A 121,896-nucleotide genomic window follows, 5' to 3' on the forward strand; every position below is an offset into this window, starting at 1 on the left:
AAGATCCTCCTTATGCAAAGTCTTGTCGGATGACATCGGTAAGGGAGGAGGCGTCTGGGCAACCAAAGTTGTAGGTAAGCTTCCACTCTGAGTTTCCACTTTTTGAGGGGCATCAACACACCAGCAAACACCTCTTGCTAGGGAGAGGCAGGCCATCATGGTGAGAAAATGATCAGATCGACACAAAAGGGATGAAGGGTATTTGGAGGAATCTCTAAGGAGTAGACTTCCCTGGTGGCTCAGACGGTAAAGCATCTGCCTACAATGTGGGAGACCGGGGTTCAATCCCTGGGATGGGAAGATCTCCTGGAGAAAAAAATGGCAACCCACTCCAGTATTCTTGCCTGGAAAATCCCATGGACAGAGGAGCATGTTAGGCTACTGTCTATGAGGTTGCAAAAAGTCAGACACAACTGAGCAACTTCACTTTCACTTTCTAAGGAGTAAGAGCACTTCTGGCTGCTGAGGTTGGGACTTTGCAGTCTAGTTTCACTCTCTCAGTTCTTTAAAAAGTAGCCCTACTGTTAGGGGAAAGACCCTGATTTGGGGAAAGACTGAAGGCAGAAGGAGAAGGGGATGAAAGAGGATGAAATGGCTGGATGTAGTCACAGACTCAATGGACGTGAGTTGGAGAAAAACTCTGGGAGATGGTGAAGGACAGGGAAGCCTGGCATACTGCGATCCATGAGGTTGCAAAGAGTCAGTTGTGATTGAGCGACTGAACAATAAATGATTAGGGAGTTAGGCAGGGACATGCTGTACATTTAATACTCATTTGTGTCTGACTCTTTGTGACCCTGTGGACTGTAGCCCATCAGGCTCCCCTGTCCATGGGATTCTCCAAGCAAGAATACTGGAGTGGGTTGCCATTCCCTTCTCCAGAGGATCTTCCCAACCCAGGGATCCAGCCCAGGTCTCCTGCATTGCAGGTGAATTCTTAACCACTGAGCCACCAGGGAAGCCCTTAGGGACTTGCACACTGCTATATTTAAAATGGATAACCAACAAGGACCTACAGTATAGCACAGGGAACCCTGCTCAATGTATGTGGCTGCCTGGTTGAGAGGGAAGTTTGGGGGAGAATGGATGCATGTATATGAATGGCTGAGCCCCTTCACTGTTCACCTGAAACTACCAAAGCATTGTAAATGGCTAAACCCCAATTTGGGCTTCCCAGGTGGCTCTAGTGCTGAAGAGCCTACCTGCCAATGCAGGAGACAAGAGATGTGGGTCTGATCCATGGGTTGGGAAGATCACCTTGGAGGAGGGCACAGCAACCCTCTCCAGTATTCTTGCCTGGAGAATTCCATGGACAGAGGAGCCTGGTGGGCTACAGTCCATGGGGTTGCAAAGAGTCAGACATGACTGCAGTGACTTAGTATGTATGCATACCCTAACTTAAAAAGTTTTTTTAAAAAGTAACCCTATGAAGCAGAAAAAGCAGAATGTGGGATCTGGGGTTTGAATTTGGAATCATGGGATCTGAGACCTGATTTGGAATCCCAGGCAGAACACGGATTAGCTGTGTGACCAGGGTGTTACACCACCTCCAGTAGTCATGTATGGATGTGAGAGTAGGATCATAAAGAAAGTTGAGCACCGAAGAATTGATGCTTTTGAACTGTGGTGTTGGAGAAGACCTTTGAGAGTCCCTTGGACAGCAAGGAGATCAAGCCTGTCAATCCTAAAGGAAATCAAATCTGAATATTCATTGGAAGGATTGATGCTGAAGCTGAAGCTCCAATACTTTGGCCATCTAATGGGAAGAACTGACTCCTTAGAAAAGACCCTAATGCTGGGAAAGGTTGAAGGCAGGAGGAGAAGGGGACGACAGAGGATGGGACGGTTGGTTGGCATCAGCAACTGGATGGACATGAGTTTGAGCAAGCTCCAGGAGTTGGTGATGGACAGGGAGGCCCAGTGTGCTGCAGTCCATGGGGTCGCAAAGAGTTGAACACGACTGAGCAACTGAACTGAACTGAACTGATCTTCAAAGCTGGACTTGCTCATCCATGAGGTTTACTTCCAGAGCAACCTAGGTTGTTATCTGGCATGTGTTGACTTCTCTAGCAGCAATCAGTGCCTGGAGGAAGAGCAGAATCTTCTGAAACGCCACCGAGAGTGGTTACCACGGGCTGCTGCCACACCCTGTCCTTTCTTTTCCACAGGTAGTTAGAAGTGTTCATTCCAAAATTTTCCTTTTCTTCCTCTTATGACCTGGAAACCACCCTCCCAAAGATGGGCATCCAGGATGCCTTTGACAGAAATGCTGGTTTTTCTGGAATCACAAAGACAGGCTTCCTGCAAGTTTCCAAAGTGAGTTGGTTGAGAAGCATATTGTAAGTAAGTGTGAGTCCGAAGGGCCTGGCTTGTGGCGCACCTTCATCTCATTGATTAGGAAATAGAAGCCCCAGGAGGCAATATGACTTCTCTACAACAGAAGCAAGGCTGGATCTCATAGCTACCAGGCCTGTGGCTTTACGGCTGTCATACCACTGATAGGGGCTTCCCCAGTGGTTCAGTGGTAAAGAATCCATCTGCAATGCAGGAGATGCAGGAGACGCGGGTTCGAACCCTGGGTCAGAAAGATCCCCTGGTGGAAGGCATGGCAACCCACTTCAGTACTCTTGCCTGGAGAATCGCATGGGCTGAAGAGCCTGGTGGACTATAGTCCCAAGGGTCGCAAAGGGTCGGACACAACTGAGTGACTGAGCATACACACCACTGATACACAGGCATCCTTTATCCTTCGTCAAGTAAATGTCCCTAAGGTCCAACCACAGGGCTCTGAGAGTCAAGTCTTTACTTGGCAGGAAGCTGTGCAGATGAGCAGCTGCCTGACACCCTTCTTCTGCCCGCATTTAACCTCATCTCCCTAAAGCCTAGGTGCTCACACCAGCGTCATCATGTGACTGCTCATAGGCCAGGGGTACCCTGTAGAGGCGTGGTGTTTGGTCTGCAATTGAAAGAAAGGAAGGAAAGCAGAAAGGATGAAAGAAAGAAGGGAGGAGGGAGGGAGGAAAGAGGAAGGAAGGAGAGGGAGGGAGGAAAACAGCTGACTTCCATGAGAGACTGGATCTAAAATGTTAGGTTCTGATTCTCTTGAAACAAGCCACCGAGCCAAATTCAGTGAGCCCAAACAGTCAGCCCGAGGGAGCCCTTCGAGTACCCTATTTGCCCACTGCCCTTACAAGACGTCTCCTCATCTCACGGGGGTCACCTGCCCAGCCCCTGTCCACAGGGGTTTCTGACCCCTAACCGGAAATTTTATTTCAATAACGGAGTATAATCGTCAGAAGTAGTCCTGGACCAGAGAAGAGGATCTTCATCACTGGTGCTCAGGGGAAGATTACAGGGAGATCTCATTGGAATATGAAGGCCATCAAGGACATTTCCCATGGTATGCTTCTCTGCACATAGGAAAAACAATGATTAAAATTAAAAAATTTTTACATAGCTGAAAAAAGAAAAACAAAGATTGTAATTGTTGAGAGTCCTCCAGCCCCCTGCAGTTTAGGAGGACATGAATTTCTTCCCTACCTGACCAAACCAGGCGGCACTATTTAGAAATCCCGAACCTAGGTTTTCTATACAACAATGGTAACAATTGCAATTGTTCAAAACCAGGTCTTCCCAGTCTGTATTTGTAACCGTTTAACTCTGTACTTCAGAGCCAGTTGACCAGTAACCATCACAGCTGCAATTAACTGAGCAAACGCAATGCCACGTATCACCTTGGAGCCTTCTGAGGGGGTCTCCCCATTCCCAGACGAAACACCAAAACTCAGTAAATAAAGGGGTCTGCATGGGAATTGCTGGTGTTTATTTTTCCCGTGGCAGGTGGTCCACAAGGCTGTGCTGGACATCAGCGAGGAGGGGATACAGGCCACAGAAGCCAATGCTACCAAGCTCATCGTCCAGTCAAAGGATGGCCCCCTTTATCCTACCATCTCCTTCAACAAGCCCTTCATATTGCTGGCGCTGTAACCAAAGCCACAAAGACCTTGGTCTTGGTTGGGAAAGTTGAAAATCCCACTCAGTTCTAGGTGGAAAAAAGGCCTCTTTGTTAACTTCTGGGTTTTAGATATATCTAATGCGACGAGTTGACCCACTGGAAAAGAGTCTGATGCTAGGAGGGATTGGAGGTGGGAGGAGATGGGGACGACAGAAAATGAGATGGCTGGATGGCCTCACCGACTCGATGGACATGAGTTTGAGTGAACTCCGGGAGTTGGTGATGGACAGGGAGGCCTGGCGTGCTGTGATTCATGGGGTCGCGAAGAGTCAGACACGACTGAGCGACTGAACTGAACTGAACTGAACGATAGTCTTGTTAAATGCAGAAGAAGGGATACACTTTCTCAAGTTATTAAGAATGCCTCCTTGGGCTTCCCTGGTGGTCCAGTGGTTAAGAATCTGCCTGTCAACACAGGGGACATGAGTTCCATCCCTAGTCTGGGAAGATCCTCCATGCCTCGAGGTAACCGAGCCCACGTGCCGTAACTAGTGAAGCCCTTGCGCACCTACAGCACAGGCTCCACAGCAAGAGAGAGTAGCTCCTGCTCACAGCAACTCGAGAAAACCCACGCATAGCAATGGAAACCCAGCACAGTCAAATACAAATTAAAAAAATAAAGAATGCCTATTTAATGTGAATGGCTGCAGCAGGTCTGTCCTTGGCAGGGTGAGAACTCGAGGTCTCACTGGCTGACCCAGTGATGGGGAGTTAACTCTTGATGCATAATTTGTCTATTCCTAATTTATAAAGGAATTTATAGTTTCTTTTTATAATTACAAATTATAATTCATCATTTGTCTATTCCTAATTTATTGTTTGTCCAGACAGAATTTTCATATGGAGTTATGCAGAAGTTATTAAGTATTATTTCTGAGTATTAAGTAGCAACCTGTACATTACTAAAATTAGTTAAATTTGTTTATGAAAGGTTATTAAACCATGAGGTGTTAGTTGCTCAGCCAACTCCTTGCGACCCCATGGGCTGTAGCCCACCAGGCTCCTCTGTCCATGGACTCCTCCAGGCAAGAATGCTGGAGCGGGTTGCCATTCCCTTCTCCAGGGGATCTTCCTGACTAAGTGATCGAACCCGGGTCTCCTGCATTGCAGGCAGATACTTTACGCTGAGCCACCAGGGAAGCGTTAAACCACAGCATGTTCATTTATTGACTTCCTTTCTTCTTTGACTGTGCAGGGTCGCTCGTGCTCAGGCTTCTCTCCGTGGCCACTCTAGTTGCGGGGAGCAGGCTTCTCGCTGTGGTGGCTTCTCTTGCTGTGGAGCACGGGCTCTAGAAAGCAAGTTGCTTCAGTAGTTATGCACACGGGCTCAGCTGCCCCATAGCATGCAAAATCTTCCCAGACCAGGGATCAAACCCTTGTCCTCTGTGTTAGTAGGCAGATTCTTAACCACTGGACCACCAGGGAAGTCCAAGCTTCCGATCATATTCAATGACCACTCCTTCCTTTCAGCACTCGAGCTAAAAGCCCTGGGATCCTCCCTGATCACTCTTTCTTCTCCAGCCCCTCATTCAGTCCAGCAGGGGATCCCAGTAGCCCCACATTAAGAAATACCTGCGGTCTGGTCCCTGCCCCCCATCTCTAGGTCCCCTTGAAGTGTCTATTACCAACAGGATTCCTCAGTTGTTAATTCACTATTCCTAGGATGTACAACAGAGAAGGCAATGGCAAGCCACTCCAGTACTCTTGCCTGGAAAATCGCATGGACAGAGGAGCCTGGTGGGCTGCAGTCCATGGGGTCGCTACTAGTTGGACACAACTGAGCGACTTCATTTTCACTTTTCACTTTCACACGTTGGAGAAGGAAATGGCAACCCACTCCTGTGTTCTTGCCTGGAGAATCCCAGGGACGGTGGAGCCTGTTCAGCTGCCGTCTATGGGGTTGCACAGAGTCGGACACGACTGAAGCGATTTAGCAGCAGCAGCAGCAGGATGTACAAAAAAGCAGTTGTCACCACCCTCATGTCTGGGCTGCGGAGAAGGCAATGGCACCCCACTCCAGTACTCTTGCCTGGAAAATCCCATGGACAGGGGAGCCTGGTAGGCTGCAGTCCATGGGGTCGCTGAGAGTCGGACACGACTGAGTGACTTCACTTTCACTTCTCACTTTCATGCATTGGAGAAGGCAATGGCAACCCACTCCAGTGTTCTTGCCTTGAGAATCCCAGGGACGGGGGAACCTGGTAGGCGGCTGTCCATGGGGTCGCACAGAGTCAGACATGACTGAAGCGACTTAGCAGCAGCAGCAGCATGTCTGTGCTGAGTGTTTTAAAAGACATCATAAAAACTTGACAGCTCAAAACATCGGAACATCTGGCTATTCTAGGTGGGTGTTACTTCTTCACCTGCCCAGTCCCCTGCCCAGTGAGTCTACCTGCAGCCATTGAGGTGAACTGGGCACATGCTATGGGCCGGACAGAGCGCTGAGACAGGGGCTACAACAAGGGACTAATCCTGCCTCATGGGGCTTACAATCCTGGGAGGGGGAGGGAGAGATACTGTAAGTGACGGCTCAATACAGCCCTTCGCGAGATTTCAGGACAAGAAACTGGAGCTAGTGGTGTGAGTAAAAACACCCTCCTGGGTGCAAGCACTGAGAAAGCCCCCAGAGGGCAGTGCATTCACCCCAAGTGGCATCTCTGCCCCCTGGGGAATGACCGCCACCCATATGCCAGGGCAAGCAGGAGCGGGGCCTGGGGCTGTGGCACCCGTGTCCCCACCCACCCCTACCCCTGTGCTGGACAGATAGCACGGCACAGGGATGACGAAGGTCGGGAAAGAGGATTTCAAAAGATCCTCAGTTCCAGCTCCCAGTCACGGTCGGACACCCAGGGCTCCTGCATCACTGGGCGGTCATATGAGTCAACACGGAAAGTCCTCAGGACAATACCTTGCAAACTGTTGGCGCCCCGTGAAGTCTACCCATTATTGTCATTGTTCTGACTGTTATACCAGGAACATTTTAAAACAACAATGATGTTTCTTTCTAGCTCCTTTCCCAGCTGGGAGTTGAGAAGAAAAGACACCTGTTTGTGCAGAATGTTGTCCTCCACAATATCCCTCACTGTCTGCCCAGCATCATCCAGCCCACTCCAGCTCAGGACCATCCACAACCCAGGGGACCCTTCGCATTCTGCAATGTGGGGCTGATCTCTGGGACTAATACACCCTCCACCTCCCCCAGCTCAGCAGATTCACAGAAAGTGTGTTCAGAGGCCCAGGTTTAAAATGAAATGCTACGGAACTTATTTGGGCTTCCAAGGTGGCACTAACAGGAAAGAATCTGCAGGCAATGCAGGAGATATAGGAGATGTGGGTTCCATCCCTGGGTCAGGAACATCCCCTGGAGGAGGGCATGGCAACCCACTCCAGTAGTCTTGCCTGGAGAATCCCATGGACAGAGGAGCCTGGTGGGCTACAGTCCATAGGATCACACAGAGTTGGACACGACTAAAGCCACTTAGCACGCATGCCTAGAGCTTATTTATATCGGTTGAAGCCAAAAATTAAAATCTATCTGTACCAATGAACAAAAGTTACTTAAGAAAGGAGGCTGATGTTGCTGTTCTCTATAACAATGTCATTGCAGGGACTTCCCTGGTCGTCCAGTGGTTAAGACTTCACCATCCATTGCTGAAGGTACAGGTTCCATCCCTGGTCGGGACATGCCTCAAGCCAAAGAACCAAAACATAAAACAGAAGCAATATTGTTACAAACTCAGTAAAGACTTTTAAAAAATGGTCCACATCAAAAAAAAAATCTTCAAAAAAATATTATCATTACTGAAGATGAGAGGAAGTAGTTAAATAATTTTTAAAAGCCCTTATCTCCAAGAGTTTTCTACACATAACAGTCCAGGATCTATTACCATAAAGAGGAGATGACTGGCCGGGGGACTCTGAGTTAGGCGCGTGGCTCGGGTGTCAGGCAGACACCGGTGTGAATCCCAGCTCTGTCCCCCATGAGCTGTGTGACTGTGGGAGAGTTACTGAACCTCTCTGAGCCTGGGTCCAAAGCTCTAAAACAGGAACAGTGAGAATACTACCTGCCTTGGTGAGACTGTTGTGAAGGTTGAATGACACACTGAAGATCAGGTGTGATACTCAGTGCCACTCGGCATAGAGGCAGCCACTGTTGCTATTCAATGTTCACAGGGGTCTGGGCAGAGGGAGGGCTGGATACTGCAGCCCTTCCTTCCTCGAGCTCAACCCCTTCTCTCCAATCAAAAAAGAAGTGCCCCCAAGGTACTCACCACGTACGGGCAGAGGCATGGCACTTGGGAGGGAGTGGGGGCTTCTCTGTATAGACAGGGTCCCTCAGAGGAATCCAATGTGCTCATTGGTTCATTTACTGAGTACTTGTCCACCTGCTGTGTGCCAGCACAGAGGAGAGGATCATGAATTACATGCAGATGATTCCAAGATTTCACTGGGGGGAAATGAACCCAAGTATTTAGGGAGACACGGTCATGAGACGTGAGCATGGGGCATTGCAGGAGCTCACAGAGCCCAGCCCCACCCAGGTGGCTGTCAGGAAAGGCTTTCTCAAGGAGAGATCTGAACTGAGTCCTGAAGAGTGGGGAGGAGCTCAGTTAGCCTGAGAAGGAGGAGGAGTGGAGACAGGGTTCCGGGCAGTGGGAAGAGCGGCTGGCTCCCGGGGGATTCTGGACCCTGTGGAATGTCAGATGTCAGCCAGGAGAGTATCATGTATTGGGTACCTACTAGGTACATACATTAAATCATCAAGCTCTCAGCATGCTCAGTTACTTGGTCGTGTCCGACTCTTTTGCAATCCCATGAACTGTAGCCCGCCAGGCTCCTCTGTCCATGGGATTCGCCAGGCAAGAAATACTGGGGTGGGTTGCCATTTCCTGCTGCAGGGACAACCTCTCAGAACAAGCTGAAAAATAAATACTATTTCTCCACTGCAAAGGAGGGAGCTAAGGCTCAGAAAGATGAGTAACTCGCTCAAGGGGCCCCACAGATGCCAGTCAGGACTCTGGTACTCACCTTCAGGTCCTTGGAACCCCAGCTCATCATATTTCCTACGTAGCCTATGGCCACTGCTCATCTTTCTTTTTGCAACAATAGCTTTACTGAGCCCATAATTTGCATATGAAAAATTCATTCATTGTACATGTCTAATTCAATGATTTTTTTTTGTTCATTCGTAACATTCTGCAGCAGCATCTCTATCCAGTTACAGAGCTTGTTTTCAATTACCAAAAATGTCCTCAAGTCCATTTTAGCCTGTTCTAGTGTGTGTTCTTGTTCCCAAAGGAGTGTGTGCGGTGGGTCCAGCTGCTTGCTGCTCAAAAGCCAATAAACAGGCCAAGTTGGTGGAAAGGAAAGTTTGCTTTATTTCAGATGCCAGCAACTGGGAGGTGGGGGGTGGAGTGTGGAGGGTGGCAGACATCTGTCCAAAGGCTGACTCCCCACCTTTTGGTAACCGGGGGTGGGGGGAACTACAGCAGAAACAGCACAGTCATCTCTGACAGTCATCTTGAAATCGGTCATCAGTGGACTGACCAGCGTCATCTTGGGTGTTTTAGGTACAGTTAATCATCATTTTCAGGAGCTGTTTGTTCCCATTTCTTTGAGGCAGCTTATGTCATGGCTACAGCCTGGTCATCGTGTAGTTAACTTCTCCACCTGGAGTTTTAGTATCTGTAGGACAGCTCACAGGATATGGCTCAGAATATTATCTTTAGTCCTTGAGAAGGAACTAAAGGTCCTTGGCTGTGCTTAATGAGTACGTTAGTATTATTTGGTCCTCCTCTGGCTGTTTTCCTTTGTTTCTGCTTTTCTCGTTTCTTTGATTAAACTCATTCTGCCACACAGGTTTTCCACAGACACCAAGCAGGCAGAGGACGTAGGGCGAGGGGGGTGGGGAGACAAGGATCATAAGGTCCTGCTGTTCCATTCTCAGCTCCAGGTCACCACTAATCCGCTCTTCCTAAAGCTTTACCTTTCCTGGATTTATTACATTAATGATATGGTACGTAATCTTGAGTGTGGCCTCTTTTGCATTTCCTTAATGACTAATGATGCTGAACACATTTCATGTTCTTATTAGCTACTCACATGTCTTCTTGGGTAAAATGTCTATAGAGTCTTTTGCCCATTTTTAAATTAGATTCTCTTTATTAATATTAATTCTTATTAATAATAAATATAAATATAAATATTTATAATTTAATTTATTTTTAAATTATTTTTTAATTTAATTAATATCTATAAATATTAATAATAATTCTTTATTATTATTTGTTATTAATTTTCATTGGGGTATAGTTGCTGTACAATGCTGTTACTTTCTACTGCACAGCAAAGTGAGTCAGCTATATGTTTGCATATGTCCCCTCTTTTTTGGAGTTTCTTCCCACTTAGGTCACTGCAGAGCCCTGAGTAGAGTTCCCTGTGCTATAAAGTAGGTTCTCATTAACTGTCTATTTTACACACAGTCTCAATAGTATATATTGAGTTATAAGAGTTATATGCATATTTAGGACGGAAGTCCCTAAGTAGATCTACATTTTGCAAAAATTTTCCCCAAGTCTGTGCCTAGATGTTTCATTTTCATTATGTCCAAAACACCAAAATTTTAATGAAATCTAATTTATTAATTTTTTTTATTCTTGTCTGATTCATGCTTTTGGTGTTAGATCTAAGAAAACTTTGCTTAAATCAAGGTCACAAAAATAATTTCCTCTGTTTTCTTACAGAAATGTTATGATTTTAACAGAAACATAAAACTGTGGTCTGTTTGAGTTGAATTTGATATATGCTGAGAGGTAAGGATATAGGGGGATTTTTTGTTTGTTTTACCTTTCCATATGAATGGGCTTCACTCATAACTCAGTTGGTAAAGAATCCTCCTGCAATGCAGAAGACTCTGGTTCAATTCCTAGGTTGGGAAGATCCCCTGGTGAAGGATCGGCTACCCACTCCAGTATTCTTGGGGTTCCCTTGTGGCTCAGCTGGTAAAGAATCTGCCTGCAATGCAGCAGACCTGGGTTCAATCCCTGGGTTGGGAAGATGCCCTGGAGAAGGGAAAGGTTACTCACTCCAGTATTCTGGCCTGGAATACTGGACAAAGAGTCAGACATGACTTAGCAACTGAGCACACTCCCTTTTTAATTATCTTGGCACTTTCTTTTCTGATATAGGTATTTAAAGTTATAAATTTCCCTCTCTCAGCTGCTTTAGCATCATTCCATAAATTATGATATTTTTGTTTCATTTAGTTTAAAATATTTTTACTTTCCCCATGGTATCTTCTTTGAACTATGAATTATGCAGAAGAGTTTTATTTTCCAAATAGTTATGGTTTATCTTTTTCAGAGTTCTTTCTGTTATAAATGTTTCATAGTGAGACGACATGTTGTTGTTTGATCACTAAGTCGTGTCCGACTCTTTTGTGACTCCATATATTGTAGCCCGCCAGGCTCCTCTGTCCAAGGGATTTCTAAAGCAACAATACTGGAGTGGGTTGCCATTTCCTTCTCCAAGGGATCTTCCCGACCCAGGGACTGACAGGAGGATTCTTTAGCACTGAACCACCTGGGAAGCCCACTTAGACAACATACGTCTTTTCTCAATTTATTGTTAGACCTATTTTCTTGAGAAGACTATATACTATCCTTAACAGCATTTCCCATCATTTAAGCCTATTTGTGTCTTTGAATCTAAGCTGTATCCATTGTAGATAGCATATAGGTGGGTCTTGGGTTTTTATTCAGCCTGACAGTCTGTTTCAATTAAATGCAAAGTTTAATGCATTTGTGTATAATGTATTTATTGATATATCTGAATTATATCTCACATTTTGCCAACCTCATACCCATTTTGCTTTTCTGTTCCTTATTTATTGCCTTCTTTGGGGGTAAGTAAAAATTTTTAGTGAATCGCTTTAATTTCTCTTGGAATTTTTTTCTTTTTGTTGGCTCTAGGGATTGCAAAATAATCTTAATTTATCATAATCTGCTTCAAAGTAGTATTAACTTAATTTCAGTAAAATATAAAACCTTGAGCCCAATTTAGCTTCATTTCCTCCCCCTCCTTCCTGCCATTCCATCACGTGCTCAGTCATGTCCGATTCTTCACGACCCCGTGCACTGTAGCCCACCAGGCTCCTCTGTCCATGGGATTCTCCAGGTGAGAATACTGGCGTGAGCAGGTGTTTCCTCCTCCAGGCTGTGGTATTATTGTATACATATATATATATATTGTTTATTTATATATACTGTAGTATGTGCATGCACGCAAAGTCGCTCAAGCTGTGTCTGACTCTTTGCAAATCTATGGACTATAGCCCGCCAGGCTCCTCTGTCCATGGGATTCTCCAGGCAAGAATACTGGAGTAGGTTGCCATGCCCTCCTCAAGGGTATCTTATTGTGTGCATATATGTTATAAATGCAACAACACATTGTTCTATTTATTGCTTTATACAATCTTATGCAATTTAGAGAAAAGAATAATGAGAATATATATTTAGAGTATTTTATATTTACCTTCATATTTACTATTTTTGGTGGTGGCGGTGGTTTAGTCGCTAAGTTGGGTCCGACTCTTGCAATCCCATGGACTGGGAACTTACCAGGCTCCTCTGTCCTTGGGATTCTCCAGGCAAGAATACTGGAGTGGGTTGCCATTTCTTTCTCCAGGGAATCTTCCCGACCCAGGAATTGAACCCAGGTCTCCTGCATTGCAGGCAGATATTTTACCAACTGAGCTACAAGAGAGCAATTTTTTTTACCATTGTTTATTTCTTCCTGTAGATTGAAGTCACCATCTGGTATCATTTCCTTCCAATCTGAAGGGCTTGCTCTAGTATTTATCGTAAAGATGTTTCTCTAGCAACTATTCTCTGAATATTTATTTATCTATAAATGTTATTTCACCTTCATTTTCAAAGGGAAGCTTTGCTGGACAGAATTCTTTGTTGACAGGTTTTTCTTTCCTTCAGCACTTTAACTACGTCATCCAACTTTATTTCCCCCACCATTGTTCCTAACTAGAAGTCAACCATTAATTGTTCTGTTATTCCTTTGCATGAGATAAGTTATTTTTCCTCTTGCTGCTTTCATCATTTTCCCTTTGCCTTTCAACAATTTAATTACAGTGTCTAGGTGTGGATCTCTTTGGTCTTCTTGGGTTTTAGATAAATATTTTCCTACCAACTTTGAGGAGATTTCCATTAGTATTTCTTCAAATATTTTTTCTACTCTTTTCTCTCTCCCTCTGGGATTCCCATTACACTTATGTTAGAATGCTTGACCTTGTATCACCGGTCAATGAGAGGTCTGTTCATTTATTTTTCAGTTTTTAAATTTTCCTTTCTCTGTTCATGTTGGATCATTTCTATTGCTCTAGCTTCAAATTCACACATTCTTCCTCCCACCATCTCAAATCTACTGTTGAGTCCTTTAGTGAATTTTTATTTCAGTTGTTGTGCCTATTTTCAAATCCAGAATTTCTATTAAAAATAATTTCTATCTTTTTATTGAGTTTCCCTACATATTATATCACTATCTTCATTTTTCTTTCATTCTTTAGACATGTTTTCCTTTATTTCTTTAGTCATATTTGCTATAGCTGCTGTGCAGTTTTGGCAGCTAAATCTGACATCTTTGGACACTCAGAAACCATTCCTATTGATTTATTTTTTTCCTGAATGTGGGTCACACTTTCTTATTTCTTTGCATTTATCACATTTTTTTGTTGTTGTTGTTGAATACTGGATAGTTTAGATAACATATGGTAGTAACTCTGGACTCTGACTCTTCCCCTCTTGAGGGTTTTTATTTAGAAACTTGCCTGGACTGACCTGTGAAGTGTGGTCCCCTGCAATTACTGACCAGTGGTGTTTCTTCTCGATCTTTCTTTATTTTTAAACCTGCTTCTTGGAGGTCACCTTGTGTCTGTAATGCTTTTTATCCCTATTTATTATTGGAATATAATTGGTTTTTTCTTTGGGATGGTTTTGGTCACTGCCTCTTGTACGATGTTATGAACCTCCATCCATAGTTCTTCAGGCACTCTGTCTATCAAATCTAATCCCTTGAATCTATTTGTCACTTCTACTGTATAATCATAAGGGATTTGATTTAGGTCATACCTCAGTGGCCTTATGGGGCTTCCTTGATAGTTCAGTTGGTAAAGAATCCACCTGCAATGCAGGACACCCCAGTTCAATTGCTGGGTCTGGAAGATCCGCTAGAGAAGGGATATGCTAGCCACTCCAGTATTCTTAGGCTTCCCTGTGGCTCAGCTGGTAAAGAATCTGTCTGCAATGAGGGAGACCTGGGTTCGATCCTTGGGTTGGGAAGATCCTCTGGAGAAGGGAAAGGCTACCCACTCCAGTATTCTGGCCTGGAGACTTCTATGGACTGTACAGTCCATGGGGTCACAAAGAGTCAGACACAACTTAGCAACTTTCACTTCACTTCACTTCATTTCAATGGCCTACTTCTCTTCAGTGGTTTTCCCTACTTACTTCAATTTAGCTCTGAATTTTGAAAAAACAAGCTTATGATCTGATCCACAGTCAGCTTCCAGTCTTGTTTTTGCTGACTGTATAATTTCTCCATCTTTGGCTGCAAAGAATATAATCAGTGCGATTTCAGTATTGACCATTTAGTGATGTCCATGTGTAGAGTTGTCTCTTGCGTTGTTGGAGGAAGGTGTTTGCTTAGACCAGTATGTTCTCTTGGCAAAACTCTGTTAGCCTTTGCTCTGCTTTATTCTGTATTACAAAGCTAAACTTACCTGTTACTCCAGGTGTCTCTCGACTTCCCACTTTTGCATCCAGTCCCCTATGATGAAAAGGACGTCTTCTTTTGGTGTTAGTTCTACCAGGTCTTGGAGGTCTTCACAGAACCTTTCAACTTCAGCTTCTTCGGCATTAGTGGCTGCACTAACTACCACTCTTAGAGGTAGTTCTTTGGCATAATTAATTTGATTACTGAGATTGTACTCAAGTACCGCATTTCAGACTCTTTTGTTGACTACGAGGGTTACTCCATTTCTTCTAAGGGATTCTTGCCCACAGCAGTAGATAAAATGGTCATCTGAATTAAATTCACCCATTCCCATCCATTTGAGGTCATTGATTCCTAAAATGCCAATGTTCACTCTTGCCACCTCCTGATTGAGCACATCCAATTTACCTCGATTCATGGATCTATGAACATTCCAGGTTCCTATGCAATATTGTTCTTTACATCATCAGACTTTACTTTCACCACCAGACACATCCACAACTGGGTGTCATTTCCGATTTGGCTCAGCCTCTTCATTCTTTCTGGAGCTATTTCTATGCCCTTCCACAGTAGCATGTTGGACACCTACTTTGGTATAAGTTGACCCCTTCTTTGGTATAATTGTTCTTCAGTTTATGGGTCACCTGCCCGGTGGCTCTATGGTAGGGATAATAGCAATCTCCTCCAAGAAGACTAATGCCAACATGCCATGCCTCCCAGAGCTGCTGCTGCCAGCGCCTCTGTCTCCACAGCAGGCCACTGCTGACTCATGCCTCCACAGGAGACCTCCAAACACTGACAGGCAGGTCTGGCTCAGTTTCTTGTAGGGGTCACTGCTCCTCTCCCCTGGGGCCTGGTGTGCACAAGGTTTTGTTTGTGTCCTCCAAGAGTCTCTGGCAAGTATGGGGTTTGATTTTAACACGACTGAGCCCCTCCTACCATCTCATTGTTACTTCTTGGTCCTTGGATGTCAGGTATCATGTTTTGGTGGGTTCCAACATCCTCCTGTCGAGGGTTGTTCAGCAGCTAACTGCAAATTTGGTGCTCTCACAGGAGAAGATGAGTATGTGTCCTTCTACTCTGTCATCTTGGCATGGGTTCATTTCACACGCTAGCAAGGCAATGCTCAAAATCCTTCAAGCTAAGCTTCAACAGTACATGAACTGAGAACTTCCAGATGTACAAACTGGATTTAGAAAAGGCAGACGAACCAGAGATCAAGTTGCCAACATTCTTGGCTCACAGAGAAAGCAAGGGAATTCCAGAAAAGTATCTTCTTCTGCTTCACTGACTGTATTAAAGCATTTGACTGTGTGGATCACAACAAACGGTGGAAAATTCTTAAAGAGATGGGAATACCAGACCACCTTACCTGCCTCCTGAGAAACTTGTATGCAGGTCAAGAAACAACATTTAGAACTGGACGTGGAATAACAGACTGGTTCAAAATTGAGAAAGGAGTACATCAAAGCTGTATATTGTCACCTTGCCTATTTAACTTACATGCAGAGTACATCATGCAAAGTGCCAGGCTGGATCAATTACAAGCTGGAATCAAAATTTCTGGGATCAATAATCTCAGATATGCAGATAATAACACCCTAATGGAAGAAAGCGAGGAGGAACTAAAGAACCTCTTAATGAAGGTGAAAGAGGAAAGTGAAAAAGCTGACTTAAAACTCAACATTCAAAAAACTAAGATAATGGCATCCAGTCCCACACTGCATGGCAAATAGACATGGAAAAAATGGAAACAGTGGCAGATTTTATTTTCTTGGACTCCAGTATCACTGGGTACAATGACTGCAGCTATGAGATTAAAAGACACTTGCTCCTTGGAAGAAAAGCTGTGACCAACCTAGACAGCATATTAAAAGTGGAGACTACTTTGACAACAAAGGTCTGTATAGTCAAAACCATGGTTCTTCCAGTAGTCATGTGTAGATGGAGGAGTTGGACCATAAAGAAGGCTGAGCACTGAAGAACTGATGCTTTTGAAGTGTGGTGCTGAGAAGACTCCCGAGTCCCTTGGACAGCAAGGAGATCCAACCCGTCAGTCCTAAAGGAAATCAGTCCTGAATAATCATTGGAAGGACTGATGCTGCAGCTGAAACTCCAGTCCTTTGACCATGTGATGCAAAGAGCTGACTCACTGGAAAAGACCCCGATGCTGGGAAAGATTGAAGGCAGGAGGAGAAGGGGGCAACAGGGAATGAGATGGTCGGTTGGATGACATCATCAACTCAATGGATATGAGCTTGACATACTCTGGGAAACGGTGAAGGACAAGGAAGCCTGGTGTGCTGCAATCCATGGGGCTGCAAAGAGTCGAATATGACTTAGCGACTAAACGACAATAATTGCTTTACAACATTATATACATTTCTGCTGTACAACAAAGTGAATCGGCTGTATGTATACATATATCCCCTCCCTCTCGAACCTCCCTCCCACACCCCATCTCACCCCTCCAGGTCGTCACAGAGCTGTATTGCTTATTGTTCAGCCATATTTTGAAAGAAATTGCTTTCAAACACCTCAGGCCAGTAAAAGTCCTACCTTCTGATGATGGATCTGTGTGCAGGCCGATGAGCCCATTCAAACCTCAAGTGCCACCACAATTTACTTTCCCTCTTTCTCTCTTACTTCCCCGAGGGCCAGGAAGGTGTGGGTAGCTTGGGTCTAGTCCAGCCTCTGGTGCCCATGTGCAGAAGCACCTTTCAACCTGGGACATGCAGAGAGCCCGTCAAGCCCCCGACAGCTGTCACACCTCTTGGAGCTCCTTGTTTAATCCCATGTTTTTGTTTTTTTGTTTTTTCAAGGCAAAAGACACACAATGTGATTTTATTTATGTCTAAATCAGTGAAACAAAATATTCACTGCAAGGTACAAACTTTTTTAGCATGAAACATCTATTATTTGAATATGAAATATCCTGCTGAAATTGAAAAATATGTTTTAAAGTGAAATTCATTCTTAATTGTCAATTATTTTGAGACTATGGAAACAAGAAAATAAAGTTACGTTCATTGGGGCTGCTTCAGTTCAGTTCAGTCACTCAGTCGTATCCAACTCTTTTCACTGGGGGCTGCTTAAACTTTCACAGATGTCTTTTCTTAAAAATTCCCTTACAGTTTTACAGTCTTAATTAGATATAAAACAAACATAGTATAAAATCTACTGATCATTTTATATCTAATCCCATGTTAATCCACTAGTTAATCCATTGGTTGATCCAAATACAGCTGCAGTTTTACAGAACCACTGCCCCCAAACCATGCTTACACATGCTTTGTTTGTCACCAATATTATCACTTTAACTGACAATGTTCCAAGTCAGGTGAGTCTGCTCCTGCAGCAGCAGTTGCACTCTGGATAGACTGCCCACCAGCAGAACCCCAGAGAAGCATATCAGAGACTCACTCTGTCCTTCCAGAGTTCAGTACTTTCATTAATGAACCCTTATTTTCATCACCCTTCATCTTTGTTGTGGGGCTTTGGTGAATTTCTGTAGTGTTGAAATAGTTGCTTTTTTTTGTCGATTTTGTCCACTTCTTTAGTTGCTATCGAAGAGAACATTTGGCACTCACTGCACTCCACCATGTCAGAAATGAATTTTGCCTAGACTTGGGAAAACCTTGCAGGTAAAGCCTTGACCACCTACTCTCCCAGGGAACCCCACCCAATCCCAGCATCCAGAATTCCCTCTTCAGGCTTCCTTGACAATATGTTGACTCTTGCCTATTTTTTAAGACTTACAGGAACAGTTACTCAGTCTCTCTGAGTTGTCCTAGGTTATCGACTGTGCCCTGTCTTTCCATACACAGCCCCTTAACTGCAGTGGTGCTTTTCATGATCTAGCCAAAATGTGGCCCACGGTCCTTTCACATGTTTGTTTCTTCCTCAAAACCAAGATATCCTTGAAGCTGGGGGTTCTCCTCAAGGGTGAAAATCAGGCCTCAAGCATCATGCTCCCACTCCCTCCCGCCCCCGTTCCTAGCCCAGAGCATGGATCTTAGTAGAAGCTAAGTAAGTGTTTGTTGAAATAACGCATGAGTAATTGAATAAATGGTAGCTCCAACAATACCACAATCCATTGATTTGTTCACTGCTTCACTGGAACTGAAATGATTCATTCTTGTTTTGTCTGCACAGTATTTGAACACAGTTATTTGGCCAAGTTAGTATTAATTCAGGTTTATCCATTTCACTACGCCAGTGGCAGTATAAATAAGTCACGGACAGAAGCAAAGAGCAACATCAGTAGATAACAGCGGGCTCCCCTGAAGGTAAGTCAGCTTGCTTCTCTTGGGGCCAGTGAGGTTCTACATGGGTAAGTGATTTATTGGTCTTTTGCTATGGTTCAAGTAGCCTCTGCCTTGGACAAGCTGATGAAGGATCCAGGATAATAAGGATGTGTATATTTTCTAGAATCTCCTGCATCCACTGCTCTCCCCACCCCATAGCTCTCTTCCACTCACTGGCTCCCTCAACCACAGTGTCCCCATTCTCACCAACCCTTCTCCCACTCAGATAAGGTGGACGGAGGAGGTGATGAAGGGGGGAAGGCTGGAAGAACAGTGGTTGGCAGTGAGAGGTAGGGGCGAATTGGAGGAGACCATGCGGGACTGATGTAGACTGCTTAGGACTGGATTGCTGAATCAGGTTGGCAGGAACCAGGGTATGGCAGGACTTCTCTGCCACCTGAAGAATTTGGACTCCATCCCCTTGAAACTCAAGGGGAACCAAGAAACAGAAGTGCTTGACACTCTGAGGAGCCTGTTCTGGCTGCCAGGTGTCTGGAAATGTGGTTGGGGGGAAGACTGACAGGCAGGTGATGATGTCATGGCAACTTGGGCTGCATAACAAAATACCATAACCTACGTGGCTTAAGCAATAGAAATGTATTCTCTCACAGCTCTGAGGCTGGAAGTCCAAGATTAGGGTGCCAGCATGGCTGGATTCTGGTGAGAGTTCTGGCTTGTAGATGGCTGTCCTCTCATGCGTCCTCACCGGACCTCATCTTTGTGGCACACACGCAGGGGCAGAGTGGGGAAAGCCCGTACTCTGGTGTCTCTTCTTGTTCGGGAAACTAATACATGGCTACACACCAGGGACACTCGTGACCTCATCCGACTCAAATTACTTCCCAAAGGCCTTCCTTCCAAGCACTGTTACATTCAGAGCTAGGGCTTTTGACATTGGAATTTCGAGGGGCATAAACCTTCAGTCCACAGTAGATGCTACTTCAGTAGCCATGATAAGGGACACCAGGGGTGGCAGGGATAATGCAGAGAAGCGGACCCTGTACCTGGAACTGAGCTGGGTACCACAGGGAACTAAGGAAGGAGGACAGGCCCTGCCCTAAGGAGGTAAAACTGAGCACAAAATCAGGTCATGGTTCTCGTCTTTTTCCTTCTCATCAGTGGGGCCAGAAATCCTGCCATCTGCGCTCCCTTCAGGTGCAAGGCCTGACTTCTGGTCTCAATCGTGGGGGTCACATATGGGGACGTTCATTCCTTCATTTATGGCTGCTCACTCAATTGTGTCCAGCTCCCTGTGGCCCCACAGACTGTAGCCCTCGGGGCTCCTCTGCCCATGGAGTTTTCCAGGCAAGAATACTGAAGTAGGGTGCCATTTTATACTCCAGTGGATCTTCCTGACCCAGGGATCAAACCCATGTCTCTTACATCACCTGCAATGACAGGCAGATTCTTTACCACTAGTGCCACCTGGGAAGCCCACATATGGGGACAGAGAGGGGTTTTTGCCCCGACAGTGGGTAGGGGCAGTAGCTGACAGCACAGAGAGGACTTAGGTAACCAGGATTTCCTGAGATGACCTTCGCCAGGCCCTGGGTTCAGCTGATGTCCAAGTTGTCTGAGCGCCACCCGGGATTCACTTTAGAAATCACACCAGCATCTCTAAAGTCGGATTTGGCAGGCCTGCATCTGGACTTTGGGTTGCTGCTGCTGCTGCTAAGTCACTTCAGTCGTGTCCGACTCTGTGTGACCCCATTGACGGCAGCCCACCAGGCTCCCCCGTCCCTGGGATTCTTTGGAAAGGTTGAATTTTCATGTTAAAATCTAGATTTTTAGGTGCTTCAGAAACAAATCAACAACAACAAAAAGATACCCAGCACCACGGCCCCAGAACTGATCCTAGTCATAGCTGGAGCTGAGTAATGCCAGCCCCTTCAACCTGGGCACATTGGCCCATTTTCCACAGTCCCCAGCATGCCTTATTTCACTACGCTTGCTGTCTTTCCGTGTGGGTATTTCTGGCCAGACCTCTGTGGGTGTTTGAATCTGCAGTCTTTGCTCTCTCTCTCTTGTTTCTTTCCTTTACACACTTTTCAGGATTGTGTCATGAACCCTGCACTTAAAAAAAGAAAAAAAAAGTGTGGATGGAGAAGACCCACTTGCAGGGTCAGCTAGGGGCAGAAGTAAATCCCTCTTAATCAGGTCACTTTAATTTGTCTTAAGTCAGGTTCCAAAATCCTCATTAGACCTTCCTTATTGGACTTAGCTGCTGCTGCTAAGAAGCTTCAGTTGTGTCCGACTCTGTGCAACCCCAGAGATGGCAGCCCACCAGGCTCCCCCGTCCCTGGGATTCTCCAGGCAAGAACACTGGAGTGGGTTGCCATTTCCTTCTCCAATGCGTGAAAGTGAAAAGTGAAAGTGAAGTCGCTCAGTCGTGTCCGACTCTTAGCAACCCCATGGACTGCAGCCTACCAGGCTCCTCCGCCCATGGGTTTTTCCAGGCAAGAGTACTGGAGTGGGGTGCCATTGCCTTCTCCGTTGGACTTAGCTAGCATTCTCCAATCCAGGACTAATAGAAGCCCCGCCCAGATGAGCTGCATATAGATAAAAGGAGCCTTTTTCAACCCCTACAGCATTGAGAACACGTTCCATAGAATATTCACCCATATACCTCTTCCTTCCAATAACAGCTGTGGATTGCTGCAGAAATGCCCCACAGGAGAATGCATCTGGCCCTGTCTCTGGTCCTCATCCTCTGTGGCCTGTTTGACAGCATCTTCTGTGAAAAGCAGCAACACTCTCAACAGCACGTGAAGCTAGTCTTGTTAAAGAAAATTTCAGCTCTCTCCCAGAAGGTGCAAGCTCACCCTAAGGCTTTTGCCCAAGAATTGTTCAAGGCTTTGATAACTGAGGAGCCCAGAAAGAATATCATCTTCTCCCCCGTGGCCATGACTATCACCCTGGCTACCCTCTCCCTGGGGATCACATCCACAATCAGCCATGCTGAGCCCAAACTGTTGGATGCGCACCAGTGCTTACAGCATCTCGTCCACGTGGGGCACGGGCTAGTGAAGCAGAAACAACTGAAGTACCAGGACATTCTCTTTATCAACAGCAAAACGATGGTCAACCAGATGCTTCTGCAGCAGATAAGCAAGCTGCAGGAAATGGACATCCAGATGATTGACTTTACAGATACAGAAAAAGCCAAGAAGGCCATCAGCCACCATGTGGCTAAAAAAACACATAGGAAAATCACAGACTTAATCACCGACCTGAACCCTGAGACCATCCTATGTCTTGTCAACCACGTTTTCTTCAAAGGTGAGGTTTATTAAGTGCATGAATTCCTGTTTTGGGTAGTCTTTGCCTTGTGTTTCCTAACAGGTTTAAGTCAGAAAAAAAAAAAAAAGCTATGATTTTTGTCAGTATATCCCATTTTCTCAGAAACCAGTAGATCCAAAACTTTTTAATTGACTTGGATATCACAGTATTGTCTAGCATTTTTCAGTGATTCTTCTCTTAATCCTCTCAGTCATCTTGTCTGTGGTGCTTAAGATATTTTGGAGTAAAACGTGATCACTCTCGCTGATAAAAAAGGGGAAAAAAAAGAAATCATTTTTTGCAGAGCCATGAACATCCCGGGTAATTCACTCATCTTGTATGGTCGGATTAGTGCGAAATGAGACGCTCTCTGCAGCTGTGTCCAGTGTTGAATTCAGGGTCACGCACCAGGTGTCTGAAAGATCAGTGTGAAGTCCTGGTCACAGACCTTGACATCACGGATGTTTCCTCAGGTGGCCTCAGAGTCACCCCGCGCTGCTATTTACGTCCTCTTCCTGCACGCCGTATCTCCTGTCTTTTTCTTCCACTGACTCACAGCTGTGACCCCTCCTACTGCCCAAATGGGGACAAGAAAGCAGGTCAGGCAAGATGTCCTGCACGAGCAGTCCGAGGCACACACACCTCTCCTCTCACAACCCCCTCCATCACAGTGAAGGGAAAAAGTTGTGCCCTCGCCATCCTCAAGGTGGCGCCCTTTCTGTCTTCCCTGCCCAAGGACTCCCCCCACCTTCCTCTTACCCCAGAGCCCGTTCCTTTCTTATCTCCTTTGCTGCTTTCTCTTCTCCTGACTTCTAGAAGTGCCTCTCACCTCACCTGGGTTCACAACCTCAAACACCATCTGTACTCTATTCCCTAGTCCCTAGATGAGGCCCGGACCACCTCCCCTGAGGTCCAGATTCTAATATCTTTGGTGGGATGTTTCACAGGCCCCCAAACACAATTCCCCAACCTGGCACCACCCCCAACACCCTGTGTCTCCTCATCTCAGAGAATCACAGTGCCATCTACCCACCTGCTCCAGACAAAAAACCTCCAGATCCAAGAACACAAGTCATATGGATTCTGCCTGCAGAGTCGACCTGGAATGTGTTGACTTCTCACCATCTGAGAAGCCTAGCCCAGAAGTTTCTAGCCCAGGCCAACACTAGTTCTTGCCTAGATGACTTTCCAAAGTTGATTACTCTGTTGCCATTCATGCCTGCCTCCAACCTCTTCTCCATTAAAAGGCCAGAACAGTTTTCTTGAAACATAAATCAGCTCTCTGTTTTATTCATTGCTCTAACCTCAGTATGTAGTATGGTACCTGGAACATTTTTTGAGTTCAAGAAATTTTAGGTTTAAACGAGTCAATTCATGGATATGCTATTACTGATTAAACAGGGTTCCGACCAGGACATGAATAATGTTTGTCCTGTGCATGATAAGTGAGGGAACTGCTCACAAAACAGTGCTTCCCAGCATAGGATACTTGCTGAAGCCACTGACCATCTGTTATTCATATTTAGGTCCACAGTTCCAAACTACATACCTGAGACATAAAAAGTGCTCCACAAAGGATCTTTTTTTTTAACTTCACTGCGTTGCCTAAAGGATCTTATTTCCCCAACCAGGGATTGAACTTGTGCCCCCTGCATTGGGAGCAGGGAGTCTTAACCACTGGACTGCCAGGGAAGTCCCAGCATGAATGATCTTGGAGGGATCATTTCTCTGGATATTCTAAAGAAGTCTCCAGCATGATTCCCCCTTGGCGGTGGTGGTTTAGTTGCTAAGTCATGTCCAACTCTTTGCAACCTCATGGACTGTAGCCCTCCATCCTCCGACAATTTTCCAAAAGCTTTATCCATATCCCTCTCTAGAAAGCAAGTAGCAACAACAGAACAGAGAGGACCGCAAGCCTGCCTCCAGAATCAGAAGCAAGACTGACACTTGTAGAGATTTTCCAGACCAGACCAGATGGCCATTATTCTGGGTGATGGATGCCTTTTTTAACTTGTGTGTACTTTGAATTTTTCTTAAAATCCACTGGGAATTGCATTATTTAAAACAGAATTTCACGCAGGTGTGTGCATGTGTGCTGAGGTGTGTGTGCCTTTCTGATAAAAAGCTTACCTCCTTGAATAAAATTAATACACTTTATTTTAAATAATTAATTTTTTGGAGTATAATTGCTTTACAATGTTGTGTTAGCTTCTATTGAACAACAAGTTTAATAAATTTTAAATAGATTTCTTTACCATTCTTTGAACTCTTAAAACACTCAAATGCAGTAGAAATTCTCAAAGAAGGGATGCTGTGATCAATGTTTCCTAAATTATTTGATGGCAAAATCCTTTCTTGATGTTACAGTTCCAAAGGCAGTTATTTTGGTAAACATCTTTTGAGAAATACAGAGTTAAAGAAATTGCAGGGTGATTATTTTTGAAAATCATGTGTTTGCCTTTACTTCCTTTGCACCAGTCTAGAATTTTAACTATTCTGCTCACTAGAGTCAAGGTGTCACCTTAAACGGACTGCTTCCTTCTCAAGCAGATCACCTCTGGGGGCCCCAAACGTGAAGGTGGTGATGACTTTTCCACCAGATCACTCTTTGACTGTTCCTTCCTGATTTTCCCAGGCATCTTGAAAAGAGCTTTTCAGCCCAAACTCACCCAGAAGGAGGACTTCTTTGTGAATGACCAAACCAAAGTGCAGGTGGACATGATGAGAAAGACAGAACGGATGCTTTACAGCCGGTCAGAGGAGCTACATGCTACGATGGTTAAGATGCCTTGCAAAGGAAATGTGTCCCTAACTCTCATGCTCCCAGATGCAGGACAATTTGACACTGCTCTTAAAAAGATGACTGCTAAGCGAGCTAAACTTCAGAAAACCAGTGACTTCAGGTATGCTATTCTGAAGGAATACTTTAGATTCAAATTAGATTTTTCTCAGCCCTCACTTCCTCTATGCAAAAGTCTTATTTGGGTGGCAAGGGTGGGCGAGTTTGGCGTCTGGTTATTTCCTAGGATATTTGTAGAAAATGAAACAAACCAAACAGGAGGAATAGTGGCCCGAATCCCATTACCAAGTCGGAAGCCCCTTAAACCGTTAATTATGGTTCTCTTGGTGACATGTACAGTATCAGAAATCCACTTCGTAAAAGATCAAGTTGGATACAGAGAGGAATTATTGGAAAGATACATGGGAATTTCACGAAACTTACAAAATACATGAAATGGAATTTCAGGGATAAACACAGCCAGGTCTCGTGAGGGATTGGAACAAGGGACAGCAAAGTCACCTGGAACTCCATCTCTCTTGTCACAAGTCCTTGTTTTTGCCTCTCCAGCTCAGCAAACCAGCTTTCCCACACACATTAGCACACAATCCACTCATCCCCAGAATATTTTCTGAGCATCTATTCTATGACAGAAACTGCTTGGTGCTGGGGATACAGTGATTAGCCAAACACATCTCTGTTCTCATGAAATTTTCAGTCTGGTAGGAAAGGTAGAAAGTCAACTAACAAATACGCAACTTCAAATTGTAGAAAAGCTATGAGAGAATGAGTAGGGTATATAACAGAAGTCAGTGGTGGAGTGCTCATCAGGGATCTTAAGTAGGAAATGATCTTAAGGAAGTAAATGTCAAGCTGAGACCACTGAGGACAGACATGACTCTCTTCCGTTCAATCAGAAGCTCCAACTCACACTACACTGAGCATCTTTCAGTTCCAACTACATATTCCTGGAAGAGAGAATTGAATCAATCCAGCTTGAATACCGTGTCCATCGGACTCCAGTCAATGCGGATAAATTACATAGCGAAAGTCTGATCTTCAATGGCCCACTGATCTTAGTGGCAGGAGTTGACGAGCAGTCTTCGGGCAACAAATGTACAGATTGGGAAGAAATCTATAAACAGCATTTTACTCCTACAGTTGAGAGCCACCGCAGAGTGGATCTGCCATTTTCTGCCACAGGTGTGCGTCCCACAGTATTCCTAGTTGGGGCAGAGGGGATTCGGCAGTGGAGGAACCCAGCTGAGTGGGTGGCTATCCAATCAGAAGCTCAACACCGCATTGACACAGGCTAAGATGGATTGGTTTCTGAGCAACCAAAAATGTTGGGTGAGAGGGCTGGCACTATATATTCTAATGTTTTGTTCACTTGCTAAGTCATAGCTGACTTTTCCCAACCGCTTTCTAATACTCTCCCTTAGTTACAGAGTTGCTAATCTGTAGAAGGAGGAGTCCTCCTTTCTGTCTCAAAGATTATCATCCGAGATGGGACCTCCTCTCCTGGGAAAACTCCCTGCGCTCTGCCTGCAGCAAGAGGACCCCACGTCCCCCAAACCCTCAGCACATTTAGCGTCACCACACAGTTTAAACTGCTGCTTCCAGATGGAGGGTTAGAGGGACTCAAGGCTGGATGCCCTTGGTCTGACCCTCATCATCTCTTGTATAGAAAGCCTGTGAAGGGAATCATTTGAATAGTAAAGTGTATTCTGAGTTAGTGGTTTGCTTGGAAATTCAACACTGCAGCTCAGACCCCAACATCTTTAATCTTCCCCTGAGCAAGCACTGAGAGCAAACACTTCTATTACCTTTTCACTAGGAAAAGATCTTTCAGCCTAAGCAAGGTGCAGCCCGTGGACCCCAGGACAGAGACATAGCTCAGCTTCCTTGTCATTTTCATTCTCCACAGACTGGTGCACTTAGTTTTGCCCAAGTTCAAGATCTCCTCCAAGATAAACTTAAAGCATCTGCTTCCCAAGATTGACCCCAAACATATGCTGACTACCACAGCAATTTCACGGGACATCACACTGAAGGCTCCCCTGCCTAATTTGGAGGTGAGTGGGGCAATTTCTAGGGTCCCTGTTTTATTATCCACCACAGCCCTGATTGAAAATCAGTTTTCTAATACAGCAGTTGTAGCTCTTATCTACCCAGATCCATGGGCTTTGGGGGTCCTTTCGTCATTCACTCACTCAAAGGTCATTGCTTCAAGCCCTGGAGGCACTGGGGAGTAAAGTCATGGGCCAGCCAGACAGCATCTTACTCTGATAGTTGTTATGTTCTACTGACAGGGCAGACAGTGAGCACGCCCACAGACCTGTATGCTCTCCGTCCACCTGTGCTACATCGTCTGAAGAAAAGAAAGCAGAGAAACCAGGAAGAGTGGGTGGGGGTGCAGCGGGCAGGCATTAGAAGGACTGGGTTGGCCTTTATGCCAGGTCCTGGATAAAGGGCAAGGGAGAGCAAGGGGGCATATGCCTCGGGACTCGTGTTCTGGGCAAGGAGACCAACCAGTGTATCTGGAGGGGATGTGGACCTGACATTCTTGAAGAACCCCAAGAAAGCCCAGGCAGCTAGAGTGATGAGTGAGACAGAGTCTGGTAGGAGGTGAGGGCAGAAGTCAGGTAGAGCCGGGTCCCTTGGGCCTCCCAGGCTCTGGGTAGGACTGGGGTTTTATTTGATTGACATGGGAGACCACCAAGGCATAGATCACTTTTTGCCAGGTGGAAAACAGGCAGTGTCCCCGGAGGAAGAGGGGACCCAGTAGGAAGTTTGGTGGGTAACCTAGGTGAGAGATGTTGGCGGTTAGATGAGGCATTCAAGGGAGAGTTAACAGTGATGAGAAAGTGCTGTGGGCTTTTTAGACTGAGCTGGGGAGTGGGAAGGGGAGTCGGGTTTCTGAGCTAGAAGAGTGGGAAACAATGCAGCCAATGTCTGAGGTGGGAAAGACAAAGGAGGGGTGGGCTCGGGCAGGCAGAGACTAGCTCTGCTAAACTGCAGATGCCAGTTAGACATCTGGATGCCAGGAAGCATCTACTCATGAGATAATTTTACCCACCCCGGTGGACACAGGGGTGCCCTCCAATGACTCCGCCAAGGTCACTAACTAGCTGGCTGCCTTGTGGCTGCCCTGTAACACTTTGCCCGGAATGTAAACAGCAGTCACAGTCTCTCAGCCTGGTACAGCTCCTGACAAACTACAAAACACTTTCTCACGGTTTCTCTCGCTCAGTCTCCCAGTGAACCCAAAGAACCCTGTTCTTTAACTGGGAGATGAGGGCCCGGCTGCTCAGAGACATCGGATGGAGTTCCCAAGGTTGGGGCCCCACAGGCATGCTGTGCTTTCCGTGGCCTAGTGAGTATAAGTAAGTGTTAGTGGCTCAGTCGTGTCCGACTCTTTTGCAGTCCTGTAGACTGTAGCCTGCCAGGCTCCTCTATCCATGGGATTTCCCGGGCAAGAATATTGGAGTGGGTTGCCATGCTCTTCTCCAGGGGATCCTCCCAACCCAGGGGTCAAACCCGGGTCTTCTGCACTGCAGGCAGCTTCTTTACCATATGAGCCACTAACAAAATCCACCCAGCAGGTGTGCCCTGAGTGCTGGGTTTGGGAGATGTTGAGCTCTTCACAATCCAATACAAACAATGTCATAGCCATGTTCCCCAGCAGGGCCTCCTGCAGATTGGGGGTCATGTGTGTTCTGGCACAAGCACTTTTTCTCCGAGGGCAAATTGTCCTTGGTTGGATGGAGACAAGAAAACCTAGCTCCCTGGTGGTTTTCATCACATCCTTTTATAAAAGTGTTCGAAAGGACTATCTCTCAGCTATTTTGCGGGATTTTTTTCTAAGCCTTCGGACCACCCAGCCTTCCCTGTGTTTTATTTCCCTTTCCCCCCTTTTAAATGCGCAGACTCCTTGAGTCATCCGCCCAACCCTGAGGATGTCTGAACCCAACGATCACCAATCCTATTATTGACCCCTCTTGGGGACATCTGATGTTCAAGGGCGAATTTGGTTGCTGAGAGCCAAGGGAAGCTTTCCAGGAGTGGAAACCAACCTTCCTTCACCTGGCATCAGCTGTCGGGGGAGGCTGCCCCCCAGTCTTGGCCATAGGAAATTGCTGGGTACACCTCACCCCCACCGCCACCCCAACTCCCGCCAGCTTGGTCTGGGACTAACCCAGAATCTGTGTCTTCCAGGTCCTGCATCAAGCTGAGATAGAGGTGAGCGAGCACGGCTTAACCGCGGACGCAGCCATGCACACAGATCATCTGTTCAAAGTCCCCGTGAACGCAAAGGAGGTCCCCGTGGTCGTGAAGGTCAACAGACCCTTCTTGCTGTTTGTGAAGGATGAGGTGACTCAGAGAGACCTCCTCGTGGGCAAAGTCCTCAACCCTCATCTTGAGTAGAGGCGGGGCCGCGCCGCGCAGCACAGGAACTTCGCGGGCCGTGAATAAAGACTACAATTCACCATTCGTGCGTCGCAGCCGTGCGTCAGACACGCTGAGACGGAGGAGCGCGGTCTGGGAATGCGGTGGGGGCGGGTGTTCGCCGGCCTTCTGCGCAGGGACAGAGCAGCATAAGCAGGGGGTTGCGCGGGTCTGCCAGGGACACTTGGCCAGGATGTCTTCTATCCCGGAACAAGGCTGACGTAGGCAGAGAAGCAATTCTGAGTGGGTGAGCAGGTGCAGGAGGGCTGTTTCAGTTGGGGGCTGTCTCACAGCCTGGCTTCCTGCCCAGCTGGCAGTCAGAGCGTGGCCCCTCATCTGCACTTGCCCCCTGCCCCCTGCCCCCGGCAGCCCCGGGGAGAGGCAGGTCCCACTGCAGAGAGGAGGCTGGGAAGAGGACAGACCCCTGGGGGGCTTCCGTGTGTTCACCCAGCTCCAGGGGGAAACGGGGGTGCCAGCGAGGCTGAGAGTCCAAGATATGTTGGCAGCATCTTCTCTTTCCCTCACCTGCTCTCTTTTCATCTTTACAGCAAGCTTCTGGTAGTGGTAGTTGTAGTTCAATTACTGTCCTGTCGGACAGCTGCAACCCCACAGACTGTAGCCGGCCAGGCTCCTCTGTCCATGGGATTCTCCAGGCAACAATACTGGAGTGGGTTGCCATTTCCTTCTCCAGGGGATCTTCCCAACCCAGGGATCGACCCTGGGTCTCCTGCATTCCAGGCAGATTCTTTACCAACTGAGCTACAACAGCCTTCTGTGAGAGAGTTATTATTGCCCCCTACCGGATGGGAAGTAAAAGCCACGTGGGGGGAAAAAGGACAGTCATGCACAGAATAGGGTGTGTGTGTGTGGCTGGGACTTGGGTGTTAGCCGGCTGGCTATGAACTTCCTTGGACATATAGAATCAAGGAGTCTGATGGCAACCAGACATTTGACAAGTGAGGTCCAGAGGCGACAAAGACGTTGACCAAACAGGCTGACCCAACAGTGCAACCGACGCAGCAGGACCTTGCCTGGCTGGGCTAGCCCAGCACAGCAGCCAGAGCAGACTAGGCCAGATGGTGAAATGAAACTCTTCTGGTAGAAATTCCAGGTTCAGTGCTGAAATCACAAGGCCGGGAGTGAGACGGGTGGGCAAAGATGGGGCAGGGGGCACCGACTGCTGAGCCTTGTAATGACATGACCGAGGCAGAACCTCCTTGGGGTCCAGTAGACCCAGGAGCCTTAGCCTGGACGAGAGAGACCCGGCCCCTCAAAACATGAAAAGTCCCTCTGCGGTGGGATCTAGGACACAACCCAAGTGTGCTCATCTGGGGACGATGTGAGCCCAAAGGAACCCCATCCACTACCAGAGGAGTCGTTTCAGGGCTAGAACTTTCATTCTTTTAACAAAGATGCCCAAGAAAAGGGCTTGCCATTTGCATTATCACTTAAACCCAAGCTACAAGAAAGGAGAGGCCTGGGGATGGGCCAGAAGAATACCCTGGAAAAGTAGTTCAGTAAAGGCGCTAACTCGAGAGAGGAACCATGAGGTGGACTGTTCTAGAAAATGTGGAGGAAGTGGAGTCAGAAGCATGAGCAAATGGAGGAATGCCAACAGACCCATGCTTGGGCACAGATCATATCCAAGCAGGTGCATGGCAGAGGCAGAGAGGGAAGGTGATTGTAGAGGATGTGGAGGGCCTGGTTCTGACGTTAGTGGCCCCAGCCTACAATGGCTTGAAGCAGGTTTTCAGTTCCTGGTCAGAGACTGAGGTCAGGTTGCCGCAGGGAGAGAGCCAGTTCCTAATCACTAGACCAGTGGTCAGTGACAAGGCCCTGGCCCCTTGGCTTTGCATAAAAGAATTCCCATAAATACAGAAAGTACTGAAACAAATAAAGTGTTTATTTGGGGAAAAGAGTACAGGACATGTAGACAGACATGGGCAGACTCAGAGAGAGAGAGAGAGTGGTGCCTCGTGGTGGTTTTAATCACTTATATGGGGCATTTCTTCTGGGTTTGCCCGGTTCGGAACCCACAGTTGGGCTTCCCTGGTAGCTCGGTTGGTAAAGAATCTGCCTGCAATGCAGGGGACCCCAGCTCGATTCCTGGGCTGGGAAGATGGATCCTCTCATGCGTACATGTGCATCTCTCAGTCAAGATGAGTTCCATCGAAGAGGACTATGGGTAACTGACATCACTTACTATGGGGTGGCGCCCCCTCCCTTTTTAACCTCCAAGGAGCTTTCCAGTCAGGAAGATTTCCTTGACTTTGAAAATGAGAAATATGTGGTCCTTTATTTCTTATCTGGGCAAGGCCCAGCTTCCTCTCCTGATGGTCCTGCTATTGATATTTTGGAGTTTTGGAGCTTGGGTATTCCACAGGGAATAAACTCCATCTGCTTACCCTGGGGGAGGGGAGCATCTACCGCCCGCCTCAGTTCCATTTAGTAGAGGGTGTCCTTGAAGGATTTATTCAAGGTGTACAGGATGATGGTTTGATTTACACATATTGTGGAATGATCACCGTAGTACATTTAGTTAACATCTCATATCCAGAGTGATTCATAAAGGACACAGCCCAGAACACACAAAACACCAGTAGTGGGTCAGCAACTGCCACGTCACGACCCCCTGACGTCACATCTATATGTGAATGTCTTCACTCACCAAGCCGGGTCCAGGATCTCAATTCACTCTGCAGAACAGGCCAGCAGGACGGAAACTATAAAGAAAAGGTCACTTCCGGCCTTCATACCAGTTCTAGGAATCGACCTGACAAATATTAACTAGGCTGCCGAGATCGTCAAACACTATTTTCCTGTGGGTAGGAGGCGAGGCAGTGCTGAAGACCCAGGGCCCCCAGCCCAGGGACCTTGCTGTGAGTACCACGCTTGGGTCTGAAATGAAGGTGGGGGTGACAGCACTCTCTCTTTCTCTCCCCCGTCCTCTCCCTCCCCCTGAGCACCCCCTCCCCTACCAGTCTCTCCTTCTCACTTTGGCAGAATAAACGGCAGAACTGAGTTCCCTAAAAGAAAAATGCAGTGATGTACTGCTTCTAAGTCTTAAAGTGGGAACTTCAGGTTTTGAACAACCTTTTATGAATAACTTGGCCATTAAATTTCTTTTGAGAAACTCTCAGTATTTCTCGCAGTTAGACAAGAAAACAGAGCAATACAACCCAAAGCAAAATGATCGCATGGTTGTAGCGACTTTATGGGACATTTTATTATATGAAAGAGGGATGCTTCAGGGCCCTGGTCTGGAATTTGACCCATGCTCCTGCCACTTGTGTTTGTCTGGCCTCGAGATTCAGTTTCCCCATGTGTACAACAGGGGTAATATTACCAAGGTCTTAGGTTCTCATAAGTATTCCATGAAATGACATGAAGCAGTTTTCCTCCACTGGGGCATTGCTGGCATGTGGGGCAGACCATGCTTCCTGGCTGCGTCTATTCTAGCATTTCCAGAGCTTTCTCTCTCCCACTACACTGCAGTTGAATCTCCTTCTCCAGACTTTGAGATGATCCAAAATATCATCCCCCTCCCACAGCATCTGAGAACAGGCTGGGAACTAGTGATCCAGTACAGCCAATATCTCCATCTCCACCACAAAAGAAACAATAAATAGGGATGTTATACCTAATTCATGGGATTCTTAATTTTCTTCTGAGATCTTTTGGGAAAAGGAATAAAGGAATAACTTTGGTGTAACTACATCCAGCCTCAGTAGAAAGGGGTGAAAATTAGGATCGCTTGCTTTCACATGCCAGGTGCTTTTGACATTATATTCTGCCTTATGATCCTTAAGCAACCCCACCCCCAGGAGGTAGGCATTGTCATTTGCATTTTGCAAATATCAACCAGCAGTTCAGAAAGCTTCCTTAACACAGTGTCACCCGGTGATTTAACTACAGAGCCTTGATTCAAACCCAGGCCCTCTGACTTACAGTTCAATCCGTTGTGAAATAGACACTCTACAGGTCTGGGCATCCTCGGGGTGCAATAAGTAGAAAATGGTGGTGAGTTCACTGGGATAAAAGGAATAAACTGGAAAAAGTTTTATCACAGCTGTATTTCTCATTTTCTCCAGAGGCAGTCCAATTTTTAATCTGTTCTGTTTCCCAATATGAACGAGAATCATTACTAAGTGAACCTGATCAGTTCAGTTCAGTTCAGTCACTCTGTTGGGTCCAACTCTTTGCGACCCCACGGACTGCAGCATACCAGGTCTTCCTGTCCATCACCAACTCCCGGAGCTTACTCAAACTCATGTCCGTTGAGTCGGTGATGCCATGTACTGAGCTACAATGGAGAGGTTAGGATGTGGCCTTGGGGATCTGCCTGCAGTACTTTGACCAGCAAATGTGTTTCGACATAATCGATAATGAGACTACATTTTTCCCTCCCAACAACTGGCCTTTGGGGTTTAATGGGATTTTTAGGGCACCAGGTGCTATAAACCATCTGCAAAAATATGTAAATAACCCAGAGATCTTTGGTTTGGGTGAAAGGCATTAAAGGTGCTGATTAACAACTTACTGACCAGAGATACATCTTTTGTTACTGGAATGTTATTGACCAGAGTCCTTTCAATATTCACTTACATAACAAAACACCAGCGACAAGATTTGGTTTCTGCAAAATCCCCTAGTCAACAGTGCGTTAAGACATAAAATATATCAGGAGAGACAAACGAGGATGGGGTGGTGAGCTGTGGATGGCCGCTGTGGCATGGGACAACAGAAGGGTCAGTCTTGAAAAGAGCAAGGGGATGGGACTCCTTACGAAGGACAGCAAGGTGGGAGTGGGGGCCGAGTGCATGCTCTGCGTGGATGTGGGGGTGTGTGTGTGATAAGCCTTCACCCCGAGCAGATGCTATACTCCTCATCCCGAAGCACTTTGACCCCCTAGGAGTGTCATAAAGGCTCTTCTGGCCACCTCATATTAATAGAGTGATATTAATGATATTATGATACTATGGATGATATCAATGGAGTCATATTAATGAGCTCCTTAAAGCACAGGAGCTATTGTATTTGTTTCCTAGGCTGCATTAACAACCTTCCACAAACTGGGTGGCTTACGCAACAGAAATGGATTCTCACAGTTCTGAGGAAAAGAAATCCAAGTTTGAGGTCTCGGCAAGGCTGGGTCCTGAGGCTCCAAGGTGGGAGTCTGCTCCAGGCCGCTCTCTTTGCCCCTGTAATCTTAGGTGTTCTTGGCTTGTAGAATCATCACCCTGATTGATCTCTGCCTTCATCCTTACATCTCCTTCTCCCTGTGTGTGTGTCCCTGTGTTCAGTTCCCCTCTTTATAAGGACATCAGTCATATAGATTAGGGCCCATGCAACTTCATATTAGAGCTTCAGAGACATAAGAGACGCAGATTCAATCCCTGGGTCAGAAAGACTCCCCTGGAGGAGGACATGGCAACCCACTCTAGTATTCTTGCCTGGAGAATCCCATGGACAGAGGAGCCTAGTGGGCTACAGCCTGTAGGGTTGCAAAGAGTCGGACATAACTGAAGCCGCTTAGCCTGAATGCACACAACCTCATGTTAACTGATTACAACTCAATGACTCTATTTCCCAATAAGACCATGTTCTGATATGCTAAGGATTAGGACTTCGACATTTGAATTTGTGGGTGGGAGACTCAATTCAGCAGATGTCTTTCCTAAATCTCTCCATCAGTTAAGATACAGGTTTCAGCCCCTGCAAGTGACAAGAGCTACTGGAGATAACAGAGATGGAGTAGATCTCTTTCCTCTCCCCTCACCCCGAGGCCCCATTCATCCCGTGGCTTTGCCCCGCCTCATGAGCTGCCCTCACCCATAAGGTCTCTAAGGCTGATCGTCGCATCCACACTCCAGCTCATGGAGACCAGAAGAGTAGAGGGCACGCCTCCTTCCAGGAGAGCCTGGCCAGGAGGTCCATGCAGCATCTTATCCCCTCCAGCAGGCAAGATGCTAGTTAAAGGCCACACGCAAGTGCAGAGGTGGCCGGCATCACTCCTGTCACAGTGTCCTGACTTTTGTCCTATACTATTGAGGGTCACTGCAGTCTTTGAAAGTTAACGAATGATTGAAAGATTGACCAGAAAGTAGAAAGAAAAAGGAAAGAAGGGATGGAAGGAAGAAGGAAGGGAGGCAGGGAGGAGGAAGGCAAGGGGTAAAGACCAGGGAAGTTGTTGGAGTTTATTTTGCGGGGGAGGGGGTTAATCGTTCAGAAAAATCAACAAACTCTTATAGATGAATCAATACATAAAGCTGAGAAGGGGCTCCTGCTGTGACTGAAGCCCTGGGGGAAAGTGTCTGGAGCCGGCTTGCTCACCCCCTCCTTGCCCTCTGCAGTGCCCCACTTGACATCTCTATGGGATCCAGCCTGGATGTGGGTTTACTGTGTAAACACAAGGCTGTTTATGAAGAAGGATGACGTGTTCCCCATCTTGTTTTCAGAGGATGGGGCCAGCATGGCTTTGGCTGCTGGGAGCTGGGATCCTGGCCTCTGTCCACTGTCAGCCCTTTCCTGCCCATGGAGATAAGAGCCTGAGGGTGCCTGAAGCCCCCCGTGGTCAACTCTCAGAGTCCCTCCCCGCCTACCAGAAAATCACACCCACTCTTACCAGCTTCGCCTTGCGTCTGTACAAGCAGCTGGCAGCAGAAACCCCAGGAAACATCTTCTTCTCCCCAGTGAGCCTCTCCAGCACCCTGGCCCTGCTCTCTCTGGGGGCGCAAGATGATACCCGGACTCAGATCCTGGAGGGCCTTGGCTTCAACCTCACCGAGACCCCAGAAGCCGACATCCACCGGGGTTTCCAGAGCCTCATCCACACCCTTGACCTACCCAGTCCCAAATTGGAACTGAAACTAGGCAACTCCCTGTTCCTGGACACGCAGATGAAGCCTCAGCAGCACATTTTGGACAACATCAGGGAGCTGTATGGAGTTTTTGCCTTTTCTGCCAACTTCACAAACTCTGATGCAACTAGGAAGCAGATTAATGGCTATGTGAGCAGGCAAACGTACGGGCAGGTCATGGACTGCCTGGAGGAGTTCACCCAAGACACACTCATGGTTCTCTTGAATTATATGTTCTTTAAAGGTGAGGGCTGGCTCAGGCTCCTCCATCTCCAACCCTGCCCCTAAAAGGCACTTATGTAAAAGTCTATAGCTGTATCTTCTGGAAGTTACCTCCCTATATTTAAATACTGGTCTTATCTGTTTTTATTGTTGTTTAGTCACTAAGTCATGTCTGTTTCTTGCCACACTATGGGCTGTAGCCTTCCGGGCTCCTCTGTCCATGGGATTTCCTGGGCAAGAATACTGGGGTAGGTTGCCATTTCCATCTCCAGTGGATCTTCCCAACCCAGGGATTGAACCTGCGTCTCCTGCATTGGCAGGTGAACTCTTTACCACTTAGCCACCAGAGAAGCCTTGGTCTTAAATCGCTACTTCTTAATTTATCAATATTTGATTTCTTTTGCCATGTTTTTGCTGTTCTACTTTTACTCCGATTTTTTAATACAATTTACAGGTAATCTTATTTTTCTATTAGTAATTCAATATTAGGGAAATATTTTATGTTTTATATCATTGCCTGTTTCAAACCTACAGAAATATGTAGAGAATGATATAAAAACCACCATGTACCAAGAATTAACACATACTAACATTTTGCCATTCACTTCAGGTTTTTTTTAAATGAAATATTGAAGATACATCCAATTCCTTCTTAATCCTTCCCTGGTCCCATTTTCCTTCTTCTATCCCTCCCTAAAGGCAACCAGTATCCTAGGGTTGGTGTGTAGTCCTCACATCCTTGGGTTCGCACCATTAGGGTCTGAGTCGAAATCATTGATTCTCTTGAGTCTGACACAGGTTTAAGGATGTGTTCAGGTTAAGGACATTTGCTGAATGAATGATTTTCAAGGTAAACTTTGGCTTTATGTTTAAGGCCTCTAGGAATGTTATTCATTCATTCAAAAGCATGCATTAAGTACTAACTATATCACAAGGACTTTGATTACCTTTTGGGGAAATCTGCTGGAGACAAAGGTTTGATCCCTGGGTTGGGAAGATCCCCTGGAGAAGGAAATGGTAAGCCACTCCAATATTCTTGCCTGGGAAATCCCATTCACAGAGGAGCCTGGTGGGTTACAGTCCATAGGGTTATAAAAAGTTGGACATGACTTGGCGACTACATAACAACCATATGAATAAGACAGAGTTTTCTCATTCTTGTGTAGGCCACAGTCCCATGTGAGTTGTCAGTAAGTAAAAACACAACCACAACTCAGTGGGAAAGTGATACTCTCTGGTTAGATATGGTTGTTCTGGAGTTCTTGAAAGATACAACTTTCCAGATTCAAAGAGTGAGGGAAGGCTTACTGGAAGAGAAGGCATCTAAGCTAAGACACACAGAATGAGTTAGACTTACTCAGACAAACAAGCTATGGGAGAAATGAATGGAAGAGGGTTCAGGTTGAAATACACTATGTGCAAAGGTCCAAGGAAAAGGGTTACCGTTGCATTTTCAAGAAAGAAGCATATTTAATTAGACTGGTGCAAATTTAGTCTGGCTACAATCTGGAAAATTATTTGGAGGAGAATAAGGGTGGAACACAGACAAGTCAGGAGGTTCTTGAAATGGTTCAAAGTCAGATGGTGGCCTCAAATAAAGTCGTGACTTTGGAGACAAAATCAGCAATGCTTGGTCATGGATTGGGGGTGGGCATGAGGGACAGGATGAGCCAGCCCCCTCCCCCATCACCAAGACCAGTGTTTTCAGGAGGTCAAGGCAGGAGATGATTGTGGGTGGAGATAGTAAGTAGAAAGAAAGAAAGTACTGCACACCTGGACAGGACTGTGAGAGATTCTGCATCTCTAACCAGTGTGGCTTAGTATATGTCTCCCCAGGCTTGCCCTCTTAGAATGTCTTCTCATGGTTTTTGTGGGGTTTGTGTCCTAAGCCAAGTGGAAGCATCCTTTCAATCGCTACCAGACCCGGAAGCAAGAGAGCTTCTTTGTGGATGGGAGGACCTCTCTCCGCATCCCCATGATGCACCAGAAGGAAATGCACAGGTTCCTCTATGACCAGGAAGTGGCCTGCACTGTCCTGCAGCTGGAATACAGAGGAAATGCCCAGGCCCTGCTGATCCTCCCTGACCCAGGGAAGATGGCGCAGGTGGAGGCCGCTCTGCAGCCAGAGACCCTGAAGAAATGGGATAAATTGCTCCTCCCCAGGTAAGTGCCAGAGGGAAGGACTCTGGCTGACTTTGTATGAGAAACCAGCAGGTCTTGATCAACTCCAGTTGCAAGATCCTAAGCCCTAGCTTGGCTCTCTGCACTACCAGTTAACCAACTATGTGATCTTGGGCAATTCTTGCCATGTGGGTCTCAGTTCTTAGTTGCTCAGTCATGTTCGACTCTTTGTGACCCCACAGACTGTAGCCCACCAGGCTCCTCTGCCCATGGAATTCTCTGGGCAAGAATACTGGAGTGGGTTGTCATGCCCTTCTCCAGGACATGGGTCTCAAATTTTCTCAAATGTAAAATGGGGCCATCATAACCACCACACTGGGTTGCTTGGAGGATTAATCAAGTTAATACGTATAGAATATGAGAGTGGTACCTGGTGCAGGAGAAGGGCTCACCGGGTATTCATCTTGTTCCTGGACATCTTTCTGCTTTTCCTCTTGTCTTTTTCTCCAGATAATAATTTACTACCAGAAGACAGCTAAGTGTACATAACAAATCAGATCAAGGACAATTATCCAATATTAAGAATAATTATGATTCACAAGAACAGGGGGTATTTCTTAAGAGTGGCTCTTTTTTAGTTAAAACATTCCTTAAAGAAGCTAAATACCAAGAAGAACATTGTAAAAATAAAAATGCCAATTGCCAGTTTGGGGGAACTCTACCTATCCCCTTCTCTCTCACTTGCTTTTTGGTTTGTGGTTTTTCTCATAGTGGTTTTAGCCTTTTCTGGTTTCCCTAGACCACATACTCCAACTGACTCATTCTTGAGGTGTATCTTCCTTTATGGGGTACTCTGGATAAAAGCTGGCCTCAAGTTCTAATTACCTCTTGCTGCATAATAATCCACCCCCAAAAGAATAGCTTGAAAAACACCCATCTAGTGTCTCTCTTGATTCTACGGGTGGACTGGGTTCAGCTGGGCGGTTCTCACTTGCGTCTCTCGTAGTTGGAGTCAGATAGTGGCCAGAAGTGGAGCATTGAAGTTTCCTCCACTTGGATATCTAGAGCCGGAGCTGACTGGCTGGCTGAGCTAAGAGCTTAGCAGGCATCTCTCTCTCCATGTAGCATTTCCATGAGGCTAGCTTGGGCTTCTGCACAGCGGCTCAGCACAGTTGGAATTGCTATATGACAGTTCAGGGATCCAAGAGGGAGCATGCTGAAAGGCAGGAAGTGAAGGCTCCCTCTTTTTTAAGGCCTGGTTTCAGAAGTTAGCCAACATCATTTCTGCCATATTCTTTTGGTCAGAACATTCACTGGCTTCAAAGGGATGGGGTATAGACTAAACCTCTTAAATCCACCATCACTACTTGATAGGTGTCAGTCACCTTCATCCCCGTGGGAGCCTTCTCTCAGCACCCCAGTGGCACAGGTACCAAGAATAGAGAAACGGTGTTCCGTGTTTGGGTAGATATTCAAGTACCAAATAAAAGATACAGGTCAAAGACAGAGGTCAGGATTTGAGGCATTACTCCTGCTGTCTGCGAATCTAAACAGCTCTGGTCAGTTTGATTCCAGCCCCATATTCTCAAGCTCCCTTGGGATGAACCTGCCCTTTCCCCCATCACAGGAGGAAGTACCATAGAATCTTCTAGACCAGTAGATTTTTTTTTTCTTAAGAATGGTCTGTTTTGACCTCCCACTTTGACCTTCAAAAATCAAAACCAACCTAGATTATTTATCTAAACCTCAGTTGTGGCCTGATACCATGTGTTGTGCCAGAGAGTTACAATATCATGATATCATTTGAATGGGCTTCCAGACAGGGAAAATTCAAGCTGCCAGGTTTTCCTTTATTCAGCTATGAGAAAGGCTAGTCTGCCCAAGGGACTTGTTCTTTTCTGATAACTCCATTTCTTTATTTACATTGATTGAACACCTACTCTTATGTTGGGCTCTCTAAAAGACACCCCTCAGCTAGGCTGTACTCAAACCCCGCTCCATGGCGGGACCTGCCTTCCAAATGCTGCCTGTGAAAATTGTGTCTGATAGGCTCAAAAACTGGCCAGTGTAATTTCTGCCATACTCTACTGCTTTCTGTCCTCCACATTTGTTTCCTTTTTATCACTTTTCAACTCACTGACTTCCCACTACCTCCTACTTCAGTTAGACATCTGTACCCTCATATTGGCCCAGGAGTTAAACCAGTAAAAAATAATCTGAATTAGCATCTCTAATTTGAATTTATTTGAGGCATAAGTTTCCAAGCTGGCTGGTAACTAAACCAAGCTTGCAGGTGTCATGACAATTATTAAGCAATAATTTCAGAGATGAATAATCACAGGAAGAAAGGGACAGAATTCTCTGAATATAACACCAGGAATAAAACAATCTGATGGCAAAGGCATGGCAGTAGCAGGAGGGAGAGTTACTCTGGATTCATGACGTCACTTTACATGCAAGGTCTCCCATCAGGTCTTCAACGGCCCCTGAAGTCCAGACAGGTGAGAGACGGTGTAGCTTTATTAAGGTATTGCCAGTAGATGGATTTAGAGTATAGTTCAGAAACTGAGCCAACAGAACTTGCTAATGAATCAGATACGGCAATGTTAACCGCATTTACCTTCCGTGGTTCCTCTGTGACTTTAGTCAGGGAAGCCTTGGAAACCTAACCCAATGTCCAGCACCCAGAAATTCCTCCAGAAATGTGACAAAGATGAAGACCTATGCCAGGAGTCTTCTTAGATCCAGACAACATACTCTGTGTGGTCTGAAGAAAAGGGGGTTCTGGATTGTGGGATGTTCTGGCATAAGAAGTGGTATCATGAGAAGCCCAATTCTCCCACCCTGGGGAGCACGTCTCCCTCCCAAAGCTCAGGGTGCCCACACACAGGGCAAGAGCAGCCTGTATAATTCTCTCTCCAGCCTGCTGGATTTGCACCTGCCAAAGTTTTCCATTTCTGGAACATATAACCTGGAAGAGATACTTCCCCATGTTGGTCTAACCAGCTTATTCAACTCAGAAGCTGACTACTCAGGAATCACTGGGCAGCTCAACAGAACAATCTCCAGGGTAAGTTGGTGTATGTGGATGTGTGTGTTGGCTGGGAGGGGGAGGGTATTTTCTCCTTTGACATAAGGTTCATTTGAAAGTCAAGTGCTCCTTTTTTTCTTTTCTGGTTCCTTAATATCACAATCTTTAAGGCTTCTTTTCACTGGCAGCTCCCTTTTTACTCCCCTTTCTTCTAGACTTCTTCAAAGAAGGAACAGAGTCGTGAATAGAGTAGACGCCCATCCATGGAGCCAGAATTTCCCCAGGGGTGGGACCAGCCTTCTTTTTATCCTTTAAACTTCCTCCAGATGGACAGGGAGGCCTGGCGTGCTGTGATTCATGGGGTCACAAAGAGTCGGACGCGACTGAGCGACTGAACTGAACTGAACTCAACTGAAGGCAGGCAGTGAGATTCTATCTGTAGAGAGCAGTGGGCATGAACAGGAAGTGTCTCCATCAGCTTTGCTATAGTAACAAACAGTCCCCAGATCTCAGTGTCTTCTCGTAACAGAGGTTTATTACAGCATATCAGAGGTCTATCACTACATCTCGCTACAAACCTACTTCGCATGTCTTCATTCTAGAATGTAGGTTGAGAGAGAGGCTTCTGTGTGGGACATGCCATTCTCATGGCAGTGGGGAAAAAAACTGAAAATATGCAATGTCTCTTAGCACTTCTCCTCACTCATGGCCTCTGTCAAGGCTACTCATTGACTAAGACGAATCCCACAGTTAAGACAGCCGTCAGTGGGGTGGGCTCATGTTCTCTTGCAGGAGGCACTGCAGGCTGCAGGCAGGGGCGGGGGCTGATGACAGCCTCCAGGAAGGGAGAGTTCATATTTGAGAAGAAGAATGCAATTTCCCATAAGAGGGAAGATCAAAAAGACCTTTCTGTTCTTCCATTACTTTCCTAAGGTAGAGTCATTAATTATCAGTTTAGTCTTTGCTAGGAATTTCATAAAGAAAGTATACAATTTTGTCTTCAAGTTTGGAAAGAGCAGCTGAGTTTTGAAACATGAAACTAGGGAACAAGGACAAGGTGTTGAGTGTGTGCGTGTGTGTGTGTGTGCCTGCCCACCATGGAGAAAGCAAACAAGAGGAAAAAGGAATAATTTAACCTTTTAAAGGATTTATTTTATGGTAACCTTCGTTGTTAGATTTATCTCCTTACAAATCTTTTTAGAAATGAGATTGTCAAGGCCAGCATTTTCAATTTAATTAAATTTAAAGCCTCAGAAACCTTCCTAAGGAGTTGTGTGAAAATGAGGCTTTAAAGGGCTTCCCAGGTGGCACTAGTAGTAACTAACCTGCTTGCCAACGCAGGAGTCATAAGAGATGCGAGTTCAGTTCCTGGGTCAGGAAGATCCCCTGGAGGAGAAAATAGCAACCCACTGCAGTATTGTTGCCTGAACAATCCCATGGACAGAGGAGCCTGGCGGGCTACAGCCCATAGGGTTGCAAAGAGTCTGACGTGACTTAGCATGCAGGTACAAGGTTTTAAAAGAGCAGAATTCTTTTTTAAAAAATTAGTTTATTCTAATTGGAGGCTAATTATTTTACAATATTGTGGTGGTTTGCACCATACATCGACATGACTCAGCTATGAGTGCACATATGTCCCCCCATCCTGAAACCTCCTCCCGCCTCCCTCCCCACCCCATCCCTCTGGGTTGTCCCAGAGCATCAGCTTTGAGCGCCCTGCTTCATGCATTGAAATTGCACTGGTCATCTATTTTACATATGGTAATATACATGTTTCAAAGCTATTCTTTCAAATCATCCCACCCTCACCTTCTCCCACATAGTCCAAAAGTTTTCTTTACATCTTTACTATCTTTCTAAATTCCATATATATGTGTTAATATACTGTATTGGTGTTTCTCTTTCTGACTTGCTTTACTATATAATAGGCTCCAGTTTCATCCACCTCATTAGAACTGACTCAATGTGTTCTTTTTTAGAGCTGAGTGATATTCCATTGTGTATACATACCACAACTTCCTTATCCATTCATCTGCTGATGGACATCTAGGTTGCTTCCATGTCCTAGCTATTGTAAACAGTGAAGAGCAGAATTCTTTTCATGGAGGCCAGTAGAGGGCTTGGCACATCAGACAACCTGGTTTTGCTGAGCTCATTTTGGAAACCATTGACTTAGGCGGAGCAGGCCATTTTAACGATGAGAAAACTGAGACTTAGTGAGAACAAGTGCAGCTCGTAGCAGAAAATGACTCTCCAGCCTGTGCCATGTAAACCCGAGCACTTGGGAAATGCTCCTAAAAGTCACTGTTGGGTTTTTACAGACTGGTGCATGCTTGAGCAGGCTTCCCACGTGGTGCAGTGGTAAAGAATCCACCTGCCAATGCAGAAGATGCAGGATACCTGGGTTCCATCCCTGGATGGGGAAGATCCCCTGGAGAAGGAAATGGCAACCCCCTCCAGTATTCTTGCCTGGAGAATCCCATGGACAGAAGATCCTGACAGGCTACAGTCCATGGGGTTGGACATGACTGAGCAAATACGCATGCTCATGCAGCCCTCAGCCCCATTCAGGCCTACCTGTCTCTCCTTCAAAGAGCAAACAGCATGGCCAGGGTGACACCCCAGGAGATGATGGAGGCAGAGAAACCCGTGAAGGAAGGAAATGGAGTGAAGGCAGGAGTTGCTTCCTGGGAGGGCGGGGCCTGAGTGGGGTAACTCCGCCTCCATCTCCCTCTGCTGCACAAGGTGGCCTCGCCCCTTTGAAGCGCCCTGACTCCATGCTGTCTCTGCCCCTCTGCCCTCCTTCTAGGTGTCACACAAGGCGACAGTGGACGTGAGTGAGCGGGGAACCGAGGCAGCTGTGGCCTCCGGCCTCCTCTCCCAGCCTCGGTCTCTGAACGCGACATCGGCCCCACACGCCCGTTTTAACCGGCCTTTCCTCCTGCTCCTTTGGGAGGTGACCACTGAGAGCCCACTCTTCCTGGGAAAAGTTGTCAACCCAGCTGCTGGGTGACCATCGTGGGAGGCCAGGGGGTGTCTTGTCCCCTTTTCAAAAAACAGTAGGGCCAGCACCAACCGGCATCTCAGGGCTGCTGTGAGGACCAGTGAATCGGTGTGCAGAGATGCTAATAAAGTTGACCCTGTGTTTTTTGAACAGTGAGGAGTGATGCTTGCAAGAGGGGGTTGAGCACAATGGGGGATGCTTGCAAGAGCAGGGGTCAGTCATTCACTCTACTGCCTCCTCCAATCTGGAGTCAGCTGTGGCCAGAAAGCTGGCGATGAGAACAGCCTTGGGTTATGGCCTCCCTGGAATCGTCCGTCAATGCTGCTATCACTGATGATCCTCCCTGAGTGTTCTTTGGGCAAAAGTCTTAAGAAAAGGCACAAAGGACATCAGGAGGAGTAAGTGAATCTCTCGCTGCTTGGTGACCCATCTTGGCTATGTAGCAAAGTGATGTCAACCTGAATTATCATTGCCTGGATGTCAGAAGTTAGTTCACCTTGAGAGGAGATTGAAGCAGGGCAGGAGCTGTAAGCCATGTTCTATGAAAAGAAGGGGGTGTGAGGATGGGCCAATGAAATAAAATCCAGAAACAGAGGTCAAGTGTCCAAGGACAACTCCAGATCAAAGAAAGTGGAAAAATCAACATGGCCTGGTGAGACAGTGGGCTTATGGTGCAATCTTGATCAGTGGGATGAATTTGCATGTAAGCAATGATGCATCCTTTTGGGGGTCAGAAGGCCCACTCCTACAAGTGTACCCCTCCAGTCTTAAAAAGGCATCTGTCTGGAAGTCGTGGGGAAACTCAGAGGTGCCAACACAGCTGCGTGCATGTACCTGCATGTGACAAACATCCCCACAATGAAGTCGGTGCCTAGAGGGTGACTGTGGACGGTACATGTCTAGGAAGAAGCTGTACCAACAAGAGCAAGTGGTAGGACTCCACCACCCTCCTCCCAAGGAGGTAAGACTTGAATTGGATCTTGAAAGCCAGGGAAGCCTGAAATAGAAAGAGGGTAAGACAGTCCAGGAGAAGATAGAGGAGATATGTTATGGGCAAAGACCACCAGAGAAAAGAAAGGAAAACACATATTCTGAGAAAAGGAGAGAGGACGAGCTTCACAGCAATAGAAGGCTTGCGTCAGATCACAGGAGAAAGTCACGCTGGAGAGGGATACGGAGTTACATGTTGGAGGCTTTGGTTGCCAGGGTAAAGGGTGTGGACTCTGTTTTGTCCACAGCGGGGTGTGGCTGTACAAGTGTGTAAGCAGATGTGGGTGTGGACGAAGCAGTGATTGGAGAATCCTAACAGGTGGGTGTGGATGAGACCAGGTGTGGTGGAGCCAGTGTGAGGGGTCAGCCAGAAAAGGCATTGCACTAAATCCACTCCCACCTTGTGCCCTGTCCTGTCTCATCCCACCTCCTGCCTCCGCCAGGCCACCAGCACACGTGACCCCATGTCCAACCAGCCCCCTTGGGCCCTCTGCACCCCTCCCCACCCTGCCCTGCCTGCCTGTGCGGACCATACTTTTCTTATTAGAATGGAGGGGATCTCAGGAGGCCCGCCTCGTGTCCTGGCAACCTGCCAAGCACAAAACCTCTCTGTTGCTTTGAACTAAAAACTAAATAAGAGTTAACCTTCAAAAGCTTGAAGAGCTGCCAAAATCCTCTTCAACACTGGAATTGGCTCTTGCAGAAATAAAGGAAAAAAAAGTTTTTTAAGTTAAAAAAATTAAAGTGTGCAGGTAGGTGGCCATCGCATGGGCTACATGCACCGCTATGGAGATAAACACGTGCTCTGCCTCAACACAGATTTACTGAACACCTACTATGTGCTAAGTGCCGGGTACCGTTAGGCACTGGGAATAGGGCAGTGAAAAAAGCAGACAATAAGCCCTGCCCTCGTGGGGCTTACATTCTATTGGCGGAAAGGAAACAGGTAAATAAACACTAAAGCAGAGGGTCCAACCACCAGGATCCAATGCCTTCTGATCTGAGGTGGAACCAACAATAATCCTAGTGCACAATAAATGTAATGTGCTTGAAACCATCCCGGGCACCACGAAACTTTATCTTCCATGAAACCAGTCCCTGGTCCCTGAAAGGTTGGGGACCACTGCCCTAGAGAAGGACAGCGGAGGATGAGTTCTCTGTGGGTGAGAATAGACCCAGGAAAGTGTACCTCTGATGCATATGAAGGACCCTTGATGGTGACTGAGCAGAGCACCCTGGGATGAAGCTGAATTTCAGAGGAACATGTTGTGTGCTCCCTTTCAGCCTTCCTACCAAGGGAAACTACAACAAGTGGAGTCCAATCCTCCCTCCTGGAGAAGAGGCTCTGAACTGAGACCAAGGCAGCCAGGGGTCTAGAGATATTTCTTAACTCTCTGCTCCAGCGTAGGCGTGGTGATCACAGAACCACTGACCAGCCTTTCAAGTCTCCCTCTCTGTGTGCAGTGCCCACTGTGCATTCAATACTATGGATTAAACAGCATTATAGGCAATTGACAGATATCAATAAATTTAGTAGTTGCCCCCCTGAAATCATGATAAGTAGTTCTGCTCTGCGTCCCACTTCCAGGTGGGGAAACTGAGGCATGGTTTGCTAGCCCATGGCAGAGCCTGGAGTAGAACCAGGCTGTTCAGCTCCAGAGCCCATATGCTTCACCTCTAGGGCACACCTCCTGGACTTCCCTGGTGGCTCAAACGGTAAAGCGTCTGCCTACAATGCGGGAAACCCAGGTTTGATCCCTGGGTCAGGAAGATCCCCTGGAGAAGGAAATGGCAACCCACTCCAGTACTCTTGCCTGGAAAATCCCATGGATGGAGGAGCCTGGTGGCCTACAGTCTATGGGGTCCCAAAGAATCGAACACGACTGAGCGACTTCAGTTCACTTTCACTTTCACAGGCCAGGAGATCAACTCGAAAGTCACCCAAACACACCTCCTTGGCTTCTATACTGCAATGACCTGACCCCCTAGGCTGGAGAAGGGAAGGAGGGGGAAACCCCGTGAGCAGGAGCCTTTGCAGGAGACGTTACAGGGAAAGACCCAGAAGCATGCCTGGAGGACAGAGACGTGTGTATTCATCTGTTGAGAGCCATTACCTGAGTTGGGGACTGACACAAAGGAAGCAGTGGAACACGTTTCCTAATGTAACGCTGTGAGGGGGGAGGTATGCCACCTGGTGAAATTTTGAGGCAAAGCCTCAGAGGTGAGAAGGAAGCAGCCTGATGAAGGACGTGGTGTAAGGACATGCAGAGTCCCATGGGAGGGATTAGTGGGAGGGAACCCACTCCCTTTCAAGCTGGGCAGACAGCCCGCTTTCTCTCCTATCTTCTCTTTTCACCTTTCCTGGGGAGACCAGTTGAGGCAGACTTCTGGACACGAGTGAATTCTTGCTACCTCCCACTGGCTGGACAACCTTGGACAAGATGCTTGATCAGTCTGTACCTCAGCCTCTTCGGCACAATGGAAAACCCCAAACCCAATGTACAGGGCTTAGAGAATCTGCCTGCCAATGCAGGAGACATGGGTTTGACCCCTGATTCAGGAAATCCCACTTGCCATGGAGCAACTAAGCCCGTTCGCCGTAACTACTGAGTCTGTGCTCTAGACTCCGGGAGCTGCAACTACTGAGCCCGTGGGCCTCAACTACTGAAGCCCGTGCACTGTAGAGCCTGCACTCCACAGCAGGAGAGGCCACCACAATGAGAGACCCACACACCACAATGAAGAGTAACCCCAGCTCAGGGCAACTAGAGAAAAGCTCATGCACCAGTGAAGACCCAGCACAGTCAAAAATAAATAAATATTTACTTATATTTATTTCACTGCTGAGGCAGTGAAATGTTATAAATATATAAGTAAAATAAATTTTATTTTTAAGTAAAATTTTACTTTTATTTATAAGTAAAATAATTATTTTTAAAGAAGAAATAGATAACTCAAATACTGTTATATCCATTAAAAAAAACACACACTGAATTGTGAGCATCAAATGAGGTCATGAGTGCAAAGCATTAAGCACCTGTTATACAGTAGGTGGAGAAGGAAATGGCAACCCCCTCCAGCCTTCTTGCCTGGAGAATCCCCTGGACAGAGGAGTCTGGTGGGCTGCCGTCTGTGAGGTCACACAGAGTCGGACACAAGTGACTTAGCAGCAGCAGCAGCATACAGGAGGTGCTCAGTGACGGTGGTTTTATTCCCCACCCTATTCTCTTGGCTGCCCCAGCTCTCAAGGTTGCCCTTTATTCCCACAGAGCATAGGTCAGCTCTAGGGAATGTCTGCATCCCTCAGGTGACCACTGGTTCAGGTATGCGATATAACCCCTCCCAGTGAAACCATGTAGGTAGAACATCCTCAGAACACAAAGGTGTGAATGGAGAACCTTCAGGGACTTTGCCCAGGGAATCCACCTGGAGGGCAAGACCGCTCTTGCTGCAGGGACATTTGTTGTGGGGGGACATTGGCTGTGACAGCACTGTGGCACTCAGGGGCAGCCGCTGCCCCAGAAATGAGGGCTGAGACTGCAGAGGCATGCCTGGGTGAGAGCCCTGTGGGTTTTCTCTAGAAACATCGTTGTTGGTGATCATTCACTGGGCTGCTTCTTCACTCCCTTCTCAAACTGTCACTTTTAATCATCTGTGAATTGAGTATGTTTCTCCCCGAGTGCAGGTTCCAGATGTATTTAGACTCCAAACCAGACTTCGAACCATCTAGAAGAACATGATCATTCTTTTTTTTAATTCTTACGTTATATGGGAATATGGTTGACTAAAAATGATGTGTTGGTTTACATCACAGGGATTCAGTTATACATATCCATGTATCTATTCTTTTTCAGGTTCTTTTCCCATTTAGGTTATTACAGAATATTGAGCAGAGTTCCCTGTGCTATGCAGTAGATCCTTGCTGGTTATCTATTTTAAATATAGCAACATGTACTTTTCCATCCCAAACTCCCAAGCTCTCTCTCCCTCCCCCTCCCCCTTACCCCAGTAACCATAAGTGGATGAAGAACCAGATCATTTTCCAGGTAAGTCAACAGCTACCTAAAATTTATATTTTTTAAGATCTTGTCATTTTCTTTTTGGTAGGTCTTGACCACCTCTGCCATGCCTTAGAGTGCCAGTTACACTTATTTTGCCCTGGGTTGTAGGTAAATAGGCCTTGAGTGCTGGAACTAAGGCCCTGGCCATGTGCAGCCTACAAGAATACACAGGACCCTGTGGGGAAAATATCATAAAAGCCACTGTCTATCACCCTGCCTACCAATGCAGGAGACACAGGTTCGATCCCTGGGTCGGGAAATATCCCCCCGGAGAAGGAAATGGCAACCCACTCTAGGATTCTTGCCGGAATAATCCCATGGACAGAGAAGCCAGGTAGGTTACAGCCCATGGGATCACGAGGAGTCAGACACGACCGAGAACACAAGCACACGCATGCCGCTTCAGTATTTTAGGCTGAAGAGTTGGTTGACTTTCTGTTTCCCCAGATGCAGCCTTCTGGAACTTCAAATCCTCATCCAACCCACCCACACCCCGAGAGCCCCAGTTCCTATAATAAAACCCTTTATTACAAAAACTACTTGCAGGGCCTCTTTTCCCGACCAAGAAACCAGACTAATTCACGTGAAAGCACTTTTATTTTGCCTTCTTTCTTGAAGGATAATTTCACCGGGTATTAAGTAGGCAAATTTTTTTTTTTTTCAGTGCTGGAAAGATGTCATTCCATTATATTTGACTTTCATATTTTTGGCTGAAAAGCTATCTATCACTTTTATAATCCTTTGAAGGTAATGAATTTTCCCCCCTCTGGCTGCTTTAAATTTCTTCTCTCTCTCTCTTTTTGTTTTTTTGGTCTTTCAACTGTTTTAAAATGATGTCTCTGGGTGCAGTTTTTCTTGTACTAATCCTGTTTGGGGTTCATGTAACTTCTAGAATATGCAATTTGATGTCTGTTTAGAAGAATTCTCAGAAATTATCTCTTTAAAAGTTGCTTTTAGTCCAATTTTTTCTTCTTTTTCTGGGACCACGCTTATGCCTCTGTTAGATGTTTTCATCCCATCTCATATGTCTCTTAAATGCTTTTCTGCATTTTCTGTTCTTTTTTTCTCTCTAGGCTTAATATGAATATTTTCTATTTGCCCATCCCTCACTCCTCTCTTTTCCTCTGTTTGGACTGCTATTGAATACCTCTACTGAACTCTTAACTGGAGTTATTTTATTTTTAATACTAGGATTATAATTTGTTTCTTTTTGTGGATTCCACATCTCTGTCTTTTCTTCTATTTCTTTATACAGAATAATCACGGTGAAAGTCTGCTTGATAGCTCCAATATCTAGATACCTGTGAATGTTTATTCTCTATTTTTTCCTCTTCATCTGCAGCTATTTTTTTTTCTGTTATTTGTTATGCCTGGTTGTTTTTATTAGATGCCAAACAATGTATATCAAAAATTATGTAGTTGTGACTATCTTCTTTCTCAAGGGAATATTTTATTTTCTTCCCTTGGGCAGAGAGAGGACAGAAAGATCCTCTCTAAGAGACAAGATTGGGTTTCAGTATCTTTTGAGGTCTGCTTTATTTGGCCTTCCCCCACCTTATGTAGCAATAAGGAGGTCTCCACTGCCCCCTTCACAAGTTCATGCACAAGTTCTTGTTCCCTCAATACCATGAGCCTGCTGAAACCTCTGTTATTTTAGCAGGTAACTTTTGTCTGATTATTCGGTATCCCATGCATTCACTGCTCCATTATTTTTGTCTGGAGAATCCCATGGACAGAGGGGAAATTGTATGACTCATGGAGGACAAGCAGAAAAGTCCTTGAAGGGAAATTGTGTGCAGAACACTGAATTCACTTCCTTGTGGGTCCCTGTTTTCTAGATAATTGGTCCTTTGCATCCTAACTTCTTGTTGCTTCTGAACTGTCATTTTTGTTTTCTTAGCCTAGTGACAGTGTTATAGGCTCTAAGCCACTGTGTTCCGCCCAATTCTGTGCCCTAGACTGGAATTCGGCAAAAGCCCTAGAGGGAAGAACCAGCAGCAAACGTCGCTTCACTGTAGCACACTTCCCTTCTCTCTGGAATCTTCTCCCTGTCCTTACCTCAAGCTTCTACACTGTTCTCCAGTACCTTTAACCATCTATATTTTATATCTTATTCAGCATTTATAGTTTCCTTGAGGAAGGATTAGTGTGATTTTAGCCTCTCATGGTCAGAAGCCAGATGTATTCTTACAAAGAGAAGCCTGAGCTATAATTCCATGCCCTTGGTGGTAACCTCAGATTAAGTGTCCATTGGTTGGTCCATGGAGTGAGTGCCCAGGAATTTGGTGCCCAGACATTATTCTGAGTGTTTGCGTATGTGTGTTGGATGAAATTAACATTTAAATGAATTAAAGCAGATTGCCCTCCATAATGTGAGTGGGCCTCATTCAATTCACCGAAAACCTGAATAGAACAGGCAGGAGGAGAAGGGGAGGACAGAGGACTTGATGGTTGGATGTCATCACCAACTCAATGGACATGAGTTTGAGTAAGCTCCAGGAGATGGTGAAGGACAGGGAAGCCTGGTGTGCTGCAGTCCATGGGGTCACAAAGAGTCCGACACGACTGAATGACTGAACAATGATAACTGAATAGAACGAAAAACTGACCCTCCCCTGAGGAAGGGAGAATTTACTTGTCTGATGACCCTCAAACTAGGACATCAGCTCTACAGATTTGGGACTTGCCAGCCACCATAGCTACATGAGCCAATTCCAATCAGTTAAAGATGATCGATACACAGAAAGATAGATACCCACATAGATGGTCGATGGGTAGGTTGACAGACGATGAGAGATACACAGATAGATACATGATAGATCAATAGACAGATAGTAGACAACGACAGGTAGATGATAAAGCTATGTCGAACCTAGACAGTTTTTAAAAGCAGAGACCTCACTTTTCTGACAAAAGTCTGTCTAGTAAAAGCCATGTTTTCTCCAGGGGCCATGTACAGATGTGAGAGTTGGATCATAAAGAAGGCTCGACACAGAAGAATTGATGCTTTCAAACTGTGGTGCTGGAGAAGACTCTTGAGATTCCCTTGGACTGCAAGGAGATCAAAGCAGTCAATCCTAAAGGAAATCAACTCTGAATATTCATTGGAAGGACTGAAGCTAAACCTCCAATACTTTGGCCACCTGATGTGAAGAGCCAACTCACTGGAAAAGACCCTGATGCTGGGAAAGACTGAGGGCAGGAGGAGAAGGGGATGACAGAGGATGAGATGGTTGGATGGCCTCAATGACTCAATGGGCATGAGTTTAAGCAAACACTGGGAGACAGTGAAGGACAGGGAAGACCGGCATGCTGCAGTCCATGGGGTTGCAAAGAGTTGGACATGACTGGACAACAGCATAGACAATAGGTAGATGATAGGTAGTTAGATCGGAGAAGGCAATGGCAAGCCACTCCAGTACTCTTGCCTAGAAAATCCCATGGATGGAGGAGCCTGGTGGGCTGCAGTCCGTGGGGTCGCTATGGGTCGGACACGACTGAAAGACTTCACTTTCACTTTCACACATTGGAGAAGGAAATGGCAACCCACTCCAGTGTTCTTGCCTGGAGAATCCCAGGGACGGGGGAGCCTGGTGGGCTTCCGTCTATGGGGTCACACAGAGTCAGACATGACTGAAGTGACTTAGCAGCAGTAGCAGCAGTAGTAGGTAGTTAGATAATGATAGGTAGATAATCTTTTCTATTAGTTCTTTGTCACTCTAAAAGAACATGTTTTGTTGCATGTGCTACAGCCCATGGGGTCGCAAAGAGTCAGACACAACTGAACTGCTGAACTGAACTGTCACTCTAGAGAACTTGGACCACACCACACTCATTTGCAATCTCCAATGGCAACTCCACTGTGCAAGAAGACTTTTGCTAATAAGAAGTCTTGTTACCTGTTCTCTGAATCTCTGAACATTATAGAGGAGATTCTTATTTACTTTGTTCACCAGTGTGCTAGAAATCAATATGCTATTAAAATTAAAAAGGAGCAGGTCAGGAAATACCCAACCCACTTCAATTCACATTACACTTAACCAAGAGTTTCCTAATAGTGAAAAAAGCTGACTTAAAGCTCAACATTCAAAAAACTAAGATCATGGCATCCAGTACCATCACTTCATGGCAAATGGATGGGGAAAAATTGAAAGCAGTGGCAGTGATTTTTGAACAAGATGCACAAGGCATATGGAAATCCAATATTTGTTTGTCGGTTTGTTGTTGTTGTTGTTTTGTGTGTGTCTGTGTGTGTTTTCACTGTTGCCAATGGCTTTGCATCAGTATCATCCACAAAACCCTGGTCAGTCGAGCTGGACCCAGTGACATCTGCCTCAGATCTACAAGAACTGTTTCCTGCAAAACCTAAACCCAAATCTGGAATCTTAGATGCTTCAAGACAGAAAGCCAGTGGTAAATGGAAGGGTGAGGGGGTGTGGGGGTGAGAATGTACTCAGAGAGCTGACTGAGAGGTATGCGTGACCTGATACCTCCTGTTGGAAGCGTGATGGCAGCGGGGTTCGTGTAAGAAAGAAAGCCCTCCCCATAAACTAAAGGAAAGGATGACCCCCTTGAAAGCCTGTCTAAAGGGCTCTGGCCTGGACTGACTTACTATTGTTATACGCAGATGTTAGAAAGTGAATGCTGTAGCGGAGCTCTCTCCTGGAGCCAGAGATAAGAGCAGATTCCTAGACTGACATTTTAGCCCATGCAGTCTACCACCTGGGGCTTCCTGGGGAGCTCAGCTAGTAAAGAATCCTCCTGCAATGCAGGAGACCCTGGTTCGATTCCTGGGTCAGGAAGATCCCCTGGAGGAGGGCATGGAAACCCACTCCAGTATGCTTGCCAGGAGAATCCCCATGGACTGAGGAGCCTGGCAGGCTACAGTCCATGCGGTTGCAAAGAGTTGGACATAACTAAGCGACTAAACACAGCACAGCAAAGTCTACCCCCGTGAGCCCAAATCCAGATCTCAAATTCAGCTTGGAGGACACCAGTTGGAAATACCTATAACACATTCAGGCTACTAAATGTTTAAATTATATCAGGGTAGCCTAGGCCCAGAAATCCATGGACTTCAGCACCAAATAGAGTGAGATTAACGGAGAAGGAAATGGCAACCCACTCCAGTGTTCTTGCCTTGAGAATCCCATGGACAGAGGAGCCTGGTGGGCTATAGCCCATGGGGTTGCAAGAATTGGATATGACTTAGCAGCTAAACCAATGCCAGTGAGGTAACACTGAATCGTGTGTGTCTGTCTATGGTGATGTCTTGATCGACTTCATGTTTGAGAGGGAAGTGTTTCTCAAAGGAATTGGGATCTCTCAAATAACGAGTACGCTCAGCCATCATTCATATACCAGGAAAGAGACACTGAGAAGAAAAGATGTTGCTTCCATACCTACTGCAGTGCTTTCAAAGGCTCGCCTGCCCCTGCTGGTTACAGACGATCACTGGTGCATCCTAGAAGCAGCTCAGTGTTCCCTCCCTCCCTTGAGACTGGGCCAAGGAGGACTTGTGGGAGGGGATGGCTGCCAGACAAAATAAGAGCACAGAGTTAAACTTGAATTTCCATAATTAATCTTTCAGTATAAGTATATCCCATGCTATGTTTGGAATGTACTTGTTCTAAAAAAATTTTATTGCTTACATAATATTCAAATTAATATTTTCTATATTTCTACTTGCTAAATCTGACAACCCAGAGAGGGGAATAAATGGTCAATATATGTGAGGGAGTCAGAAGAAAACAAAGGTCCACCAAGCTGGAGGGCATTAGGGTAGAATCAGGGTTCTTTGGTTAAAAGAGGATTCAAAAGAGAGAGGTGTGAGGCAGAGCCAGCTCACAACACTTGAGGGTAGGCAAATTCAGGCTAGTCTGCTGAAAGATAAGAGACACTTGACTCAGGGGTCTCCATCACCATGGTTGACATCCAACCTCTTGCAAAACTGAGTGAGGCCATCCTAAACGAGTGGCCAGCTGACCTCAGATGCTGAGCCAGCTGATCCAAGATCAGCCAAGTCTGGTCCAGGCCAGAACTACCCAGCTGACCTGCATGTTCATGAGCCGACTTCCGGAGTGGTTTGTTACGCAGCATAGGTAAGTGATACAAAGGAGAGACGAGGCGAAGGAACGGAACTTCTGAATTCCAGACGAGAAGACGACATAATGAGTGTCCACGTTCTCTAGGTCCTCCACGACTCCCCTCCCTAAGGACTGAATCAGCAGGGTTTGAGGTACTTGATCGTGTCCCCCAACTCAGGGGATCTGCCAGCCCTGAAGGCCCTTGAGCAGGGCCAGCTGAGTGAGGGATGCGACTTGATTCAAAAGTAAGCCATCCATTGGCTGGCCACCCATGAGTTGCGGCCTGGCTCAAAAAGATGGGCTGGGCCTATCAAGGCCTTTCCTGGCAATTAATGAGCACTCGAGAGAGGGGCCAAAGCTGAAAGGTCACGGTCAGTCGTTAAGGACACTCGTGAAATGGAGAAGAAGAGGATGTTGGTTAGAAGTGAAGGAAGCAGATACACAGGGAGATAGAGTGGGAGAGGGATGCATGAGAGATGGCTGGTCTCCTTCTCGGTGCTGGCAAAGGGGTTGGTGGGTGATCACCTGGGCCTACTGAACCCTCCTGCAATGCAGGAGACCTGGTTCAATGCCTGCACTGGGGAGATCCCCTGGAAAAGGGCACAGCTACCGACTCCACTCCAGTATTCTGGCCTGGAGAATTCCACCGACTGTAGAGTCCATGGGGTCGCAAAGAGTCAAACATGACTGAGTGACTTTCACTTTCACTTTGGTCTGGGTCTAGGGAGCAGATAAACACTCAGGCTGGTATGAGAAGAGTGGTATTCAGTGTAAGGACATACGGCCATCTCAAAGAACCTTCCGCAAGCAGAGTCATCAGACAGGATAATTTCTCTCTCTTGCCTTCTCTCCTGTTCAGGCCCTCTCTCAGTGCCAGACCTCCTTGCTTCATTTAATCCAGTGTTGATCAAAGTCATTTGATCACAGAAATATTGTCTCATAACACTTCTTAACATCCCACAGATTTTGTGTTTTGTGTGATCAACTTTAAGGAAAAGTGCTCTGTGGTCTGCATTATGTTGGCCACTGCTCTATCTTCTTTCAATTTTCCTTTTTTAAGAAGTGCCGGAAGCCTACAGAGGTTATTGTCTTGCCCAAAATCACCCAGTGTTTTAGAGGCAAAGTTGGACTAAGATCAAGATGCCCTTGAGGCATAGATTCAGTTCAGTTCAGTTCAGTTCAGTTCAGTCGCTCAGTCGTGTCCGACTCTCTGCGACCCCATGAATCACAGCACACCAGGCCTCCCTGTCCATCACCAACTCCCGGAGTTCACTCAAATTCATGTCCACAGAGTCGGTGATACCATCCAGCCATCTCATTTTCTGTCGTCCCCTTCTCCTCCCGCCCCCAACCTTTCCCAGCATCAGAGTCTTTTCCAGTGAGTCAACTTGTCACATGAGGTGGCCAAAGTATTGGAGTTTCAGCTTTAGCATCAGTCCTTCCAATGAACACCCAGGATTGATCTCCTTTAGAATGGACTGGTTGGATCTCACTAGGCAACATTATTTATACAATTTATACAAGAAAAAAAAAAAAGAACAGCAGCTGTCACTGCTGAGCATGAAGTGACAAACACTGTGTGAGGTGTTCTGGGGGGTTGAGTGGCAGGTGACAGATAAACCCTCTGGACTGAAGGAGAAGACCAGAGTTAGGGAGACTTCCCTGGGAGGAGAGCTTGACACCATGTACAAGTCCCTGTGTCCTTGTCTTTGGTAATAAAAGGCTGACTCAAGAGTAAGTGACTGGGAAATGTGGAGATGTGGAAACAAAGAGGAGCTGTGGGGCTGGGGAACTGGTAACAATTTAGACTACAAATCTGCCACATGGTGGAACTCATAGCTCTTGAGAGATATAGACAAAGGCCTGACACATGTTCCCAAATTGTTTTTACGGGAAGCACACCCCTTCCAGATGAAAACTGTTGACTGCAAGAACATAGAATCCAGACTGGTTGGAACCAGGAGGTTGATGATGCTGTCTCCCCACTACCTCACCACCAACCGTTAGAAGAATGTCCACAAGCTGGTCACGCCCTGCTCCTTGAACACTTTATCATTATCCAGGATGGGACACACAGTTTTGAGGGCACTAGCCCACTGTATCCCTGTCTGCCTGGAAAAATAATAAAAGCTACTCTTTTCTACCTCACCCCAAATTTTGTGTCTACGTTTCTATTTGGAACCAGAGCAGAGGCTGAATTTTGCCAACAAGCTCTTGGCTATTCATCTCTACACCTGAACACCTGTGCCCACACCCCTGGGTAACTTTCTGAATCTGGTAGGCAGAGGCTGGACCACTGGGGCACGGGGCTCTTGAGTCCGAATAGGCTGAAAGAGTTGGCAGATGGGCCATGAGTGTCCAGGGTGCTGATGAAGGATCAGAGCCCTTGGAGTCAGAGAATGTAACAGAAGAGAACAATTGTAACTGGAAAGAACAAACTTAACTCCATATGGGATCTAGTCCTTTAGCTCTAACACTTGTACTCTGCTGCCTGTGCTTAGTCATGCTGAATGTTGCCTAGAGCCTGAAATATACCTGATATCCCATTCTCAAGGCTCTGACTTTTAAAAGTATAAAACTTTTCCATTCATATACAGACAAAAAGTTGCAGAACAGAGAATAACATTTGCCTTCTTGGAGATTTAGTGAAACATTGTGACTAGACCCACTTGACAGCTGTAAGAACAAAGGATTCCTACAGTGAGAAGTTTCCAACAACCAGTCACATGCCATTCTTTTAGTATAAAAGAAGCCTGAATTCTAACTTGAGTAAGACGGTTCTTTGGGACACTAGTCCACCATCTTCTCAGTCAGCTGGCTTTCTGAATAAAGTCACTGTTTCTTGCCCAAACAACTAGTCTCTCACTTTATTGGCCCACTGAGCAGTGAGCAGTAGGAACTTGGTGACACTAAAGGAGGGGCTGATGTCACAGGCTCCCTGTAGCTGGGAAATTGAGTGAGCAACCCCATTACGACTTTAGCCACCACCCCTGGGCCTCAGTGTATGTGCCTACAGCTTTCTACATGCTGGAAGAGACCCATCCTTGGCTCAGACACCTCCATCAACCACAGACTCCCTCTACTCTGGGTCCAAACCCCCTGGAGCCTGAGACCTGAGTCTCCAGAGCTGGGAGTGCTCCCTCTTCCTCCCTCATGAGTGAGAGAAAATCAGACAGATCCCACTGGACCTTCCAGTGTCACCACTGGGAGGATACCCTCCACTACTGCTGCAGGACTAAGGCTCCACTACAGACTGGCTGTGTAACCACTGCTGTGCCTCCTAAGAAGTCAGACTAACTGCATGTATCTCTGAAGGTCACAGCTTCTGTTCTCAGCCTTCCTGGGAAGGTCTCCCAATCTAACCTTCTTCCAAAAGGATTTCGAGCTGTTTATGGAACTAAATAATATGAAAGAACATAACTGAAGATTTTAAACTCAAGGCCATTTTAAAAGTATGAAAAAAATGCAGAAATAGAATTTGTCTATCGCTTACGTTGCCTGTATGTGTACACTGAATTCAGATATAAGTTCTTATCTTTTGAAACAAAAGGAAATATATCAGTCACATCACGTTTAGTGGCTAGAGAGACCATGGAAATGCTTATTTTGTTCCTTCCTGGAACCCAGCTCCAGTTGGTCTTTATATTACTACAATTCTTCCTTCTCTGATTTGAAAATGCACAGAAACATCATTCAGACGGATGCCTGCAATCAAAAAGAAAGGTCAAGAAGATGCCATGATGTCCACCCTGCCTGAGCTACGTGAGACAATCTGAACAATTGGGCTTTGAAGTTGGAGCTCAGCTTTCAGGTGAGACAGATAGGAAACTAATTGGGGGCTGAGACTTTTTCACTGTCTGCCAAGACACTGCTGCTCCCTGAGAGAGCTTCCCCTTAGGATAAACGTCCTACGACTGGATAAGTGGGACATACAATGCTGTCATTAATTTTATGATTTGGCAAACTAGACAGACCTACTCTGTCAATGAGGGCTTTTCAATCTCCCCTCTCCTTCTGTGCAAGCTGCCTTTATTATCAATTGTTAGTTACCTGAGCCACACGTGATCACTGTGTGTACTTCATAAGATCCATAGAAGCAATATGAAAAATAAAATTTAGTCACCTGCTATCCAGAATGAGTCCCATTAGCCTTTGTGATATTCTGATAACATTCCCTGATAGCTTAGTTGGTAAAGAATCCGCCTGCAATGCAGGAGACCCCGGTTTGATTCCTGGGTCAGGAAAATCCACTGGAGAAGGGATAGGCTACCCACTCCAGTATTCTTGGGCTTCCCTTGTGGCTCAGCTGGTAAAGAATCCGCCTGCAATGCGGGAGAGCTGGGTTTAATCCCTGGGTTGGGAAGATCCCCTGGAGAAGGGAAAGGCTACCCACGCCAGTATTCTGGTCTGGAGAATTCCATGGATTGTATAGTCCATGGTGTCACAAAGAGTCAGACACAACTGAGCAACTTTCACTTCCATATTCTTACAATACATACATTGCTAAAATAAATATAAACACACCAAAGTGAGATCTTACCATGCATACTTTTTTAAAACTTGTCTTGACATATTATTTTAACGACTGTATAATATTCTATTTTTAAATGTGCATACATAAGGTTTTAGTTTAAAATTCTCTTTTAACAGGCTTTTAAGTTGCTTTTTAAGTTTAAAAACAGCAAGATGCACATCTTTTGGATACATCTATGGAATTAGAATTATTCACTCAGAGGAGATGTAGATGATAGGATATTGAAGCTTTTCTTCAGATTTTCTTTCCCAAAAGTTGTATCTGGGTAGCCAGAGTTGATTTGCATTGTGATCTTTTGTAAATTGAATTCTTGTATACACATGAATCTATTGTTTCTCTTGGCTGAAGTAAACTGTCTATATTTTTGTATCTGGTACTTCATGTGGTAATACTGTAGTTTCATTGTATGGAATAAATTTCCCATGTTATTCTTATTTTTTAAAGATTTTTAGGACTTTTTCAATAAAATGAGTCATTGAGATGAGTTTTTGAGTCCTTTTGTTACAGTCCAAGAAAAATTCGGCTGAGATAGTGATAGGAATTAGGCAGTATGTATAAATTAACTTCAAGAAAGTGTACATGTTATAAAATGTAGAGTCTTCCGGTCAAAGGACAAGATGAATCTCTTCTCTTATTCTCATCTGTCTGTGGCCCTAACCAGCTCTCCCTTTTTCTTTTTTCCCTAGAGCTCTTTCACCTCTCTTTCTAGTATCATTCAGAAGAGTATTAAATGTCCTGTTGCTTTTATAGACAAACTCTTTACTTCCATTTGCGGGCTGCCTTTTGTACTTTATATATGAGAACTACTGACTCAACTGGCCAATTTAACAAATATTTTGAATGTATTAATCATGTCTAATTATTTTTGTGGTTTTTTTTTTTTCTCTTGGCTTTTCCAACTCTGTAACACAGGTCATTTGCTCAGAATGATTATTTTGTTTCCTTTTTTTTTTTTTTGCTTTTTTTTTTTTTATTGGAGGCAAATTATTTTACAATATTATATTGGTTGGTTTTGCCATACATTGACATGAATTCGCCCCGGGTTTACATAAGTTCCCCCTCCTGAACCCCCCCCCCTCCCTCCTCCCTTTATCCTCCCTCTGGGTCATCCCCGCATGCCAGCCCCAAGCATCCTATAACATGCATTGACCCTGAACTAGTGATTCGTTTCACATATGACAACATACGTGTTTCAATGCCATTCTCCCAAATCATCCCACCCTCACCCTCTCCCACAGAGTCCCAAAGACTGTTCTATACATCTGTGTCTCTTTTGCTGTCTCGTATACAGGGTTATCATTTGCATCTTTCTAAATTCCATATATATGCGTTAGTATACTGTATTGGTGTTTTTCTTTCTGGCTTACTTCACTCTGTATAATAGGCTCCAGTTTCCTCAAAGTGATTTATGCTTCTCAGGGACAGACGTGGAAGAGAGAATTTTGAAATTTGGATCTGCAAGTAGGATGAGGCAACTTATCCTCAACCAAAAGAGACCTTGGGTGGAAACGTCTCTAAATTTGGATTTTTTTTTGGCTGTAGAGACCTTGACCCATCTGCCTCTGTAGACAAGTGTGTCTTGGGGGCACAAAACAGTCCCGGTTAGAAGTTTCTTTTTATTTTCTATCACATGAATTCTAGTAACCTCTAAGCCCCCATACTCAACCTAAGAGAACCGCCTTCTCTTCTAGATAGAGGAAGCCCATCCGTGCTCCACTCTGCCGCCCAGCCTCTCCTGTGCCTAGGCTGTGTCTTGGACCAGCTAATGACATTTCCACCCACATGCTTCATCGAGGCAGAGTTTGCCTTTTTTAAAGTGGTCTGCAGTTTCCCTGAGCGAGCAAGCAGAGGTGAAAGAACAGGAGGCTTTCACAGATTCTGTCCTGGCTCTTGCACTGCCCCAAACCAACAGTGAGATCTCAACCCACAGAAGTGTCTTGGGGACAATAATGCCTGCGGGTAGATGCTGACGACTGGCATCCTAATGCTCTCAATGTTGTGTCTGCCTGCTATTTCCCAACTCTGCAGAAAGGGTTTTGTATTCATCTTGCTTTTCATTTTATGTTTCTTTTACTTTCAACTAGAGGTGCTCAGAAGAATCCTTTACAAAGAGAATTATTATTTCCATCAGGCCAGAGTGGAAAAAGGAAATGCAAAATTGACTGTGGATTGTGCAAATTGTATAAACAGCAAAAAATTTAATAGATTTTTCCTCCAGTTCTAAGAATTTGGCAAATAGTTAAAAATAAGTCTGAAAACCATTAAAATTTCTGGGAGGTATATTGCTTCCACTTTTCCCTTTCTGCTTTATAAATGGCAGTCCAAACAATGGCTTCCAGTGTTTTTTTTTTTTTTATTCCAGTGCTTTATTGTTCTTTTATTCAATTTCCATAGAAGTCTTTGCACAACTCTATTCCCTGGGTCCTCTTTCTACCTCTTTGAAACTGATGGTTACACATTTTCTATAAGCCTCCAAGACAACCTTCTGCTTGCCCTTCCCAACTTCCCCCACAAACTTTTTATTCTAATCTAAACTTCTATCAGAACTTATATGTTAGCTACAAAGAACAAGAGACAGCATAAAGTGGTAGCAGAAAACAACTATATAGGATGAAATCCCAGATCCACTCTTTATTAGGTGACTTTGGAAAGTTGCTGAATACTTAAACTTTCTGAACCACAGTTTTCCTGTGTATTAAATGAGGATTACAATGTGTTCATGTTATTAACAATCTTAAAAATGAGTTACTTTGAGTGCTAGGCCTGTGTCAAGAAATTTGCCACAGTTTGCATGCATTCTCTCATTTATCCCCACAGAAATTTCTGACATGGTTTCAATGATCATCTCCCTTTTGTGAAATGAACGTGTTGATGAAATCTAACACCCAGTACCTCAGAACAGGACTGTTCTCAGGGACAGGGTCTTCAGTTTCATTCAGTTCAGTTCAGTTCGGTTCAGTTCAGTCGTTCAGTCGTGTCTGAATCTTTGCGACCCCATGGATTGCAGCTCACCAGGCTTCCCTGTCCATCACCAACTCCCAGAGCCTACTCAAACTCATCTCCATCAAGTCGGTGATGCCATCCAACCATATCATCCTTTGTCATCCCCTTCTCCTCCTGCCTTCAATCTTTCCCAGCATCAGGGTCTTTTCAAACAAGTCAGTTCTTCACATCAGGTGGCCAAAGTATTGGAGTTTCAGCTTTAGCATCAGTCCTTCCAATGAATACTCAGGACTGATCTCCTTTAGGATTGACTGGTTGGATCTCCTTGCTGTCCAAGGGACTCTCAAGAGTCTTCTCCAACACCACAGTTCAAAAGCACCAATTCTTTGGCACTCAGCTTTCTTTATTCCAACTCTCACATCCATACATGACCACTGGAAAAACCATAGCTTTGACTAGATGGACCTTTATTGGCAAAGTAACGTCTCTGCTTTTTAATATGCTGTCTAGGTTGGTCATAACTTTTCTTCCAAGGAGCAAGTATCTTTTAATTTCATAGCTGCAGTCACCATCTCAGAGCCCCCGCAAAATAAAGTCTTACACTGTTTCCATTGTTTTCCCATCTATCTGCCATGAAGTGATGGAAAAGGATGCCATGATCTTAGTTTTCTGAATGTTGAGTTTTAAGCCAGCTTTTTCAGTTTCCTCTTTCACTTTCATCAAGAGGCTCTTTAGTTCTTTTTCACTTTCTGCCATAAGGGTGGTATCATCTGCATATCTGAGGTTATTGATATTTCTCCCAGCAATCTTGATTCTAGCTTGTGCTTCATCCACCCTGGCATTTCGCATGATGTACTCTGCATATAAGTTAAATAAGCAGGGTGACAATATACAGCCTTGACGTACTCCTTTCCTGATTGGGAACAAGTCTGTTGCTCCATGTCCAGTTCTAACTGTTGCTTCTTGACCTGCATATAGATTTCTCAGGAGGAAGGCCAGGTGGTCTGGTATTCTCAACTCTTCAAGAATTTTCCACAGGTTGTTGTGATCCACATAGTCAAAAGCTTTGGCATAGTCAATAAAGCAGAAGTAGATATATTTCTGGAACTCTCTTGTTTTTTCAGTGATCCAATGGATGTTAGCAATTTGATCTCTGGTGCCTCTGCCTTTTCTAAATCAAGCTTGAACATCTGGAAGTTCACAGATGATGTACTGTTGAAGCCTCGCTTAGAGAATTTTGAGCATTACTTTACTAGCGTGTGAGATGAGTGTAATTGTGCGGTAGTTTGAGCATTCTTTGGCATTCCCTTTCTTTGGGATTGGAATGAAAACTGACCTTTTCCAGTCTTATGGCCACTGCTGAGCTTTCCAGATTTGCTGGCATATTGAGTGCAGCACTTTCACAGCATCATCTTTTAGGATTTGAAATAGTTCAACTGGAATTCTATCACCTCCACTAGCTTTGTTCATAGTGATGCTTTCTAAGGCCCACTTGACTTCACATTCCAGGATGTCTGACTCGGGGTGAGTGATCACACCATTGTGATTATCTGGGTTGTGAAGATCTTTTTTATATGGTTCTTCTGTGTATTCTTGCCCCCTTTTCTTAATATCTTCTGCTTCTGTTAGGTCCATAGCATTTCTGTCCTTTATTATGCCCATCTTTGCATGAAATGTTCCCTTGGTATCTCCAATTTTCTTGAAGAGGTCTCTAGTCTTTCCCATTCTATTGTTTTCCTCTATTTCTTTGCATTGATCACTGAGGAAGGCTTTCTTATTTCTCCTTGCTATTCTTTGGAACTCTGCATTCACATGGATATATCTTTCTTTTTCCCCTTTGCTTTTAGCTTCTCTTCTTTTCACAGCTATTTGTAAGGCCTCCTCAAACAACCATTTTGCCTTTTTGCATTTCTCTTTCTTGGGGATGGTCTTGATCTCTGCCTCCTATACAATGTCACGAACCCCTGTCCATAGTTCTTCAGGCTCTCTATCATCTAATCCTTTGAATCTATTTGGATCTAATCCCTTGAATCTATTTAAGGCCTTGAAAGTGGTAGTTAAGTTAAAATAAGGCCCTTAAGGTGGACCTTAATCCAGTGTGACTGGTGTCCTTATAGGAAGAGGAAATTTGAACACATGGAAAGACACCACAGATACATGTGCTCAGAGGAAAGGCCAGGAGAGAACACAAGGAGAAAGCAGCCGTCTGCAAGCCAAGGACACAGGCCTCAGAGAAAACCAACCTGCTGGCACCTTGGTCTTGGACTCCCAGCCTCCAGCACTGTGAAAAATAGGTCTCCATGTTTAAACCACCCATTCTGTGATATTTTGCTATGGCAGCCCTAGCAAAGCAGAACACATGGACAGGCTCAACTGTTAAAACTAAATCTAAAGTAAAAACCTGTCAACCAACCAAAACAACATCCCTTTCCAAGGATTCATGACTGTCCCTCCATCTGCTGAGAACCCACCAGCAGTATCTATTTGTTTTCAGAATATAATCTAAGATGGCATTTGATGGGGTCTAAAACCCAGCTGGTCTGTCTTTCTTGAGCCTAGATTCACAGGCAACAAGAAAAAGCAGACATTCTGTGTGCTGGACAGCCAGAGACGGTCAGCAGGACTGAGGCTGTTTCTGGAACACTGGTGAAAATGGCTGGTATATTCACCCATTGGTTACCTGAATCAACATACTAGTAGATAATGAAGTCACTGCTTCTTTTTCTCTGGGTGTTTCCCAACCTCTTTTCCAGAGTGTAATTGGCTGGCCCCTTATCAGACCCAGGGGTAAAGGAAAGTTGCTCACTGACTCCAGACTCACAGATAAAATTAATTACTTACAATTTATGAAGAGTTTGATACTGCATATAAATTAAGGCATTTTCCTTTAGATACTAGTTATAGTAAGTTAGTATCAGGAAAGCCTAAGAGACAGTGTCCTGGAATGTTAGTCTGACTCACAGAATTTGGGAAAAGAGGTCTTGAAATAATATTGCTAATATGTGTACTCCAAAACAGCTTTGGTCTTGCTGATCTAAGGCTGAAACTGGGTTTTCCAGAAGGTTATTCACCCCTCACCAGTCCCTCCTGCTTTCCCAGGTCCTAGGTCCCTTGGACAGCATGACCGGGTCTCTGAGCTGGACTGGAGGTTCTTCTAGGCTCTGACAGAACCATTCCTAGGATCCTGCCCAAATCCTGATGTGCAAAGCTGACACGGCAAGCATTCCCTGTCCATATCAGGTTAGTTCTCAGTTCAGTGTCTTTCAACCACCCTAAAGGGACTGGCTATATGGTTTGTTCTCCGTGGCTTTGATTCCTGAGTCAGCACCTTGACCTGCAAAACTTCTGTCATCTGCTCCATTTTGCTTTCAGCAAAAGGAGACAATTGTATCCTGGTCTTTTATCTCAATTTCACCAACGAATCACTGCTCCCTCAGTGAAGGAATAATGCAGTTTCAAAGCGTCTGGCACATAGTGCTACGACAGTGTTCAGTCTGTTGGCTTTTTTTTAATTGGAGTATAGGCGATCTACAATGTTATGTTAGTTTTAGGTGTACAGCAAAGTGATTCAGTTCTATCTATATAACACATGCGTGTGCTCAGCCACTCACGCTGTGTCCAGCTCTTTGTGACCCTATGGACTGTAGCATACCAGGCTCCTCCAGGTAAGAATACTGGAGTGGGTTGCCATTTTCTTCTCCAGGGGATCTTCCCGACCCAGGGATCGAACCCAGGTCTCCTGCATTGGAGGCAGACGCTTTAACCTCTCAGCCACCAGGGAAGCCATAGTTTCATAGGTTAGTTACATAAAAGTAAACTCTGCTCCGCTTGAGTGAGAAACATTGCCTGAAAGTTGCTGCTTCTCCAAAGAAGTGAGCCGGAAACACAGCCCTACCTTGGCAGAGGAAATCACAGAAGCACCTGTGTTCCCTTATCTGTCATCTGTGACCTTTTCACTCCTGGCTTTCACGCTGGGTTTGAGACTGTTTTCAACAGGAAAACAAGTATCAAATAGGGTAGAACTTGAAATGGAATGGAAAATCAATGCAGATGGTACTAGACACAGTGGGGAAGACAGGCAGATTCTCACAAAGGCACTGGGAGTAATTTGGGTTTTGACAGACCAGGACAGCCCCTGACATCCCTCCACGGAGAGTCAAAGGACTTGTGCTTAAGTGGTTGTTCCTATGAGTTTTTCAGAAATAAAGACCATCAGATTTTTCAAGTCTTGCCACTGTCACTCTTACGGGAAGATTACAAATGAGTGGTATTTGCTAAATCCTATTCTAGAAACACGTGGCAAAGAGTCAATAAAATCAACATGCCTTTGGTGTGATTTATTCCAGGTTTAGAGAAGCACCAGTGGCTCAGGAAATAAAAGAACCTGCCTGCAGTGCACCAGACACCAGAGAAGTGGGTTCGACCCCTGGGTCAGGAAGATCCCCTGAAGGAGGAAATGGCAACCCACTCCAGTATTACATCTGGATCAAATGTCCTGGGAAATCCCATGGACAGAGGAGCCTAGGGTGCTACAGTCCACTGGGTCCCAAAGAGTTGGACACGACTGGGCATGCGTGTGCACAACAAATTCCAGATTTAGTCAGCTCCAGGGTTACCAGCGTGCCCAAGAGTTGACTCTTTAGAGCTACAGGGTCTCACCTCCCTGAGGTGTTAGAGCAGCACCTTTCGATGTCACCAGGACATTTAAGTCTTTCCAAGGACATAAGAATCCCTTCAGTCTCTGCTGAGGAGAGCTCTGAGCCCTGCCTGCAGACTAGGGGGCAGGGGAGCAGGAGTGGGGCTCCTGTGACAGAGCAGGAAGTCGCTGCTCCAGGACAGTGAGCCGAGGAGAGGCAGAGGGTTAGCCTTGGTGGGGGGTGGCAGGGGGACAAAAAGAGGAAGTCAGCAGAGGGAAAGACCACACTTTGAGCAAGGATAACATACCCAGTATTGTGCTAGCCCTTTTGCATGTATTTTCTCTTTCTTTTCTGTAATTACATTTTTTAATTAGAAAAGAAATACACAAATGGTATACAACATAAGAAGCAAAACTCTCCCCTGGAGTCCCATGGTCCATGGAACAATCAGTGTTAACAATCTGGTTAAAAACAAAGTAGCAGGGACTTCTCTGGTGGTCCAGTGGCTAAGACTCTGCACACCCAATGCAGGAGGCCCGGGTTCCATCCCTGGTCAGGGAACCGGATCCCATGTGCCATGACTAAAACCCATGGTAGCCAAATAAATAAATATTTACAAATAAAAAATGGCATGCGAAAAATAAACAAAGTAGACCTTCTTTCTTCACTGATAATGAAGTAATTTGAACCAATCCTCTCACTAAGGACAATTAAAATATCTGGATTAGGGATTTTTCAAAAATTTCCCTTGAGATATCAAAAAAGCTAACAGGATCACGAGGCTTATTGAGCCCAGTTCCAGAAAAAAAGATGATCATCCTGAAAGGTAAGCTGGGGCTACCATTAACAAGGCAATGTTTGCTGATACAGATGAGGCTTCTGATTTCAGAGAGACTGCTGCAAGTTTTCTGAGCAGCATTTTTGACCACTTCAGCAGGAGCATAAGTACCAGTGATCTGGGATCAACCTCAATGAAACTTAGCTCTTGAAATTACATCTGGATCAAATTCTGGGCACCTCGTTAAAACAAACAAAAAAATTCTATCTGGAGGAACATGCCATTATCCTGAAAATAATTTTCAAATACAGCATTCACGTGCTGTATAATAATTGATCTGAAATATGAAGAGAAAGTACAACACAAACAAAATTAAATATAAATAACAGACAAGGAAAAAAGTCTGGAATTACTAAACAAAAGCCATCAACCAACTATGTTTCTGAAGATTAAAATAGTCCTCTTAAAGGTCACAGGGAATTAGAAAATATGAAGTGTCATTGCACAATATTTATAAGAAATCTAAAGGATGCAGCAACAACAACAGCTGTGTGTCAGGAGAGCAGTACATGAAATGAAGGTGTTCTAATATCCTCATCTAATATCCAGGAGGAGGATCAAAGTACCAGTCAGCATCGTATTTGGATAAAACCAAAACATTCTTTGCTGCACTCTATAGAGTTAGCACTAAGAGAATAGCAAAAGTGTTTATCTTCCAATGGAGCAGGGAAAAGTGAAATAATAAACATATCAATCCTATGTGGGACAAGAAAGGAGAGAAAAGTGAAAAAGAAAGTGAAAGTGACATCGCTCAGTCGTGTCCGACTCTTTGCGACCCCATGGACTGTAGCGCACCAGGCTCCTCCATCCATGGGATTCTCCAGGCAAGAATACTGGAGTGGTTTACCATTTCCTTCTCCAGGGGATCTTCCCAACCCAGGGACTGAACCCAGGTCTCCCGCATTGTAGGCAGACAAGGAGAGAAAAGGGGCTATTAAATAGAAAAAAATAGAAAGCCCATAGAAAAGGGCAACTATAAATCCCATTATAACAGTTTTCCATTCGATGCAGTAGAATAAATAGGAATGAGTCTTGGCCCATGTGGAATCTGAGTCCTAAGTGCCGACAGTGGTAGAGAGAGGAATGAAAATGTTTACCAGATCTTCCTAAGTCAGTGCCTGCAGCAGGTGGGTTTCACAGCTGCCGCTGGTGCGGGTTGAGGTGTACAGAAGAGAAAATCCACTGACACTTGAGGTAAGTGTGAGGACTCACCAGGGCCTGGTCACAGGTAGTGCCCAGAACCCTCGTTCCAAGAACCACTGGTCCCAACAGCCCCTAAGTGGCACATAACCCAAGGTGTTAAGGAGAGAACCAGCATTGAGACCAGCTCCCACGGCAGGTAAAAATGAAACATCAGGTTAGTGAAAGAGACATGACCAGGAAAGTAGGGAGAAAATAAAAATGAAAGTCCACAAAAGCAGCCAGAAAAGTAGGCAGCCTGTAGAAGAGAACTGACATGTGAATTAGACTGGAAATACAGTGAGCATTCAGATGAGAGAGCAGAGGCCGTGAACGCCTTTTAATGGACATCAGGCTAAGATGATCACAGAATTAAGCCGATGGCTGACTTTGAGTACACGGAAACCCACCTAGAAGGCTCGGAACTGCATGATGATGACAGTTGCTGGGATTATAATGATCGGAAAGGATACAACATACCCAAATAGCCCCATGCCTTCTGTGCTGGACATTTCTTTGACAAACCCACAAGGTGTATAACAGTAACACTCAGTATGTAAAAAGTGCCTTGTTATCGTTGAAACACTGCCAGCTCCTCTATCATTATCTGCCTTGATCATACAGAGCATTCTTCTCCCTCAATTACAGAAAAGGAAGCGGGCTCTGAATGGGGCCGTGACACGCTCGAGGCCATTCAGGGAACCCATACTCTGATTCATGTCTTCATGTCATTCTCTTCCTTTCACTACAAAAGAGACTGTACATATCAGAAGACTCAACATTGTTATGATGTCACTTCCACCAAACTGGTGTAGGGAATCAATGCAGTTACCGAAAAAAAAATGTCACTGTGCTTTAATGAATAAATTGAAAAGCTCATTCTAAAGTTCGTACAGAATAGCATAGGAACGTGGATAAAACAACTTTGAAAAACAGAACAAAGTTGGAGCACTTTTATTACCTGATTTCAAGACTTATTATAAAGCTACAATGTTGCATAAGCACAGAGCACAAATATAAACAAATAGACCAAAGGAGCAGGGTAGAAAGTATAGAGATAAACCCACAAATAAAGGCTCAATTGATTTTGTACAAAGTCACAAATAGCCATTCAGTGGGCAAATATTTTTTTCAACCAATGGTGCCAAAACAATTTGACAGGGGGAAAAAAAAAACAACCTTTGATCTAGATTTACAAGTCATACAAAATTAACTCAAAATATATATAACATAATCTCTTTCTTCCATTCAAACACTCTGTCAGTAACATAGCAGTCATTGACTTCAACCTCTGAAGTTCTCCCACACATATATTTCTAAAAAAAAAAAAAAAAAAGTAAATCTAAAACTTTAATCCACCAAATTCTAAGAGAAAACATAGAAAAAGTTTGTAGCATTGAATTAGGTAAAATTTCTTTGATATGACACCAAAGCACAATCCAAAAGAGAATAAAGTCGATGGAAGTTCATCAAAATTAAGAACTTCTCTCTTTAAACTGTTAACAGAATGAAAAGGCAAGATACTATTTGGGGAAAATAGTCACAAATCATTTATCTATAAAGGACTTTTCTCCTGAATATATAAGAACTCTCAATATCAAATAATGAGAAAACAAAACAAAAATCTCAATTAAAACTATGGGAGAAAGAATCTGAAAAGGTATTTCATTGAAGAAGATACACAGATGCTGAATGAAAGAAATAAGACAAAAAAAGTATATCATGTACAAATTCCACTTATAAAAATCCTAAAAGATGCAAAGTAATCTGTAGTGACAGCAGATCTTACTTCCTGGGCACACAGAAGACAGGGATGGAAGTGGGTTATACCAGGACACGTGAGGGGTGGGCGCTATGTCCATATTCATATTATGGATTGTGGTTATGATTTAATGAGCGTATCCATATATCAAAACTTACCAAAGCGTGCACTTTCAAGATATACAGTTGGTATCTGTCAATAAAGTTGTTTTTTAAAAAAGGAATATGACCAGCCCTCCAGAAACTCCCACCCCACCCCACTGTGCATTCAAATCATTAATTCTCCCTCAAAGGTAACAGGCACCCTGACTTCTAACAACACATATTAGACAGTATTTGAACTTTGCATAAATGAAATAGCACAATACATAACCTTTTGTATCAAGTTTCTTTCACTCAATATTATATATGTGCCATTCACCTAGGTTGTCATAGGTCTGACCAAGTTAATTGCCTACTAAGAAAAAAATCACACTTCTCAGTGAAATACGGTAAACTCTAACATCTTCACACACATAATATACACAGTGTTCAAGATGCAATCTTGATGTAATCCAAAATTACTCAACATTCAAAGAGCCAATGACTTTAAAGTAGCTAGTATAAAGATGCTCCCTGAGGAAAATGACAATGTTCTCACAACAAATGAAAAAATAAGAAATTTCAGGAAAGAGAAAAGCATAAGAAATAACCAAATGAAGAATTTTGGTACTGAAAAATGCACCATCTAAAATAAAGATAAAAATTCGCCAAATGACCTTAAGAGTCTAATGAAAATGACAGACGAATAAGCCATATATAACTTGAAAATAAGGTAGTGTCATCTGCATATCTGAGGTTATTGATATTTCTCCCAGCAATCTTGATTCCAGCTGTGCTTCTTCCAGCCCAGCGTTCCTCATGATGTACTCTGCATATAACTTAAATAAGCAAGGTGACAATATACAGCCTTGACGTACTCCTTTTCCTATTGGAACCAGTCTGTTGTTCCATGTACAGTTCTGACTGTTGCTTCCTGACCTGCATACAAGTTTCTCAAGAGGCAGGTCAGGTGGTCTGGTATTCCCATCTCTTTCAGAATGTTCCACAGTTTATTGTGATCCACACAGTCAAAGGCTTTGGCATAGTCAATGAAGCAAAAATAGATATTTTTCTGGAACTCTCTTGCTTTCTCCATGATCCAGCGGATGTTGGCAATTTGATCTCTGGTGCCTCTGCCTTTTCTAAAACCTGCTTGAACATCTGGGAGTTCACGGTTCATATATTGCTGAAGCCTGGCTTGGAGAATTTTGAGCATGACTTTACTAGCGTGTGAGATGAGTGCAATTGTGCGGTAGTTTGAGCATTCTTTGGCATTGCCTTTCTTTGGGATTGGAATGAAGACTGACCTTTTCCAGTTCTGTGACCACTGCTGAGTTTTCCAAATTTGCTGGCAGAAAGTGAAGAGGAACTCAAAAGCCTCTTGATGAAAGTGAAAGAGGAGAGTGAAAAGGTTGGCTTGAAGCTCAACATTCAGAAACTAAGATCATGGCATCTGGTCCCATCACTTCATGGGAAATAGATGGGAAAACAGTGGAAACAGTGTCAGACTTTATTTTGGGGGGCTCCAAAATCACTGTGGATGCTGATTGCAGCCATGAAATTAAAAGACGCCTTCTCCTTGGAAGGAAAGTTATGACCAACCTTGATGGTATATTAAAAAGCAGAGACATTACTTTGCCAACCAAGGTCCGTCTAGTCAAGGCTATGGTTTTTCCCGTGGTCATGTATGGATGTGAGAGTTGGACTGTGAAGAAAGCTGGTCGCCGAAGAATTGATGCTTTGAACTGTGGTGTTGGAGAAGACTCTTGGGAGTCCCTTGGACTGCAAGGAGATCCAACCAGTCCATTCTAAAGGAGATCAATCCTGGGTGTTCATTGGAAGGACTGATGCTAAAGCTGAAACTCCAATACTTTGGCCACCTCATGCGATGAGTTGACTCACTGGAAAAGACTCTGATGCTGGGAAAGTTTGGGGGTGGGAGGAGAAGGGGACGACGGAGAATGAGGTGGCTGGATGGCACCACCGACTCTGTGGACATGAGTTTGAGTGAACTCCGGAAGTTGGTGGTGGACAGGGAGGCCTGGCGTGCTGTGATTCATGGGGTCGCAGAGAGTCGGACATGACTGAGTGACTGAACTGAACAGACTGAACTGAACTGAACTTGAAAATAAATCAATAGAAATTATCCAATCTGATGAAGAGAAAGAAAAGAGACTGAAAAAATTATCAGTCTCAGGAACCTTCATGACAGTGTTAAAATATTTAAGACATCAAAAACCGGAGTACCATTAGTATGAGAAACAAAGAGAACAGGGCAGAAAACACAGAATGGCCCAGATTTCAAAATTTGGTGGAAGCCATGAAAGTACAGATTCACGAATCTCAGTGAACTTCACATGGGATAAGCAAGAGTAAAAAATAAGCAAATCGTGCCTAGGCATGTGGCAGTCCCCCTGCTGAAAACCAAAACTAGAAAACCTTGAAAGTGGCCAGAAACAAAATGATACAGCATCATGACATGAATTTTCACAGGCATCTCACCAGAACCAGAGGCAAGTTGACAGGGGAAAGGATTTCAAAACAGTCTTTTAAAAGAAAAGGATTGTTGACTCCGAATTATAGATATAGAGAAAATATCCTTCAAGAATAAAGGCAAAGTGATGACATTTTCAGATAAAGAAAAACTAAAAGAGTTCTTTGCCACCTGAAACTACAGGAAATTCTCCAGGCTGACACCTGAGGGAAATCAGATCCTTAGGAACAAATCTTCTAAACTTGTAAATCAATGGGTAGCATAAAAACTTATTTTTTCCTTTTAATTTCTTCAAAATGGCTCTTATTTAAAGCTAAGATTCTAACATTTTCTTGTGGGGGTTAAATGTAGGTAGAATATAATGAAAGACACATAATGACTACATCACGATGATTATAAATGTGATTTGAATGAAGATGAGGGGAAATGGATTTATTTAAGTCCAAAGTTTCTACATTTTTGTGTGAATTCATACCATATTAATTCTGAGCCAAACGTCCCAGTCCCCTTGACAATCCTTAATCCAAACTTCTGTACTCTCCATGGAGTGAAACCTTCTCTCCTTGGGCTCCATTTTGCTGCATAATAATTTGGAAAGTAGCCTTGGGGAGGAAACTGGAGTGAGTGTAGGCCCATATTGTGTGCCTCCCATCTCTTGGGGTTATAAGGATTGTAACCCTGCAGTGATTAGTTACTTTTTTCCCTTAAATAAACGTTTAACGTGCTTTTGTTATGGGCAGAAGGGTAAATAGAATACCAGTTCTGACCATCACGGTCAGAACCAGAAATCTTGCCAACAAAGCTGCTGACACTGAGAATTTTGGACTTGATTCTTTTGATGAAATGAAATTATTGGAGATTTCAAGTGGTGAAGGCGACAGTAGTGGTGGTAAATGAGCAGTACTCATTTTAGAAAGATCTCTGGCCTCAGGGTGGGGGGTGGATTGAAAGGAGGGCTAAGTGGCAGGCAGGGAGACTACAGCCACCATGAGATTTTTTGTTGTTCAGTCGCTAAGTCGTGTCCGCCTCTCTGTGACCCCATGGACTGCAGCACAGCAGGCTTCCCTGTTCTTCAGTATCTCCTAGAGTTTGCTCAAATTCATGTCCATTGAGTCAGTGACACTGTCTAACCATCTCATCCTGTGCCACCCCCTTCTCCTTTTGCCTTCAATGTTCCACATCATCTTTTCCAACTGGGTCTTTTCCAGTGAGTCAACTCTTCATATCAGGTGGCCAAAATGTTGGAGCTTCAGCTCCAGCATCAGTCCTTCCAATGAGTATTCAGGGTTGATTTCTTTTAGGATTGACTGGTTTGATCTCCTTGCTGTCTGAGGGACTCTCAAGAGTCTTCTCCAGCACCACAATTTGAAAGCACCAATTTTTCGGTGCTCAGCCTTCTTTATGTCCAACTCTCACATGCGTACATGACTACTGGAAAAACCAAACTTTGACAATGCATGCCATGGGTTAAGAGTTGAAAATTTGCTCCCTGCTAGATATTTTACCTGCCTGATCTCTTGGTTAATCCTCACACAGCCCTAAGAGGTACATATTATATTATTGTCATCTCATTTTCCCAAGTTGAAAAATGAGGTCCGGGGACATTTCAAAAGTCAGCATGATAACAAAGTTTGTTAGTGTTTGGAGCTGAGACTTGAACTCAAGTCTGCCTAAGAGGAGTTCCTGTGTTGATCTGTGATCTCTATTGGAATTTTTTAACTTTTTTTTTATTTTATTGGAGGCAAATTACCTTACATTAATATATTGGTTGGTTTTGTCATACATTGACACAAATCCACCCCGGGTGTACATGTGTTCCCTTTCTTGAACCCCCTTCCCACCCTTTGTCACCATCCACGTGAAACTTAATGAGAGATTAAAATAGCAAGAGTGTGAAGCAGGAGATAAACTAGAAAGAGCATTGAGAATTGCAAAGACTTGACAAGCTAACAGTGAGGAGAGCCAGGAATCTAAGATGAGTCTTGGGTTGCTGCTTGTGCCAGAGGGTTCGATCCCTGGGTTGGGAAGATACCCTGGAGAAGGGAAAGGCTTACCCACTCCAGTATTCTAGCCTGGAGAATTCCATGGACTGTACAGTCTATGGGGTCACAAAGAATCAGACACGACTGAGCCACTTTCACTTTGGTCCTGGCAAGGGGTGGGAAATATACCTACACCTAGTCTAATATCTCTTCATTTTATTCCATGATTCAAATGCACCCAAATCACATGTTAAATACAATTGACATACAACTAAGAATTGAGGTACAGTTAACTCAGTGCTATTCTTACAACATTTAATGTAACTACTCATAACCATTCCAATCATAGTATCTATACATTCTCCAAATTTTGAATGCATACTAATCACTTAAAGAACTATGACTACAGTGAGTATAAATCTTTAGCAACACTTGGGATCCCCTGGTGGCTCAGTGACAAAGAATCTGTTTCCCAGTGCAGGAGACACAGGTTAGATCCCTGGTGCAAGAAGATCCAACATGCCTCAAAGCAACTAGGCCCGTGTACCACAAACTACTGACCTCGTGCTCTAGAGTCCGGAAACCACAACAGCTGAGCCCATGGACCACAACTACTGAAGCCCATGCACCTAGAACCCGTGCTCTGCACAAGAGAAACCAAAGCAGGGAGGAGGCTGTGCACTGCAGCTAGAGAGTAGCTCCTGCTCACCCCAACTGGAGAAAAGGCCTGAGCGGCAATGGAGATCCAGCACAGCCAAAAATAACTAATTAGGCTTTTAAAAATCTTTAACAACTCTTCAGATACACACTCCTACAACTGGTGGATAAGTGGAAATCGTATTAAAATAGCTCATAGTCATAAAATTAGCTTTTAATGAGATAATTTTGCCCTTGCTCATTATATTATCATGGTTTACATTAGAGTTGGGATTTCCAACTGGCCTAGGTGGAATCTGTTTTATTAAAAAGAATGTCTTTGGTGAGCCCCTCAAACTCTGAATTGCAACCTATTAAACCTTTAGAAGATTCCACATTATTTTATTTCATTGCACTTATCACGTGGTTTATGATTATGTATTTATTTTATGATCAGTTTTCTTCTAATCTGTCTCCCTGTAGACTCTACACTCCACCTGGGTAGGAAAGACATCTGTATTGCTGATTTCTGTAATTCCAGAAAGTAAGACGTGGTGGGGCCCTCAGGAGTTGTTCAAAAATGAAATGAGTGAATTAACACCCAGTGATTTATAAAATTATCACCCAGGTGGATGACAGAGGTAAGGTCTTGTGCTATGCAAGGGGCCTCTTACTAGGCTCTGCATCAGGGCTTTTATTCTTCTCATGGCAGCTTGAAACAGACGTTTCTTTAATGAAACAAAACACATGGGCAAGTACAGATGAAAAAGTGAAACAAACAGGAGACAGGAAAGCTGAAGGAACAAGGCCCATAGGAACTGTATTCAAGGTTTCGGAGGAATAGTGGACATAACTGCAGGGAAGGAGGAGGAAGAATACAGTGAAGTCCAGAAAAACAAGAACAACAAGAATATATAACAAGTTTATATATACACATCTGAAACACTTCACCGTGTAGCAGAAATAAGCGCATCATTTTAAATCGGCTATGGAGAAGTGTTAGTAGCCCAGTCACGTTCGACTCCTTGCAACTGTAGCCCACCAGATTCCTCTGTCCATGGGATTTTCCAGGCAAGAATACTGAAGTGGGTCACCACGCGCTTCTCCAGGGGGTATTCCTGACCCAGGGATTGAGCCCAGGTTTCCTGCACTGCAGGCAGATTCCTTACCCCCTGAGCCACCATGTTCAATTTTAATAAAAGAAAGAAAGAGAACAGAAAATGAGACGGAGCCTATCTCATCAATTCAGGTGCCTGAGGGAAGTAGTGGGTGACCTTGACCACTAAGGCCAAGCAGGCAGGGTGAGAGCACACTGAGAGATGCCGGAGTTTCAACAAGCTGTTTTGGAGCACAGGAGGGGAAGGTCAGCTGGAGGGACTGCATGACAGCCCAGACGTTGGAGGTGCATGTTTGTACCCCACTTGTTTGCACCAAGTAGACAAAAGTTGTACTAGGATTTTAATGGAGGACAGTTTCACAGTCAAGAATATCTTCGGGAGAAAATTCAAACCCAACAATTCAGGAAAACTGCTACCACCACCCCCCTTTTATCCAGCAATTCTCCATGGTAGTAACCAAGAAAGTAACCTCTTCTCTGGAAAGAGGGGTGGGAGGAGAGAGAGAGAGTGCACCTTAATAGAGAAACCAGGGAGCTTGGCTTGTGGCCACAGTGCGCGCCGAGTCCAAAACCAGTCTTGAGATAACCAGCCCCTCCATTTACTCAATAGTAACTGATCAAAGCATTGTTTTCATGTCAAAACAAACACATGTATTATGGAGCAAAAGGTAAAGTTTGCCAAGTTTTCAAAGGAGTCCACCTGCTCAGACCCCAGAGAAACTCGTCCACTCTCCTCTTCAGCTTGGGGAAGTTTGATGACAGAGGTGGAAAATCTCTGACCCGGGTATTAATATCTCTGAGTGGTGCCCAGCCATGCAAACGCCAAAGAAGGGGTCCTTCTGGCAGACCTGAACTGTGCTTGATAAAGCATCGAGGTTGGGCTTCCCTGGTGGCTTAGAGAGTGAAGAATCTGCTTGCATTGCAGGAGACCAGGTTCAATCCCTGGATCAGAAAGATCCCCTGGAGAATGGAATGGCTACTCACTCCAATATTCTTGTCATGGAGAATCCTGTGGACAGAGGTGCCTGGTGGGCTACAGTCCGTGGGGTCACAGAGTCTGACACGACTAAGCACACGCACAAAGCATCAGGGTCAGTCTTCTTCTTGATGAGGCTGGTGTCAGATTTACCTCTTTGTTTCTTTCCTTTAGAGCTAGAACAATCCATACCAACCCCTCAATGGATCCCCATGGATGTCTTCTTGCCAAAGACCTCATCACCTCAAAGCATAAAGTGATAGATGCCAAATCTGACCGGGTTGGCAAATATAATTCCTCGTCATCCTGCATTCTCAGAGAAGAATTCAAGATCTTTTAAACATCTATGTAAAACTGTAGCCCACCAGGCCCTTCTGTCCATGGAGGTTCTCCTGGCAAGCATACTGGATTAGGTTGTCATGCCCTCTTCCATGGGATCTTCCCAACCCAGGGATCCAACCCAGATCTCATGCATTGCAGGCAGATTCTGTACCACCTGAGCCACCAGGGAAACCCAAGAATATTGGAGTGGGTAACCTATCCCTTCTCCAGGGTATCTACCCTACCCAGGAATCGAACTGGGGTCTCCTGCCTTGCAGGCAGATTCTTTAGCAACTGAGCTTCCAGGGAAGTGTTTAAAGATTCAAGGCCTTTTAAACATTTATTTAGAACCTGGAAGGGAAGTGATAACCAGAGCCAAGATAATCAGCGTGGTGGAAATCACTGGCTGTCAGACCATGAGAGACACCATCCTGTCTGTCTACTTTTTCTCCTGCCACTTTTCCTTCTGCTCTGCCTCTATTCATGGTTGTTTTCATTATATGGTAGTTTTCTGCCCTCTTTATTTCACAAACCAGTGGAGCCCTCCAGCTGCATCACCAGCTTTGTAACGAAGGCCTAAGCCCATGCTGTTGAGCGTTTCCTTTGAACCTCTTACCACACTCTGCTGGACTCATGCCACACCCTAGAATTATGTGTGACCGATTGCCCTGAACAGCCCTCCCAGTTCCTGGTACAGTTTCTATTTTTTGCTCCAGAACTTTCCAATCTCCTCCTTCCAGTTCTAATACCAATTTTTTCCATATAACCTAGATAGGAAGAAATAGATGGATAACCACAAACAAGCACATTTCTAACAGAACAGGCAGAACAGATAGCCTTCAGAAAGAACTCATAATAGCTGCTTTGAAGGAGACCAAAAACAGGCCTCAAAGACACAAGGGAAAGCAAAGAGCTACACCAGGAGGATGTATATGGTGGTTTCAGTACCAAGCATCCCTTTCAGGCAATCCACGACTGAGTGACCATACAAAGGGGAGATTAATGTCCACTTGAGGAAAATTAGAATATTTACTAGCCACTTCTATCTGCCTTATAGGAAAGCCATGAGTAAATGCTACCAGAAATGGTCAGTTCCCAGGGTCTTTACAACAAAAGGCCACAGCAAAAACAGAAAACCTAGGATTCATATACAGCTTGTGATACAGTTCGTGTGCTAAGTCCCTTCAGTCATGTCCAACTCTTTGCAACCCCATGGGCTGTAGCCCACCAGGCTCCTCTGTCCATGGGATTCTCCAAGCAAGAATACTAGAGTGGGTTGTCCATGCCCTCCTCCAGGGGATCTTCCTGACCCAGGGATCAAACCCACCTCTCCTGTACTGGCAGGCAGATTCTTTACCACCAAGCCACCAGGGAAGCCCGACACAATTTAAGTTCATCCCAAAAGTGTTTTCTTGGCTCTCTCACATGTCTCTTACCTCTGTTCTGCACTCACAATTTAAGAGTAGATTAATAAGAATCCACATGGAGCTCTTTGAAATTCCCTTTTTTCCTAGCCCAGTTCTGGGCCCAGAGGTCTGAAATGATACCCAATGGGCACATCAGGGGATGAAGCTTGACAAGGAACCTTGGGCTGGTGTGAACCTCTGTGAGCCAGTATGAACCTCAGTGAGCTGGTGTGAGCCTCCGTGAGCTCGTGTGAACCTCCGCGAGCTGGTGTGAACCTCCGTGAACTGGTGTGAACCTCCGTGAGCTGATATGAGCCCCAGTGAGCTGGTGTGAGCCTCCGTGAGCTGATGTGAACCTCCGTGAGCTGGTGTGAACCTCTGTGAGCTGTTGCTGGCATTGGCCATGTGACTTGTGTGGCTCCAACAATAGAGAAGCAATAGGGTCAGACAGATTTCTGTCTAGTGGGCAAGGGTCACCGTGTGCCGCCTGGAGGTCATCTGGGGAGAAGGCACACCTCCTGTGACTGAGTGCACTTGGCCCTCCCCTTGTAGAGGCCACTGCTACTTGTGGCTCAGGAGCGCCTTGGAAGAGGCCAGTGCCTGAAGCTTCTCTCAGAGGAGAGGCTGGCCAGTCAGCATCAGGGAGACGCTCAGCACCCTCACCCTGACGAGGTGTGGGGAGCAGGACTTTTGCAGCCCCTCCAAAGCTCCAACAGTAACTATTTAAGTATTTCTGCTTTTCCACATCCTGCCCTTGGGCCAAGAGGGAGGCCCCTCAGGGGTAGAGTAGCCTCACTTCTAGAGACCTGATGAGGTCACTGATGTCCGTGTGCTTTATGAACTGTGAAGGTCTGGGTTTATAAACTGTGAAGGGCTGCCTGGGACAATTGCCAAAACAGCAGATGTTTTGAAATATACTGAGACCTGGAAAGAAACGTAAATGAGTAAAAAAATAAAAAAAAGTCAGGTGGAGGACAATAGCCCAAAAGGGACAGGAGGTGGTCCCCGTGGTGGTGGGGACAGCTGGCCCTGGGCCCTGCTCACCCACACCCCAGCCGGGTGACCTGCCTCCTGACCTCTAAGTGCCTCGGTTTCTTCTTCTGTAAAACAGGGATGATACCAGGAATTGCCGACAGGCTTGTAATGAGGATGAAATGCATTACTGCATGTTAAGCAGAACAGTCCTTGGCACATAATACCTGCCTGGTGGTGGAAGTGGTTGCCATTTCCTTCCCCCAAAAGTGCTTAATCAAATCTAATTGTTTTATGTTTATTGTTGCTGCTGTTATTTGGCCTTAGCCAATCTATCTCTGCTTTACTGACTATGCCAAAGGCTTTGACTGTGTGGATCACAATAAACTGTGGAAAATTCTGAAAGAGATGGAAATACCAGACCACCTGACCTGCCTCTTGAGAAACCTGTATGCAGGTCAGGAAGCAGCAGTTAGAACTGGACATGGAACAATAACTGGTTCCAAATAGGAAAAGGAGTATGTCAAGGCTGTATATTGTCACCCTGCTTATTTAATTTCCATGCAGAGTACATCATGAGAAACGCTGGGCTGGAGGAAGCACAAGCTGGAATCAAGATTGCCAGAAGAAATATCAATAACCTCAGATATGCAGATGACACCACCCTTATGACAGGAAGTGAAGAGGAACTCAAAAGCCTCTTGATGAAAGTGAAAGAGGAGAGTGAAAAAGTTAGCTTAAAGCTCAACATTCAGAAAACTAAGATCATGGCATCTGGTCCCATCACTTCATGGGAAATAGATGGGGAAACAGTTGAAACAGTGGCAGACTTTATTTTTCTGGACTCCAGAATCACTGCAGATGCTGATTGCAGTCATGAAATTAAAAAACGCTTATTCCTTGGAAGAAAACTTATGACCAATCTAGACAGCATATTAAAAAGCAGAGACATTACTTTGTCAAGAAAGGTTAGTCTCGTCAAGGCTATGGTTTTTTCAGTGGTCGTGTATGGATGTGAGAGTTGGACTATAAAGAAAGCTGAGCACCGAAGAACTGATGCTTTTGAACTGTGGTGCTGGAGAAGACTCTTGAGAGTCCCTTAGACTGCAAGGAGATCCAACCAGTCCATCCTAAAGGAGATCAGTCCCGGGTGTTCATTGGAAGGACTGATGTTGAAGCTAAAACTCGAATACTTTGGCCACCTGATGCGAAGAGTTGACTCACTAGAAAGACTGATGCTGGGAAAGATTGAGGGCAGGAGGAGAAGGGGACGACAGAGAATGAGATGGTTGGATGGCATCACCGACTCAATAGACATGGGTTTGGGTGGACTCCAGCAGTTGATGATGGACAGGGAGGCCTGGCGGGCTGCAATTCATGGGGTGGCAGAGAGTCAGACACAACTGAGCGGCTGAACTGAACTGAACTGAATGTTGCCAGGGTGGAATACACCCCTGTTGCCAGATCTTCTAATTTCCTAAGCAAAAATAAAAAAATCTCTTGATTTTGAATACTAGCGACTAATGTGTTTAAAGAACCGGAAATCTGAACCAAGTCATGACAATGTCTGTTTCTTAGTGTGATAAACGTAGCATGGCCATGTAAAGATTTAACAACAGAAGAAACTGGATAATTGGGAACTCAATCTTGTAACTTCTCTGTAAATCTAAAATTATTTGAAAATTAAAAGTTTATTTTCAAACTGCAGAAAGCAACACACACACACACACACACGTGGGCTGCTTCAGGGCCACCACAGCGAGCGAGCTTTGGTAAAAGGACCCTTTGCTGGGTGCTTTAACAGGGTTGAGAACCACATGAACAGATTTCTGCTTTCCCACAGCTGGTGAGTAAGGAGAAACGCAGGCATTTACTGATGAAAAGACAACTAATAAACTAAATAAAGACCCGTTTCTAGGTAATGGCTAGCTTGCTTAATTGAATCAACTCTGCTGCTGATAACAATCAGAAAACCTGCATTTAAATAGAATTCTTAAAAGCATCAAAGAGATGAAAAAGCAAAATTAATTACTGGGACAAAGAGATAAGACACTGAGAATCCAGAGGCATAAGCAGGCTGAAAGCTGCGTTTACTCTTAGGGTGTGTGTTCATCTCACAAAATTAGAGCCTTTGCATTGACAGCCGTTCCCAGCCCTCAGGGGACAGCAGCACCTGGCTGGCATCAGGACACTCCTGTGCGCCTCTGTACATGTATTTCTCTGGGCAGAGGAGCCAAAACAGTGCACCAGATTTTGTTTGGGAGTCCTTGAGAGCACCCCCATACTCAAGTGAGTGGGTGAATACTTGGGAGCAAGTCAACCATTTTTTGTTCAAAATCTTCCTGCCAGCTTGTCGCTGATGCCTGAAGTACCACCACTGGGGGAGCAAGACAGGGAGGAGAGGGGTTCCGAGCCTTAGCAGCTTTTTCTCCCACGTGTTTCATGGTCAGAACTCCTCCAGAGAACAGGTCTGTGGTACGCAAGGGCAGGGAACCCTGAAGGTCTGCAGAGGGGCTGGGGAAAAGGGACGGGACCAAATAAAGGGACTCAGCTGATAAAGGACAGAATTCAGAATATGGTGACCAGAGCTTTGTGCAGTGTCTCCCAGACCCTTGCCCTGTCTTACAAAGACACACTGGTCTCTGCCCAGCCATGCGTGCATGCAGGCTTGGTCATGTCTGACTCTGTGACCCTATGGACTTTTATAGTCTGTCAGGTTCCGATGTCCACGGAATGTTCCAGGCAAGAATACTGGAACGGGTTGCCATTTCTTTCTCCAGGGGCTCATCCCCCGACCCAGGAATCAAACCCATGTCTCCTGTGTCTCCTGCCTTAGCAGTCAGTTTCTTTACCAGCTGAGCCACCGGTAAGCCCTGCTCAGCCAAGTCTGCATTATTTACTCTCTGTTTCCCTCATCCCTCCAGCAGGGTACGCTCTTCCACATAGGCAAAACTGGAGTAACCTGTATGCTGCTGCTGCTAAGTCACTTCAGTCGTGTCCGACTCTGTGCGACCCCATAGACGGTAGCCCACCAGGCTCCGCCGTCTCTGGGATAGACTCAACCAATTCTACCCTGGAGTCCTGTCTGGGAAAGCACTCTGCTAAGGTTACCCATAGAACTAGTGTCAAAACTCAACTGGGATGCTTGTTTTCTGATTCCATACCCCTTTTCTCCCCTGTCTGGCCTGTGCAAAAGACAAATGGATGCCAGAGAATGACTCTGAAGTACTGTAAACATAATCACTCTGATTTATAACATTGCTTACACTATGCTGATTGCATCTAATGAGCCGGAAATAGCAAGCATTTTAACTGCCCTAGTAATCCATGTGCATACTAGAGGCCAGCCGCCTTACAGGAGCTTCTAAGTATCCCACGGTCTGGGCCATGCCAAGACATCCTCTTCAAGGAGAAAGACAAGTCGCTGCATTCTGAACCACCTCCCAGGCTTCCCAGGTGACTCAAGTGGTAAAGAATCAGCCTGCAGTGCGGGACAGCCAGTTCGATCCCTGGGTTGGGAAGATCCCCTGGAGGAGGAAATGGCAATCCACTCCAGTATTCTTGCCTGGGGAATCCCATGGACAAAGAAGCCTGGAGGGCTACAGTCAATGGGGTCGCAAAGAATTGGACATGACTGAGCACACAAATCACCTACCATGAAAAAAGAAGTGATTTTCAGGCTTTTTGTTTTAAAGAAATCCATACTCAGTTACGGAGTTCATAATGTGCACTGTTATTCTCTGCTTGTCCTCTCTCCAACAAGTATCTCCCACCATATACCCACTTGCAATTATTAAATGTGTTCCAGCCACACAAATTTTCCTGTAGGTCCTGGAATACGTTCTTTCCTGCCCAGGACCTTTACACTTGCTACTGTGTCATTTGCCCACATGTTTTCCCTGGTCCTTATCCCAGTAGCATTGACTTGACTTCACTGCTTCATAACTGATTTCCCTGACTACCTGACCAAAAATGGGTTCCCATACATAACCTCATTGTCCATTTTAGCCCCTTGCTAATGTCTTTCATGACATAACATTTATCTTGTCTGTTTCTCTTTTTTATTCTCTTTTCATCTCTAAAAATTTTTTGTTATTATTTTTTAATTTTTTCACCATGCCATGTAGCATAAGGGATCTCAGTTCCCTGACCAAGAATTGAACCTTGGCCCCCTGCATTGGGAGCACAAAGTCTTAGCCACTAGGCTACCTGGGAAGTCCCTTGTTTATCTTTCTTAAAGATTTTTAGCTACTGGTTCTTTGTCACTCCAACAATCCTCCTCTTTAAATTCTTGACAATTTTAATATCTTCATCATCAGACCTTTCTAGTCCTTGAAGCTTCTCCTCTCTTGCAGTGATGTTTCCTCTCTTCTAAGTCACTCTCTCCCACGGTCACACCCTTGATCTCTTTACCAATGACTGTGATCGTCATCATAATCACTCAACTCACATGGTCCTTTCTCCTGTCATCCTACTGGCAAAGTCAAACCCTGTTAAAATCCTGCTCGTCATCTGTTCCATGTGTGCGGCCGTACAATCGCAAGAGATGTAGAAAAACATGACTATAGAACTGGGCTACAACATGACTGTCCGTCAACTTTATACTTACTGTAAGCTCACGCATGCTTGCCAAGTTGCTTCATTCACATCCAGCTCTTTAAGACCCTATGGACTGTAGCCCACCAGGCTACTCTGTCCATGGGATTCTCCAGGAAAGAATACTAGAGTGGGTTGCCATGCCCTCCTCCAGGGAATCTTCCCCACCCAGGAATCGAACCCGGTACAATCACTCAGTCATGTCTGACTCTTTGCAACCCCATGGACTGCAGCCCACCAGGCTTCCCTGTCCATCATCAACTCCCAGAGCTTGTTCAAACTCACGTCCATTGAGTCAGTGATGCCATCCGACCATCTCATTCTTTGTCATCCCCTTCTGCATTGGAGACAGATTCTTTATCACTAGCGCTACCTGGAAAGCCCACTCTAAGCACAAAGGACCCTTAACAGTACTCAGAAATTGTCCTGTGTGTCTCTAAGTCAAGATTACCCATTTTCCCATGACTCTTTCATACTTTGTCCTCTCTCCCAAGACTTCTAAAACATTCTCCGCATCCTGGTTCTCAGTGGATGACTTTACTCCTTGCCGCTCCGAGAAAATTGACACTGTCAGAAGAGAATGTCTGTGAGATTCCAGCTCAACATTCTTCTTCTTTCTTGCACATGTGTCCTGAAACTCTCCCTTCCCTTTATGCTATGGATGAAGCATCCATGCTCCCAGCCCAGGCCAACACCTCTGGTTATGTACCAGAGCCACCTCCTTCACCAACTCCAAGACCACGCTCCAGCAATGCTCTCCTCTTACCCCTGCACCATCGATGTTTTCCCCTTCACATGATCATGCCCCTTGGCTAATAAGCACAATATCTTCCTGCCAAACCCTGTGGTGGGTACCCTGGGGTGCACGAAGTTGAATAAACAGGTTCCAGAAGTCATCCTTTCCCATATATGCTGATAACATGGTTTGTGTGATATGAGACAAAGGGAACCTCTCTTCTCTCTGTGGGGTGATGGGAGGTGGAGGTGGACATGGGGGAGAGTTTTGAGCAATTTCAAGCTGGCCTCTTCTGGCCATTGTTCCCCTAGGAACTGGATGCCCCTTGCAAAGAGAGTGAGCCTGCTCAGCTCAATAGGGAACCAATCTCATCCGAGAGGGAAGCGGTGGGCATCCAGGGACTCTGGATGCAAACACATAGGACAGAGATCCAAGGTCACTGCAGGAGGTGAGGCGAGAGATGGTAATCTGCCAAGAAGTTGGTAGTACATCTTATCCCTGAACTCGGGTTATACATAAAACAACATGGAATGAAATTACTCAGATTTCAGAGGCTGGAGTGACCTCTTCTAGATGAGGAAACACGGAAGAGGTCCCATTAGAGTGGGGCACGAGAGGACAACAAAGAGGCATCACTATGAAGTATAGCAGAGAAGAAAGGCTTTGACTCCCACTGGGGGATTAATAGCTTCCAGGAGCAACATGCCAGTTGGCTATCTCACTGCCGAGGAAAGAGAGAAGGTCAGCCACAGGAGGGGATCTTTGGAGTTTCAGCCATTGCTCAGGGCAGGGCTTGGAGTCAAATACAATTTGCAGTTACTTACATGACAATTGTTGCCCAGAGTCATTGAGTAAGGTCCCGGCTGCTGGGATCTAAGCAGCGCATTACCCTTCAAGCCTCTCTTGTGTTTGAGATACAGATTTTGCTGGTTGACCTTGAGAAATCTTACTTGGCTATTCATCAGTCAAGTTAATTTAGTTAGCACGCGGCACACTGGTAAAGAATCGGCCTGCCAATGCAGGAGACAAAAGAAATGTGGGTTCGATCCCTAGATCAGGAAGATCCCCTGGAGTAGGAGGTGGTAACCTGATTTAGTATGCTTGCCTGAGAAATCCCATGGTGGGCGACAGTCCACAGGGGCGCAAAGAATCAGACACGACTGAGCACATAGCATTTATCAATCAGTGCAACTCACTTCCAGCGATGTGTTTTCCGTGCACATAAAGAACTGAGTTACTTCACCGCCACAGCCCAGGCTGTAACTGGGAGGCTCATACCTTCAGGAAGATTCAGCTGAGTGTCATGGCTGCTGGAAACCCATTCACAAGCAAATGTCCTGTGAAGATGTCCATTTGATGGAGAAATAGCATCTATATATCTTAGAGGGTTTTTTTTAAGAGTTTACTTGGGCAGATGATTACAAACTATGACTTACACGTAAGAACCTCGTAGGGGTGAGCTGATGACTATCAGTGGCATTGTTCACAGAAATAGGGAAGACAGAAAGAAGGAAGAGTTGTCAGGGAGTCTGATGCAAGATCAACAGATGAGCATTAATCAGGAATCAATCATTTGAAATTTGAGCCAGCCCTCTCTTCACTTTGAAGTTGCATCACCTAACATTACATGTTCCCAAATATTTGTTCGTGGTCTAGATACAGTGCAACAATTCACTTGAGGAATTATTAACATAGATCCTTTACAATATTTATAGAGGCCACCCAACCCCAGATTCTATAGAAGAGAATTCATTACCTAATAAGCCATCATATGGGAAAGTAGAACCATCTCACCTGCGGGTAAATACTTTTGAAAAGTTTTATCTTAAAATGTAAAAGCTGAATTTGTTGTCCATGAATGGATTAATAAAGCTTAAGGTCTAGTCTTACATCTAACATAAGGAATCATTATTCTTATTTTTGGTTTTCTGAAAACAAAGCAATAAACCTGACAACTTCCAGGTAAATAAGAGATTTATTATTTTAATTAAAATGACACTTTTTTTCTGACAAGAGTTCTATAGTGACAAGAAGAATCAAGCTATAGCATGAGGTTCAGTTCAGTTCAGTTGTTCAATAGTGTCTGACTATTTGCAACCTCATGGACTGCAGCACGCCAGTCTTCAGATTCCTTCACCAACTCCCAGAGCTTGCTCAAACTCATTGAATCGGTGATGCCATCCAACCATCTCATCCTCTGTCATCCCCTTCTCCTCCTGCCTTCAATCTTTCCCAGCATCAGGGTCTTTTCCAATGAGTCAGTTCTTCGCAACAGGTGGTCAAGGTATGAGAATTTCAGCTTCAGCATCAGTCCTTCCAATGAATATTCAGGACTGCTTTCCTTCAGGATTGACTGGTTTGATCTCCTTATAGTCCAAGGGACTCTCAAGAGTCTTCTCTAACACCATAGTTCAAAAGCATCAATTCTTTGGTGCTCAGCTTTCTTTATGGTCCAGCTCTCATATTCATACATGACTACTGGAAAAACCATAGCTTTGACTAGACGGACCTTTGTCAGCAAAGCATGAGGTGGCTCCAGCGAAATATCAATGTCATACCATCCTACTCAGGATTGATTAAGTTATGCTTCAGTAACAAACCACCTCCACAGTTGCAGTGACTTAATGACAAAATTTCTCTCTCATGTAAGTTGGTTACAGGTTTGTCTATATATACATATATATCACATTTTCTTTATCCTTTATCTGTTGACAGTCACTTAGGTTGTTAAATTATCTTGACTATTGTGTGTAATGTTGCAATGAACATAAGACCACAGATACCTTTTTGAGATACTGATTTCATTTCCTTGGAAATGTACTCAAAAGTGGAATTTTGGGATCATATTTTTAGTTTTTGGAGGAATCTCCATACAGTTTTCCATAATGGCTGCACCAATTTACATTCCCAGCAAGAGTGCCCAAGGGTTCCCTTTGCTCCATACCTTCACCAAGATTATCATTTGTCTTTTTGATGATAGCCGTTTAGCAGGTGTGAGGTGATGTTTCATTGTTGTTTCAATTTGCGATCCCTGATGATTAGTGATGCTGAGCATCTTTTCATGCACCTGTTGGCCATCCATATGTCTTCTTTGGAAAAATGTCTCTTTAGGTTCTTTGCACATAAAATGGCCCAGCCTTGTAAATGCTGCTCAGTCCAGGTCTGTGACATCCTCAGATTAAAGGTTTTGTAGTTCCAGGGCTCTGAGAGATCCAACCTGTTAGAATCCTAATGACCCCCAAATGTATAGTTCTGTCCTAGTGTGATAGTTTAATACACTGAACTTAAAGCTGCTGAGGAAAATACCAAGAGCACACTCCATTGATTTGTTCATGAGTTCAGGCATGCAGGAACTCACAGGAAACCTGCAGTCATTACTTAGAAAAGTATACCTGGAGACCTTTTTCAGAACACTCCTGAGCTCCAGAGAATCACAAATCCTCAAGAATGACCAAAGTATTGGGTAGAAAACCAGCCACAATTTCAGAAGAGTTGATGCATGAAATTTAGAGATTATAAACATTCCTCAATTATTTCTCCAAAGGCTGTGAGAGGTGTGCCAGACACTGAACTAGAGGCTGAATGTGGCCAAGCATTCCCAAGTCCCTACATCCTCCTCTTTATTTCCCAGCTTCCCTTGCAGTAAGGTGAGGGTCATGCAACCACTCTATGTGGTAGCAAGAAAAATGAAGTATGTGGCTTCAATGCAGTCAAGAGCCAGTGTGCCTACTCATTCTTTCCCTGCCCTTTGGAGGCCATATGTTCCTGAAAGTATAACTATGATATGAAGAAGCAGAAGAGATTAAAAAGAGGTGGCAAGAATATGCAGAGGAACCATACAAAAAGGTCTTAATGACCCATATAACCACGATGGTGCGGTCGGCCACCTAGAGCCAGACATTCTAGAATGTGAAGTCAGGTGGGCCTTAGGAAGCATCACTGCCAACAAAGTTAGTGGAGGTGATGGAAATCCAGTTGAGCTATTTCAAATTCTAAAAGATGCTGCTGATAAATTGCTGCACTCAATTTGCCAGCAAATTTGGAAATCTCAACAGTGGCCATAGGACTGGAACAAGTCAGTTTTCATTCCAGTCCCAAAGAAAGGCAATGCCAAAGAATGTTCAAACTACCACACAATTGAGCTCATTTCATATGCTATCAAGTTAATGCTCAAAATCCTTCAAGATAGGCTTCAATAGTATGTGACCTGAGAACTTCCAGACTTGCAAGCTAGATTTAGAGAAGGCAGAAGAACCAGAGTTCAAGTTGCCAATATCCATTGGATCATAGAAAAAACAAGGGAATTCCAGATAAAAACATCAATTCTGCTTCACTGATATGCAAAAGCCTTTAACTGTGTATACCACGACAAACTGTCGAGAACTCTTAGAGATAGGAACACCAGACCACCTTACGTGTCTCCTGAGAAACCTGTATGTAGGACAAGAAGCAACAGTTAGAATCAGACATGGAACAAGGGAGTACATCAAGGTTGTATATTGTCACCCTGTTTATTTAACTTATGTGCAGAGTACCTTATGCAAAATGCCAAGCTGGATTACTCACAAACTGGAATTAAGATTACTGGGAGAAATATCAACAATCTCAGATATGCAGATGATACCACTCTAATGGAAGACAGTGAGGAGAAACTAAAGAGCCTCTTCATGAAGGTGAAAAAGGAGACTAGTTGGCTTAAAAGTCAACATTCAAAAAACTAAGATCATGGTATCTGGTCCCATCACTTCATAGACAATAGGTGGGGAAAAAGTGGGAACAGTGGCAGATTTTATATCGGGGGGCTTCAAAATTACTGTGGATGGTGACTGCAACCACAAAATTGAAAGGTACTTGATATTTAGAAGAAAAGCTGTGACCAAACTAGGCAGTATATTAGAAAGCAGAGAAATCAATTTGGAAACAAAAGTCCATATAGTAAAATCTATGGTTTTTCCAGCAGTCATATACAGATATGAGAGATGGGCCATAAAGAAGGTTGAGTGCTGAAGAATTGTGGTACTGGAGAAATGATGCCTTCAAATTGTGGTGCTGAAGAAGACTCTTGAGAGTTCCTTGGACAGTAAGGAGACCAAGCCAGTCGATCCCAGAGGAAACCTGCCCTGGATATTCACTGGAAGGACAAATATGATGCTGAAGCTGAAGCTCCAACACTTCGACCACCTGATGCAAAGAGCTGATTCATTGGAAAAGACCCTGATGGTGAGAAAGATTGAGGGCAAAAGAGAAGGCGATAGAGAATGAGATGGTTGGATGGCATCACCAACTCAATGGTCATGAGTTTGAGCAAACTCCAGGAGATAGTGAAGGACAGGGAAGCTTGGCATGCTGCACTCCATGGGGTCCCAAAGAGTCAGACACGACTTAGTGACTGAACAACAGTAACGATACTATTGTGCTAAACCCCTGGGATTTGAAAGTTGTTACATCAGCTAGTGATCCTGGTTGAAGACTCAGGATAGAACAAACCAGACATGGTTCTGGCTTTCACGGCGGTCACACTATAATGGAAATTATGCCTGATTATATCAGCATTTTAGAGTTTAAGTCCACTTACACAATCATGCAATAAATATTTTTTGAAGTCCTACAATGTACTAGTTATTCTTCTAGAGGATGCAGCAATGGGAGAAACAATGTGTCATGTTCATAGAAGACTTCGAGCCCAATAAGAGAAACAGATATAAACAATCAACAGATTATTACAATTGACAAATAAAATACATACTGTAAATATAGATATACTATATAGTGTCAGGCAGTGATAAGTGCCATAAAGACCATCAAAGCAAGTCAAGGACATTGTGTTGTAATTAGGAGGACTATGGAGAAGGCAATGGCACCCCACTCCAGTACTCTTGCCTGGAAAATCCCATGGATGGAGGAGCCTGGTAGGCTGCAGGCCATGGGGTCGCTAAGAGTCGGACACGATTGAGCGACTTCACTTTCACTTTTCACTTTCATGCATTGGAGACAGAAATGGCAACCCACTCCAGTGTTCTTGCCTGGAGAATCCCAGGGATGGGGGAGCCTGGTGGGCTTCCGTCTATGGGGTCGCACAGAGTCGGACACGACTGAGCGACTTAGCAGCAGCAGCAGCAGCATGTTTCCAATAGGTGGCCAAAGAAAGCACTCTCTGTGAAGGCCCGTTTAAAACAAGATCTCAGTGCAATGCAGAACCATTGAGGACACTCAGGGGAAGAATATTCCAGGCAAAGGGGCCCCAAAGGGCAAGTAACACAGCCATTCTGGTTCTGTGCCCTACAATGGGAAATGGCAGTCCCTCAATTGCAAGGAAAACTTGTGGTCAGGCTTAGGTGGGCCAACTCACATTTCTGGAAAATAATTTAGACTCTCAAATCTATATTCCCAATGATTTTTACTAATGTTATATTTTGAGTTTAAGCTGTGTCTCAGCATTTTTAAGCAAATAGAGCTTATTAAACTCACATTTTGCATTGCTCATGTTACTATCCATGTGGATTTCCAGCGATGGTCACCTACTGTTTGATGCCCCAGCTCTGGACTTCTGCAGCCTTACATTGCTTTCCTTGCCTAATCCCTGGGTGCCTAAATGGATCCAGTGGAGCTATTAAGATACAAAAAAAATAGTAAAATTTTGTTAATATTTTTATCTCCTCCTCTTTAAAATATCTCTTGTTGTTTCATTAAGGCGAAGAAAGCATCAGAGCAGCCATACACATATAAAATTTATAAAAATATGAAGAAGCATATTTTAGGTACCACTTTTTGATTTTACTAATAAAAACACATCAACCCGTGAAACTTATTCAAGCCTTTGTCACATGTGTAGTCATGAGTCATGGCTGCCCTCAGCTGTTCAAGAGAACAGGTCTAACCTGCCTAGCTGACCAGATGACCAACACAACTGAATATTTTGACAAAGAACCTGAACAAGGGTTCCCTGATGGATGCTGATTTTGCATCTAGAAGATGTTCTTTACATGCAGAAACACTGGATTTCCCAGGGTCTTTCCTTATTAATGAGGCTAACAGAACAATCTGGAAATCCAGCCATGGGAAGTCCTCCCAAAGGAGGTCTCTGGTCTCTGATTAGAGGGAACATATGCGGCGTGAACTGCAAGAGGACAGGTGAACAGCAGACACAGACCATACAACCTCTCCAGGCACCAGGGTCACAGCCAAAATACAACATAGCCACGGTGTGCCTGATACACACCTTACGACGCGCAGACAGAGAAGGAGGAACGCTGCTGGGGTTCAGGGCAGAACCGGGCAAGTCCCGTAAATTATCTGAGTTTCGGTTGCTCATCTGCGAGCGAGATGATAACAGGCAGGGACTATCTGTTGTGAGGCTGCCAGAGGCAAGATCCACGAAGATTGTGATCTGCACATCATAGGGGAGGAAAACTGCCACTGCACTCGTTAAGGAGCTCCTAGACGCTTGGACTGCACACTGTCATCGAATTCAGGCCTCCTCCAAGCACTCTAGTGAGTGAGTGAGTGAAAGGCACTCAGTCACGTCTGACTCTTTGCGACTCCTTGGACTGTAGCCTGCCAGGCTCCTTTGTCCATGGAATTTGCCAGGCAAGAATACTGGAGAAGGTTGCCATTTCCTTCTCCAGGGGATCTTCCCAACCCAGGGATCGAACACGGGTCGCCTGCACTGCAGGCAGATTCTTTACCATCTGAGCCACCAGGGAAGCCTGCAAACACTCCAAAGTAGGCACAATCTCTCTTTCATTGCTGGGCTCACAGAGATTAGTTTTCATAAAGTCTCACAGTTACTAACAGCTGACTAGAATTGGCTTCACATGGAAGCCTTTCCACTCCATTAGGCAGACGTCCAAAGGGTAGGGTGTTTGGAGGAAATCCAAAGAGGTTAAAAGAGACATCCTAAGGCAATCTTCTCTGTCAGACAGACTGCAAGAAACTGGCGCCTATGTGAGTACAGTGTCCTTCTGTTCGGTTGATCAGTTCAAAGGAATTGATGATGTATGTTTTTAGAGAAGGAACGCTTCCTTGTGAAAATATCAACACACAAAAATATGCAGAAGGAAGTTAAAGTCACCCAGCTGGTTAGTGCATTATTCCAGATAATTCCAAGTCTGTTTCCTTCCAGAGCCCTCTATGCATATTCTTTAGTTTCTACATATATTGGTTCTTACCCTCTACACTGTATTTTGAATGACGCTGGTCTCTTACTTCTTCATGTTCAAATCGAACCAAAAGACCAAGAGGGAAGAGGGTAGAGAAGGGGAATCAATTTCTATTGAGTGTCCATGACATGCCAGTCCTTTCCGTATATCCATTGATCTTACCTAACAGTCACCCTAGGACCTTGGAACCAAAATCTGCATTTACAGATAAGGACAGTGAAGACTTGAGGGGTTAAGTAACTTGTCCACAGTGAACTGAAGCCAACTCCGACTGTCCCCAGATCCTACCTTCTTGCCAAACTCCACACTGAGCCAGACAGGGTTGGGACCACCATTTTCCTAGAGCTCTGCATACAAGAAAGGGGAGCCCCAAGTATCATGTTGGGAGGGGATACTATGTCTGCGTGTGTGTGTGTGTGCACAGTGTTTGCCTTCAACCACTTGAACCACCCTAGCCTCCCTGGTGAGCCTGAGGCTCCAACCTACAGGAGGAGGCCACGTCGTCCTGAGTCCCATCCACTCAACTTCTAATACGTGAAGGAAGCCCCGTCACTTACAGAGCTTTCCCCACCTGCTTCTCTTGTGCCCCGGAGAGGCCAGAGGTGGGGGACAAGGACAGAGGAAGGAAAACACACGTCCCCACTGTTTGCTCGGCACAGACCCTCTTTCCAGGAGGCAGTTGTTGACCTAACTGTGTTTACCTTACTTGCTCAACCCTCTGTAAGGTGGACGGTCGAATACGAGGCCTCAGAATCTGTGTAAGTAGAATGGAAAGTATTGATTTCACCCACTTCCTGGGGGCAATATTGGTTTTTGCTCATTTGACTGAATTCTTTCATTTCTAGTTGGCTGCTGTTAAAATCCGGAGAAGGCAATGGCAAGCCACTCCAGTACTCTTGCCTAGAAAATCCCATGGATGGAGGAACCTGGTAGGCTGCAGTCCGTGGGGTCGCTAAGGGTTGGACACGACTGAGCAACTTCACTTTCACACATTGGAGAAGGAAATGGCAGCCCACTCCAGTGTTCTTGCCTGGAGAATCCCAGGGACGGGGGAGCCTGGTGGGCTTCCGTCTATGGAGTCACACAGAGTCGGACACGACTGAAGTGACTTAGTAGCAGCAGCAGCTGTTAAAATCACCACTGCACAGCCCCAAGGATGACCAAAAACAGGGAAATCATATTTTTTTGAGCCAGACTTTGCATGATCAGTATCTCATGGAATCGATCCTTCCTTAGAACCCCATGATGGCAAATCATACTCATTCCCACTCCCCAGAGAAGACGAAGCCGCTGGATCCAGGTTCTCAGCTCCTGAAGACAGGTCTGGGATTTAAACTGCTTCTAGGCTCCAATCCCAGAAGCCTTTAGGACACCAGGAAGGGGAAGGTGGAGAGGAGAGAGGGCAGCTCCTTATAAAGTTCCATGTAGGAAATCCTATCACCAGCCATTCCACCCAAGTGAAAAAAACATGGTCATACAAGACTTGCCCGTGAAGGCACATAGGATCTTGATTCCTAATAGCCAGCAAAACTGCCCGGACATTCTCAACAGATTACTGATTGTGATCCATCCTTAAGATGCAATAGTTCTCCACAAGAAACATGGGCAAAATTTCTGAAAGAGGCAGTGCCTTCAATGAATTTCAAAAACACGCTGTAGAACTAAAGACACAACAAATGTCCAGAATGTATTCTCCCATGTACATGCCCTTCTGGAAGAGGTGAGACTCATCGATGGAGACCAATGCCCAAACAGAAGCCACCTGCAAGGAGGATTGGGTGATGGATGGAAAGGAACTTCCTGGACTGAAGTGTCTGTTCTTTAACATGTCAGTCAGAGTGGAGGTTACACAGATGTACACAAATGTGAACACGGATTGAACTGTACGTTCAGGATTACGTTTTTACCACATGTAAATAACATCTTGGTAAAATAGACTCATGAAAATAAGGAAGGGAAGCAATAGCAAGGTGGTAGCGACTGAGAAGAGGGTTCAAGAGAGGGAGTCCATTCAATTCTATAAAATGAATTTTATAGATTCATTGTATTTATTCTCTCTGAGCCTCACCTGCAGGGTGGATACAACACGATCTTTGTTGCAGAGCTGTTGGGAAGACGAGAATCTGTTCACAGTGCTGACTCTCAGCAGCCAAGCAGAGAATGGGGAGTATTTTTTCTGGGCTTATGTTGTGGGGAGCTGGAGGTTGGAGGGGGATGTAGCTGGAGGGGGTGGGGGTGGCGAGGGTACATAGCTAGAGTGGTAAGGGGACAATAGGGTCAGCTCCTGGGCAGTGGGGCCAAGGAGAAAGATCCTCACACTCGCCAGGCTGAGCCCCAGAGAGACCGGAAGAAGGGAACAGAGGGATGATGCAACCCCCTCCCCTCGGCTGCATTTCACCATTACAGCTCAGCCCCCGCTGTGCTGTGCTGTGCTCCCTGAGAACAGTTCCCTTTTTCTTGCAGGACAGAGGAGGAGGCAGATGGGGAAGTAGCCCTGGGTGGTGGGGGAGGCCAGGCATAGCAAGCAGAGCCCACCAGGCTCTCGGTTCAGGCTGTAGGAGCAACAAGCCAACCCTCTCCCCTCAGCCTTCCCATGGAGGGGGCCCTGGGAGATTGCTCAGAGGATGACTTCGGCTGGGCTCAATTAGGCAGAACAACTGTTTGTTCTTTAGTCTATGAAGTTGCATGCCCCATGCAAATGTTTAGCATCCTAAAGGTTTTCACACTTTGACCCTGGCAAAGCACCTTAACCATCTGATGTTTTTTTAAAGGCTCCATTTTGACTCTATTTCATTTAGCTCAGCTCATCAAGTACCCTGTGAGCACCTGTTTGGGGCTCAACCCAGAGTCAGAGAGGCTAAAAGAACAGGGTCCTGGCCTCCAGTAACCGCAGTCTGGTGGTAGAGCTGAGTATGAGGGTTGCTCCTTGCCCTGCAGTCACACAGCTTGAGTCAAATCTCTTCTCTGCTGTCCCCTGGCTCTGTGACCTGGGGCTAGTTGCTTGACATCTATGAGCCTCAGTTTTCTCATTGGTAGAATGGGGATAACAAAATACCCACCTCATAGGCGTAATGGGAGGAGAAGAGCTCACTCTCTGAAATACTTAGGAGCCTGTCTGGCATGCATGATATGCTCAAGAAGCATCAGCTACTAAGATAAATGTTGTCAAGGAGGGGGACAAAGTGCCGTGGAAGCAGCAGCCACTAGGGACACCGGGATGTGGGGGTGGGGTATCAGGAAAGCTCACGGATGAGTCTGTTCTGGAAGGCTGTGTCAGACACATGAGGTGGAAGACAAAGGTGCTTCCCTCGTAGGATGGAGAGCAGGCTGACAAAGGCTGGCACCTAGGAGGCAATGCCCAGCCAGGGACAAAGTGACGATGAGACGGAGGTGTGGACGTGACTGGCTCTCAGTCAAGGGTCAGTGCATTTGTTTTGGGAAAGCCAGGTAGTAAATACTTAGGCTTTGAAGGCCATACGGTCTCTGCCACAACCATTCAACTCTGCGTCTGGAGCATGAAAGCGGTGTTGGACAAAGAACAGACAGGCGCGGCTGTGGCCCCGTAGAACATTGTATGTGGATGCTGAGGATTGGGTTTCATACCATTTTTGTGTGTGTTACAAAATATTACACAATCCTTTCCTTTTCTTCTGAATCATTTAAACATGCAGAAGTCCTCTTGGCTTGCTGGCCATACAAAAGCGGTGGCAGGGTGGATGGGCCTGTGGGCTATTGTTTGTGCCCTGTGGAGGGGATGCTGGGATGAGCCCCAGGACGTGAGATGGGCCAGGCTGCAGAAACTCCAGCAACAAGAAGACAGTGCTGGGGCTCCAGCAGTGAACCCCAGTACCATGGATGGGGCGAGGGACAGAGGGTGACTAGAGGGATGGAGGGTGCTGGGCGGGCACAAAGGACAACAAGGGAATTTGAAGGTTGTGTGAGTCTCCTGTTGCTGCTGTAACAAAATTACTGTAACTTCCCAAAACAGCACAAACTTATTATCTCACAGTCCTGGAGGTCAGAAATCCAAAGTCAAAGGACCTCCCTGATCGTTCAGCAGTTAAGAATCACCTTCCAATGCAGAGGACTCAGCTCCTGGCCCCACCCCTGCCTCCAAACCTCTCTTCCCCTAACAATCATGTAGCCATGATTTGACTAACCTCCTAACCTCTGTTCCCGTCAGGGAACGAAGATCCCATGTGCCACAGGGCAACTGAACTGGTGCTCTGCAACAAGAGAAGCCCACACACTGCATTGAAGACCCAGTGTGGCCAAAATATTAAAAAATACATAATTTGTTTAAAAGTTTTTATCTAAAATCAAGGCGATCCCTGTGCATGTCAGTCCTGTCTGATTCTGGAACCCCATGGGCTGTAGCCCACCAGACTCCTCTGTCCAAGGGATTTTATAAACTAGAATAGTCTAGTGGTTGACATTTCCTCTTCCAGAGAAACTTTCCAACCCAGGGATCCAATCTGAATCTCTTGCATCTCCTGCATTGGCTGGCAGATTCTTCACCACTAGCAATGTGGAAGCAGGGTGAAATTCAATTCCTTCTGAAGACTGGAAGTAAGTTCTTTCCCTTATTTTCTCCAGCTTCTAGAGGGCACCTGCATCTTTGGATCTGAGGCCCCGTCCTCATGTCAACCTAACCTCTGTTTCTATCATCTCCTTCTCTGACTCCAACCCTCCTGTCCCTCTTTTATAAGGATTAAAATTTTGTAATTATATTAGGCTCACCTGGATAACCCAGGATAATTTCTATCCCAAGATCCTTAATCTTAATCACATCTGCCATGTCCCTTTTTGCCATGGAAAGTGACACATTCACAGGTCCTGGAGATTAGGACATGGCCCCCTCTGGGGACATTCCCCTCTTGCTCACAAAGGTATGAACAGAAATGGACCAAAGAGATGGACCAGATGGACCATGAGGTTTAAGTAGATGACACCACAACATCCCCACGTGTCCGCACTGGTAGTCCCGCGAGGGTCAGGGACAGAGGGGCAGAAGGGAGGGGGCGACCAAGAAGGGGCTGCAGATGAAGAGCTGACCGAAGAGGCCTCCAACATGACATCGAACAAAGCGGGTCATGTGTGGGTGGAGAGAAGCTCTTCCTGTCCCTCTGCAGGAGCAGAGAGGGACAGGAAGCAAGGGGCCGGAGGCTCAGACAGCCATCCACAAGGATGGTGATCAGCAGAAGAGCCCAGCCTGGGCCCAGATACCCTTCCCTTAGGATGTAGGATGTGATCCCTGGGCCTGTGGGTGTCAGCAATGAAGCTGGGAGAAGGCAGGACTGTCCAGGGAGGTGGCTACATGATTGTTAGGGGAAGAGAGGTTTGGAGGCAGGGGTGGGGCCAGGAGAATTGGACTTCTCGTGTGGCAGGTGTGTATGAGAATAAACTGCCCCTACTGGAGAGGACCTCTGGGGAAGGAAAGCCTCTGGGGAGGGGTCTCAGCTACCTGACTAGGACACGGGAGGAGGAGAGGCACGGCTGAGGTGATGGGGGCCTGAGCCGCAGAGTGGAGATGGGGTAAAAAGAGGAAAACAGGAGACAGGCTGTGCAATGCCCCTGTCTGCAGGGCCCTGCCAGCAGGAGGGGGGTCTGTCTGTGGACTCTTTGCTCCTTCTTTTCATGGGGAAAGGGAAAGACTCTCCGTAGGGGGATGGGAGGGTTGGCAGATAGAGAGCTGAACAGAGAGTCAGGACATAAGGATTCCAACAGGGCTTCCAGGGAACCCTGGGGTCTGCCTCAGTGCCTCCTGGTATATACACCCGATGTCAACTCTGCATCCAGTGTTGCTCCTGCGTCCTGCTTATCTCTTAAACATATCCCCACTCCATCTCTCCCTCAATGGGTTGACTTAAAGGGCCTTGGCAGTCCTGGGGGTTTGGGTTCCCACTAGGCTGTGAGTTTCTGAGCAATTGAGACCACATCTTTCACCACTGCCAGCTCTGAGCCAAAAGGTGATCATGACATGCAGTAAATGAGTGAACAAAGGAACAAGCGCATGAATCAGTCAGGAAATAAGGCAGAGGAGCGCAGAAGCTGGCTGTAAGTAGACGGAGGAGGGGGGAACAGGAGAGGAGGGAAAGAGGCAGAGGGGCCGCACCGTCGGCTTCCTGGCAACTGTGCCTCAGTGTCCTCATCTATACTAAGGGGGCATCATTGGTACCCACTGCCCAGGACTGACAGAGCCTGGGGGTAGTACGTGCTTACGAAGGATCAGCTGTGATGTGACGCAAGTGTTGAAAGAGCACACACTGGAGCTGGCTTGGGAGGTTGCATTGTAAAATGAAGGCAGCAGGAGACTCAAGCAAACAGAAACATCTAAAGTCAACAGGATAGAAGGCAACAAGGTAAATCGAACCACTGCAACCCAAGGTCTGTGTTGGGCAAGCTGAAAGAGCCCTATTGCTCTCTGTTATCTGAGACACCCACGCGGGGCTTATATTTCTGAAAAACAAGTCCCAAAGTCCTTCTCAGCCTCCTGCACAGCCGGCCTTCCCTGTGGTGCCCAGGAGGACCTTTGCCAACCCCCACTCTCTTCCTTGCCCAGAGAGGGTCGCTGATACCACGTCTTGGGGAAGAAGAGAAAGAAGATGGACCTGGGACATGGTGTCACTGCCAGAAAACAAGCATCTACTTTCCAAGATGTCAGCCAGGGTTGCGGAAAGGAGAAGAGAAATAAGTGAAAGGGACTCCTTATTCCCAAAATGTGAACATCCACAAGGAAATACTTATTAAACAGGACAGGGGTTGAGCCTCATAAAAGGTGAAAGTCCATAAAGGCCAAACATTCAAAAGGGCAAAGTTAAAATAAAGTGTGTAAAAAATAGTGACAAAAAAACATTCAGTTCAGTTCAGTCGCTCAGTCGTGTCCAACTCTTTGCAACCCCATGAATCACAGGACGCCAGGCCTCCATATCTATCACCAGCTCCAGGAGTTCACTCAAACTCATGTCCATCGAGTCGGTGATGCCATCCAGCCATCTCATTCTCTGTCATCCCCATCTCCTCCCGCCCCCAATCCCTCCCAGCATCAGAGTCTTTTCCAGTGAGTCAACTCGTCGCATGAGGTGGCCAAAGTATTGGAGTTTCAGCTTTAGCATCAGTCCTTCCAATGCACCCAGGACTGATCTCCTTTAGAATGGACTGGTTGGATCTCCTTGCAGTCCAAGGGACTCTCAAGAGTCTTCTCCAACACCACAGTTCAAAAGCATCAATTCTTCGGCTTTTGATCAATTTTTCATCAATTTTTCATCAATGATCAGCTAAACATTACTATTATTCATTTTAACAAGTAAGGGATGGGGCAACAGCTGGGTGTTCTATTCCTTCTATTAATAGTAACTGTATTGCCACTTACAATGCAAAGAATTGCCTTCTTTTTCTCCAGGTAAGGATGGAGAGTGAAATGAGAAGCTGTGAATAAGGCAGATAGTTCCAGAAAAAGCAAGAGTTGAACCGCACACACAGGAAGTAGCCGTGGAGGTTGGGCACAGAAGGAAAGAAGGTCCGCAGGGGTGTTGCAAGCTGGGAGAGTTGCGAGATGCCAGGATGAGGTGAACTAACAATGCAGACTCGGTCCATCTCCTGGAATCAAAACCTGGACCACACAACTAGCCCTACCAATGTAAATGGTATGAGAAGACGGACATGGGGCCAGGTATGCCAACAGAGCAGGCCTGTCAAACACCCCACTAGTTTCCCTACATTTAAGCCTCATGACAATCATATGAACAAGGGAGATTCTGAGTATGCCCATTTAACAGAGGAGGAAACTGAGGCTCGGAGAGCTGAGATGAGTTCCTCCTCTAAGTCCAGGTCCCCCTGGCTCCAACCACCCCTCACCCAGCTCGGCCCTCTGCCCCTCACAGGCGCTCAGGAAGATGTCATTGCCCACGGCCCTCTGACCTAAGGAAGCAAAATGAGCCCAGCCCCCAGGAGAGGGGATGGGTGGCCTTTAGGCAGAAACTCGAATCTGAAGAGGTGTCCCTGGGCAAATGCGCTAGCCCTCCCCACTTCAAATCTTTCTCCTGCTCAGTTCCTGGGATTCATCTGAAAGGTTTTCCAGGCTCAAAATATCAAACATAATACGTGTCTGACATTGACTTAGGGCCCATCTGTGCCTGAGACTGCCCTCGGTCTCGCGCGTTACCATCACACTGGCTCTTCACAGTCCTGGTAGAAGAGGTCATTCTTATTCCCCAGCTCACAGAAGAGGAGACGGGGGTGCAGAGAGGTTAATTAGCTAAGATCTCATCAGAGAGTGGTGGAGTGAAGGCTTCAATCCAGGTGCTCAGCCCCCCAAGCCCATGCCTGAGCCACTAAGCCACACTGCCCCCTGAAGAAGGGAGCTGGTGCCTGGAAGGGGGCTCCCATAGTGAGTGTCGGGGGTACACTGATGTCTCTGTGTGTGTGTCTGGGGCAGTCGGTGTAGGCTGGGTCCCGCACTCTCTGGGAAACTCTGCCAACAGATGAAGCATCCCTGAAGTGCTGCATCCCTCTCTGGACCGAGCAGGGCCTCTGGTCCTTCATCTACTTGGCCTGCATCCCTCCCCTCACTCCCTTTCCGCTTCAGGCTCCACACTTCACTGTCATCTTTCTTTCCATCCCTCTCCCATATCTAGGCAGGATTATGGGGGGATAGGGTCTCCCCAGACACCCCCAATTCACATCCAGCCCACAGCATCTTTCTAGGACACACTCATGCCCAGAGAATCAGTCCAGACACAACCATCAACAGTTCCAGAAGTAACCAAGTGGACAGAACTTTCCCCAGCCTGGCTCCTGATCTGTGATTGGAGAATGGCCACCGGGTGGACCCACCCCGGGCATTGTGCTTGCCCATTTTCCCGGATCATCCCACCCCTCCTTCCCAGGATGGACATCCAGAGGAGCTCTCTGCAGCGTGAAATACTAGAGAAGCGGGCAGTGGGAGCATGGGGAGACGAGGAAGGGCTGAGCATGGAGCCCTGGACTCAGAGGGAACAGGTCCCAACCCAGCGCCCCTCACTTTCTCCCAGGCCCTGCCTCACGCCCTTTCTTCGCTCCTCCTCCAAGTGCCCCAGTCCCCCCGATGTCTTACATCCCTTCTTCCCGCAGCCAGCGTCTGTGACACACCCTCCCCCATAAACACAGCCCATCTCAGTCTCTGCGGGGCTCCCCTTGTGCATTTCAGAGGTAGCTCAGGTGGCCTCCCTCCACAGGTGGCCCTGGAAATCTAACAAGACATTGATGCCTAGCTCTGGGCCAAAAGGAGACACCTGTCATCCGCTTTAATCTGCTCTGCCAGGTGCAACCAGCCTGCTTACAGAAGCTCAAAGGCACTGGGTGATTCATCCTGGGTCATACAGCCAGACACAGCAGGGACAACAGGTGACACACAGGACTACCGCCTGGGCTGGGAAGGGCTTTCTGGCATCTGCCTGGCTCCTGGCAGCTTTGTGCAAGGCGGCTTCCTGCCCAGGGTCCCCACCCCTCCCAGACCTGCTGCCTGAACCACCCAGAAGCTCCTTCCTCCTGCGCTGGCAGAGCCTGGGTGCTGCGCTCAGGGCACACACGGCCTCCAGGAGCCCTGAAGGAGGAGGAGTTCCTTCTGCCACAAGAACCAGGTATTGAAGGTAAGGGGGATGGGGCGGGGCACCTTCCCACCTGCCCCAGACCATCAGGCTGAAAGACACTACGTGTGGCAACAGCCTGGACACTTGCCTATGCCCACTCAGTGCAAGAGCTAACAGGGGCAGCCAGGCATGGAGGGAGGCCATTGTACAGATGGGGAAACTGAGGCACAGGGAGGGGAAGAAATGTCCAGGAGGTACGGAGGGCAGACCTTGTCCCATCACACCTTAGGTCTTCAAGCTGTGGGTAGGTGCAGAGCCCTGGGTAAGAAATCGCTTCAGCCAGCTCAGCGGAAAGAGTCAGGGTTCTGGAGCCAGCTTGTGGAATCAGGGAGTCTGGAGGGATGGGAGCGGAGAGTCCTTCCCTTCCTGAGCTCGTTTCTGCCCCTATATGCGGGGTGGTACACACTCCCCTCACAGGAACAGAGAGGACTAAGAAAGGGAAGCCCAGAGGGAAGCTCTGGAACGCTCCCCTCATCCCCAGATCACCCACCTAGAATCACACCAGGGAGACCCACGGGCACAGGGCTCACCATGTGCCCCCAACACTGGGCTCTGAGCTCTGAAACTGCTCCATTTAATCCTCGCAGCAGCCCGGCAAGGTACGAACTGTCACATCCCCATTTTACAGATGGGGAAATGGAGGCATGAGGCTGAGATCTCACAGCCAGTGAGTGGGGATGCTGGGTTCCCTGGTCTAAACCTGTGTGCTAGAGGAACCTACAGGCTATTCGCCAGGCACAGTCCCATAGCTGGGGCCAGGGGATGAGGGGAGAACAAAGATACACTTGTCCACCGGCTCAACAAATACAGAGTTTACATGGCATGCCAAGGGAGTGTAGGGCGGTACACACGGCGTGATGCCAGCCGCCTTAGGCTTTTAAATGGACTCCGCTGAAAAACCTAAGGCGGCTGGCATCACACTGTACACACTGCCCAGTAGGGCCCTACGGGCCTCAATCCCACACTACCACCCTAGCCACCACCAGTGCCCCCAGAATCCTGCCGTAGCTCCTGGATGGGGCCACAGGTCCCAGGAAAATTCAGGCAGCCTGTGGGTCGAGTTAGCTGGCCGGAAGCCAGATCCAGTGGAAATAGAAACAGGCCTGAGGCTGGCCAGGAATTGCACCTCCTCCTACCTGGAGAAGCTTGGTGAGCAGGTGTGAGCAGACGGCTGTGCAGATCAGAATCAGGAGCCTAGTATGTGCCCAGTGCTTTGCGTGAGAGATTTCCATATCCCTGACAATGAGCTGGAAGTGGGACATCCAAAGCCTTAAGATGCAAATGAAACTACCCCATGTTTCAGAGAGATGTAGCAGCTTGCCTGAGGCCACACAACTCTTCGTAGATTTACTCTGACCCCGGGCCTGTACCCCCGCCACGTGAATCAGCCTTAGGCAGCTGTGTCAACTGCAGTCAGGCCCCATTTTCTTTCCAGGGAAGGCGAGAGAGGTTTTGTGTCTGCTCAGTGACTTTGGGTGGATGACCAGTTTACTATCTGCCAGCTGAGCTCATAATGTTCTCTACCCCTTGCATCTTCGGCATCTTTTTTTTTTTTTTGGCTGTGCTGGATCTCTGTTGCTGCTCAAGGGCTTCCTCTAGTCGTGGCAAAGGGGCTACTCTCTAGTTGCGGTGCATGGCCTTCCCATGGCAGTGGCTTCTCTGGTTACGGGCCACGGTCTCTAGGGCACAGGCTCCAGCAGTTGCTGTATGGGCTTAGTTGCCCCATAGCATATGGAATCTCCCCTTACCAGGGATAGAACCCATGTCCCCTGCACTGGAAGGCAAATTCTTAACCACTGGACCACCAGGGAAGTCCTAGCAGTGGGCATTTTGAGGGCATAAAGGGTAGCTCTTGCTACTGATGGAGCAGCAACTGAGAACTCCCCAGTGGATTGCAGGCCAGCAAAAGTCATGCCAATCCCCAGAATGTCGGCATCCATGCCACCCCAGCTTGGACACAGGACGCTGTGGTTTATGAGCTGGACACAAAGACTCTCAGGGATATGGAACACAGGGCGCGTGCCGCCCAGAGGAACATCGATGGACAACGTGAGCAGGCAGTTCAGTGTCCAGCCAATGGACTTAGTCCCTGTTTGTTCCTCTGATAACTGGGGTGACCTTGGTTAATGTTTACCAGCAGCCTCCCCCTTCACCCCTCTGGGTCCAGTGCTTAAATACGGGCAAGGACAGGGCTCTGTCTCCTCGGCCTCAGTCACCAGCCCTGACCTGGGACAGTGAATCGTAAGTAAGCCTTCCTCTGGCCAGAGGCCTCTGGGACCCTGCGCTCCCTGGGCAAGCCTTGAGGATGCAATGAGGATGGAGCAGCCTGGGGCCAGGCTGCCTGTTGTCATAGTAACAGCAGCCCTAGGGGTCCTTTCCTGCTCCCCAACCTGTCCAGGGCCTCCCCAATTCCTCCCGGTGACTAAAGTGGCCCTCTGCGAGCGGAAGTGGAAGTGAGGGCTTGGGGGCTGGCTGTGGCATCCAGAGACCTAGGAGGGAGTATGTTTCTGCTGGCACAGCTCCTATATCTTTGCCATCGCTGGTCTTCTGTAGGTCTCGCTGTCTCCACATTTGCTTGGGTGTATATCTTTTCCTGTGTCTACAGATGAGAACGATAAGGCTCAGGGAGGGACAGTGAGTAGCCCAGGCTCACAGAGCAACCTGGTGGGGAAGACTGGTCGGGCCAGAAGCTCTGAGTCTCAGCTCTTCATCATGCCTCCGTTCTCTGCAGAAGTGCCCAGAACAGAACCGCACCAGCCTGGAGTTACCAAAGTGGGCCCCCCTGTCCACAGTGGGCCCCTGGCCATCTTTGTGTGCAGCGGAAGATGGGGAGCTGGGGAGGGCACTGTCCTGGGGAGTGGGCTTTGAGCTGTATTCCTGAGCCCCCTCTCTGCACAGGCAGCCTCTGTTTAAGCCTCATGGCAGTCCTCTGAGGTAGTTACTGTAGCGTTCCCATCTGACAGATGAGGACTTCTGGGACAGGGAGGTTCATCCCCTGCCCCCGGTTACACACCATCTAGGAGTCAAACTTAGGTTGAATCCCCTCCAGAATTCCCGCTTCTGCCCTCATGCCCACTGCCACATTGTCCCTTCGGGTCTCAGGCACCAGCTGGAGAGTGGGAAGACTGGGCTGGTTTTGAGTCACCTCTGATGCTGGGTGACCTTGGACAGTTGCTCATCCTCTCTGCCCTTTTGGGCAAAGCATAGATAACCTTGGCCCTCCTGCCCCTACCCCACTCCCACTGGCTTTGATCTCTGGACTTTAGAAATGATATGATTTTTCCATCACTGGTGTTTGGAGATGGGGTACAAAAATGGCCTAGGCCAAGGCAACCAGACTTTTAGAGGCTCCTGAAAGAGCCACAGTGTCAATAACAACTGATGCCTCCTAAGAACTGACAGCGTGCCAGGCATTTCTTGGCACTTTGCACCTATTTCATTTGCATAATAGTTCTTTTAGAGGAAGTACACCCACATCATCACTGGGAACCTGAGGTTCAGAGAGGCTGAGTATCTAGTCCAAGGTCACAGAACTGATAGCAAATTGAGCGTGGGCATTCTGGCCTCATAGCCTCTAATCTTAGCCACATGGTGATGCTGTCCCTCTTTGTTCAGGCAGGCCACCTCTGAGGTTTTCTGTTCTGAGGCCTCTGCCTTCAGCTTTGTACACAGAGAAGTGTTAAATGCCAAATTCAGGAATCAAAACACCTAGGATTAAATTCAGTTCTGTAGAGACTTCCCTGGTGGTTCAGTGATTAAGACTCCCCACTTCCATTGCAGAAAGCACGGGTTTGATTCCTGGTCAGGGAACTGAGATCCCACATGCTGCGCACCAAAAAACATTAGTTCTGTAAGCCACCAGTTCAGTTCTGTGATTTTCAGTGATTTATTTGACCTCTGCAGCCCTCAGTTTCTCCATCTTTGTCGTTGTTCAGTTGCTCAGGCATGTCCAGCTCTGATTCTGTAGGCTGCAGCATGTCAGGCTTCCCTGTCCGTCACCATCTCCTAGAGCTTCCTCAAACTCATGTCCATTGAGTTGGTGATGCCATCCAACCATTTCCTCCTCTGTCATCCCCGTCTCCTCCTACCCTCAATCTTTCAGCATCAGGGTCTTTCCCAGTGAGTCAGTTCTTCGCATCAGGTGACCAAAGTATTGGAACTTCAGCTTCAGCATCAGTCCTTCCAGTGAATATTCAGGACTGATTTCCTTTAGGATGGACTGGTTCGATCTCCTTGCTGTCTCCGTCTATAAAACGGGGTTAATAATAATGCCCACCTCCCAGGGTAAGCTCTGAGGGAAGATGAGACAGTGCAGGGACGCCTGCTCTTCATTAAGTGAAAAGAGGAGGAGGATGCTCATGCTGACATTTGCCAAGAATCAGGTTTGGCAGCTAATAGTCAATGAGTAAAGACCTGGAGAATCGAACTGGACATTTTCTAAACTCAGAGGCCATTCTCTGTGGAGCAGGGTTCCCCTCTCTGGCCCTGAGCAGTGTGGCTAACTGGCCCGGAAGAAATCTGCCAGTTCTCTAGCTTGAACCCTCCCTGTACACGGGTAGGGCTTCCACACCTGCTAGATGCCCACCCACTCACCACCTTATCTGTTCCTCACATCTGCCTTGCGAGAGATTCTTTTCTCCACTGACAGGAAGGCGAGGCTTGAAGAAGTGCAATCACTTGCCCAAGGCCACTTACCTGTAAATGGCGGGGCTGAGTCACCCTGGGCTTACCCAGGTGTCAGTAGGTTGTGACCTTAGGTCACAGTCACTTCCCTGGACCCCACTGGGTCACTCTTGGTCACTTGTTTTATATCCTGGGGGAAAGAAATGGCATGAGATTAGGCAAAGGGACAGCTCATTCACTGTCTCCGACCTACCCCAGACTCCGGAAGTGTCACTGTGGCATCTTCATTCTGCCGATTTGAAGTTTGGTCCCTTCACCGTCTCCTCTCTCATCTCTGGTCGGCTCCCCAGCACCAGGATTTGGGGATTAGGGGGAAGGGACTGCCTTTGATAGAAGGAAGAGGAGAGAGGAGTCTTGGGCCCCCGAAGTTTTAAGGAACAGACTGGGAGGCAAAAGGAAGTCAACAGAATCTCAAGACTGATGTCAGAGTGTTTGGGACCTAATTCTGACACTCACTGAATTGACCTGGGGACACACTGTTCCATCTATAGTTCGAGAGGTGGGGAAACCAAGCCCAGCTCCAGCCAGCTTTGTCCCTGACTCACTGTGTGGCCTTGGCAAGGCTCTGGCCCCTTCCTGGCCTCAGACCATTTACTGTAAGAGGAGGAAGCCAGAGGAGGTGATGCAACCCCCAGGCAGGATGATGGGGTGGGGGCAGGGAGGTGCTCACCCCAGATGTAGCCCCTCTTCCCCTCAGCCCCACGCCAGCCTTGCTACCTTCTTAAGGCCAACATCCCTCTAGGCAGGAGGGCACCTCACCCTGTAACCCCATGGGAAGTTTCAGTCCATCTTGTTCCACCAAACCCAGATAACCCTCTAATTAAAATTCCAGCACTGGTACACAGGGACCTCATTAAGGTCCCCCTTAACCTCAGTTTATACAACTGGGGAGAATGAGGCCCCCAAACAAGTAGATGCTTGTCCATGGCCAAGTAGACAGAGGTGGCCCTGTGCAGACAGGAAGCCACAGCCTCTGACTCTGAGGCCACTTGGCATATGTAGTGCCCCCAGCATACAGAGTTCAAATCCTTCATCATCTCTGAGCCTCGCCAAGATGGGGAATTTCCATCAACCATGAAGGACCACACCAAAATCCAGTGGGGAGGTAGTGAGAAACCCAAGGGTGATGGAAATATACAGAATTAATCTCAGCACCGTCTTCAGCTCTAAAACCACTGGCTAGTTTATGAAAAATATAAACAGGTATTACATAAACTGTGGTCTCCTCTATTTGGGTTATTTAGAGGCCTGAAGTCCAGAAAAAAAAAAAGTAATGGAAAGAAACTAGTTTTGTGCTTCATCTTGTTGTTTATTGGAAAGAAACTTTTAAAAAGTCCAAGGGGGTAAGTAAAACCCAGCATTCCTTGTTTCCAACTTCTTCACCTCGGGTTTTCATATGCCGAGTTCAAGAGCTCCTTTGTCTTTGTATTTTATTAAAATGATGGTTTTAGCTACGTGACTCATATCAATAGCCAGCTCTATGGCTGCAGGCACATCCTCGCCTCTGCTTGGACCTCAGTTCCTTTATCTGGATAGACAGCAGGTGGTACTTAGGAGACCTCGGCCTGGTGGCCCAAGGCAAGGGTCTGTGTGGAGTGGAGGGAGCTCTGTGGGGCAGAGCTGGTCCTGTGCTGCTGCAGAAGAACTGACTTTGACGATCACTAGGTGGAGGCTGAGCTTGCTGGGCCAGCCACAGGCCTTGCCATTCCCCGTTGTCTCCCCCACCCAGCCATGGAGCTCATCTTCCTCTCAGCCAGCCTCTGAGGGCTTCTGCTTTCCCATCTACCAGCCTCTCCTTCAAGGCCATCTGCTCTCTCAGGTGCTTTCAGCGTAAGGTATGGAGTCTAGACGTAGTGAAGATCTTACTTTCAAAGATCCCCAAAATCTTACTTTCTACCTGTGACAAAATAAGGACCAGAGAGACTAAGCAAGTCATCCGAGGTCACACAGCTGGTGGTGACAGAGATCTAGATTAGAACCCAGGTCTGTCTGAAAAGGAAAAGATGCTTTCCCAACTCTTACCCACCCCACCCCCCACACAAAGACAAATTCCACTTGGCTGGAGGAGCCAGGACATTCAGCACCCACAAGCATGCTGAGCACAGAGCTGGGGCAGAGGAGGCAAGCAGGGTGGGTAGCTAAGCTGACCATCAGGATAATCCTGTGACTGAGGCCACAGTCTCACTGTGCGTGCAGCCCTCCAGCTCAGGAAAATCTACCAGGGGCTGAGGTTCATTGTGAGTGTTGGGTTACAGCCCTCCCCCGCCCCCGCCACCGCCCCAGCTGGGTTTCCTCACAGCTCTTCTGTGTTCTGGCTGTGTGTCATTGAAGCAAGATCCCTCCCACTCTGGGCTGCCACCTCTCTGTCCATTAGGTAACAGATTTTAGTGGAAGTCCTCCTAGGGCTGTTCCAGATCCAATCATCCCTGAGTCCGATTTGGCCCACCTCCGGGGTCATTATCCACTTCCTGTCCCTCAGTTTCCTCTTCCCAAAATAAGGGCAGCGGCACTTATACCTTGGGGTCATTGTGGATGTTAGCAGAGCCATCGAGAGCGTGGACTCCAGACCCAGACGACCTGGGACTGTGATTCTGACTCTGCTACTTGTCTGTCCCGGAACCTTGGACAGTGACTTAACCTCTAGGAGCCTGGTCTCCTCATCTGTAAGCCCAGGGGTGTCGCATGACCCAGGTCAGAGGAGTGTTAGCAGAACATGGTGCAGTGACAGGGAAGAGCTTAGGGTGGCATTTGGCATGCTATAAGCACCATCAAGTCCTTGCCATGGTTCTGAGGCTTTCAGTGATGCTGACACAGAAGCGTGTTTGGCATATAGATCCTCGGTAAACTGGTTGCTTTGACCTGGCGTCAGTCAGTGGCCAAGGGACTCACTGTATGGTCTGACTTGGGCATGGTACCCTTCTCTCTCTTGCAGGATAATGGCACCCTCCATCACATGGGGCCTCCTGATGCTGGCAGCCCTGTGCTGCCTGGCCCCCATCTCCCTGGTTGGGGCTCTTCACGGACATGCTGTCCAAGAGACAGATGATACATCCCTCCAGGAAGCAGCCTGCCACAAGATTGCCCCCATCTTGGTTAACTTTGCCTTCAAGATATACCACCAGTTGGTCCAGCAGTCCAACACCACCAACATCTTCTTCTCCCCAGTGAACATCGCTTCAGCCTTTGCGATGCTCGCCCTGGGAGCCAAGGGCAACACTCACACTGAGATCCTGGAGGGTCTGGGTTTCAACCTCACTGAGCTAGCAGAGGCTGAGATCCACAAAGGTTTTCAGCATCTTCTCCACACCCTCAACCAGCCAAACCACCAGCTGCAACTGACCACTGGCCATGGTCTGTTCATCAATGAGAGTGTGAAGCTACAGGATACATTTTTGGAGGATGTCAAGAATCTGTATCACTCCGAAGCCTTCTCCATCAACTTCAGGGATGCTGAGGCGGCCAAGAAGAAGATCAACGATTATGTAGAGAAGGGAAGCCTTGGAAAAATTGTGGATTTGGTAAAGTTTCTTGACCAAAGAACAGTTTTTGCTCTGGTGAATTACATAACCTTTAAAGGTAAGATTGCATAACCAGTCTGAGCTTTTTCCACAGAAACACCCCCAAAATATTCTCAGACACTCAGTTCTTAACTTTCCTGGCAGCACGGAATGGGACATAGCCATGCATCTCTGCGTGTGTTATTCAGTTTTCCACACACGACCACTGAAATTTCCTGTGATCCAATAGGGTTAGGGAATTATGGATTAAACAAAGTACCTTCATCTCTGCAGGACTTTTCAGAGCTCTCAATGTCCTAACATGCACTGCAAATCCCTACCTGGGAGAGGTGTACGATATGCAGTGCCTCCCAAAATAGAGTCAGAAAAACAAATTCCGAACCACACTTCTGACAACTGCAGTGCAGAGGGAGTAGTGACACCTTTGGAATCGGGAAGAACAAGGTTCACATCCTTACTCTACCACAGGAGCCTCTACAAAATTGAAATTCTGGATGCTATCCAGCCTTGCATTATTCTCCCCCAAAGTCTTCTCTGTAGACTGCGTGTTTACTTTAGACCCATTTTACAGATGGTAAAACTGAGGTTTGGGGCTTCCCAGGTGGCTCAAGGGGTAAAGAATCCACCTGCCAATGCATGAGGACAACAGGAGATGCAGGTTTGATCCCCGGGTCAGGAAGCTCCCCTGAAGTAAGAAAGGACAAACCTCTCTGGTATTCTTGCCTGGGAAATCCCATGGACAGAGGAGCCTGGTGGGCTACAGTCCATGGGGTCACAAAGAGTCGGACACGAGCACACACACAAACCTGAGGCTCAGAGAGAAGTATCTCACCAGGAGGCTCAGGGCTCCTTTATTCTCCCACTGTTACTGAACCTTCTCCCACCCTTGGCTGATGTCCGCTATCTCTTCTCTCCAGGAAAATGGAAGAAGCCCTTCGAGGTGGAGCGCACCACAGAGAAGGACTTCCATGTGAACCAGCAAACCACCGTGAAGGTGCCCATGATGAACCGCCTGGGCATGTTTGACCTCCACTACTGCGAAAAAATTGCCAGCTGGGTGCTGCTCTTGGATTACATGGGCAACGTCAGTGCCTGCTTCATCCTGCCCGACCTGGGGAAACTGCAGCAGCTGGAGGACAGGCTCAACAATGAACTCCTCACCAAGTTGCTGGAAAAGAAATATGCAAGGTGACCTCCCAAACAGACCGACCCAGGAGCTGCCACACCTGGTCCTGTCAGAGGGTGGGGGTGGGGGGGGATAGACCCACCGACCACAGCCATGACCGCTGTGTGTCTGCTTCCAACAGGGGCCAGAATGCATGCACGTAGTAGCAGGCAGACTCCACAATAGGGCTGGTGCCCAGGGGTGAGGAGTGAAAGTCCTGTCCTTGAGGACTTCCTCCCCAGCCTGGACACTGCCCCTTCCTGGTGCACCGGGAGAGCAATGTCAACACATGTTGTTGGCAAACCCAGGAAAGAAGCGGATGGGCTTCCTGGCAAAGGTGGCGGCTGAATGTAGATTACAGGCTAGAGTGTTCATTACGGGCTAAAAAGTCCACGGCAGGATGGGAGAGGGGGAGAGGGGGAACTGCTTCAATTCAGTTCAGTTCAGTTCAGTCGCTCAGTCGTGTCCGACTCTCCGCGACCCCATGAATCACAGAACGCCAGGCCTCCCTGTCCATCATCAACTCCCGGAGCTCATTCAAACTCATGTCCACAGAGTCGGTGATGAGAGGCTGAAAAGGCCAACGCCCAGAGCAGGAAACTCCAGGACCCGTTTGAGGCTGGTTCTGACTCCTCTGTCATTAGATGAGTGTGGTTCGACCAGCTCCCCATCATGCATTCCATATCCGTGCCTGTCTCTGTTTGTAAATATGCCCAGGCCCGGCTGAGCAATTTTATCATGTATAACATAAAACAAAGACGAAAATACAGAGAAGAACTCCTCACGCCCTCAGCAGACGGCACTCTGGGCCTGCCACCACACCCCACAGTCCCCTGGGATCCTGGCCCTGGAGGAGTCCCAGTCTAGGGGGCGTGACCAAACCCTACAGGGAAGTAGTGAGTACCGTCCTTCCGGAGGACACCCCGGATCCTCCGGGAGGCCTTCTCAGAGGAGGTGGCCCTTGAGAGGCTCTGCAGGACCAGAGGATTGCTCTGATTCTAAAATCCTCTGACCCTGGGTGTAGAGGAACAACTAAAGGTGGAATAAACCAAAGTGTGAGAGCAGGGGGAGAGGGCGCCAACTGGAAAGAACAACCAGAAAAGGAAGCACTTTCAACTCTGTGACGTTTGGTTTTTTTTTTTTCATGACAGTTCTGCCAATTTACATTTGCCCAAACTGTCCATTTCTGAAATGTACGATCTGAAAACTATCCTGGACAAACTGGGCATCACCAAGGTCTTCAGCGACAGGGCTGACCTCTCAGGGATCACCGAGGAACAGCCTCTGAAGTTGTCCAAGGTGCGTGTGTCCCTGGCGTCTGTAGGTCGGAACGGGCGCGGGGCCGCAGCTCTGGGGCGAGGCTGAGGAAGGGGCAGGGGGACACAGGCGCGCCTCTGAGGCCCCTGGGGAATGCCAACGCTCCGCCACGACGGCAGTGTGGGCAGCTGACAGAGGGGAGGACGTGGCCTCACGCACCAGGTGCGAGGTTGTGTCTCTTACTCTGTCTCCTCCTTGGCCGGGGACTTCCCTTTTCTGGGCCCCTACAAGCCCCTACTTACAGAGAGAGACTGAGGCTCGGGGATTGCCAAGACCCTTTGGCCCCAGCATCTGAGACTCCAGGAGCTACTGGCTAATCACCGAGTCTGAGTGATTTCAACCAAAGATGCCGTTTATTCAGGGGAATTACAGGTGCCCAAGAAAACAGCGGTGGTTCAGTGACTGTTTGTGAATGGAGCACTTGGGTGGGGACAAGGCACATGAAAGTACCCCTCAAAGTCCTGCTCCCCAAGGAGCTCAGTATCTGGCTCCACAAATGAGAGGGGAGCCGAGGAGACAGAGGGCAGGAAAATCTTCTCTCCCCCGAGGTGATGGGTTGTTTCCCAGGAAGGCTGGGGAGGAGGAGGGGCTGGGGTACCCTGGTGGACCAGACAGAGGCCTTGCGAGCATCCCTTGTGTGTCCCCCGCAGGGCTGGGTAGACAGCGCTGGGGAAGGACAGGAGGTGAGGAGACAGACCAGAGGGTGCCCTGCCCTGGGCGAGGCTCTCCTCCTCGCCCGGCTCCCAGGCCTGGGTGGGGGCCTGTCTCCACTCACACGCGACCTCACTGCTCTCCCCCTTCCAGGCGCTCCACAAGGCTGCACTGACCATCGACGAGAAAGGGACAGAAGCTGCCGGGTCCACGTTTCTGGAAGCCATCCCCATGTCCCTTCCCCCAGAGGTCGTGTTCAACAGACCCTTCCTCTGCATCATCTACGATAGAAACACCAAGTCTCCCCTCTTCGTGGGAAAGGTGGTGAATCCCACCCAAGCCTAACTGCCTCTCGGGGTTCAGCCTTCCCCTCCCAGGCCAAGTCCCCCTCCTCCCTCCATGGCATTAAAGGATGACTGACCTAGCCCGAGCTTGCGTGTGGTGTATCAACCGTTCGTGCTCTTGCATCTGAGTCTTTCTTTGCATCCCCAGGATGTGTGTGGAATCCGGGCCATGGCCCTCTTCGTGTGTCCACTGCTGTAAGATGCCCTAGTATTTACGCTGCCCAAGCCTGTGCTCGGCCAGGATGAAAGGTCGGCTGAATCCCACAGCTTCCGGCCTCTACCCCAGTCACTATGGAAAAGCTCCAGGTTTTCCAGTCTCCTCTGGGGTCCCCAGGGGGAAATCCCACAGGCTCGGAATCCAGCCTGTGGCTCCCACCGCCATCCAGCATCCACCAGGTCCTTCTGCTCAGTGCCCCACCCCCGCTGGTCTCACTGTGGCCCCCACTTAGAGCTCCTCACCTGCAGGCTGCCACTGCTCCCAGAGCCTTCAGCTCACACAGGGACACTGGGCTGCAGCATCTCCAGCAGCAGAGATAGGAATCGGGTCCTCTCCTTGTCCCGCATCGTCACCTGAGCCAAGCTTGGACACTGACCACTCACAGGTCTTTCCTGCCAAAGGCTCTGCTTGGTGTTTGAAGGGCCCTTATCCATGAAGCTGGACTGGGAACACATACTTATGTCCTTGTCACTCCATCTCTGCGCCAGGACCCTCAAACATGCCATTCCTGGAGGCAGGTTTCCTTCTCTTCTCCCCTGGAAGAGAAGGTCCCAGTCTGTATCCCTTGTTCAAACTCCCCCAGGACTTCAGCCTCCCCCCAGCAAGACCACTTACCCTACGCCCTCTTGTATTCCCTAATCACATGGCCAAGGTGCCCTGGGTGGCTCTGGAAGGTCCTGACAATGATTCCGAAGTCACAGGAGGGGAAATAGAGCAGACCATCGACCCCCAGTCCCCCTGCCCCCGCCCTCCCTTAGCTAAACTGTGTCAGGGGCCACATTTCCACTTGTCTTGCCCATGTGTTCCTGCCCCTGGGCCCTTCCTGTGGTCTCTGGCTGGAAACCACAGCTCCCAGGCCACAGTTAAAGGATGTCCCAGGAGCAGACCCTTTCACTGAGGGCCACATGGCTCCTTCCCACCCTTGAAGGCCCTACAGGAGGGCTGCTGTAGTCAGAAGGCCTGGCTGGACCCCAGCCTGAAGGAGCCAGCTCCCCAAACTCTCATGGGAATACACTTGTCCCGGAGAAGTACGGTCCCATCCTACACAAATCCAGTGATCACCGTCTAGCTTTTGATTGGGATGTGTGCACCCCTAAAGAACAGGCTTGAGTCACATCAAATGTATACCATTTAAGTCAAAAGGGCCACATCTGCACAGTTTCACAGAACTGAACATAATGGATGAAGATCAGACCGTTTCCCAAATAAGCCTAACATCTCTTGAGTTTTCTCTGCCTAGAGACTTCCAGCTTCTACAAATTCCATTCATGACACGACTAGCGCCCAGCACCCAGAATGAGGCCAGACCTGAGGGTCTAAAGAACTTGGATCGAGTTCAGACTCTGCCACTTCCTGACTGTGTGATTTTAGCAAAGTCATGAAACCTCTCTGATCCTCAGTATCCTCATCAAAACATATCTTGAGGTGCTGTGAGGTTCACATCAGAGTGCCGAAACCGCTTTTTAAAGGACGACAGAGGAGGGCGCTGGTGTAAGGGACAAGGTCTGCTGGCCCTGAGCTCCTTCTCTAAGCCTGACTCCCTGGGAGGAGCCATGCGAACATTTTCTTGTTGAATCCTCTCGGCAGCACTGTGATGCTGAGAGTGGAGTTGCTCTGCTCTTCTGTGTGGCGCTTTGCGCAGATGAAGAAACAGGCTCAGAGAGGCGTCATCTCCTTCAAGGTCGTGGCTCGTGGCAAAGTCAGCTCTAGAGGCTCTCCTTATTCCTCCAAACCCCACATCATACCAGACGGACTGCACAGGACTTGTTCAGTCACTCAGTCCTGTCTGGCTCTGCAACCCCACGGACTGCAGCACACCAGGCTTCCCCATCCTGCACTATCTCCCAGAGTTTGCTAAAACTCATGTCCATCGTGTCGGTGATGCCCTCCAGCCATCTCATCCTCTGTCGTCCCCTTCTCCTCCTGCCCTCAATCTTTCCCAGCATCAGGGTCTTTTCCAGGGTCTTCGCATCAGGTGGCCAAAGTATTGGAGTTTCAGCTTCAACATCAGTCCTTCCAATGAACACCCAGGACTGATCTCCTTTAGGATGAACTGTTTGGATCTCCTTGCAGTCCAAGGGACTCTCAAGGGTCTTCTCCAACACCACAGTTCAAAATCATCAATTCTTCTGTGCTCAGCTTTCTTTATAACCCAACTCTCACATCCGTACATGACCACTGGAAAAACCATAGCCTTGACTAGATGGACTTTTGTTGTCAAAGTAATGTCTCTGCTTTTTAATATGCTGTCTAGGTTGGTCATAACTTTCCTTCCAAGGAGTAAGCGTCTTTTAATTTCATGGCTGCAATCACCATCTGCAGTGATTTTGGAGCCCAGAAAAAGAAAGTCAGCCACTGTTTCCACTGTTTCCCATCTATTTGCCATGAAGTGATGGGACCAGATGCCATGATCTTAGTTTTCTGAATGTTGTGCTAAACTCCTCCTCAAACCGTGAGGAGTGCTGGGGCCCACAGCACTAGCCTAGGATGCCTCTGTAAGGAAAAGAGCCCCAGGATCTGCTGGAATTCTTCCCACCCAAGGTTAAAGAGCTCACAGCCTTGAGCAAGCAATGTGGCATGTTCCCCAACACTGACATTCTGGGGGAGTATAGGGTCAGATACAAGAGCCACTTGGAGTTCCTGAGAGTCCAGGGAATTCACCTAAGATATAATCATTTCTCAAAAAAGTGGCCCGTTGGTACGTAAGTCTGGACTCTGGTTGACAGGGACCCAGTTCAAACTAGCTTAAAACCCCAGAGCAGATTTCATTGGTGCATATGGGAACCAACAGGGTCCACTCCCTGGGGGCAGGGGCAGGGGCAGGGGCACCCCCACAGGGCCAAAGGTCAGGGCAGCCTTGTCACAAGGGGGACAAGAGTGCGCCACAAGCCAAGCAGGACAGCCGTATGCCTCAGCGTTGCCTATTCTTTAGAGTTTTTAGATGTAATCACCGCCTAGTCTGACCCTCAGAATTGGTCCTTGAAGGACGCAGCTGGGACTCATTATCCCCAAGGTATAGATGGGGAAACGCAGATCCAGCAGGTTGGAAGACCTGCCCAGCACAGACCTGAAGGCAGCTCCCTCCCTCTTCAACTGGGGCTGCCCTAATGCTGTCTATTCCCCAGTGCATCTCAGACTTTAAGAAGAATTCCAACCTGACGGTCTACTCAGGGTCCAGCTCACTGCCCTAGCACTAGCTGAAATGCAGCTTCTGGGGGCTCTAGGCTGCTCTGCACCCCCAGGCAGGTACTCAGCTCTGCCCTGAGACGGATGGGAGGGAAAGACACAAGCACGGGCTCAGACAGGGCCAACGTGGAAGGGACACTGACACCTCCCCATCAGTGGCAGGGGGAAAGAAAACATACCCATTAGATTTTCATCATAAATACGCGAACTTTTAAGGTTAAGTGCCAGCTCTGCCCTCACTGGTGGGGTCATCTGAGCCTCATTCATAAAATGTAGACAAAGGTCAGGATGCATCTGGCTTCTCACACATGTGTGCTAGTCTGGAAATGGAGAATACTGATTACATCTTGATTTCCATTCCAGGATATCTCCTGATCCTCTCCACAAGTCCATGGGGTGGGCATGAGCTATACAAGAGAAAGCAAACCTTTTCTGGATATCTGCGCTCCCTGGGATAGGAGGAGACCCAGACCTCACCTTCAAAACATGCTGGTATATGGCTGTGGATAATGGGTGATGAATGAGGTTGTGACATTATGATTAATACGAAGAAATATGTATATTTCATCTTCATGCCGGTTCTGGCACAGAGATCCTAAAACCTTTGGATTTTCTTAACTGATGAGAGCCAGAAAGGTGTTTTTGGTTATGTTAATAAGGTGACATTTGGAAACCCCCCTAGGTCACCTAAGGATGGGGGTTGGTGGCCATGGGAAACCAACCCCTAATCTCAGGGATGGGGAATGGGATTGGGGATCCAGTTCAAACAAAAGTCAAACTGGGGCTATGTAATAACCTAGAGGGGTGGGAATGGGCAGGAGGTGGGAAGGAAATTTAAGAGGGAGGGAACATGTGTACACCTACGGTTCAGTTCAGTTCAGTCACTCAGTTGTGTCTGACTCTTTGTGACCCCATGGACTGCAGCACACCAGGCTTCCCTGTCCATCACCAACTCTCGCAGTTTGCTCAAACTCATGTCCTTCGAGTCGGTGATGCCATCCAACCATCTCATCCTTTGCCGTTCACTTCTCCTCCTGCCTTCAATCTTTCCCAGCATCAGGGTTTTTCCAATGAGTCAGTCAGTTCTTCACATCAGGTGGCCAAAGACTGGAGTTTTAGTTTCAGCATCAGTCTTTCCAATGAATATTCAGGACTGATTTCCTTTAGGATTGACTGGTTTAATCTCCTTGCAGTCCAAGTTACTCTCAGGAGTCTCCTCCAACACCACAGTTCAAAAGCATCAGTCCCTCCACGCTCAGCTTTCTTTATAGTCCAACTCTCACATCCATACACAACTAATAGAAAAAAAGAATTGTTTGACTAGACAGACCTTTGTCAGCAATGTCTCTGCATTCTAATATGCTGTCTAGGTTGGTCATAGCTTTTCTTTCAAGGAGCAAGTGCCTATGGGTAATTCATGTTGATGTATGACAGAAATCAAACCAATATTGTAAAGCAATCATCAATCAATTAAAAATAAATAAAAATTCTTTTAAAAGTCAGCGAGGTAAACAATCATGCTGATGTAATGAAGCCTCCAAAAATGCCAGAAGACCGGGGTTCAGAGAGCCTCCAGGCTGGACACATGGAGGCTAGGGGGAGTGATGAACATAGATGGGGCGTGGAGCCCTGTTCGATTTCTTGGTTTCCCCACACCTTGCTCTACACACCTTATCCATTTGGCTGCTCCTGAGTTAATCTTTTTAGTTCAGTTCAGTTCAGTTCAGTTCAGTCGCTCAGTCGTGTCCGACTCTCCGCGACCCCATGAATCACAGCACGCCAGGCCTCCCTGTCCATCACCAACTCCCGGAGTTCACTCAAACTCATGTCCA

The 121,896-nt window shown here is 46.6% G+C and overlaps 3 protein-coding genes and 1 long non-coding RNA gene across 6 annotated transcripts; 3 read left to right on the plus strand and 1 right to left on the minus strand.

The window, feature by feature from the left end:
* Nucleotides 1–16,481: 16,481 nt before the first annotated feature.
* LOC129550620 (uncharacterized) lies at nt 16,482–98,351 on the minus strand. 2 transcript variants are annotated; one of them, XR_016035743.1, is made up of 4 exons: nt 97,423–98,351; nt 93,664–93,802; nt 55,303–55,432; nt 16,482–17,115 (listed from the first exon to the last, which is right to left on the minus strand). It is a non-coding gene; the product is annotated as an uncharacterized LOC129550620 (long non-coding RNA). The 2 variants fall into 2 exon arrangements; XR_008684856.2 differs by lacking the exons at nt 93,664–93,802; nt 97,423–98,351 and adding an exon at nt 59,480–59,657.
* On the plus strand, nt 20,244–29,871 carry LOC129550618 (uterine milk protein-like). Its single transcript, XM_055418455.2, has 4 exons — nt 20,244–22,383; nt 25,019–25,286; nt 27,090–27,237; nt 29,381–29,871. The coding sequence occupies exons 1-4, from the start codon at nt 21,768–21,770 to the stop codon at nt 29,588–29,590; spliced, it is 1,242 nt and encodes a 413-aa protein (XP_055274430.2). The 5' UTR covers nt 20,244–21,767; the 3' UTR covers nt 29,591–29,871.
* SERPINA11 (serpin family A member 11) lies at nt 36,043–45,014 on the plus strand. Its single transcript, XM_055418456.2, has 4 exons — nt 36,043–36,715; nt 38,583–38,856; nt 41,737–41,884; nt 44,655–45,014. The coding sequence occupies exons 1-4, from the start codon at nt 36,043–36,045 to the stop codon at nt 44,856–44,858; spliced, it is 1,299 nt and encodes a 432-aa protein (XP_055274431.2). The 3' UTR covers nt 44,859–45,014.
* Nucleotides 98,352–104,818: 6,467 nt separating the features above from the next.
* Nucleotides 104,819–116,747, plus strand: SERPINA1 (serpin family A member 1). Of its 2 annotated transcripts, none has more exons than XM_055418452.2 (5): nt 104,819–104,974; nt 112,599–113,242; nt 114,102–114,372; nt 115,501–115,648; nt 116,471–116,747. In XM_055418452.2, exons 2-5 carry the CDS (start codon nt 112,603–112,605, stop codon nt 116,660–116,662), a joined length of 1,251 nt encoding a protein of 416 aa, XP_055274427.2. In that variant the 5' UTR covers nt 104,819–104,974; nt 112,599–112,602; the 3' UTR covers nt 116,663–116,747. The 2 variants fall into 2 exon arrangements, with proteins under 2 accessions (XP_055274427.2, XP_055274426.2); XM_055418451.2 differs by having other exon boundaries at nt 104,826–104,983.
* The last annotated feature ends 5,149 nt before the right edge of the window (nt 116,748–121,896 follow it).

The sequence above is a fragment of the Moschus berezovskii genome, chromosome 21 (genome assembly GCF_049115385.1).
Source record: "Moschus berezovskii isolate FMDL1 chromosome 21, NW_MosBer_1.0, whole genome shotgun sequence".
Classification (NCBI taxonomy): Eukaryota; Metazoa; Chordata; class Mammalia; order Artiodactyla; family Moschidae; genus Moschus; species Moschus berezovskii.

Bases quoted from the DNA above. Each gene is read 5' to 3' on its own strand.
- LOC129550618 (XM_055418455.2), top strand. From the start codon at position 21,768: ATGCCCCACAGGAGAATGCATCTGGCCCTGTCTCTGGTCCTCATCCTC. The intron at 25,287-27,089 runs GTATGCTATTCT...CATTCTCCACAG, and splicing joins CAGAAAACCAGTGACTTCAG to ACTGGTGCACTTAGTTTTGC. The intron at 27,238-29,380 runs GTGAGTGGGGCA...TGTGTCTTCCAG, and splicing joins CTCCCCTGCCTAATTTGGAG to GTCCTGCATCAAGCTGAGAT.
- SERPINA11 (XM_055418456.2), top strand. From the start codon at position 36,043: ATGACGTGTTCCCCATCTTGTTTTCAGAGGATGGGGCCAGCATGGCTT. The intron at 38,857-41,736 runs GTAAGTGCCAGA...TTCTCTCTCCAG, and splicing joins GATAAATTGCTCCTCCCCAG to CCTGCTGGATTTGCACCTGC. The intron at 41,885-44,654 runs GTAAGTTGGTGT...CCCTCCTTCTAG, and splicing joins TCAACAGAACAATCTCCAGG to GTGTCACACAAGGCGACAGT.
- SERPINA1 (XM_055418452.2), top strand. From the start codon at position 112,603: ATGGCACCCTCCATCACATGGGGCCTCCTGATGCTGGCAGCCCTGTGC. The intron at 113,243-114,101 runs GTAAGATTGCAT...TCTTCTCTCCAG, and splicing joins GAATTACATAACCTTTAAAG to GAAAATGGAAGAAGCCCTTC. The intron at 115,649-116,470 runs GTGCGTGTGTCC...TCCCCCTTCCAG, and splicing joins AGCCTCTGAAGTTGTCCAAG to GCGCTCCACAAGGCTGCACT.